The sequence below is a fragment of the Colias croceus genome, chromosome 10 (genome assembly GCF_905220415.1).
Source record: "Colias croceus chromosome 10, ilColCroc2.1".
In the NCBI taxonomy this organism is placed as follows: Eukaryota; Metazoa; Arthropoda; class Insecta; order Lepidoptera; family Pieridae; genus Colias; species Colias croceus.
Genome location: NC_059546.1, coordinates 4,969,179 through 5,113,357, shown reverse-complemented (window position 1 = coordinate 5,113,357; position 144,179 = coordinate 4,969,179). Strand labels below are relative to the sequence as shown.

General features: G+C 32.9%; 14 protein-coding genes across 17 annotated transcripts in view; 6 read left to right on the top strand and 8 right to left on the bottom strand.

The window, feature by feature from the left end:
- The window catches only part of LOC123694817 (retinoid-inducible serine carboxypeptidase-like), a 3,932-nt gene extending 516 nt beyond the window's left edge, over positions 1–3,416 (bottom strand). The window contains exons 1-8 of the mRNA XM_045640396.1: positions 2,741–3,416; positions 2,374–2,621; positions 2,080–2,179; positions 1,519–1,649; positions 1,337–1,447; positions 861–1,185; positions 505–582; positions 1–94 (exon numbers count right to left, since the gene is read on the bottom strand). The exon at positions 1–94 is cut by the window's left edge and continues 55 nt beyond it. Coding sequence (XP_045496352.1) covers positions 1–94; positions 505–582; positions 861–1,185; positions 1,337–1,447; positions 1,519–1,649; positions 2,080–2,179; positions 2,374–2,621; positions 2,741–2,798 — 1,145 coding nt within the window. The 5' untranslated portion in view covers positions 2,799–3,416. The remainder of the gene's footprint in view (positions 95–504; positions 583–860; positions 1,186–1,336; positions 1,448–1,518; positions 1,650–2,079; positions 2,180–2,373; positions 2,622–2,740) is intronic.
- LOC123694818 lies at positions 3,417–5,353 on the bottom strand. Its single transcript, XM_045640397.1, has 4 exons — positions 5,206–5,353; positions 4,883–5,126; positions 4,217–4,411; positions 3,417–3,690 (listed from the first exon to the last, which is right to left on the bottom strand). Exons 1-4 carry the CDS (start codon positions 5,242–5,244, stop codon positions 3,434–3,436), a joined length of 735 nt encoding a protein of 244 aa, XP_045496353.1. The 5' UTR covers positions 5,245–5,353; the 3' UTR covers positions 3,417–3,433.
- Positions 5,354–10,023: 4,670 nt separating this feature from the next.
- LOC123695155 (programmed cell death protein 2-like) lies at positions 10,024–14,380 on the top strand. The gene is made up of 8 exons (XM_045640900.1): positions 10,024–10,256; positions 10,555–10,721; positions 11,127–11,315; positions 11,404–11,513; positions 11,760–11,884; positions 12,414–12,567; positions 12,704–12,845; positions 13,081–14,380. The coding sequence occupies exons 1-8, from the start codon at positions 10,149–10,151 to the stop codon at positions 13,361–13,363; spliced, it is 1,278 nt and encodes a 425-aa protein (XP_045496856.1). The 5' UTR covers positions 10,024–10,148; the 3' UTR covers positions 13,364–14,380.
- Positions 14,381–15,620: 1,240 nt separating this feature from the next.
- On the top strand, positions 15,621–16,383 carry LOC123695156 (uncharacterized protein CG16817-like). Its single transcript, XM_045640901.1, has one exon. The coding sequence runs from the start codon at positions 15,807–15,809 to the stop codon at positions 16,299–16,301; it is 495 nt and encodes a 164-aa protein (XP_045496857.1). The 5' UTR covers positions 15,621–15,806; the 3' UTR covers positions 16,302–16,383.
- A 1,663-nt stretch (positions 16,384–18,046) lies between these two features.
- On the bottom strand, positions 18,047–27,825 carry LOC123695158. The gene is made up of 23 exons (XM_045640904.1): positions 27,409–27,825; positions 27,231–27,337; positions 26,891–26,999; positions 26,754–26,813; positions 26,496–26,667; positions 26,220–26,320; positions 25,892–25,984; positions 25,777–25,812; positions 25,666–25,704; positions 25,220–25,270; positions 25,009–25,138; positions 24,797–24,935; positions 24,585–24,711; positions 24,254–24,487; positions 23,248–24,172; positions 23,015–23,170; positions 22,778–22,904; positions 21,654–21,790; positions 21,452–21,475; positions 20,948–21,115; positions 20,278–20,721; positions 19,891–20,147; positions 18,047–19,799 (listed from the first exon to the last, which is right to left on the bottom strand). The coding sequence occupies exons 1-23, from the start codon at positions 27,417–27,419 to the stop codon at positions 18,068–18,070; spliced, it is 5,379 nt and encodes a 1,792-aa protein (XP_045496860.1). The 5' UTR covers positions 27,420–27,825; the 3' UTR covers positions 18,047–18,067.
- Positions 27,826–29,203: 1,378 nt separating this feature from the next.
- LOC123695157 (E3 ubiquitin-protein ligase RNF181) lies at positions 29,204–32,254 on the bottom strand. Its single transcript, XM_045640902.1, has 3 exons — positions 31,841–32,254; positions 30,388–30,562; positions 29,204–29,960 (listed from the first exon to the last, which is right to left on the bottom strand). The coding sequence occupies exons 1-3, from the start codon at positions 31,972–31,974 to the stop codon at positions 29,826–29,828; spliced, it is 444 nt and encodes a 147-aa protein (XP_045496858.1). The 5' UTR covers positions 31,975–32,254; the 3' UTR covers positions 29,204–29,825.
- An 11,401-nt stretch (positions 32,255–43,655) lies between these two features.
- On the top strand, positions 43,656–50,077 carry LOC123695036. 2 transcript variants are annotated; one of them, XM_045640725.1, is made up of 15 exons: positions 43,656–43,813; positions 44,272–44,535; positions 44,813–45,359; positions 45,443–45,534; positions 45,638–45,773; positions 45,850–45,987; positions 46,080–46,162; positions 46,421–47,192; positions 47,271–47,350; positions 47,426–47,585; positions 47,820–48,103; positions 48,177–48,622; positions 48,773–48,889; positions 49,009–49,116; positions 49,745–50,077. In XM_045640725.1, exons 2-15 carry the CDS (start codon positions 44,362–44,364, stop codon positions 49,830–49,832), a joined length of 3,225 nt encoding a protein of 1,074 aa, XP_045496681.1. In that variant the 5' UTR covers positions 43,656–43,813; positions 44,272–44,361; the 3' UTR covers positions 49,833–50,077. The 2 variants fall into 2 exon arrangements, with proteins under 2 accessions (XP_045496681.1, XP_045496680.1); XM_045640724.1 differs by having other exon boundaries at positions 43,656–43,878.
- An 11,542-nt stretch (positions 50,078–61,619) lies between these two features.
- On the bottom strand, positions 61,620–63,044 carry LOC123694966 (protein N-lysine methyltransferase METTL21D-like). Its single transcript, XM_045640612.1, has 3 exons — positions 62,608–63,044; positions 62,338–62,533; positions 61,620–62,172 (listed from the first exon to the last, which is right to left on the bottom strand). Exons 1-3 carry the CDS (start codon positions 62,859–62,861, stop codon positions 61,942–61,944), a joined length of 681 nt encoding a protein of 226 aa, XP_045496568.1. The 5' UTR covers positions 62,862–63,044; the 3' UTR covers positions 61,620–61,941.
- A 1,784-nt stretch (positions 63,045–64,828) lies between these two features.
- On the top strand, positions 64,829–67,783 carry LOC123695133 (ATPase H(+)-transporting accessory protein 2). Its single transcript, XM_045640869.1, has 8 exons — positions 64,829–64,966; positions 65,036–65,166; positions 65,288–65,386; positions 65,473–65,616; positions 65,774–65,917; positions 66,304–66,433; positions 66,739–66,881; positions 67,399–67,783. Exons 1-8 carry the CDS (start codon positions 64,927–64,929, stop codon positions 67,570–67,572), a joined length of 1,005 nt encoding a protein of 334 aa, XP_045496825.1. The 5' UTR covers positions 64,829–64,926; the 3' UTR covers positions 67,573–67,783.
- A 2,142-nt stretch (positions 67,784–69,925) lies between these two features.
- LOC123695032 (LIM and senescent cell antigen-like-containing domain protein 2) lies at positions 69,926–75,204 on the bottom strand. Of its 2 annotated transcripts, XM_045640719.1 has the most exons (9): positions 75,000–75,204; positions 74,810–74,867; positions 74,024–74,137; positions 73,712–73,824; positions 73,242–73,434; positions 72,814–72,955; positions 71,086–71,202; positions 70,802–70,943; positions 69,926–70,656 (listed from the first exon to the last, which is right to left on the bottom strand). In XM_045640719.1, the coding sequence occupies exons 2-9, from the start codon at positions 74,815–74,817 to the stop codon at positions 70,463–70,465; spliced, it is 1,023 nt and encodes a 340-aa protein (XP_045496675.1). In that variant the 5' UTR covers positions 74,818–74,867; positions 75,000–75,204; the 3' UTR covers positions 69,926–70,462. The 2 variants fall into 2 exon arrangements, with proteins under 2 accessions (XP_045496675.1, XP_045496676.1); XM_045640720.1 differs by lacking the exon at positions 74,810–74,867.
- A 944-nt stretch (positions 75,205–76,148) lies between these two features.
- LOC123694901 (DNA polymerase delta subunit 3-like) lies at positions 76,149–77,887 on the top strand. The gene has a single exon (XM_045640519.1). The coding sequence runs from the start codon at positions 76,320–76,322 to the stop codon at positions 77,655–77,657; it is 1,338 nt and encodes a 445-aa protein (XP_045496475.1). The 5' UTR covers positions 76,149–76,319; the 3' UTR covers positions 77,658–77,887.
- Positions 77,881–92,288, bottom strand: LOC123694900 (TAF5-like RNA polymerase II p300/CBP-associated factor-associated factor 65 kDa subunit 5L). Of its 2 annotated transcripts, none has more exons than XM_045640517.1 (13): positions 92,270–92,288; positions 82,492–82,628; positions 82,255–82,409; positions 81,775–82,149; positions 81,369–81,516; positions 81,063–81,132; positions 80,780–80,927; positions 80,308–80,490; positions 79,640–79,792; positions 79,408–79,555; positions 78,748–78,916; positions 78,304–78,535; positions 77,881–78,025 (listed from the first exon to the last, which is right to left on the bottom strand). In XM_045640517.1, exons 2-13 carry the CDS (start codon positions 82,558–82,560, stop codon positions 77,911–77,913), a joined length of 1,965 nt encoding a protein of 654 aa, XP_045496473.1. In that variant the 5' UTR covers positions 82,561–82,628; positions 92,270–92,288; the 3' UTR covers positions 77,881–77,910. The 2 variants fall into 2 exon arrangements, with proteins under 2 accessions (XP_045496473.1, XP_045496474.1); XM_045640518.1 differs by lacking the exon at positions 92,270–92,288 and adding an exon at positions 82,717–82,745.
- A 7,119-nt stretch (positions 92,289–99,407) lies between these two features.
- LOC123694797 (RING finger protein 17) lies at positions 99,408–119,281 on the bottom strand. The gene is made up of 22 exons (XM_045640361.1): positions 119,031–119,281; positions 118,354–118,595; positions 118,148–118,229; positions 117,899–118,030; positions 117,619–117,773; positions 117,240–117,320; positions 116,888–117,154; positions 116,688–116,776; positions 116,071–116,237; positions 115,576–115,725; positions 112,759–112,833; positions 112,516–112,668; positions 112,126–112,270; positions 111,698–111,832; positions 110,869–111,019; positions 105,726–105,854; positions 105,515–105,611; positions 104,141–104,358; positions 102,828–103,051; positions 101,766–102,540; positions 101,136–101,404; positions 99,408–100,900 (listed from the first exon to the last, which is right to left on the bottom strand). Exons 1-22 carry the CDS (start codon positions 119,086–119,088, stop codon positions 99,580–99,582), a joined length of 5,115 nt encoding a protein of 1,704 aa, XP_045496317.1. The 5' UTR covers positions 119,089–119,281; the 3' UTR covers positions 99,408–99,579.
- Positions 119,282–120,988: 1,707 nt separating this feature from the next.
- Positions 120,989–143,275, top strand: LOC123695022. Its single transcript, XM_045640706.1, has 4 exons — positions 120,989–121,246; positions 121,933–122,106; positions 139,113–139,223; positions 142,343–143,275. Exons 1-4 carry the CDS (start codon positions 121,183–121,185, stop codon positions 142,570–142,572), a joined length of 579 nt encoding a protein of 192 aa, XP_045496662.1. The 5' UTR covers positions 120,989–121,182; the 3' UTR covers positions 142,573–143,275.
- The last annotated feature ends 904 nt before the right edge of the window (positions 143,276–144,179 follow it).

Here is a 144,179-nt window from a genome sequence, read left to right as displayed (position 1 = left end):
AATCCATTTCGTTGACCACGAATAGGTATTCTTGTAGACTCCATGAATTTTTTTGCTCCATACCATTTTAGGTTATGTACCCAATTTGTTGCGGCTAATAGAGAAAATAATGAGCATTAGTTTAGATTATTATTATAGATATATAAGTAAGTTGAACTAAATTTTTATTAGAAAATTACTAAATATATTAAAAGTGTACCTATAAAAAGTTTATTGAGTCGGTCAGAACAATTATTTGTTCACGATAATTGTTATTTTAAAATAAATAATTAGGTGTTATTCAATTAAAGCTTATATATAACATATGTTTTAATGAGCAACATGGTTGGTGAATGTCGCACCTTGACAAGGTGAATGGGCTCTTGGCCAAGTGGGATTAAAACACAGTTTTCTACACTAATAATAATAATTGAACTGTCTCATAAATTTGAAACTTTATCGAATTGATCACTCTATTTCACTCAATATGTTACAAAGTTAACTCAATTATATTAATTGGCTTACCACTGAGAGGTGTTACTGCGTCTAAATTTCCATTAAACACAACAATTCGTAACTTAGTGCGGTTCAGCAGGGTTTCTACTAAAAAAGAAAATTTTTATCATAACAATACGTTTACAACCCATTAACTTCGCATATCTAGATATATAACTTTCGACTCAGCAAGGTTCCATTGAAGGTCTGCTATCATGTTATTATGCCGAAAGACTTTATGGAACCTCTCTATACGTATAAAAATATGTATAAATTATTATACAAAGCTTTAAGTACTTTACCAGAATAGAAAGTCAGGAAAGAATAACTGACAATTAATTAAAATCGTCGCTATAAATAATTGACCGAATAAAATAATTACTTACAAAATTTGGTTCCAGGTAAAACAAAATCGTTCTTTAAACCATAATACGCAGAATGCGATATGTAGGTCCAAACAATAGATTGATTCACAGCCAACGTCGGTTTCACGTATAAGTTAACTTTAAGCGACAGGTCGTGTAATGCCCAATAATTACTGTATTTATTAATATTTTCTAAATTAATTTCTGTGCTCGTATCGTTTATAAAGGTTTGGAACATCAAGTGGTCGTACTCAGCTGCTTTAGCGTGATGCCTGATGCTTATAAGATAGCTTATATTTTTTGCTATGTTCATAGCTTTGTTGTAAGTTTTTATGTCGATCAAACCCTGAAAAAAAACAAATGAACGTATATTATACATTAACTCTCTACTTAATTACAATTAAAAATGGAATTTTTTTACGTGGCGACACGTAAGTTATTTAGGTATTTTAATAGGTACTTAATTATATTTTTCCTCTTCATCCTTCTTTACGTACCATGTCATACAAATATCGGGGTTGTTGTATAGAACTTTCCTTTGTATCGATCCAACCACTGCCGATACCAATTCCTTTCAAGTTCATTTTTAAATGTTTATTTTTTATAGCCTGAAACCGATATGTTGTCTGTTACTTCAACCATAAGTAAACAAGTCTCTATATAAATTGTCCCTACGTACCAAATGTAGATAAAATCCCAACCTCGCACTTAACTTTCCACCATAGCTTTGGCCGATGATGTAAGTTGGTGTTTTGCGAAATTCCTTGTGAAATTTTAAAAATACTTTTATTGCCCGTAATAGGTCTCTTGCTGGAAAATGTATATAAAATTGTTAATACGTAACGTATGTTGTTAAGAGTGAACGAAAATCTATTAGCTTATGTAATAATAGTGAGATTTTATTAAATGTTACTTTTTCTTTTTCACCTTCACATATAAGTTTAGAGGTGTTTATGTAGCTAGTAGCTACATATAAACAGTTGTAGTATCTAAAGAAAAAAACTTAGTAGGCAGTTAGTTTAAAAATATTTTGATCAAGCGAGAACATGCTCTACTAATTTCGATAAACGTGAACTCGACGTCAAATGATGTCTTCATGTCGACTGGAAATCACATTTACTACATTCGAGTTTCCTTACTAATTAGGTCGAAGTTTGAAAAACGAATTAGTAAATATATATTGTACCTAATACTCAAAAATAAATCAATCATTAACCTTTATATTTCTTATCAAACATACCTGCATCTCGGTCAGTTTTCACATACAGAGACTTGTTTAAGGCGTAACTGAATCCTGTTCCAACTGGATGATCTATTAATAACACGTTTCTTCCTCTCACCTTTAATAAATAAAATAATATATACCTACAATGTAACAAATCTATTGCAGTTGTATAACCGTTTAAAAAAGCGAATAGAGATAGTTCTGCTATTAGTTATTTTTTATAAATTGTGAACCTTTTTTTTTTTTTAATTTTAACCTAGACAATTCGTTGTCTAGGTAAGTACTACTGAGAAAGAATTATATACCAACCCAAGTATGATTTCTAGGCGTCATATCCATTGTTAAAGGACCAATTTCACAAAAGTTTCCAATACCAGAAGCTGTGTTTCCTGGGCCACCCTGTATCCAAATTATTAGGGGTTTTTGTTCAGCGCCATTCATAGTTCCATCGGCGTAATAGAACCAATAGAAGAGAAAAGCTCCTGGCCGCACTTCGACATACCTGTGAACGCTTTTCCAAGGTTTGTCACGAAGGGCTTCTAAGTATGGGTTTTGTTCTAAAATAAAATCATTCGTGACCAATAAATAACGCTAAGGTACCTAATATAAACGTGACATTTAATAGAAACAGGAAGTTCCTATTGCGCAGGTGCAAATAAACTGAACTGAGACTTACCGTCACATAGTGCTAAAACAAATATGCGTACGATTGATATAAAAATTAAACTTTTCATGATTGAAACACAGAAACTATATAAAGCTAAACAAGCATGCACTCGATGGCTTTAGCTCGAAGCGTTTGAACACATTTAGGAATTATAATGTGTGGTGATATCATAGTACTTTAAATTAATGAATTAATATGTTTAATGAACAAAAATAACGGATTGTACTTATCCTCGTTTAGTTGTTTATTTGTCACGTGTTTGTTATTAAAATGTGGGATATCCGACACGTCAGAATATTATATGGGTATGAACTACACTAAATGCGCAATTACAATATTATTAATTTGTGTACAAAAATGAGTAAACTATTCATAGGAAAAATTTGATAGGTATTATATCTTGATTGCCTTTTTACTTTTAACAAGGTAGTAGATATTTACTTTTTATTGACCCAAGACAGACATTAGGTATTTTGTTATTATAAGTTTAAAGTTGTATTCACTCAGATTAGGCAACAACTGCAACAAGCTTTATTCATTCAATTCACTTAGGTTTTAACTTTTAACCGTAAATAGGTAACAAGCCAAGGTTGCGCAGTGCAGTAGGGTCAGTTAGGAATGGCAGCACAATGAAAATGAAAGTTGTCGCACACTCGAACAAAACAATGTGCACACTAAAACAAGGTTTAAATTATATTTTTATTAAAACAACAAATCTACGAACGAACGTAGTATTCCATTTTCGTTTACATTTCTAGCCTTTGGGTGCCTATGCGATGTGTGCATCTGCGAGTTTTGTACTTTGTGATGCTCTTTATTTTGTGTTGTGGTTGAAGACGAATGTCTCGTAGGTTTCAGTTGATGCATTCCCACTACATGGCCAAGTGGAACTCCGACCAATCCGGGTCGATAGTGCATTTGGGGCTCTTGACTATACTCTTGGACAGGTTTTAAATAATCTAAAAAAGTATAACGGTATATTATGAATATATGAATATGGTAGATTCTTAATTTATCTCAGAATCTCATCACTTTTCAGCGGTAAGTTACTGCTCGAATTAAAGTATCAGCGAAGCTGCGAACCAGAGACATAAAAAATATATTTTAAGCATAATAACTAAACGTAGTAGATAATATATTTTGATTTAATTTATAATTACCTAGAAATCTATATAAATAACATACAAGCCAAAAGTAATGTCAGCGTTAACCTTGTAAAAGTTGTGCTAAATATAATGCATGTTATTGAATGATATGTATTGTTAAAAATAAAATATATATGTTAATGTACTTAATTGTATTTATATGATTACTAGCTGTCCCGGCAAACCTTACTATCTAAAAAATAGATGTTTGCCGATTCTCAGACCTACCCGATATGCACAGAAAATTTCATGAAAATCGGTCCAGCCGTTTTGGAGGAGTAGATATGGTAGCTAACATTGTGACACGGGAATTTTATATATTAGATTCAAATATACAAACCAGATGGGCTTAACTGCATCTGAGGTCTATACGGATTGGTGCCAAAATAGCCTCCAGGGGGAGGACGTGTCGGGCTATAAGTATTTTTTTCTGCGCGAATTGTTGTGGTCCTTGGGGGTCTATTATAATGACCATTTATAAAACTAAACGGACCGAAAAAGCGTCTATTCGCTTGTTCTTGTTTTTTCTGCGTAACTGTGAGGAAGAAATGCACTAATGTTAATTTATATATAAATCTGTGGTATTGTTATGTAAGGAAGGAGATCCAAGCGATATCAAAAGCGAAGAAGAAAATAATAGGATGTATCACATTGACTATTCCAAACAACACTATACCTAGGCTGAAAAAAAAACATTACAACAATATTATAGCATTCAATCCTTGTTTTTCATAAGGCATGGCATGGCATGGCTTAGGCTGGACATGGACTTTTACATTTTATATGTAGGTAGGTACATGATCTATTTTTTTTATTATTTATAGGGACAGTATAAAAGCTACCTATTTCTAATTGTGACATTGTGTCACCTGCGGACCTATAAGTGTATCCAGTATAATTATTACTATTGAGGTCATTGTGATATGTGACCTTAATACGTTTTTATTTGAATTGCAATTTGCAATATTAAAAGGACAAAATTATATCTATGGCCGTTAAATGTTACCTGAGCTCAAATCATTTTCATCATAATCCTCTATTTCGCCACAATCCTCAGGATCGTCTGCTTGTGGTTCTTCTTGAAGACTCCCCTGGTAATTTCCTTGTACATCATCAGGTACAAATAAACTAAAAATGTGCCCAAATGTCCGAGCGTGATCATAACGTGACGTCCGCCGATGTGGAGCTATCTTGTTGGTCGGACACGGTTTCACTGTTATTGCTTTTACATTATCGGCCACATATATTACCTGGAGATTGATTATCTTTAAACTCAATTGAACACAAATTACAATACCACTAAAAAAAACTGTATTGAAATATACGTACAAATAAGAGTTCCACTAAACAGATTTGTATTGAATTCATTTTTTCTGTTATCTTATTATAACTAACAATACATTACTCTGCGATATCAAACCGATATCTGAATGTAAAATTTTAAAAGACCCTTCCGAGTAAAGCTCGAGGTTTCCCACGCGCAAAACGAATGCGTAAATCCTTGGGCAACGACCGCTCCTTTTACGATAGGAAAAGTTAAAAGTATCCGAATTTAACAAAACTGACCCAAAAATATAACTACTAATGATATGGTAATTTAAAACAGTGGGCAGGATCTACTACAATCATATTCTTAATTAAAAATAAAATTTATGGATTTTTTATTCAAAACTAGCTTTCCACCCGCGGCTTCGCCCGCGCAGTCAAAGAAAAACCCGCATAGTTCCCGTTCCCGTAGGATTTCCGTGATAAAACCTATGTCCCGGGGTAAAAAGTAGCCTATGTCCTTTCTCGGGTATCAAAATATCTCTTTACCAAATTTCATGCAAATTGGTTCAGTAGTTAAGGCGTGATTAAGTAACAGACAGACAGACAGAGTTACTTTCGCATTTATGATATTAGTATGGATAAATGTAAACGTGAAAGTTATTCTGTCTTGCCTAAAATCCTAACGCGTATCATAGTTCGGAAGAATTAGGATACGCGTCTTACTTACGTGGCGAGAATAAGAAATTTAAAATCAGGTTGTCGAATGGAGCAATAGAGCTAACTAACGAGAAATGTAACTAACCACTAATCATAATTTTAGAAAATATATAATACAGCCCCAAGTTTGCCCTGTGGTTTCACACACAGTATAATATTAAAGGGCGAAAAAAACGATAATGGGTGTAGTAGGTACTAATGGTTTACGTAGTGCAGGCAACGGAAGTTATATCGGAAGGAAAATAAAATATTTCCCATTTAGCATAACATCCGTCTTTGTCGTATCGTGTTCAACCGAACAAACAATAAAACAGACTCTTCAGCTTAATACATATTATTATGATATAAGTATATAGATTTAGCATCACTATACTCATTGCATAGTATAAAAAAAAGTCGCTTTCTCTGTCCCTATGTAGGTACCTACCTATGTATGTTTAAATCTTTAAAACAACGCAACGGATTTTGATGCGGTTTTTTTTTTTGAGATAGAGTGGTTCTGGAGGAAGGTTTTAGTATATAATTTATTAGGTTTTAGACATAGCGGGCGTAGTCACGGGCAGAAAGCTAGTACAATATAGCCTTTGAACAATTCATCATTGTTGCCAGATTAGGTACCTAATACATAAATAAAAAATTTAATAGAGACCTAATAAGAAATATTACAAGCTCACCAGCATATTATCAGCTGTTTGGCGTTCCAACTAAATGTGTCTACTTTTAATAATAAAGTTACAAATTAGGATAAAGATGATTAAACAAGTCTTTTATTATGTAAAGCTCTAAGAAAAGATTTGAGACCATCGCTGATACCCAAAAAAGGATGTCATGTTGCGTTACGTCCTAAAATTTATTGTTGACTGAAATTGGAAAGTTTTCGCAACTCATAATTTAATTTTTTAAAACGTTTTAGCTTGACCTAGACCTATTATCTAAATATTAATTCAAGTAGAAATCGTTTCATTTTTTGAAATATAATAATTGAAAATATTTGCGGGTATCTTGTCATTCCCATTTTTGTTTGTAAGTGTAAAATTATATACTAGGGCCTAGGTAATGGAGGATAGAAATAAGGAGGACTAACTCAGTGTATTAAAAAGTGTCAGCTGAGAGGCAGCAAATTAAGGTGGCGCCATAGTAGCAAGTGGAAAGATTTTAAAAATAGCGCCATAAATTAATAGACTTAGATACTAAATAAAAAAAGACGTGTGGCACTCGGGGACTGCCGCGGTAAAGCTATTGCATAGCATGCCTTCAAGCCACACCTCCGAGCCCGTCGGAGTGGGGAGCGTGAGGTTTTTTCGTTACGGAATTTCTCGAATTGGTCCCCGCGCTCAAGGCCCGCGATAGAAGCTATGCAATAGCTTAAAATAAAAAAAGGAAAGAAAGACTTAAATATTTTTATCTCTTTGGATTTATAACAATAAATAAATAATAATAATAAAATAACGACGTGTGGTACTCGGGGACTGCCGTGCCGCGGTAAAGCTATTGCATGCTATGCCTTCAGGCTTCAAGCCACACCTCCGCCCGTCGGAGTGGGGAGCGTCAGGTTTTTTCGTTACGGAATTTCTCGATTCGGTCCCCGCGCTCAGGGCCCGCGATAGAAGCTATGCAATAGCTTAAAATCTATCTAAAAAGTTTATAAAAGTCTACAACTGCTAATTTAATATCCATTTCCTGCTACGCTAGCGCTATTTTGGTGGGTTAGTGAACTATAATTTGCTGTTTACAGATGGACACTTTTTCAACTAGTCTCCCATACAAGATGGTCCTCCTTAGAGCGTTTTCACATTGTCCGGTCCGATATCGGATATCGGAAGCCGATAGCCGATATCCGATATCGGACACAATTTGCCCTTTCACATTATCCGATAATATCGTCCCGATATCATGAGTGTTGCCAGAAACTGGAAAAGTAGATATATGGAGAATTAAAAAAAACAGTGGATGCATTTATGTTACAAAAAATAAACTTTATTTTAAATTAAATAAATAGTAATAAATAAACTATGTTTTTCAAACCGGTTTAATCTGCTGACTGCGGAGTTTGGATTTGTACCCTCTGCAGAGTCAGAATCTAGTTTCAATATTCAATTTCATTGTGAGGCTTGTTTTTTTTATATGCTGTTTTTCTTTTTTTAATAATAGAACATGTTGTGTGGTCGTAGTGAATTTTAGAACTTTTTTATATTAAATCATCTACGACTGTTATGTTCCTATACAAATAAAATAAAATAAAATTCAACTCAGTATTAAAGCGACGAAACTGGCAAATATAAATTCAAATTACATTTACAAATGTAGGTGCTGTTATCTACCACAGAACAGTAAATTATCTACGTAGTACCACAGACTAATAATAATATAGCCATATATATAATCTAAGCATACGAGCCATGACAACCAAAATAGTAAACAAGCCAAACAAGCTCAAAAGTCGCCGCGCGTTCTTGACAAAATGTAAGGTCGCCGCATTCTAATTCTGAAATTTTAGAGAAAACTCAAGAGAAAACTAAACAAAATTGCCGTATTGTAAATTTTCTTTTCAATAAAAAGAGTTTGATTTAAAAAAATTCAACTGATAGTTCGTAGTTGTACATACAGTAAAAATAACTACAAAAAAGAAACCGACTTCAAAAACAGCTGCAAAAGTAAAATACCTCTATAAAAAAGATTTGATATTATTAATTACTTAATATTATTTAGATGTGCTATTTATTATACAGGTTTGATATCGGCGCTAAAACAAAGCACTAAATCTGTGACTCAATGACAACAATACAATAAACAGCTTACAGCACAACAGGCACAACAGTAGTCCAAGTAGGAGGAGGAGCGAGGCAGAATGAGTAAATAAAGAGAAAAGACACTAATATTTCGAAGATACGGTTGAATTTAAGAACGCAATATATTTTTGTTTACTTCAGTTCAGCCAATTGCCGTATATTATAGGACGGTATTAAAATAGCTCCCGTAAAAATAGTATTTTTAATGCCTTTAAATACTTAAATGAATGTTCTTAATAAAAAGGTTTAAAGTAAATGAAAGGATTTTTTTTTACATTTAGCGCCTAGAAATGACTGAAAATACACAAACTAGTGCTTTTTTTGCTGTTGGTATACTACCTTTTCGAAAATTGAGTTGGTAACACTGAACATTATCGTCCGATAGTTCACGGGAATATCGGTGTTGGCTCCGATATCCGATATCGGACCGGACAATGTGAAAGACAGGTACCTAAATCATACATTTTACTTAGCCTCCGATATCGGATATCGGCTATCGGCGCCCGATATCCGATATCGGACCGGACAATGTGAAAACGCTCTTACTCTCCATAGCCTAGGTACATCTTTAGGTAGGTACATATTATAAATCAAAATTATCCAACACCTGTCTATCATTCTGTCTGACTGTTCGCAACACAGTTCGCAATAAGCCCAAAATTTTCAGCGACTTTTTTTTCAGCTCTACTTTAACCTACTTGGTAGGTAGGTAAGTGGTAAGCTACTTGAAACTGTGAAAAGTATTTCTTAAAACACTCAAGAACTAAGTGTATTGAAATTATGCAAAAATTATTTAACCCTTATTTTAAGTGAGTGAGTGTGACGGACAAACATTTAAAATCAGTTGTGTTAGCTTTTTATTTCATTAATTTCACCAATCAGCAATGGACTATTTATTTTTCTGTAATTTTGCAATATCCGCCAAACCGGAGATGGCTTTTCCCAGCAGTTGGCTGTTGTCTTTGAGTAGACTATTAGTAGGTCTATATGTCTATGTCGGGGCCATATCGTAGATTTGCTCATAATTTCATGAAAATGATTGATCATTTCACGAAATGGTCGGATTTCATGAAATGACCAACATAGTTTGATCAGATCGTTAAATCGTCAACGTTTCACGATTTGGTCATCCAGATTTGGCCAGATCGTAAAAAATATTGAGAGTCCATAAAACATTAAAAATATCTGAATATTTTAAGAGCTTGTTTATTTTCAATCAAGTTAGTGCCACGATAGCGGCTTATAAAAAAGCTCATCTTTTCAAAAAAAGCTGCAGTTCCACATGCAATTCATATTTATTTATGTATTATGTGTTAATAGTGGATGTCGTGTGACTGGATTTTTTTGTGAAATTTGAGCAAAATTTGAGTAAAATGAATCGTAGGACAGATGTGACATTGTCACTGTCAGAAATATAAAATATTCTCAATTCCAAATGGAAGGGATATAGTATTTTGTTTATTGATTTTGCACATTTATTTTATTTTATGAATTAAAATGGCAAAAAAGCAAGGAAAAGTTTACTTAGGATATGAGGAAGAAATAATTAGTGATAAAAATCGAACGCTTCTAAATTTTACAGTCAATAAAATCGGCGGATTACCAGTAAGTACCGCATTGTTGCCTAGATATTCGATTTTTTAAATTAGTCTTACCAAACTTACCCGAAATACTTACATCTCTTTACCACTAAAATAAATTGTAATATTTATAAAAAATTAAATTAAAATAAGCATCTAGTCTTATAAATGAGACTGAAATTTAAACTTTGTTTTTGTGTTTAGATTCGAGTAAATTGGTACATTTTGGTCGAAGTATTAAAGTAATTTGTTCATTCAATCAATGATTTAATTTTATATTTAGATATAAATCTTTATTCATTATTTGACACTTTTATTTTTAGGATTGGCCTCCAATAGAGAACCTGCAATATCCATCCAAATGTCCAATATGCAGCTTGCATAGATTGCTAATAGTGCAATGTTATGCTCCTCTCGAAAATTCTGTGTATCATCGAACACTATACATTTTTGCTTGTATAAACACTAATTGCTGGAACCAGTCAGAAAGGTAATGTTTATTTTTGGGGTTTTTAATTTTAAATAAGCATTTAAATATTTTTAATTACATTATTTAGTTGCTGACTGCTGACATTTGTGGGCCACCACAATTAGACAATATTGTTTAAAAATTGAAGTAAGTAACCTGCCACAGCAAAATGTATTAAGGCTATACTGAAAGTAATTTTTTCTACATAAACTAAAACATTTTTTTACATTTAAAATTATTGTTCTTGCTACAGATCAGAGCATGATATGTGCTTTTTACTGCCCATAAACATTGCAATTGGAAAGGGCATTGCAATAGTTTTCTTAAAAATGAAAGAAGGAAATAAAGGCAATCTTTTATTTCCTACTTAGGATTAGCTTTTCCCTAAAAAGATCTTAACATTAAACCAAATTATAATGTTTTCAGTTGGGCATGTATTAGGTGCCAAGTAAAAGATGATCCCTCTAAAAGTAGCGCTGTTGTTGCCATGCCGAGTGCAGACACCAATTTAAGCTGGTGTACAGGATCTGACGATTGGGATGAAAATGACAATGGAGATTCTGCAAATGGAAATTTAATGAGTGTTGATAATGCTGTTAATCCTAATATACAGAGGTTTGTTATAATTTTTTGAGTTAACTAGCAGAATTTTATAATAATTAAAAACACTAATACAAAACATTAATCAATAATTGGTTTACAGGAACTCTGATGATGACGAAAGCAATTCTTATGATATAGAAGCAGTTGAACAAGCTTTGGGACACATGCAAGTTATAGATGCCCACAATGCTAACATGTCTCCAATGCAAGGTATTTTAATAAACTATTTTGAATGTGCTTTTAAATTGGCTAATTATAAGTTAAAAAAATATTGACTACTGGTTTTAAGATTTGTAATCAACTTAGGATTTTCATCCCAACTCCCATTTTCTTGACTTGTAACTTGTAATATTTTAACAAAGATGACCTTATGATCAAGGCTTCTCAAAATATTGTTTGCTTATTGTTTCGAATAATGAATAAGAGATTTGTTTTAAATTTTATTTTATTTTCCAGGTGCTGTTGGCGATATTGGTGTGCCAATGCCAGCAGCCGAACTTGAAGGTGGAGATGAACCAGGACTGGTTACTGCGGAGACTCCCACAGCCCCTACTAGTAATGTTGAGGCTCTGCTTCATCAGGTACTTTTATTATAATTTCATAAATACAAAATTTTATCACTTGTTTGCAAAATATAAACATTATAACTCCTTTTTGTGCAGTTGTGTAAAATTTTAATATTTATTTCTCATCTCATTTCAAATTATAGCTAGAAGTAGTCCGTCACTAAGAAAGTCGTAAAAATTTACGACCTTTTAAGCGACGAGTTTTTAAATTCAACTCTATCACTAAGTTTATAAAGATTAAATTTGTATTTCTTTCCAAGATAGTCTCGTGGGGAGTGCGGTTCAATATCGCATTCTAAATTCAACTTTATCGCTTAGTTCATAAAGATAAAATTTGTATTTCTTTTCAAAATCGTCTCGTGGGGAGTGCGGTTCAATATCACTACACTTTAGTTGTTATGTTCAAAAGTTAACTACATAGTATATTCTGTTCCATGTGTTAGATCTGGTAAGTAATATAATACTGACAGGACTATTAGATAGGATATTAGATATCCTTCAAAATCTTCATATTGACTAATTTTTTTTTTTTTAATTATTTCAGACAGCTGAGCTCCCTGCAGATCTGCGAAATCGTCTTATGTTGAGTCCATTACAATTCTTGCCCAGATACATTTATGTTGAGGAGGAATGGAAGAAATCTGCATGCAATGATGAAAAAGTTAATGATCTTTTGAATAAATATACAAAAGAAAGTGGTATGTGAAATGTGAATTATATTGGATATTAATTTTTTTATGATAAAACATTTCACATAATGCTGTTTCCCCAATATTCCAACTTATTATTTTATCTTAATCAGCTCAGTTAGTTAACATTGTTTTCTATTTTTAGAAATTGAAGCAAATATCAATGCAGATAGATTAGGAGGTGGTGGCGACGACGAACCATACGAGGAGGCAACACCTTTACATGGAGATAAATTGTTTCACGCCTTCCTTACTCGTCTACAGAATAATCCTGGACAAATTCTTAGGTATGAATATTTTTGTACATACTTTCAGTGTGATTAAATTATATTTATATAAAATACTTGCTATCTTATTCTCGTTAAATGATACCAGAAAAAAGAAAAGCAGCTCAGGAGTGTTGTGGCTTTTTAAAATTCGTTACATTATTTTTGGCTTTTGCAATACTAACAAACCACAACAAAGATTCAACATTTTCTTTATCTAATATTATTAAATAACCCAATGTTTTATAACAAACAGGTACAGTCGTGATGAGCCACCTTTACTCGGGGCGCCATTGCCCCTCATCGAAGGTCCGGGATGTCGTGCACCAACAGTTTGCATGAGATGTGGTTCAAGGCTCATTTGTGAACTACAACTGGTTCCAGCATTTGCAGAAAATTTACAAATACTTCCCGGAAATGTATCTCTATCTCATCTGCATTTCCTATCTGTTCTCGTCTTCACCTGCTCGCAAAGTTGCTGGCAGCCAAATGATACATTTGTTCAAGAAACTATTGTCTTCCAACCAGAAGTTATATAATGCTTTATTATAGTATAAAATTAATCTTAACTTTCCAGTTTTACAAATGTAGCGGCTAGATTTGCCTTGTAGCACTTTTAAGATAGATTTACAATGGCACTTTCAATTTACTCAATTACAATTACAATTTCTTCCTGATTATGTGAGTTATATTTGCATTTAATAGATCATGTTACCTATAGGTATATCAGGAAAATATATATTTTTTTTTTTTTGTTATAATTTCTTAATGATCTCAAAAATGTGAATACAAATATTAATTATTCTTGTACCATATATTTTGTTATAAGTAAAAAGGTGTATGTTATTTTTTAGAATTATTGTTAATTTTAATATTGTATTAACATTAAGTTATCAATTTGATAACTATGAAATATTTCAATAGAATAAACATTCAATTGATGACATCTAAGATTTAAACGCAACAAATAAACTGGTTTAAAACCGTTTTATTCCTGTATTGGGTTGTAAAGGGACAATTTAGACATAATAAGTAATAAATATAAATATTGTTTCTTTGGAATGAACTTGAAAAAATCGTTTACAATTACTCCAGTGCCTGTTATTAGTTTAAACTAGATTTTTACATTACGAAAATACTAAACTTAGGTTTGCTTAAGAAAATGCAATACAATTTCAATAAATAGAATGCGATAAATTTAAGAATTTTAAATAACATCACTTGCACAACAATCGCTATATAGTAAGTTTCGAATTTTTCGTATGTATATCTGTGATTCTAAAGTAAATAGTAAATACCAACGTCTATAGTTCCATTCAATGTTAATGACTGCTCGGAACTGCACCGTTGCTCGAAAGGTGACGATTGTGTGATATTCCAAGTTGCCATTAAGTTTGCATCTGAGTTATGTTCAGATTAGATACTAGTATATTTTATCTGTAGAAGTTGAATGTTGTAACTTGTATCTTTATTTACCTATATAAGGAGTCCATTTGAAACCTGCCAAATAACGTGTATTGTGTAGAATGTTAAAATATAACAATAAATTAAAACTTTACATGTGTTTTATTGTTTATAGAACATAACTTTTTAAGGACACCTAGGTACGAGCTTAACCTAATCTAAGTTTATTGGTCCATGGTCCAATAAATAAAATGAAAGCCGTTTTCCTTGGTCACGACATCACGCGCGAACGGCTGAACCGAATTCTATAATTCTTTTTTTTTAATATTCCTTGAAGTACAAGGATGGTTCTTATGAAGAGAAAAGGTAAACATGAAGCCGGGGCGGACCGTTGGTTAGATATAATAAATCATATATTGAGTCAGATAGGTAACGTTAAGACCCACATACATAGGGAGTGATGGCTCCTAGCTTCAAATTTCAATATTGCAACATTGCAACCTTTTTGTACCTATATTCATGGACGTATAAAAAAGACGGACGCCGTTTATCAAACAAAGCGTTCGTCGTAGTCAGTCGTAGTCACGTCCTGTGGTCACGTCGTAGTCATAAACGTACCGTTTTCGGACATAGTATCACTCATGATAGTACTAGTGTACTAGCATAGCTACTATTATGTATTCTGTGGTAGGTACTAGTATGTCCGAAATAGAATCGTAAAGGAGTCCCCTAGGCGCGGCGTTGTCGGTGCCTAAAATAATGTTTACCACTTACCAATACACTTATATACTTTACAAATAGCTGTCTATAGTGCTGTAGAAAAAACCGCTTGGACCTGTGGCTTGGACCGTGACCATGTGAAGTGTGAATTGCTTTAACACATTTATATGTATATTTAAGTATTTCAATACAATATAATATATTCATAATTGTTCGACTTCTAGACTTTAAATATAGAAATTAATGCTGTTTATTATTCTCCTACAATCTGAAAGCCTACTTCTAGATTAATGTTCATGGTTATGTGGCAAGCACTAATTCGCTCCCCAAATCAAGGTACAAGTCCGAGACGGGCCGCAGACCGCAAACTGTGGCAAACTGCAAGCGACACCACTTGTTTCTATGAACATCTATGAAATTGATTCTAAGCGCGGCGACACTGCTGCCTGCAGACGCGACGCGCAACGATTCATACTGAAGATTCATAGATGTTCATAGAAACAAGTGTTGTCGCTTGCAGTTTGCTGTTGCAGTTTGCGGTCTGCGGCCCGTCTCGGACTTGTACCTTCAAGACCACAATAATTATTCTGAAAATAAGCTATTTACGAGGAATAATTTGATGTGACGACATATTATTTTGTTATCTATGATTCTCGAACGGTATCGACTATCGAAATATGAAAAATCAACATGGCAACCCTGAACCCTCCTCTATAATAAAATCGTGGTTTGGTAAAGAGTGCATGGAATTTTTAATCAAATTGTGATTTTTGCGTTGCGTACGTGGTTTTACATAGTTTGATCGATTATTATAGCCATATAGTGCAAAATTTTATACCAAAATATAACCAATTGAAGATGGCCGGTGAAACTCCAGTTCCTCCTCAAGTCCTGTGGGCACAATGGCGAGAAGACGTATTTCTCACATTTAGCGTTGAATCCAAAGACCCGACTATTAAAATAGAAAAGGATTCAGTTTATTTTAAAGGTGTAAGTGCGCCTGACAAGAAAAATTATGAGGTGACAATACCATTATACGATATGGTCGTGCCAGAGGTTAGCGGTTTTGTTAATAAAGGCCGGTGTATAGAAATGGTTCTTCGTAAAGAAAAAAAAGATGCTTCATTTTGGCCTTCTCTAACTAAAGATAAGAAGAAGCCTCATTACCTTAAAATAGATTTTAATAAGTGGAAAGATGAAGATGATGAAATTGAAGGTGAGGGAGAAGGAAACTTTAACTTCGATGATATGATCCGATCAATGCAAGGAGGCGCAGGAGATAAAAATGAAAAAATCTCATTTGATAATTTAGAAAGCGATTCGGATGATGAAAATCTACCTGATTTGGAATGAGAACGTCTTTAGTGCTAATAAAATACAGTGCAGTACTTTATGTATAAGGTTTTTACAGTTATAATAAAATCTTTTTATTAAATATAATGTTTTATTGCGGAAACTTCAGTAATGGAATGATATTTCTGACTTCTTAATGAATTACAATAATTGATTTAACGTACAATATCACAAATAACTATGTATCTTTTCCTTCAATATAATTGTATTTGTAGATGTGCCCACATTGTGCTAAAAACTTCTAAGTATTAAAAATTCTTTCATGATCACATTTATATGGAATTTTTTTTTCTTTAAATATTAATAATGCTTCTGCTACTCCCTCCTTAATTTTGTTTTAAGCATTAGCGAGCAAATACTTTGATAAAACTAAATTTCTCAATCTAGTTATGCATAAATATTACTCAAAAGAATATTAATTATTTCTTATATTTCTCTTGAAGCATCTACGAGCATGAGTCAAGAATAATAATTATTCCAAGCCAGAGGTTCGGGTTTGATTCCCACCCGGGGCAAATATTTGTTTGATGAACATAGATGTTTGCTCTGATTTCCAGCCAGATTAAAAGCCATCTGGTTTCCATAACACAAGCGATAGCTTAGTATGTGATCAGATCGTGCCGTGTGTGAAAATTGTCCTGAAAATATTTATTTATTATTCCAACATTAATGCTAATATATGGTTAACCACAAAATAGTGTACCTATTTTATAAAAAAAAATAGTGTTCACAAAACTTATGATGAATTTTTTTTTTTTTTACATTTTATAATACTGTTCTTATTGTACAAGTTAGAACATACCTACCTACTCAATAAATTGAATAATAATACAAAAAAAAAATTCATTAATTCAAACAAGAGGCGGCCTTATTTCTATACAGAAATCTATTAGGCAATCTATTTTTGTATAAACTTGATGATATAGCAGACTATAGTAGAGCCATTTTAATAGGCAACATTTGACAGTTCAACAAAATTCAACAACGTAACCTAGTAACGACGACATAGAATAACATGATATTTCGTTTTGTTAGAACTGAACATTTGCTTAACTTTTTTCAATTACGATTACATATTTATAATAATAATGACCGATACAAGTAATTTTAAGATTTCATTTTACTGATAAACCATACTAAACATAATAAACAATTTCTGAATTGAAGAACTGACGTCGCTACAATTTTGTGTCAATAAACCTTTTTTCTTTTTAAATACCAGAGACGTTACTCTAAAAATCGAAATCTGACATCTAGAATCGAATGCATTGATTACTTGTGAATAAAAATCATCATAAATTAATAAATTCGATTGACAAATGTTTCAAATCCGTATCGATTAATTCACTTTAATCGATGTTTTTAAGCAGGTTACCTCTCTTCGAAGATAAAATTGATAGACGTCAAATGTTGCCTATTAAATTGGCTCGACAATAGGAATAGGTCATACATAAAAAAATAGAAGTCAAAACTCAAAACAGCCACCATAGTGTTGTATAATAATTTATTATTAGGAGAAAGAACTTTGATTTTGTATTGTAAATTCTAAATTATAAGAAATAGATTTCTTTTTATACAATAGAAAAAAAAATCGATCAAGAACATCGCGTCTTTTTCCCATTCTGGGGAACGCCTAGCCTCTCGGCCAACCGGTGATCCTGGTGATCGAATTTCTTATACGATTTTTCAAGCGTAGATCTCAATCCCTAACTTATCATAAAAAAAAAATATTAAAACAAACTGGGTACTCCATTTCAAATTAAAATTTATTTTGTAGACTCTGTTAAAGTCACATTTACACTATACAAATGAAATTGTTGTCCATGTCGCCGAATGTTTAACGTTATTGCCATACAGTAAATAAGTCTGTTCAGACTTTCACATTTTAATATATAAGCAGAACCTTGTCCTGGGCAAAATATCGGTGCACCATGACTTTGACAATCAAACATAAAGTAGGACATTCCAACTCTGCCAAATGCTAAATTTTTCGCTGGACTTATCAACATGCCTAGATTATTTTTCTCAAAAAAGTAGACCAAGGCCTTACTCAAATTAAAACGATCAGGTTGTATATTATAAACAAATCCAAATATAACTTTATCAAATTTAAAGGAAAACGAATAGGGATACATTTCGTCATATTTTGTGTCCAAATCTTCAAGTGCCATTTCATGATTTTGTTGTCCGCTTACTTTAGTGTGACATTTTGAATGGAATTTGTTTCCATTTTCCACGATACCATCAAGGAAACTACCAGTCCATGCACTAAGATTGCAAGCTTGTGTCATTACTAATGCGACTATACTTGTAGCTAAATACTGTTTACCACGATACACTTCTTGAAATTTAACATCCATAGGATGAACAGAGCCCCAAAGTGAATAAAGGTCACCTGGAAATTCAATGTCCCAATCCTTCCACATAGCTTTAGGCGTTTTTCTTTCGAAACCCAAATCATTAACAGGGTTCATACGAGACCAAGGGATTGTTTCAATATTCAGCCAGTACATTTTCTCGTCAACTATCGGACGTATTCTTTTTCGTTTTAAGTATGGCGTATTGGGATTTTCATCAGGTTTAAAAAGTGGGCTTAGTCTGTAATTCAATGCAGAGTGTCGAGGCGCAGTTTTAACAGACGTTAATTCGAAAGTATAAAAATCTGGCGTATTGGGGTCTGATGCTATTTTAAGAAGTCTGTTGATTAATGCGTCAAAAGTTCTGTATAAAGTCCAAGATGCTACGGATCCCGGAGATTTAAGGGACGTTCCAGCATCAGCAGCTTTTTTCTTCTCTGCCTCTGTTGGTTCAGTCCTTTCAGACGGTGGTGGATAAGGATCAAATAAGTGGTAATAACCTTCATTTTGACAAATTACGACATTACAAGAAGAAAACCGACAAATTACATAGCGTAGCCTTTTTAGAACCGCCCGAAGATATTGGTCTAGTCGTTTTTCTGGATTTTCATTAATGACCAGAATTTTCTTTATATTAACATTGATGAATTTGCCATCCAAGATTATATTTTTAATTACTCTTTTCTCGCAAACACTTTTATTTGTAGCTTTTTCGAAAATTTCTAAACCTTTTTCGATACATGTATCAATTAGTAAATGATCCCATGTTCGTATGGGATGCATTGTAGCCATCAACATAGCAATCAAACAAACAAAGTGGCACGCCTTTACATCTGAAGATGACTTTTTATCCTTGATAGCAGTGGTACCCTCTATTCTATAAACACCATTAATTAATTGATATCCAATTACTGTTTCACTTTTCGCTTCTGCGGAATCAACAGACGACTTCTTTTTGTCCGATGAACTTTTTCCCGAGTCCACAATAGAAAATTTTGACTTATTAGATTTGGGCATTCCCGTTTCAAAGTCGTAATCTTCCGGCAGTTTTAAACGTGGCTCATTCAATAATCTTCTTACAATGATCCTGCTTAAAACAAATTGTTGTTCTGCAGTCTTTCCATCCTTGTTATATGATATTCTGTGAAAGAAGGAAGTAGTTAATTAACTATGACGGAAGAAATGTGGCGTATTAGATATATTATTAATAAAAGAAAAAAAAAACATCTGACCTTGCAACTAAATCATGAAGATTTCTAAATCGTAAAAAGCATGCTTTTCCTTTCCCTGACATATCCCTTAATCCCATCGCATTACAAGGGCTTCCGTCATAAAGATAATAAAGACCATTTCTTTTGAAAAATGCGCAGCTGTATGTTGCCGTTGTAACCATGCCTCTGTCGTATCTATTGAAAAATTTGCGAACCATTACATCTTCTAATTGCCAAGTTGGCCCTTCGCTCACGACATCTATATTGGCATGATAAGCCTGCAAAAAATAAGTGGGTATATAAATAATTATGTTTACATCTTCAATAAGAATATATGTATATCAAAGATATTATATTATGCATTCTTAGAATTTTAAACATAATATTTTTATATTGTATAGAACTAACCTGATGACCTATAGCAATTTTAGGAATAATATGCACAGGAGCTAGTTGAAATTTCTCCTGTTTATTTTGGTGTAGTTTTTTAGCTGTATCGATAACAAAATTGACCATTCCCACGGTCCATGTATTCACACTGTACTTGTATGACGTCACAATAGCCATGATGGCAGCGAAGGGTAGCATGTCTAATGTTTTAGTGTCATTAATTGCAGATGTACCACGAATAATCTGAGTTTGGTCAGGTAGATTCTTAAAATTGCTGGGTTTTGCTAACTCTTCTTCTGGACTGATTTCAAGTTGGTCCTCGGTCAGAGGTTGAGTCATTTTCTTCCGAAGTTGCCTCAACTTAAACCTGTAGCGAGCGTCTTCTGTCAGTAATATGTGTCGGTCTACATTCTCGGGTGGCAATGTTTGGACTTCATCTTCTACAATTTCTGCTGGAGCCAACTGTAAAGAGTTTGTATTTATATTAACATTAAGTGACAAAAATAATTTCTACGACGATAGCAAAACGAAAATTCATAATAAGAGAAAGTCATAATCGTACATTTATTTTCGTTATTCTGAATAAATAATATTGAAAAGTTTTTGGAAAGTAAGAAGTAATTAGACTAAACTAATATGTAACTTTTCAGCGATATAAAGAACTAGGTACATAAATAAATAAACATACAGGCACTTCTGGTTCAGGTTGCGGGGAGGGTGGCGGCGGCGGGAGGGGCGGGGGCAGCTCCTCCGCTTTCCTCCTCGCCTCCTCCTCCTCCGCTCTCTTCCTCTCTTCTTCCTCTTTCTTCCTCTTCATTGTCTCTTCGTCTTCTTCTTCTTCACCCATTTCTTCCTCCTAGTTTAAATACACATTATAATATTATAATTAGTAAAACATTTTTAATATTATTAGTTGAAAGATGTTGATGGACGAAAAGCGCTAGGTAAGCAGCATGTTGAAATTCAAAATTGGCTAATTAGCCAATTTTGATTTCAGTCGCTTCTTCGCACACGACTATTTAATCATGCCACCTTACTTTGAAGCCTAACCGTGTTTGTAAATGTGCCGTTTTTGAAGATCGATTGTAATGTTGGTAAAGTATGAGGCCTTTTATTTGTTATTATTTTATTACTAATAACTAGTTTAACTAAATTCTTAACAATATTATAATAGAATATAGAATAAACGCACCTCTTCTTCAACTCCTTCCGGTGGCTGAAATAAAGGAAATAAAACGTTATTCAGTTTTACGTTAATCAGACAAAGACTGTAACCAAAACAAAGATTACTTGGTTTAATTTTTTTATATTATGCCTAGGACCGATTCAGATAATTACAGGAGATTCGGTTATTCGGCGTTTCGAAAAACGGCGTTTAAGGAGGAATAGCTCACCGGTAAGGGTGGAGGTGTGGGTGGAGGCGTGGGCTCCGGGTCGGGGTCGGGCTCCGGCAACTCGTTTCTCTTGTCGCGGGGCTTCGGCCACGGTGGCACCACTTGTGTCACCGACACCGTAGGGGAATCCAAGTTCACTATGAAAGTACGTATATGTAACAGAAACCATAAAATTATATACTGTGTCAGGTTTTTCAGGCGAGTCGGGCGGGTTCACTATGGTTATACGGATATAAACGCATATATTTTTTTTATGTCAGAGCAAAAACTATATATATACGAGATATAATGTGTTTTCCAACAATGTCCATGTTTTACGTTCAAAGTCTGAATAGGCTTACTAAGTGAAAACTTAGTTCACGACGCGTCGCGGTCGTGGTCCCAGTAAAAGAGTCACACCGCTATATTGTGGCTCTAATGAAGACACTCCCAACACGTTGCCATAATGCCGGTCACTCATATTCGCACAAATACGCAAATCCACAAGTGTGGGACGACATATTCAAATGCTCTGTGAGATACTTATTATAATTTTATTATTTACTAGCTTCCGCCCGCGACTCCGTCCGCGCGGATGTCGGTCTTCGCGTGGATGGTTTATTTCTCCATTTTGAGTATTTCTGACACTGATATCTTATAAATATCTATTGGACCCAAATACGGCTAGGCCTATAATAATACGCAACGTGTGTTCGCGGTTCTACAGAACAACGCCTATGGATAAAACTGAAAAATTAAGATTAATTTTTTTCTACGTATTTTTTCAGGATAAAAAGTATCCTATTTTACGCCCAGGATAATAAGGTATAATTATACCAAGTTTCATCGAAATCGAACCGTTAGTTTTCACGTGATGCCTGAACATACAGACAGACAGACAGACAGACAAAAAATTTTTTAAACACATATTTGGGTTTGGTATCGATCCAGTAACACCCCCTGGTATTTATTTTTTCAATTTTTTTCAATGTACAGAATTGACCCTTCTACAGATTTATTATATGTATAGATAACTTTACGTAATATTTAGTGTTACAAATTATAAAACACTATTAATTAGCTCACGCACAGAGAACAAATGGTAATCATAAAATAAAAACAGTAAGTAAATAAAAATATCACACCAATTTTTTCTTCAAGCGGTTCGGGGGCAGCATTCTTGTATCTTAGTGGTATTGGCGGTAAATAATCTTCCTGAATGCTATCTACTAATGATATAATATCACCCATTTGCTCTTCATCTACTTGAGGCTGCAGAAATATAATTTCTTTATTAATATATTTCATACTTATTTTATCGATATCTATAAACTTTTCGAACAAAACCTGTGTATTGAAATTTTAATGAAATTTATACGTACTCCTGTAATCGGGCCTTCAAAATCATCTCTGGGCATAACGTTGTGAAATATTTCCTTGCCATCCCCTTGTGCCTTACTCATTGGTAAAACTTTCCTTCTCAACTTGCCTTTCGCACCTGGCAATTGCTCGTCGCTCAAAGTGCAAACTAATTGCGCCTATTATAAAACACGTGTTAAAATATTATAACATAATTAAAATATCATTAAAGAATAAATCTCGACATATGCATTACCTTTGGTTCCCTTTTCTTTAGTTTCAAAACTTTGAACGCATGTATATAAAACTGCGTCGTAGGCGGTAAATAATCCCAATTCTTAGAAAAAACAGCAGCCATTGTTTCCGGATTTAACAGCATCCAGCAACACGCTTTGCCTACTTTTACCGATCTTAATCCATCGTTAGTGCGAGGGTAAGGATCGAATAAGTAGTACATTTCTTTTTGCCTCCAGATAGCTAAAGAGTAATTATTAAAATCTAAAATACCACTATTATATTCATGACTGAAAAATTCTTCTAGACCGGTTTTTATATTTAATATGCATTCTTTAGTTGTATACAATTGCCCTTTTACTCTCTCCCTGTAAATAATTATCTCACAAGCGTAAGGGCCGACAATAATCTCGTTTGGAATATTATCAATGGTCATATCTATCATTACTTTGGGATGGAGGCAGTCCATATACAATTTGTTACCTAAACGCAACACTTTATCTAATGTCTTTGAAAACCAGGTATTGGGTGGCGAAATTTTCGCGTAGGTCATAGCTACTACTGCTATAGGAATTGCCTGTCTATATTTCGCATCTTCAAAACATCTGTCTCCTAAATGCATATTCGCGTTTACAATAGCACAATTTTCATTCAAGATTCTGTATCCCATCATAGCCTTTTCTGCCTGCGTTAGTTCCTTATCAGATTCAAAATCTTCGTCACATTTCTCATCTATCATTTTTAGCACTTTAACCGGAGCCAAAACGAATTTTTGGTCTTCAACCACTCCTCGAGCTAAAACAACATCCGCAACTGATTGCAAGTCTTTCACATTTATAAGAGCGGCACATCCATTGGAGAAGTTGGAATACGCTCTAGAATCTCTCCCTGCTGGATCGAAAATATAATAACAAACTTTATCTCTCCATATTACGACTTTCACCACCCTGAAATGAAAATTTACGATATTTATTTAAGAATAATATAAGAATATATTTTTTTAAGGATTTGGAATCAGACGTAAGTACCTGGTAAGTAAGATTCCAGCTCGGTTTTCTTTGAAGAATGCCTTTAGTCCTCGACATAGGTTATAAACGGTCGGATCGAGAGACATCGTGTACCCCACGATTTCAGGTTCACCTAACAACACTTGCATTCGCTTTCCATTCAATGTTAAAGTTTGTTTCTTCCCAAAAGGCAACACTTCGCACATGCCTAGAACAGCGGAATGATCGTGGACTTTTTCTAAGCACTGCACATACCTACAAAATTATGATTTTGTGAGAAATATTCGATCTTATCATTAATTTAAGCCAGCGCGTGAAAAAGTATATTTTTAACTATGATTGGCATATTAACCATTGATCACCGGCGTCTATTAGATTGTCAATAAGTTTCATGGTCCATTGTTTCGGGTGATAATGAAACGCTAAGCAGTACGCCATAACACTCATCGTAAGTGCTTGTCGTCCTCTTGATCTACCCCCTAAACAGAATTATTTACACTTAGCCAAAGATGCAGATGAAAATTTATTAAACAAAAAAGATATTAAAGTATCTGATTTTTTTACCGAATTTTTGGTCATACATATTGAATGACCCAGTTAAAATGCCATAATGAACGTCTGGTCTTCTTTCTTTTGTGCAAGGTAAGACGGTCAGTGAATGGGTCTGCAGTGTACCCCGTTTTAGATTAGCCGGAATATGAACCTTTAAAACACACCACAGACTAAATATCACGTGTAAATTCAAATATTTTAACCCTTATAATAAACGATCTTACGTGTTCGGGTTTTGGAATTTCATCTAAACCACAAACGGAGTCGTCGTCTTTCATGTGCTTCTGTGTCCCCCTAGCCCTAGGTTTACCATCAGTAACTCCCAAAGTCGTGTAAGGAACCTCTGTTCGTAACCTAAAACATTTTATAACAATAGATAAACTAAAAAAAATACCTTATAAAGATAGGTGTACATAAATTAAATTTTGACATTACCCTAATCGCTTTTTCTTTCGCATTTGTTTTCTTCGCAAAGCGGCATACTTTCTGTGAACACAGTAAAATTTTAATAAATGTAAATTGATGATGAAATCTGCTGCATGCTGGAGCTGAAACTTTACGCACATAATATTTTCCATCAGTATTTTTCATCTACCCACATATTACCCGCAATTTGATGCATGTTTTAAATATAAGTTTTCATATAAGTACTTGCGGTCCGCCCCGGCTTCGCCCGTGGTACATATTCACGTTTTCTCTACATAAGAACCATCCTCGAACTTCAAGGAATATTATAAAAAAAGAATTAACGAAATTGGTTAAGCCGTTCTCAAGTTATGCGCTTACCAACACGTTTTGGGATTCATTTTTATATTTAAGTATTATATTGTAACTATTGTATAATGAAAATAAAGAATCTATATTTTTTTTTATTTACGCACCGGCATTTCTTTCTGGGACAATCTTTTCTTAAACATACCCTGAAATTTATTATATTACGTTAATAAATAAATAAACCAACTCAAAACTTTCTACAATTCATATTAACTAACCCTCCTTTATGACAAGGTCTTCTTTTTGGTTTATCACTGAAAAGAAAGTAATTGGTTAATCTATTTTATTCAACTTTTAGAAAATATTACATTTATATATGAGAGAAAACTTTACCTTATTATTTTTCTTGGGCCAGGTGCAAATACTGCATCAGGAACAAAACTTTTGTCTCTATTTATAACTATACCGCTATGAGGTTTATATAAGCTGAAAATTATACTCACAATGACGATTAGATTGAAAGATAAAAGAAAGATAAACAAAAATACTTTGTGCACCTACTAAGATATTATGTACATACTTTTAAGAACAATCTAATTAGAGATTTTAGAAAAATTGGAACATAGAAAGCCTAGGTATTTAACCTAATTAATGGTGACTATATAAATACCATATTTTTAATAAATAGTTGAACACGAAAGAACGGTAACATTAATCTTACTCATAACCAGCTTTTGGTGGCAATGGAGGTTTGTAATCAGCTGATGTAATTATTGTTTTTTGAGCAGGAATAACTTCACCACTAATTTTTGGACTGGGAACCTGCAACAACAAGTAACCAATATAAAATACAATCCATCTTTACACTATTTATCTACCTACCAACATGTAAAATCTTTGTTAATGATAAGTAGGAAAGAGGGTACTTTTGTCAAGAAAACAAAACTTGAAGGGAAACATTATTAAATAATATTAAACATTAAGTAAATTTACTTACATTGAATATATCTTTGTCGGAAGGTGAATGTTTTATAACTGGAGCCGGGACTGGCAACGAAATATCTGCTGGTATTAAATCAATATAAGTTACTTTCTTCTTTCTTTTTTTACCCCTTCCTGATGTACCAGTAGCATCATCTTCCAAACCAAAATCGAATCTAGACTTTTTTCTAGAATATTTTAAAGACTTTTTGAATAAATATTCTGCTATACAACATGTTAGTTACATAGAAACTTTATTTAATGTGAATTTTACCTTGTCCCAGACTCAGAACTTCTTGGCGCTTCAACAGGGCAATGGCCTATATACCTTAACCTAGAATCAAAATAAATTTATTGTTTTAAATAAGCAATTTAAATGAAAATAAATTTAAATATTTGAATGATTTGAACCTGGTGTGCATAGATGGCGCCATTGGTACACATGTATCTTTGTAATGTCGTGACATAAATGGTTTAGTTTTAAATGTAGGCGGTTTGAATCCTCGATCCTTTTTTGAACCTTAAAAATTAACAGTAAGAAATACCATGTACACATTCATAAATTTAAAAAAAATGCGTATAATATTATAGCCTTGACTCAACTTCGAAATGCGAACAATATTATAATTTTTTATTTATAAGTAATCATTATCTTCACACAAACGCATTATTATGTTAAATATTTATCTAGTCTGTAGTTAACACAGTGACACTATACCAAAGAAGAAATATAACTGCATTAATTGCTTACTTTCTGCTTGATAAGAGAGAGCTTCAATAATTTCGGCAACATCCTTGCAATCAGTCACCTTGGTCTGCTTACAAATTTGCTGAAGTTTAGGTGGACATTTACACAATCTGAAAGTACAATAACCAATCACATGTCACGCATCAAATTAAATTAATTCCAATAAACATGTTCAACTTACCGTTTCTTCATAATTTTATTTATATTTCTTACTCTTTTTTATTTTTCTTTTAAAATGTAATTTTGTAATTACCTACACACAATTTAATTTAAACCAAAAAATGGAGTTATGATTAGTTTTTGACATGTTCCAATAATGAATTTACTTTTATAATCCAGATGATAGGTATTGATATAGACACTCAAATACTGTCATTTTAACAAATTTTATACAAAAAGGATATATTATATTACATAATCAAACAACATAAATTTTTATAGAAGTACAGTAATCCAAAATTAATAATGCACATGCAAATCTTCGCTAATTGTCGTATTTCCGAAGACACTCGAATCATTGAATCGTAAGAGCCCTAAACAAAGAACTTTCATTTTACACCTTGTTCAAAAGAAATAGAAGTCAATTCATGGTCATACACAATCACACCCCGGACACTCCATACAAAATTTTGACAGTCACACTGTAGAGACTGCAAATGTGTGTGTTAACGCTTTATGGTTGGCACATTTTTGACTAGCGTAAAAAAAATTTCGCGTTTTTCTGATGAAATACATCCGTAAACAGCACAATATCTGTGACAATATCTAACCATTTTTTACGAAAAACGATAATCACAAATCCAAAATAATAAAATTACTATAAGTCAATTTGATTAATGTTGTCAATCTTCGTTGCGTATCGTCCCTGTAGAAAAATATGGACCATTTTATGTCTGATCGTGCGGGGTGAGGTAAGTGTTTAATTTTGGCGGGAGGCGGAGAGTGTCCGTTCTGTAGCGTTTAGCTACTATTATGTATTCTGTGACACAATCAAAAACAAATCGGGCGGTAGGTGACGGTAGCCTGTCAGTCAAAATACTCAAAAATCCGTCAGTTGTCTTTACATATTGGTGGTGACTGCACGTGTTCTCTCTGTGTAGAATTATATAGAGCTGCTATTACGTACCCTTCTTGGTTTTGTTTTTAAAGGTGAATTGAATTAATCGATGAAATGATTTACACAGGTGATGGCAGTAGGGAAAGTGAAAATGAAGAAGAGTTCCGATGTATCTAAAATGTCCGAAATAAAGATAATCCCTGATTTTGATTGTTTTTATTTTTTTTGTAATTGTCATAATATTGAAGAATGATCAGTACTGTAAATACTTTTGAACTGAGATTTTAATGATAAGATTTACATGTATGGTTTAAATATAAACCTGTGTTTGAAAACCATACTTTATCTACACTAATATTATAAAGAGGAAAACTTTGTTTGTTTGTTTGATTGTAATGAATAGGCTCATAAACTACTGGACCGATTTTAAAAATTCTTTCACCATTCGAAAGCTACATTATCCACAAGTAACATAGGCTAGGTTTTATCCCGAAAACCCCGCGGGAACGGGAACTATGCGGGTTTTTCTTTGAAAACGCGGGCGAAGCCGCAGGCGGAAAGCTAGTACAATATAAATTTTGTGTTATTTTAACCTTCTTTTCTTCCATCATGACACCAGCTTCAGTAAGACACTTTAAAAGTACTAAAATTTTCTAAGTAAATCAATCCAACAAAGATAATATATTCGCAATCGTGGGATTATACTCGCTATTTACTAACAAGGAATTATCGAAACAAAATCCTTACTTACCTACAAATACATATTAATCTCTTTTAGCACAAAACTTATAATTTGACTAAATTATGCATGAAGAAAATGCATTTAACCGCTCTATATAGATATCATCTTCGGACGCTCCGAGAATATGACAGTTGCCAAACAGTGACGAAGATTTCTATGCGCATTATTACTTTTGGATTACTGTAAGTCACTTTAATTCCATTATATTCGACCCAGTATAAACATAAAACATTTTACAACCACACCATTTTATTTTAAACTACAGAAAAATTAACCAAGAATTAAACTTAGTTTGCTCAATATTTTCAATTTTCAAATTATAATTATAATTTCAGGTGTATATTTAATAAACAAAAAATAGAATAACATAAATAATAACCAACAAATATACCTTTATACACTGTTTGTCTTAAGATCCTGGAAGGATTTTTGCTCAAATTGGTACCAAGACAGTTTGCTTAATTCCCATAGTGAGAAATACATAGCATGTGCATATACACATATATTTTATGTATTTTTACTTTCATTGCAACTGTTTAACTATAATTTAACCTATGACCACCGAGCGGCCCAATGAGACCACGACACAATAGATTTTCTATTGTGTCTGTGATTCCGCTGAGGCTGAGGGATTAACAACATAAAATATATTATAGAGTAACCCTTTCAAAAAATATCTACCTATAAATGTGAATAGTGTTATAAGACAAGTTCCAGACATTTGCGAAACAAGTCTTGTTTAATTTATATTTGTGTATAGTAACTTATATAGCTATATAAGATAATATATGGAGTGTGGTTAACTAAACATAGAATTATGTAGCACTTCTAGATCCTCCTTCCTCTTTTCAGCTCGCTTTTTTTCTTTTTTAAAAGCTTCATATGCCTCATCATCAGTAGGGAGCTCATGTCTGCAAAAAGGACATGAGTTGGTCTGAAAACATTTATAAATATTGTTTATAAAATGATGGAAGCGTTATAAAAGTTTTAAATTAAATATAATACATATAATAATTTTAAATTCACCAACTTATTTAATTAACAACTACCTAAATTAAAATACATTTTCCATTGTGCTTTAAAGTTTAAATGTATTTGGTTATGAAATATTATTTGCTAGAATATCTCAAAACTATACTAATATTATAAAGCTGAAGAGTTTGTTTGTTTGTTTGAACACGCTAATCTCAGGAACTACCGGTCCCAATTGAAATTTTTTTTCGTTGTTAGATAGTGCATTTATCAAGGAAGGCTATAGGCTATATTATATCATTACCAACAGGAGAGAGCTATGCGGGTGAAACCGTGCAGCTAGTAGAATTTAAAAAAGAGTAAATAGATAGAAGAAAATTTAAATATACCTTTTCAAGCCACACCAAAATACATTTAGGATGAAAAATGTGATTACATGGCATTTTTTTAGCTTTTTCATCCTTTTCAAAGTTCTTCAGGCAAATAGGACAGCTTTTGTCTTCATCAGACATAACAATCTCTGGTAATTTATTAACAGCTTCCTTTGAGGCAGGCGGTGGTAGTCTATAACAATGGTCATTGTTTTGGTTCATAATAAAACTTTAGGGTTGGCTTTAGTTGACTGCCGCACGAATTATAGGTTTTTTGTGGGAGGGGAGGGGGGAGGAGGAGGGGGGGACCATCCCCCCAAACGGGGAAAGTTAGGAAACCAATAGTTTTGGAGAAAAATCAATTTTCCTATTCTAACCTCAAAATGTATGGAATTGGTGTAAAATCATTGTAACTAAGCATTAGACGATAATAACAAAAAAATTACGATACATAAATAAAATACAAACAAGTTGTGTAAACCTACGTAGTTTTTTTTATTTGAGTGGGAATCGCCCTAAAGTCGCTTCCGGCAGTTCAAGAGTTAACCTAACGCGATCGTCGCTTCACTCCTCGCTACCTATTTGGATATTAAAAATAAAAGTTTAATAGTTTTTTTAACCTACGTAGATATTTTTTTTGTTTGAGTGGGAATCGCCCTAAAGTCGCTTCTGGCACTCGCCGGCCGCTGCCGCGGCACGCTCGCTTCGCTCGCTCGGCTCGTGCGGCAGTTCAAGAGTTAACCTAACACGCTCGTCGCTTCGCTCCTCGCTACCTATTTAGAGTTTTGGATATTAAAAATAAATAAAAGTCCAATAGTTTTTTAACCTACGTAGATTTTTTTTGTTTGAGTGGGAATCGCCCTAAAATCGCTTTTGGCACTCGCCGGCCGCTGCGTAAAGTCACAGTACAGTGAAATGGAACGTCTTGGTCCGTTTTTTTTGCACAACAAAACGGATAAATGCTTTTTTCGCACAAAAAATTATTAACTTTAAAAATTAATAACTAAAAAACTACAAGTTTCCTAACGATAATATTTTGGAATTACAATCTTACATTACCTAGCTAACTAACAATATAAATATTTCTAACAAATTCGTGCGGCAGTCAACTAAAGCCAACCCAAACTACGTAGGTTTACACAACTTGTTTGTATTTTATTTATGTATCGTAAATTTTTTGTTATTATCGTCTAATGCTTAGTTAAAATGATTTTACACCATTTTGAGGTTAGAATAGGAAAATTGATTTTTCTCCAAAACTATTGGTTTCCTAACTTTCCCCTTTTGGGGGGAGGGTCCCCCCCTCCTCCTCCCCCCTCCCCTCCCACAAAAAACCTATAATACGTGCGGCAGTTAACTAAAGAAACCCCAAACTTTAATCACCATGCTTATGAATAATTAAGCATGAGTATTTTACAAGGAATGAAATGCCTTACAAAATTCATAGAATTGAATTAGAAAAGATTTGTACCTGGGCCATTCTCCAGTAAAATTATCGTCAAATATATTGTAATCCATTAAAAGTCGCGCTAAATGTAAAAAATGATTAGGTTGTTCTCCGTCCTGTAATTCTCTCCACCCCATTTCTTGAAAATAATCTGTCATTTTAACTGGTTCTTTTTATGAGTTGAGTATAACTTGGAATGTAATATTACGGAATTACTGATGTATGGTGTATATTTATTTTAATCCAGATATTTTTAATTAATATCTGAATTATCAATTTTATTTATATGATTAAATCACAATACTATTTAGGTATTTTTGCTATGATATTTTTCTTTTCTTTTCTTTTTGCCAATGTCACAGAGCCAATGTTGATTGTTGTGCCGTGGTTGTGATGGGTTGTTCTGTGGGTTGTGCCATGAAAAAAGCAAGTCAGGTTGTCAGGTTGTAAGCTGTCACCTGTTACCACAGAAGCATGAATAAATATCTAATACCACTGGAGATTGCACTATGAACGTTGACTTGTCACGGGAGGGTATGACCTTGAATGACGCCTGGTTGTTCCTTCATCCCTTTCACACCAACTTGCCAAGTTAGGTGTGAAAGGGACAAAAAACAACCAGGCGTCATTCAAGGCCATACCTTCCCGTGACAAGTCAACGTTCATAGTGCAATCTCCAGTGTATAAGATATAAGCTTCTTGCTTTAAAACAATGATAAGTCACAGATAGCAGTAAAATGTCTAATTTATATTATTACAAAACGGAACATTTAAAAAACAGCTTTTTTAATAAGAAAATTGCTTCGCCTTATAATTTCTTAGTGAAGGAAACTTAGAGTCTTTAGAATGTTCTACGTACACGTACAGGCCGATTAAGAAGAGCTGATACGTCAACACATTTCGGAGCAATTAACTAGGCTGGAGAAGTAACAATTAACCTTAGATTACAAAATAAAAGACAGATGGAGCGTTGCCGAACTAAACCGAATAATTTATCGTCATTTTCAATAAAGCTATGTGTGCTGTCATTTCGCCGCTGCACTGTACGTACACGGTGCTTCTGTGTGCGTGTAATGTTGCCAGATATTGAAAAATTTCCCAAATTTTTCCCCGACTACGGAAAAAAGAGGGTTATGTTTTTCGAGTTTATGGATGTATGTATAATATTTCTTTGACACGCCCTGCAGTATAGACCGTTGGACCGATTTTGAGTTGTGAGGTTTCATTGCAATGATCTGAATTATTATGATAGTGGCGGTAGTGACGTAGGCTATATACATAAATGAGAAGTCAAGTTTTAATTTTTATTTAAATTCTTTTATAAGAGAAGTCAAGTTTTAATTTTTATTTAAATTCTTTTATTACATAAAGTACCTGCCTACTAAAGTTATATATGGACAAAATAATTGTATTCAATTTTTTATTAAATAAATTACATAAAAAAAGTTTCAATATTAACTATAATAATTATATTATTTTTTATTTTTCATAATATATGAATACGAATAGCGGTAGTTTTTAGTCGAGAATACGGGACATTTTATTTTCATCATATCCATCATGGAGTTCACATAAATTAAATCGCTAGCGAAAACGACTATGACGTTTTTAAGCTTTATAAAAGTAACAAAATAATGTATTATGCTTATTAAAATAATCTAATAATTATCATGAACCTTTAGTGCACTATACAAATAATCACATTCACGATCGAAAAATCCAACAGCATTACCCTGAAGATCTTTTAACCATTTTACCGTTTTACCAATAAAAATGGCAAATTCATTTTCAAAATACTGGCAACATACGTTGAAGTTTTGTATTCCTTCATATCTGTAAAATTATTATTCGTATTAAAGAAATAAATCAGCCAAATAATCTACAGAAAACCTGTGAAACGATGTTTTATCTTTTTTTTTGTTTTCGGGAACAAATTTTACAGCGTTTTATTATCACAAGACGGCATTTTTTTACTAAAATTGCAAACCCTTTTTGACGTATTGCATGACACTTTATGCGCTATAGCACTGGTGCAGCGACGTATTTGTTTTTGATTTCGTATTTTCTTTGACAAGGGCGACGGGCGGTTGTCATGCTCCATCTGTACTTTATTTTGTAATCTAAGCAATTAACATTAGAACACTAGTTTGGCCTTTTTAACTTATGGCAAAATAGTATTTTCTTGGGTTTGATTTTACGCGAGTATTATACATTTAGAAATTAACGTCGGGAAAATAATATAATGAATAAATCGCGTTTAAAATGCGTTAAAAAGTCTTTAATTTCTTATGGCAAAATGTCATGCGAAAAAAGAAGATAGATATATGTCAGCTCGTTTTGTTTTGATCACCAGTCTGGTGATCATCGCTTGGTGATTTTAATTATTGTTTTTGAAGTGAATAACGTGTTTTTTAGTTTCTTATGTTATTTTCTGAAAAGATAATTTACTAAAGATTACATGGCTTGTGTTTTTCACGGCCGTAAAAGCCGTAGTAATGTGAAATCGGATGAAGATAGGAAATTTTCATTTCACGGTTTTGATCATTTTTTTTTGTTAATTGTATTATAAATAAGTGAATTAACGTTATTTCCTTAATCATCTATGTTTTATCTAACCGTAATCATTGAAATGAAATCATAATCAGCTTAGTTTTTAGAAAAAATGCAAAATATAACTTCCATAGTGTTGTGCAATTATCGATACTTGAGTAGGAACGAAGTACCTACTTCATTGATAATAGCTGCTTTAAGTTAGGAGAAAAAAAGGTATTTAAGTATGGATTTTATTGTTATTTGCAGGTTTCTGGCTTGAGAAATATTAAAAGGTGTTTGGGTTTAAAGCTAGGTATAGCACAGGGAAAATTGGAAGCCTTCAAAACATTCTCGGCTTTGTTCAAATCATTTCGAATCAGACGGGAAGAAAAGTAAAGTGATTTGCAGAGATGCTGTGCCACAAGTTTACGGTGGCATCTATTTTAAATAATAAATATTGTAATTTGGTAATTAAGTATCGAATTAAAATGTTGTAAAAAAATTATGATGTTTAAACTATAAATTAAAATTTAATTGTAAAGTTTCATAAAAACTCATTCAGTAGTTTTTACGTGAAAGAGTATCAAATGTCCATTCTTATATATTTTCGCTTCTATAATATTAGTAGAATACGATTATTGATTTGTAAAAAGATCAACCAGGTGCAAGTCAGATACGCGCACGAAGGGTTCCGTATAATTCTATGAATGAATCTATAAAAACAGGAAAAAATACGTACCTTTTTACGAAACCATAAAAACAACCTAAATCGAAAAACATTTTTTATAAATACCACTACCATACAATGCAAGTCAGTCAGTACGCATCGTAAATGAATAATTCCAAATAGATTCGTTTAAATTATCTTCAAGAAATTTTATAAATAAATTTTCTTATTTATCGATATTTTAGTATTCGATAAATTAGTGGCAAGCACTACCTTTTTATTTTAGAACAAAAAGTGGCTACATGTGGATTTTAATGCCAAGCTGATAACAGTGTGTTGTCTCTTTCTATCGCATTAATTAGGGTATTGAATAAAAGAGAGCCACTATATAAGAAACGTTCAATTAACCCCTCAGCTGTCGCGGCGCGCCGCCTCAAAAAGGTGCTGTCTGTCGGGCAAATTCGAGCTTTCGGCGCTGATTTGCCGATTTTTTTCGATATTAAAATTTGTGATATAAACTTTAACCTGTGAGACTCTTGTAAATTTTGATGCTAACTAGATAACCAAACTTTATATTAGTTACCTTACTTACTCCCTGGCATGCTTATTTTACTTATTAGAAGCATTTTTTCCCACATATTTTGAATAAATGTTACATTGTAAAGAAAAATACTCATAAAAAAATAATATCAAGGTATTTTAGATTTTTATTTTTGTATTTTCATACTAGAATAGACAATCTTTTGAGTGAATATAACAAAAACATAGGTTTATTTAATAAAAATTCGAGAAAGTTGATTATGAATATCATCGTTTACGCATGAGCATAAGCGGGCGCGATCTCCAATCATGTTCATATACAAATACAGACTTTACAGGGTGCTCCAAAATGACAACATTTCAAAATTTTTTGCTACTTGTTTTTATTTTTATTTTAATCAAAACTAGATAAAAACTAACAGTAATTTTTACTTTTTGGAAATATTTAGGTTTTTATTAATGTTTAAAAATCGTCTTATTCCTAAATGACGTTATTCTTATAGTGGGCTTTGTTCTAACGTCTGTATGTATAACGTCTCCACATGTCTAATTTATTTTCTCTTAAAATTTGCATTTAAGAAAATATTTTTTGTGATAACAATAACATTATGAAGAAATGCTTTTTTTTTCTTTCATGCTCTTAATTATTATCTATACATATAATAAATCTGTAGAAGGGTCAATTCTGTACATTGAAAATATTGAAAATATTAATAGCAGGGGGTGTTACTGGATCGATACCAAGCCCAAATATGTGATTAAAAAAATTATTGTCTGTCTGTCTGTCTGTATGTGAAGGCATCACGTGAAAACTAAGGTTTCGGTTTCGATGAAACTTGGTATAATTATACCTTATTATCCTGGGCGTAAAATAGGATACTTTTTATCCCGGAAAAATACGTAGAAAAAAATCTTGATTTTTTCCGTGCGGACGGAGTCGCGGGCGGAAGCTAGTAATCGTATAATATGAAATGTTGTCCAACTACAAATCGAAAGGCACTGTATCCATTCAGAAAAATGTCTAAGCTGTACAAATGTGAAATCTACATTTAATTATACCATAACTTAATTATAAACCGTTACATTTAATTTATAAATCAAAAATTTACGGAAATTTGAGTTTGAAACATTTTTTATAAAATACAGCTTATGTAAAGGATAAAAATCAATAAACTTAAAGATTCAGAATAAATAAACAATTACATATAAATGATATTATACATCTAAATGTTATACTTATCATTCTAAAAATCAACAAATAATAGGAATCAGAAAACATACTAAATGAAAATCATTATATTATGTCCCTAGTTGTATAGAAGAAAGAATCGTAACATATTATTGTTTTATTAAAAAAATGAACGTTATGCCTTAATAAAATTAACGCTCCCAATCCTATTTATGCATATATAACTTAGCCACGCGTTACTCAAATAGTTGTCCGTGGGCTAAATTAGCTTATGAGTAAATAAATAGTACAGAGATTCTTAAAAAAATATCAATCATCTAACGGATTGAAATAATAGGTAAGTACTTAAATAAATTTTATTTAACTGATAGCACCATAAAAAATTGTTATGAAGCTTTGTGTCTGTACTATTTATATACTCATGTGGTTGTAATGTGTGATGTTGACGCCAACATTGGCCAATTAATAGGAATATTTGCAACTTAGCACAAATAACGTCGAACAGAACACAAACGGCATGGAACTTAAAAATATTTTGATTGGAATAAAATAAAACGTAATGTGTAGAATTTCATGAAGAATACTGGTATCAGGAATTAAAAGCTGCAAATTCCCAGACACTGATCGTGTAAGTATTATTATCTGTTCATTTTGACAAAGTATACAGAGTTATATTTTCTTGATTTCAAATACCTACTGTTACGTCCTATTGTTAAAGTAAGCCTTGGAGTGTCTTGTCTTCCATTGCCACAAGGATCGTTGTTCCATTTGAATTCTCTTTTATTGATACTCAAATGCTTACGAATCGGAAAAAGGTAATCCTATCAAATAGTTACTTAGATATTTTTATCTTCAAATGAAAATTAAAATATCAAGGTGGAAGTTTATTTAGGGTTACCTAACAAATAAGTAATTATTGATTATGTAGTTTTAGACAGCAATGTGATATCTTCAAATAAAAAAATTGCATTCTTCTTCTGGGTAATAGAAGCAGTTTTGACACCAAAAATACAATAATTGTTATCGCTAGTCATTTACAAAATGAGAGGATAGATTTATATTTTCAGGCGTGCTGCAAATGATGCATTTAATTCGTTTTATTAAATCTGTAATGTTCCAAGGCTATTTAAAGTCATGAATGCAAAAAATAATCGTCTTCAGACAGCGATCTACATCTATAACGTTCTGCCTACGAATGTACTACATATAGTACATAAGAATAAAAAACTCGCACACCGAGGGCTCCGAACAAACCAATTTTTTATTATGTTGTAACTCTAAAATTTTATGATTTTCGAAATTATTCCTCAATCTGCGCTATAAGAGCTTATTTTACCCCAATTTCAAAACTCTACGTACACGGGAAGTACCCTGTAGGTGTCGATTCCCTTGCTAATGTCGAAATTTGCGAAAATTTGCAGCATAAGCGGCTGTATCTTTTGATTGCGTTGGTTTATAAGTTTGATTTTTTCGCAGCTTCAATCGACTCAAGTAATCAATATAAATTTCAGTTAAATGTCACATTACGCGCTCCTTATAAAATGGGTCTTGACAGACAGACAGACAGATGGGCAGATGGGATGGACAGACGTAATCTTATTAGGGTTCTGGACCCTTAAAAACCAAACCCTTTGGGATGCAGCCGTTAATACTGCAATTTTTAGCAAATTTTGACATTTGCAAGGCAATCAAAACCGACAGGGTACTTCCCAAGTACATAAAATCTTTAAATTTGGTAAAAAGCAATGTTTTATAAAAACAGATATAAGAATAATTGCAAAGAACATGATTTTTTAATTGCCATTTACAAATAAAAAAAGTACTTAATAATTTCAACTTTCAACTAAAATGAACGCCTACTTGTATTAACTTGATATTCACATTTAAAACTCAGATTTACAATTTAAAAGATACCTACAGCATAATAAAAAAAAATAAGTTTGTACGAAGCCCTCGGTGCGCGAGTCCGACTCGCACTTGGCCGGCTTTTTATTTTTTCTGAAACTTAAGGTTCCCCAATAAATAATAATATGTTGTATTTGTATGAAGGTAAGAATATGTTGTACAAAGTGTTAAATTTCTTTTTGAGTTTGTCCTACACAAATTACATAGTGTCACTTTGTCCTATATATAGGTCATAGTGAAAACCATTGTTCCCTTGTTCATTGTTGTTTGTAGGTTTTTTTACTATTTTTCCAGCATATATACACTTTTAACCATAATATACTAAAACTAAAAGAATTAAGAAAGAAAATGTGTCTATGGAATTTTTTCGTAAGCAGGTTACGGACTATAAATTTTGTAGTTGATTATGTATATCGTTTTTAACCTGAGGACAATTATAAATACCACAAAAACGATACCTTTCAATATAAACAAAACATATTATCATGTACATTTTATTTTGTATGAAAATGAAAAATTTAATTGAAGACGAAATTTAAAAAATAGTGACGTTGAATTTGTGAACATCCTGTATGCGGATTTTACGGGGAAATTATTGTCGGTTTTGATTTGAAAACGAAATATCTCTAAAATGGAACACAGTATCAGATTTTGAATTATATCATTAAAATCTTCATAAAATTTCTCGTAAAATGATGTAAAGAACAAATACAATATGTAAAAAAAAATATGATTTACCAGGGGTCAAAAACTAAGCAACGTACAGTTAAGTGATAGATACATATTTGAAACCATTATTTATGGTATAATTGTTTGTAATTTTCATTATTTCGGCACATAAACATTAGGTTATATAGTCAATAATAATAAAAAGACCAATAAATAATTACCGTTTTTCAACTTTCCGCAAAATTTTACATTTTGTAAAACTTTAAAAGTTAAAAGTTACTCGACTAAAGTATGATATAATTACTGTTATATTTCGAATATTTATCGGTCAAATTATTATTGGATGGACTTTAAATATTCAGTAATTCATAAGCTATCAACATTGAGATAATATTAATATGGAGACGATACCGCCTACATCACTTATGTTCCACTCAACATACGTCATGTGGCGTAACTGCACTCAGTCGCTTGCTCGCTCATTGGCGCGAACGTCACGCTCATTTTTTATTTGTTTTAAAGTGAAACGCATCAAATATGCCTACGTGTGTGTTACGATATTGCACAAATAATACAAAGAATACGGAAAAGTGCAAAGGAATAACTTTTCATCAGTAAGTAACTAGATAATAATTTTTAAAACTTAATTAGAGCAAAATTTTTGGCGGGCGACATTTTGTCATAGATTAAAAATTTAAGATATGACATTGGGCATGAAATAAGTGTTGTTAGTAATATTTGCTGGCGTATATTTTTATAGCATAAAATAATAATTTTACATATTTAGAAAAGTATAGACTGGTTGTTAATTGAAAAAAGGTGAAATCATGAAATATGAAAATCAATTACTCAATCACCAATTTTTTTTGTTAATTGATTTTAATCAAGTTTTTAATTGATATTGTATAAGCTACTGACTTGAACGTATAATTGAATTATTATTTATTTATCTGCACTAATATTATAAAGAGGAAAACTTTGTTTGTTTGTTTGATTGTAATTAATAGGCTCATAAACTACTGGACCGATTTTGATGAAAGGAGAATGCCCATTTTTGGTACTGGTTTTTCTCATGCATCAAGACAACAATACTATTAAAAAAAATCTCGGCAATTTAGAGGCCTTCTTACCATCGGAAAATATATTTTGAACAGGGAATGTTTTGTAAAATCTAATAAGACATGTAATTGTTTAGATCCGTTATTATAGATTTAGTGTCCATTACCGGTTACCACGGTAATCAAGAGGTAACTTATTACATTTACTATGGTAAATAGCTAAATGTATTAATATCGATTATTGTTTTCATTGAATTACAAAAAAAAACAATTAACATAAAATCACTCTTTAAGGTATTGTTTATACACTGTAGGTTGTTTTAACAAAGATAGTGAAGTAAAATAATATAAATATGTATATATAAAAAAAATATTATTATGACATAGCTTGGTAGGTAACCAGTTATTTCTTATTTGATTCTTTCTTCGAATATGTAGTGAAAAAATGATTCAAACAACAACAACAACAACAACATGTAAACCGAATAAAAACTCAATTGGCATTTTTTAAGTATATATTTAGATTTTCTTGAAATCCGTCCCGGAAGATTTCTGGTGCCTACCTACACTAGCCGATGAACAGATAGACTTTGTCTGAAAGCATAAGCTCTACGCATAGATTAAATATGTTAATCGAAAAATAACCTTTGGACGATAAAATGTTACCTAAATCACACATAAACCTAACTAAATCGGGGTTATTTAAGTTTTGAGGTTATTTCACATTTTTCTCAATATCTTGAAAACCCCTGTTTTTATCACAAAAAAATCAATTGGTAAAAATCTTTTGAATATCGAAGAACCCTCCAAAACCACTCTGGCATTGACGCAACACTGTACTGTGGTCCATACTTTCATGGGCATTCTCCTTTGGCACAGACAATCTTAAGACCCTGAGAAAGAACATAGGCTACTTTTTATTGCGAAATATGTGCCACGGGCGAAGCCGGGGCGGACCGCTAGTTCAGAGATAAGTAATTAATATTTTTTCTATTCAAGGTTTCCATGTCTGGGCCGTGAAGAAAGGGAAAAATTATTTTTTTTCTAAAAAAGGCTCAATTTGTAAGGAATAAAACTTCCCATAGCCCTGACTGAACCTAAAACACGAAAAAAATTAAATTATTCCATATGACGTCACTATTTACATCATCTTATATTATATGCCAGATATTGTTAGCCCCGCGTAGTAAAGTCAGTTTATACCTAAAATAAATATTAAGTAAGTACAAAGAAAATTTCAAGTCAACGTGCATGTAAGGGAGTGGCACCCAATAAAATAGACAGAATGAAACAAAGTGTCGCCTCTATAGCGGTGAGACAGTGACATCGCATAATCTATGACTGTCTAGCCGTCATTCGCGCGCCCCGCGCCGCCGCGCTTGGCGCACAGATTTTGTTCGTGGTGTCTGCTCCATATTAATATTATCTCAATGGCTATCAACTAAATAGTCGTTTATGCAGATTTGAACTATATTTGCGTTACAATGAGCCAATTTCCAACCGGCGGTGATTTGGCACAGATCTGTGCCCCGACAGACTACGGGTACAAAATTTTTGGCACAGATCTGTGTTCCGACAGACGAGGGTTTAATTGTTACTTCTCCAGGCTTGTTTATTGCTCCGAGCCAACTCCGAGCATTTACATTTTGTAGTGTTTGTGAAGACGCGCGCGGCGTGACGTCATACTGCATACGCATCATGAAAAGTCTGCCCGTCTCTCTCGCGCGTAGACTAGCCTAAAGAGAGTGAAGGGGACAATTATTGTTTTTATTTTGCAATTGTTTATAAATACAGGGTAATGTAATTTAAACGAAGATGTTAGGTACCTATACTACTAACTATATTCGACGAGATACTTCGCGGCACGTGGATTAAAAGAATACATTTTTTTTTTACTTTACCTAGGTTAAAATAATGTAATAGTTTTAATAAGTTTTGTAAACAAAATGTAAACGCCGTAAGTTTAAATTTTAATACATAGCTGAACAATACAGCTTTTATTGTAATGTAGCAGATTGTTATTTTGAATATGACATGAAATTTAATTATTACTTGATAGAGTTTGGCTAACGAAAGATGAGACTGGCTTTTTATTTCGAAAATTTATATGGCAACACTTATAATTACGTAATTGTCAATAAAACCTGAGTTGTTGATGTGTCAAAGTGAAAATGATTTCCGCGATTTTAGTGATTTCTAATTGAAAACGAGACGAAAACATTGAAAAGCGACTTAAAAAGGGTTCTTTTTACTATGATTAGTAAATTTGAAAAGAAACAAGTTGAAAGAGATGTAGTTTTCTAGGAAAAACAAGAGTGTTTTCGTGAAATATCTCAATGCATTGTTATGTGTGACTTTGATATTTTGATACTATTCATTTTGATTGCATTGTTTAATATTTATTATTTTGCAGGTAACATGGATGATACCAATAGTCCAGTTATAAACTATTCAAGCAATAATAAAAAAAAATTGAATGAACTGTTTCGTTCAAAATTTTTAAAGACACAAAATAAGTATCTTGACGAGATTTCTACTATGACCGGACCATGTTATTCGTGTTGAAGATAGTATAAAAAACGAGATGGAATAACTGCAGAAATGGAAGAGTTCATAATAAGAGTCAGAGATAATGATAGTGATTCTTACTATTCACTCGTGGTTGAATTTTTAGATTTAATATTATTATGATTATATTGATTAAACAAACTAATTGTATTTTTATTGTTTTTTCTTGCACTCAGTCGGTGTTCTTTTTTGTCTATCTTTATCACTTAACTGTACTATATTACATAAAACAATATTATAAAGATGAAGAATTTGTTGTTTTTTTTTTGCTCGTAAGAGAAAATAATAAATAAAAGTATTAAAACTATATTTCCAACTATAACCTAAGTTGCCATATGTTGATTTTTTGAATTTGCCGCCTTTTTCCAGTCTCATCTTTCGTTAGCCAGACAATAATTGAATGATTATCAATACTATATTACAATTGGATAGAGAATAAATAATTAAGTTCATCGATTGAGTTACTCTTAAATTGTAATTTTCCATATAAATTATATTATTATTATTATATTCTATTCGCTGCCGCACGCGAATGCGGCAGTGTACTAACGGCGTTACGTTTCAATCTTGTTATTTAGTTTTCTATGGTTTCAATGATTCGGGTGTTAATGTTTTTGGAAATACGAGAATGAGCGAAGATTTACATGCATGCAAATTATTCATTTTGGAGACTGGAGTTATTTGTTATTATTATCTGTGGCTAGCTGTCAAATGTCATGTCTATTGTCTCAGTGTCTCACGTGCGTTGTTTACTTTTAAAAAACTGAATTTTAAGCAATTTTATTTCTCAGAACAGTCAACAGTCGTTTTATGGAAGATATAATATTGTACCGGCTTTTGTATACACTTCATACTTCATAGTAAGACAGGTCAACATTTTCTTTCGACATTGTTTTACTATTAATTATGTACCTCCATAAAATAACAAGAAATGGTAACTACCTATTTTATTTTTGTTAGGTACTTTACAAAAAATGTCTAATAAACTAGCAAATCATACTCAATACTTATTGAGAACTACAATACTCCAATTGGAGTATTGTAGTATTTATAGTGATTATATACGTAGAACAAAAATTACTAAATTACTTAGTTTCAATATCAATCCTAAGCATAATTTTTAATATTATGCTTAGAATTGATTCAGGTAATTAACGATTCAGTTAATTGGCGTTCAGCATTCTACTATATTTAGTTGAGAATTCAGCATATCATCCTATCCATCTATCTAGTCATTACATTAAATATACTTAATGACAATTACTCTGTCCTTTAAATGATTTATTCTTAATGTTAAAAAAAATTACAACTTAAGACACTTTTTCAGAAAACAGAGCTGTGAAGTCAGTCTAAATATTTTTCTCAGTCATTCCACTTAATTATATTTAAATCTGATGAAAAAGGAAAATATTTTAAAATGAATAAGTTTAAAAATAATATGACAAATAATATAGCAGCAAAAAATGATAGTAATATTGTTACCTCAGTTGGAAATTCATGGATTATCTGTAGATCGAAATCTTATCCAGGACGTGTTTATTATTTTAACACCGTCACCGGTGAGGCAGCATGGAATTTGAGTGATGCAGAGGTAAAAATTTTTAATTTACTATTTGAAAAATAAATTTGTAAAGTCTCTGAATTAGTACACCCTTGAATTACACAAATATTTAGTAGTTGTCTTGCTTAATACAAACTTGACATTGAAGCAGGAATCAAAAGGTGTGTTTGTCTATAATTTATACACCATATAATTTACAAATAACGTTTAATGCTTTATAATTTATGTACTATTAACCCAGATGTATGTATCATTAATTCAAAATGATTTTGTCAAAATGATACAAAAAATATTATGTCTATTTCAGGCTGAACGGGCTAAGAAAACTACATTAGAAAGTAGTCATAAGTTGAAGCTTACTGAATTTCCAGAACCTGAAGAATCACCTCTAGATTATGTTTGCAATAATAATAATCAATCTATGATGCAAAATATAGTTCCACCAAAAATTTATAACCAACAAATAATAAATAACAAGTTCCCAAGGCTTCCTATGCCGAGTACTAGTTATAATCAGTTTACATCATTTAACACATTAAATCCTGTGGGGTATGCTTACACTCCAGTTGTGAATGTCCCAGCCAATTCATTTATAATAGCACCACAACCCAGTATAGAAACTAATATTAATCCAATGCAAACAAATCAAGCATTTAATTCATCTGCCTCATTATCAAAATCTTATCCGAATTTCCATAATAAAAATTTTTCAAGACCATCATTCAATCCTAAAACATTTAATAAGAGAAACATTTTTCAAAATAAAAATTCTCTCAATACATCAAACAGTTCTGTTGATCTGCGTCAAAAATTATTGACTATGAGGAAGAGAAACCAAAGCTCCACCAATACAGGTAGGTACACATTAAAAATAAATTTTAGTGAGGCTACATTATGTAAAACAAAAGTAATTCTTTGTAAATTTTTACTCTTCCAGCACCAACATATCAATTATGTAGTAATAAAGAGGTAATAGAAGATAATGAAGTAAGTTTCATAGATCCCGTTAGTTCTGATGCTTTTCCTGAAGTAAGTACATATCCTTACAATTTTCTTTTTTACAACTAAGCACAAAAAAATAAATTTCAAAGTAATTCATTGTTGATGTTCGTAAATAATTATTTTTTTACAGGTGAGAAATGAAACTGATATGCAAGTAATAAAAAACTTTTTTGGAATTAACTCAGACTCAGAGTATTGGTTAATTGTTGCTGATGAAGATGTATTGCTCAATCACACTAACTTTATGATTAAAATTATGCAGTTAGGTTGGTGTTTTTGTTTCCTTATTTTATTTATTATAATTAACATATAAACTTAGTTATCTATGATATAATATTTTAGATGAAAAATGTCGCCTAGTAATCCCGCAAGTTGTGATACTGAAAATACAAGGGTTGACTACTTCTATTCATAACAAGGCTTCACTTCAAGCTGCATCCTTTATATCTGAGGCGCTAGAATCAAACATTGCTATAATTGGTATGTTATCAATCATTGCTATATTACTAAAGTGTGTTGATTTTAATTATTATAATACAATTTTTAATAATTTCCTTATCTTGTTTTACTAGATGAAGAAAATTATGAAATAGACGATTACTACGAAAGTATTTTTAGTTGTTGTGTGAAATTGGTTAGTCAAAACTTTGATGTGGTAAGTATTATTATGATGTGGTAACTATTATTATAATTTTGAATTAAATTTTAAAAACCTATTACTTTGTTATTTTAAACTATCCCAAGAGAGAGAATTTTTGGGAAAAAACAAACTAAACCTTTTAATGATTCCATGATAAAAAAATAGGGCATAATATACAGGTATATTATGGCTATTTGTATTTTTTTTTTTTTACTTTAAGAAATATTGTATTTATTCCACATAACTGAACAATTTGCTTTCAACATATTCTAGGTTTTCATTTCTGAAAAGGAAATGTCTCCCAATGATTATGGCTTTGTAATGTTTACCATGAAAGATATCAAAGCTTTCCTTATGGATAGAAAAATTAATGAAGACGGAAAAATAATAATAACAATACCAAATGACAGTGGGCATGAAATTTTTTCAAATAGCACTGATAGAAATAAATCAGTTGAAGTTGTAACTGAAGAAGAAAATTTTAAGGATTCTAAAATAGTAAAATTTCTACTACCTACTGAAGATAAGGGTGTCCAAACCGACAATAAATCACATAAAACAGATGTTGCCATTCAAACTGATTTCAATACTTCTAAGAATTTATTTAACGACGATAAAAGTACCAAAGGGCTAACAAATAAGCCGGAGAGAAAACATAGACTTATCAGAAGAAACCTAGGCTCTAATGTAACAAACAATTTGCCTAATTCAGCTACTAATACTAAGGACAAAAAAGTATTTGTTGAGCAAGGTACCAGCACTAAAGAACATGACAATGTTATTCTATTTAAAATATCAAATAAGGCAATGGAGGATTATCTTAAAATGAAGTCAGATGAATGGGTATCCCGGTTTGTTCAAATAATGGAAGAAGCGTTGACACAAGTTTTGCATCAAGATACTACTTTTGTTCTAGACATGCCACCTCCGTGGACGATATATGAAGCTTCGGAATGTATCAAACGAAAATTCTCCAATGAGTGTGATGTATTTGATGCGTCATCGAAACTTTCGAACATATTGTTTGAAATGGGTGGTTTGAGAGGTGAGTAAATTTTAATACGAGCTTTTATGGTGTATCTGTTGTTGTATACAAATATAACGAGAACATTATTTGTTTTAGGTAAAATTAATATTAATATAGATCCTGAAATGTATATGAAAATGTTTAGCTATGGATATTATTTGATTGATGCTCTACAGGTTAGTCCGATTTTATTTAATTTTTTTATTTCAAAAATTATTAATTTTATTATAATAAATTTGTGTGCTTTGTAGAGTTTAATACGTAACAATGAAGATCTACAGATAGCAGGAACATCGTTAATAAAGCTGTTAAGTGATATACAAAATCCTCACTTGGATCCCAGCAACAGCGATTCATTTACAGATCTTGAGAGCTCTCGTCACCATGACTCTATTATACATGGTAACCAAGGTAAATTTTTAACTGTTCAGTTTCAAATTATTGATTTTTTTTTTTATGTTCAAGGTAAAAAGCCTAAAAATTCGTTCTATCTATCTATCTTTTATTGTTACATAGATATTAAACGATTATTTAAAACATTTCTCAAAAGAGGGTCATAATTCCTCGCCTTTATGCGAAAAAGTATTATTTACTGGGGTTTTGAGAATTCTACATAGAATATTATTTAATTTTCCTGTATTTTAGCCGTTCGTGACGAGCAAGGAAGAGCTAATCCTCCAAACACTGAATTTGTGTCGAATTACGATACACCTTCAAAATCCACGGGTCTGAAACTTACCGATACAAAAATTTTAAGAAAAGAATCTGGCTTAATTCATTTACAAGCCCAGGAAATAACAAAAAACATTTCACCAGAAAAACAGAGAATAGTGCAAAAATCACCAAAAGTTAACAAAGAAGAAAAGCAAATTACAGTTGAATCGCCGCAAAAAGGAAAATACCACTTAAGAAACAAAAAATCCAAAGCGGTAAATCCTTAATTTTTTTTATTGAGTTTTTTCCAATAATTGAACATTATTTTATTTAGAATTATTTTTTTAGGTCACGAATGAAGTCGTAGCTGACCTTAATGTGTGCCCAAAAGAATCATTTATGACAAATTTACATTTAACAAATAGAAGCAATCATGAGAATGACGATACAATAGATCCGATAGATACGATAAATCCCACAAATGGACATACTTTTGATGACAAACAAATAGGAGGAGTAAAAGTCATGAGAAATTTCTCAGTATGTCCCGAATTTGAGAAAAGATTCCAACATAATTCAACTACATTTTCAAAAATGTATGATGAGCAAAAATTGGATTATGATGAATCGGTTGCTTCTGAGCCTGATGATACTCACGAGGCTGACAAAGTTGATTCTCAGTCGTTATCTCCAGATGACGAATGTAACTATAAGCTATCTGAAAGCTTTAGACATTTTTTGGATGAAGTTGGAACCAAAGTGAAAGAAAGTTTTTTGAAAGTTTATTCATTCTGGTAAGTATTTTATTTTATGTACTTGGTTTATTGCACAATAAAGTGTTAAATAAATAAATAATAAAAAAGTGTAAATAAATGGGCGAATAGCCAATTTGAAAAAAAAATTAAAATTAATATATTAAAACATTTTATTCAATAATATTTTAGTGAAAATTCAAGAAATAAACTCTTATCACCTGTGGACACTTACCAAAAAGTTGAAATCCGAACTAAAGCTGAGAAGATGGCTTCGTTCGTGAAGAAAATGTGCTCATCACTTAACAGGTATAACGATTTATGTATCTTTAATTTTCAAAGCCAATGGCCTTTTTGATTTCCGTCAGTACTTGAATGTTAATATTAATAATAATCCTTCTAAGCCTCCTTTTTCATTATTTTTTAAGGATATTGGAGAGAGAAACAAATGATACCCAGGAAGGTACTCGTGAAATGTTAATAAAATTGGGATTTGATAGCAAAGACATAGATGAGAAAGAATTAGAGTATTATCGGTAAGTTAAAATTTAATGACCGTAAAATTGTAATTTCAAGAAATCACTTTATTACACCTATACAGGGTGTCCCACTGTTGGTATACTAAGCTCAAAGGTTATAGTTTTGCATACGCTGAGTACGTAAAAAATACTTATAAAATTCCAGACGCATTTTTTTTCAAATAGTTGAATTCTTAAAACTCTTATGTGTACAGTGTACACCCATAACAAGCAACCCGCCCAACTTTGCCATCAGCACGTGAGCTATCGTTTAAGATCATGTTTTCATAGACAATATGCTCATATTAGACAAGCGGTATATGCCGGCTACGCGAAGCTAGAGAAAAAACATGGATTTTCAGGAAAAATTTAGCAAAAAAATTTTAACGTAATTTTGTTGTTTGTATTTTTTACGTGATCAGTGTATGCAAAACTACAAGTACATTCGCGCTTAGTATACCAATATATTGTGTTGGAGACTAGAATATGTATTGTGTTTTGTAATTGGTCTTTATTTTACATTTACAAATTTTAAAACATTGTCTTTAAATTTTGGTATTCATAACATCAAAAGATTTTTTTTTCTCGTGTTATTGTCGCATAAATAGATTTCTGTCCATCTTAATTTTTTTCTCATAATTTCTAGGAATTTCATCGATAGATGCGTAGTACAAGGAAATATTCTGCAGCAATCGTTGATCCTTTTAATCGAAGCATCACAGGAGAACGTATGATCATTAAAAAAAAATACATGACATTATGTAATTGTTTTTGATAAGCAAAGTTGATTTATAGAAAGTTATAATTGTTTATAGAAATAAGTTTTTTATTTAGTTAGATTTTTTTGTTATAATTAAGTGCAGATAATGCATTAAGGTTAATTAATGTCAATACGTGACAAATTATACACGTAAGATTTAGTTTTCGACACAAATTTCAGAAAGGTTCTGTATTTTTTAATGACCTTTCACCATGTTCATTAACATTATCAGAGATTTGTTAATGTTAAATGATTAAGTGCAATCTCAAACAGAAAGTAGAACATTTGATTTATAATTAATTATATTTTAACTCTTAAAATACATTTTTTTTAATTTAGGCTGTTTGCACACTGACCCGCACCACGCAGCGTACCATTCGATTCAAACTTAATGGCGGTTCGGAAGTTAGCTGCGAATGCACAAGCGCGCAGGTATCCGGCCCTTAACGTTCCGGTAATGGGTATCTAAAATTGTTTTCTGCGCATCAGATCGTTCGATGTTTCGGGAATGCGTTTTTTAACGCTGCTTGTTACTGTATTAGATCACATGCTCGCTACGCTGCGTGTTGCGGGGCAGTGTGAGCCAACCGCGTTAGTGCGAAGTATTTCTTTTTTTTTTCATTTTCTTTTTTTTTGTATTGGGAAGTTCTAATTTTTTTTTGTAATAAACGGTTACATAGATTATTGCCCAGTTTTTACATTTAATTTCATAATATCAACGACTTATCTTCTCTTATTTCTAGTGACCAAATTACAGAAAAACGGGAACGTAAAATAATTTAATTGAACGTAATATTTCATTTTGTACTTACCGCATACTTTTCATATCGAAATATGTAATGCGTTTTCTATATAAATAATATAATGTTATCGTATTCAGACATCTATTTTTTTAGTTTAAATCATACTTCAACATCAAAATTGTTGTGATATTTTGTAGCTTTAGCTTTGATTGCTTTGTGTTATCTACTGTTTGAATAAAAAATAGATTGTAGCCTCATAACAGAAATGCATACAATTACCTGGCTGCCTGTGGAAAATTTTCAGAAAATCTAGATATGGTTTCAAATAAATAAATAAAAGGATTTGTATTCTAATATTTCAAGGGCAAAGGCGCACTTGATCTTTTGCTTTCATTGATATTACTTATAAATTAAATTTGGTTTAAGTTGAAAATTGTCTATCCAAACACAATGTTAAAAAAAAAGTTTATAAAGTTTAAATAAACGTTTTGTATGTAAAATTTGTTTATTTTTAAATAATTCTGATTTAGTTCTCATAAATAAAAAAAATATTGTATGTAAAAACAAACAAAATCCTTAAAACATTACTTATGTTTATTCAAAAAAGTCTTACAAAATATTTATTCTCTGTTATAACAAAACAGTACAACAATAATTATATGGCGGGAAATTGTAATAATTTAATTATTTATTTATTTAAATAGGTACACACCATTATTGAAATGAAAATAACTCCACACCACATATTGAAATGAAAATAACGTTACTTGACTTTTTTTAAAATAATTCTTACTTAGTTCTCACATATAAAAATATTTTAAGTAAAAAACAAGATCCTTAAAACATTATATTTATTCAAAAAAGTCTTACAAAATATTTAATCTCTATTTTAACAAAACAGTACAACAATTAGTTAGTTATATGGCGTGAAATTGTAATAATTTATTTAAATGAAAATAACTTTACTTGACTAGTTAGATACATTAGATCGATTCAAAACCTCTTCCGTCCACAATCCGCTGTGCACAATATCTCGGAAACTGTATCACTGAGAGTAAGAAGTCAGTGAGACCCTGAAAATAAAGATACATAAAACACTGTATATATCGTGAATTTGGATTTTTGATATGTATGGTCTGAACTCTGAAGCCCACTAAAAATATACATGTGAACTGTGCATGTGAACAATTTTATGATAACCAATTTCTTGTTATGGTGCTATTGTTATAGGCAGTATCAGCTGCTTATCAGCATGTTTAATAGTCGGCTGCTGGTTAGTCATGTTCGTTCGTACTCCAAAGTTCAATCTCAAAATCCTGATTTTTAGATTTTTATGAATTATTATAATGATTGTAACTAATATGAAATCATTATTATTTATAAGTAGTTTGGTTAAAATTTAATATTAATTATAGTTTGGTTTCGACATAATTTGCAATGACATCTATGGACTATGGTTGTACTATGACTACTATGCGCTGAATACAAAATTACTTACCGATAACGCATCTATACACACGGTGAAAGGAATAATTATTATGTAGAAGCCAGCCGCTATGCCTGCGACCCAAAACGCAATGAATATCAGGATCACTAGCCATATTATTGAGAACAAGATATTTCCCATGTCTGAAAATAAAATATAATTTTTTATATAAAATACATATCTATGCAACCGGCGTACTAGATTATAAAAAAAAAATCGATAGTTATAATTTATAAAGATTATAAGCTATCTATTAAACAGTATGTATGAAGAGCCCCAGTAGAAGATAGGGGAATATAAATTTAGGCTAGATAAAATAATAAACGCGAGTACGATTCGGTCTAAATTTTATTTAATCTTACGAGACAAAAACTATTTCCTAGTCTGATTCATATTTTACAGAATTGTGTTTTGAAATTGGTAATAGGTATGCGGGTAAAGTCGTGCCGTCTTCGGCACTTCGGCATGGTCTTCCATGCCTATACAATACACACGAAAGGTTTCTAATATTAAATGTCATAGACATGGTAAGCCATAATAAGGATGCCTTGTTGATTAGTATGGTAGCCGGATTATTGATTAAGTGGGGTACACCGTACAACGGATAGGCACAAAATACGAATGTGATGAATAGGTATACAGAATAGAAAATCTTTAATTGAATATGTTATAATCTTAGTTAGATAGACTATTACTTGTATACAGTACTCCAAAATTAATAATGCGCATGCAGATCTTCGCTAATTATCGTTTTTCCAGAAACATCCGAATCACCTCGAATCATTGAATCATAAGTGCCCTAAACAATGCACTTGCATCTTGCACCTTGTTCGAAAGAAATAGGAGTCAATTCAGAGTCATACACAATCGAAAACAATTCAGGTGATAGGTGACGGTAGCCTGTCAGTCAAAAAAATTCAAAAATCCGTCAGTCGTCTTTATATATTGGTGGTGACCGCACCTATTATCTCTGTATGGAATTATATAGAGCTGCTGTTACATACCCTTCTTAGTTTTGTTTCAAAGTTGAATTTTCCGATAAAATGATTATTTACACAGGTAGCAGATAGCAGTGGGGAAAGTGAAAATTTATAAGAGCATTATGAAAGTTCTGATCATTCTACGATATCAGAAATAGAGATAATTATTATAAATTATCTATAATAATTTACTTAATTGACATTCCAGAACACAATGTGGTTTATATAAATTAGTATTAATAAAAAATACGTGTGGCACTCGGGGACTGCCGCGGTAAAGCTATTGTATTGCATAGCATGCCTTCAAGCCACACCTCCGTGCCCGTAGGAGTGGGGAGCGTGAAGTTTTTTCGTTACGGAATTTCTGGTTTCGATCCCCGCGCTCAAGGCCAGCGATAGAAGCTATGCAATAGCTTAAAAATAAATTATTCTACATTTTTAAAGATAAAAAAAGTCTCAAGTAAGTAACCAGTTAGTTTCTTTCAAGTTTGTTTATAAATTATAATACAGGGTGTCTCAAAAGAAAGTTTATATTTTGTGGATGAATAAAAAAAAAGTAAGCGGTGTATTGAAAAAATGTTTATTAATTATTAAAGTGCATAATATGGGAATTTATTTCTTAGAAATAATATCGTCCAAATGCAGTCCATTACGTTCTCGCAAGAAGCTTATATCAGATATAAGCTTCTTGCGTTCACGGCACTCATTTAATCGAACACTAAAATTATTTATGACAGCTCGGCAGGTAGACACAGTGACGGCTGCCATTTCGTGTCAGATATTTTCTTTTAAATGCACTAGAGAAGTTGGTTTTTTGGCATACACTTTAGATTTAAGATACCCCCATAAGAAAAAGTCCATGGGAGTTAAATCAGGGCTGCGTGGAGGCCAATTTATATCACCTCTCCTAGAGATCAATTTTCCCGGAAAAATTTCATGAATTCGAGGTAAAGACATATTGGATGTGTGTGATGTAGCTCCGTCTTGCTGCAACCATGTTCTCTGGTTATAGCCAGGAAAGTTTTGCAGTGCAGGCACTAAAAACTCGTCTACCATCGCTCTGAATTTACTGTAACTGCACGCCCCCTTTCGTCTTCGAAAAAGTAAGGGCAAATAATTCCTCGCTAATTTCTATTCTTGATAATTTCTTGTGGGGGTATCTTAAATCTAAAGTGTATGCCAACAAACCAACTTCTCTAGAGCATTTAAAAGAAAATATCCAGCACGAAATCGCAGCCATCACTGTGTGTACCTGCTGTCATAAATAATTTTAGTGTTCGATTAAATGAGTGCCGTGAACGTAATGGACTGCATTTGGACGATATTATTTTTAAGAAATAAATTCCCATATTATGCACTTTAATAATTATTAAAGTAAAAAATGTTTATTAATTATTTAATAAACATTTTTTCAATACACCGCTTACTTTTTTTTTTATTCATCCACAAAATATAAACTTTCTTTTGAGACACCCTGTATTTTACCAGAATATTTTTATATTCCTCCAGAATGGATACTATGCTTGCTCTTAAAAACGAACGATATGAATCATTAACTTTTTAATAAATACATGATGAATACTTAGTGTAAATAGTGCCTAAACAGTTCTGGCATACCTATATAATATTATTATCAATCGCGTGAAATTTGGTCAAGGTACGCGAATCACGCATCGTTCAATGAAAATGATTGTGTCACTGTTGACTCGATTTCGTGCTATATTCGTTACACCAGCAGCGCAGCGTCATAAATTGAAAACAACAAAAATATTGTAAATAAGTCTTACAGCTAATTAGACTATCTCTTTTATTATTATCAGTCGGATAGATGGTTTAGTCAGTTTTAGAAATTACATTTAATTAATATACCATTTAATTCTACAAGTAGGACGGTACTAAAATTAGATAAGACATTATAATAAGTATAAATGATTCGTTAATTTGAAATGTAATTTAGGTGGTTAGTACCTAACTAGATACTAGATAGGTATAAGATACCTAGGTAATTACATAATGGTGGTAGACCGTAGACCACGTATTTTGTAGGGCAATGTGATGTGTCTGTTTAATAATAAGTATTAAATTATTTGGCTAAACAAATAAGTTAATTTTTTTCTTATCTAATTTTTTTTTGCCATCGTTAATAACCTACATTAAATTCTCATTTAAACACACAATTTTTTTTATAGGTGTATATACCTAATTAGATAGTAAGGTACATAAAATTATAATAATTATCTTGACTGTACAATAATACAGACATTTATTAGGTAACAAGTAAATAACTGCGTTAAAAACAACCGACTTCAAACTTGCACGTTTGCAACATTTACAAATACAGACAAAAATGCTCATAAAATAAAAACTACTGGCCCTATCCGAATAAAATTTTTATGGGACCCATTCGGCACCATCCCGCATCGAACAAAAAATAATCACGTAAATCGGTTCAGAAACCTCGGAGTAATCGGTGTAAGTACATACATAAATAATAATAATAGTTTAAAAAAACTAAAAAACACGCTTTTTATAGAAAACCGAACTAAAAAATAGAAAATTTTATCAAATTAGTGTATTGTCATCGGTCCTCAATAAATCTACAAAGTTTGAACGAAATCTGGCCGTTTAAAGTGGGTCAAAATCGCGCCCAAAGAAGTCGGTTACAAACATACAAACATACAGGTGAAGCTAATATAAAGCGTGTAAAAAAAAGTTTTTTTTGAAGTCGGTTAATTAAAGTTGTAGTAAACAAAATTATTACTTTTGTTCATTTAGATAATACTTTTGTCAGGTACGTACGTACACCTACGTACCTAGTTCAAGATATCGCATACCTAACTACCTATACCACATCGCATACTATATAGAACAACCAAAATAACAATGGCATTACTCATTCATCATGATTATACTTTATCAATTACATACCTACCTACTTATATTGTGTAACTTCGTAAAACCTATCTAAAAATATTTGTGTATTTACACCTATAAATCAATATGTAATTGTATTGATTGAAAAATTTAAACCTAATATACCTACCTATATGTAGTTCTTTATATTATTATGTGCATTTTAGACGACTGCCATCAACCCCCTTCAAATATAATAGGTAGGTACCTACATATCTACTTGAAAGAATGCGAAGATTTGGTCTAGTATGGCCTAATATGTAAAATACACTTTTATTTTTTTAAACAAATAAACCGTCTTTAAATTGTCAGAAATAGACGATTGATAACTACCTAGGTATATTTTACTTTTATTTGTGCTTTTATTAATAGTGTCAATCATATTCTGTTGTGCGTAAGTTTGGTAAAGATTAGTTATTGCAAACTTATACAACTTATTAGTAAAACACTGATTCTAGGTAGATTACTGACTACTCACTAAATTATTAAAAAAACGCAATCCTAGAACGGAACAATTTACTTATTTTGAATAATATCATGTTTACACAAAAGAAGGTAGCCAAATGCCAATACTATTAGGCACCTACATTTACAAATAGAATCGTAACAATGTAAATAAAATGAGGATTAAATACTTTTTAAAAAATTAGCTTGAATCTAGATAGATACATAGTTATAATAAATCTGTAGAAACTAGAAGGGTCAATTCTGTACATTGAAAATATTGAAAAAATAAATAGCAGGGGGTGTTACTGGATCGATACCAAACCTAAATAGGTACTTAGGTATGTGATTAAAAAAAATTTTGTCTGTCTGTATGTTCAGGCATCACGTAAAAACTAACGGTTCGATTTCGATAAACTTGGTACCTTATTATCCTGGGCATAAAATGGGATACTTTTTATCTTGAAAAAATACGTAGAAAAAAAATCGTAATTTTTCCGCGCGGACGGAGTCGCGGGCGGAAGCTAGTATTATAATATGCGACCTTATTAAAACATGAGATCACCTTTACCTAAGATAGAACATTGTCTTGCGCGTAGGTAATTAAAATAATTTTGAATCTTATTAAAACAAAAGCAGATAAAATGTACCTCAATTTTAACGCAATATAAGTAGACTATCTTTGAATAGTTTACATTCATTTAAAAATAGTTGATAAACAAGGTCTTACCGAACTAGATTGCGCCTCCGTGCGTTCAAAATAATACACCACTACAAAAACTACGTTGAGGCGTGCGTTTGTTTCGAAATACACGAAATACACTGAGTTACGGGTTACGACTACCAACTACTTGCAGCTAGTATGCGACTCGCTCGGAACGTTGAATCCCTCCGTTACTGATTACGGTATAGGTACAAGTACTTCGTATCAAACAAGTTCCGTGACGTTTTACGTCGCCGCCTACACATTTGTAGTGTGTATGATAATGAGGTGATAACTAAATTCCTCAATATTGAAGAAAGCATGTAGGCACGGACGGAGATCAAATAGCGCAGGAATATAAAGTCTATTGTAGGTATAATTATAATTTATACCTATAGTAGGTATTAGTTTATATAATTATTTCGACTAAATTCTCATAAATGTTTCATATCTCCCCAATGATTTGAGTAAACTCGCCCATCCTTACAAGATAACGCGCTGAACTTTTTGATAAGATGCATACCAATGATGATGATATTAGGCGTTAATAAATAACCTTTATATTCGAAATGGAATATAATGCACGACTGTACTATCCTCCTAATATCACAGATAATATTAAATTACATTACTAGTACCATCGGGGTATAAATGGTGAGGACCTCGGACTTCAAATCGATAAGTCGGGGGTTCGAGACCAGGCAAGCGTGCAGGAAATTAATAGATTTTACAATTTATCTACGAATGTTTATAACATCACCTCTGCTTGAACGGTGAAGGAAAACATCGTGAGGAAACAGTAATGTCGAAGAATCAAAAGTTCGACAGTTTACGCCGTAAATTGAACCGTCCGCGTCGTTACATGGCTAGTTATTTTATTGTGATCATAGGATTTTTGCCAGTCAGTTCAATTCACGGCGTAAGCTGTTTGTTAAGAGGTCATAATACGGCCCCAGTATAACACATGAGTTATTCAATAACTACATCTTGATATTTTGCGGTTACTGCGGTACCCGCGGTTTCGTACCGGGGCCGGGGTGAAACCGCGCGGCGAATTTTGGACTACCTACAATACTTACCTAGATCTAAGTCGTGCTGATCGATGCTTGGTAAACAAAATATGTACCTAATCATATCTATATTAGATACATAATGTAATATACACAGGGAATACGTTATAGCACAGATAATATAATATGTACTGTACTAGTTATAGGCGCAGTTACAGATATTTATTTATTTTCTCCTCATTTAAACATTCGTACCTACATGCATGCATTACGTACCTATTTGATGATATTCATTGTAAAAAATATGGGTAGGTAGGTACTTACTGTAAATATTTAGGTACAGTTTATTTTTTACAATTAATTTCAAATTCAAAACTTTTTATTGAAGTGGCCGCTCTACCTTAATAATATTATTCTGGAATCTGGCCTAAAATCAACTGCATTCTGCAGTCAAAATTAATTCTAGAAACAAGTTGAATCCGAGACTGGTTAATTAAATTAGCGGACATTATTTCCGTTTACTCAGGCACAAGCAGTGGAATAACAAAAAATCAACAGCGAATAAAATCGTAAATTAAAATTTTTGCTGTGATAATATTTTACTTTTAAAAAAAGAACAAGTTTGTTTTTAGCAAATCCCCATATATAACTATTGTCTTTTCACCAGGATAGTTGAATAATACATACCTACCATACGAAGTGATGATCTGTGATGTGATGATGATCTCTTAAAGAAGTAATGAAAGACAATAACCTACACATTTCAACTAAAGCTAAACTATTCAACACATGCATCCTACCTGTGCTGACGTATGGAAGTGAAACGTGGGCTCTACCAAAAAACATAACAAATAAACTCCGCATCTGTCAAAATTCCATGGAAAGAAGCATGACTGGTATCAAAAGAAAAGACAAAATAAAGCAAAGCAGCATCAGATACAAGACTAAGGTCCAGGACATAACACTGAAGATAAGAAGGCAAAAGTGGAAATGGGCGGGGCACATGATCAGGGGTAAAGAAAAATGGAGCAAAATAATTAGGTACACAGTGGTACCCAAGAGAAGGAAAGAGAAAGAGAGGTAGACCACAAAAAAGATGGGACAATGACATCAAACAGGTAGCGGGCACAACTTGGGGTAGAGTGGCCATAGAAAGGCCCGAATGGAAGAGATTGGAGGAGGCCTTTGCCAACTGGCAAACGGACACGCAGAGATGGATCAAACCTACCATATATATAATACATACATGTCTTCAAAAGTCTGATCAAAGGCTAATAATAATAATAATAAATACGAAGTGATGGATATTCCCCGCCAGATACGTTTGAATAAAAAAAACTTGTTTTAAAAAACGGGTTTTTTTAATACCATTTAAGAGTAGGTATAGGTACCTGCCACCTACCAACTTCGCTTCTCGATGCTAATTTAAAGATATTCGTATTATTTATTTATTCGAAATTGACTTGCTAATCGCTTTACGTACACTGGCTAATTACAGATATTACATTACGATTATATACCTTCCTACCTATTTTGAAACAAAAAATTGTGTAGTCACTACATAACCCTAGAGCATTAAACCAACTACATAACTACTCATAATATATTAGTAACCTACATCCAAATCTAATAATTATACTTATTACAAGTGACCTACCCGAATTATCACGGGTATAGAATTACAACTCGCCCTCTAAGCAATAGATATATAGTAAAATGTTCTCATATTACAAAATTTAGAATGGACATTGGACGCTTATTGGATTATTCAAGTCAAGGTAAATTAAAAAAAGAAACACTTAAACTACAAAAAGTTAACTATATTATTTTTTGTTGGGTTAGGTACTCTAAATATACGTAGGTAAGTGTTAAGACTCCATTTCCGACAAAACAAGAAGTCGTACGGAAAAAAGTTAGTGCGGTGCGGTGAGGCGGCTTGAGACGTTTTCCGCTCATACCGCCAACAGGAGGGGATAACAGGCAAAACCACCTTTCCTGTTCTTGGCTTGCACCTGACCAGGAGACGGGCTGCCGCCGAGGGGGTCGCAGGAGAATTCCAACCAATACCCGCGGCCCCATCAGCGGCTCGACGGAACACAGTTGGGTTTTAGTCGGTAAGAATCCGACATAACCCACGGCTCCTTCCCCGGGGGCCGTGGGTATCTTTGGAAGATTTCCCTTAAAAAAAAAAGGTAAACTTAATAAAAATATTAACTTTTTGCAAAAAGTCAGGAGGCCTTTTGTTCGTTGAAATCTCTAATCTCTTTTAAATGATGGTGTAAAAAATTATAATATGTATTATACATTACCTCAGAAAATGCATACAAACAGTGTGATAGTGACCTTTTAATTTTATTAAATCAGGCCTCAAGTTTTGTATCGAAATCATTTTGTTTTTGAATATGCTGTAAAATATAAAATATTAGCTCTTGTATAACTTACTTTGAACAGATGAAATTTTTTCTTTTGAAATAAGTAAGTAAGTACAGAAAATATAGAGTTCGAGAAATGTGCCTGATAGTAAAATCACACGACGAAAAATTTGTAGATCTTATTATTATCATATTTTATCTACAACTTTGTCATTTAATTTAATGGTTTGTTGGAAGTCGAAGATAAATCATTTTTTACCCTTAAAAGCTCCCCCGCTTTTAAGGGTAAAAAATGATTTATCCCACTTCCTGAACTTGGATCGACCGTTATATTTTATTTTTCCTTTCATTTTATCATATTGTCCTCATTTTGCTAATGGTTTCATCCTAGTTAATACTGTGATTTTTGTTTTTTTATTATTTTTGAAGGGATCGGCACTGGTCCGAATCGTTCTAAATAAAAATTATTCGCCAAATGTGTTGCAAGTGACGTGACTACCTCGGTCTAGGCTGGGCATTGCCGAGGTCTGTAAAGCTGGCGATGAAAAATTAGCGAAATTAAGTAAAGAAAAACAACGCCAGAGTTTGTTGCTAATTAGTTGCTATAATGACGATTTTGTTGCTCAAGCAGATCGCTGAAAATCAGCAACAGTTCTAGCTTTGTGAAGAAATAGGAAGAAAGGATGGATCGTTTGATAAATGCAGGTGAATTCGTTGCTGTAAATAAAAGTGTAATTTTGTTCTTTTTTTCCAATAGCGCCAAAACTGGCCACGTCAGCTTAACTGGCGATTTTTGGTAAACATAAAAAATATTTTTTCGATAATTAATTTTTCATCGCCAGCTTTACAGACCTGCATTGCCGCATGGCCTCTCGATGGAAGTGAACTTTTGATGACTTTTTGAAGTAAAACTTCCTATGGCGTCATCAACTTAAAGCCATGGCAAATGGCAATAGCCAATACCGTCACATAATAGAGTAGGCGACGATTTTGGTGTCTTTGAATCTTGCAAAAGAAGTTTCACTTCTGACACATGTGTTTGGCACACACGCTTTTTTTTACTTAATATTTGATTATTCAACATTTTATAGGAGAAATAAAATAAACATATTAAACTTTAAACTATAGTATATTTTAAAACTTATGAATAATCAGTTATCTAGTCTTTGGTTTGAATTTTAAAATACCTGTACCATAGACTATTTATTACATAATAATAATCCCTAAAAGTAAATACTGACTTGTAACACTTGCCTACATAATATTTATACAGTTAAAATTAAAACCTATGTTTGAAATTAAAAATTTGATTAGGAATATGATTTTCTTAATATACAGATAAACTTATTCTATTCCATTAACTATTAAGAGAGAGCTTAAATAATTTGGCCACAATAATAGTCCTTCACGACAAATCATAACTATATAAATATCATTTTTTGGTCATTTTTAAGAGTATTATATCAGAACTTCTATAATTAATGTGTTGCTGGTCTTCAGGGATACTCTCAATATAGAAAAACTCTGAAATCTTTTCATAGAAGGTTTTCCACAACTTCTTTTGAATTTCTGTGTCTCTTAACTCTTGGGTTAAATATATAGTTGGCTTTTTGTTCACAGAGTTGTTTAAACTTTGTAATGTCTCAAATAGGGGATTCAATGCCTGAAAGAATAATGATCCATAAGAAAAATTTTATATCTAATAATATGTCTCAGTTCATTTATAATAAAACAATTTTCACAAACTACAATATCAAATATCTATCCATCTATGCTATCGTATAAGACATACTGTTGAGCTATAACATGTAAAAGTATAGATATTTACATCTTCATAATAAATGCAATCGGCTAACAAAATCATATCAAACTCCTGTTTATGGATATCAGAGTTTTTATCGCCCCATACTAAAGACTCTGCAATAGCATATCCACCCATACTAGCTATCTTTGATTTATTTTCCGCAATATTTAACCGCAATAAGGGAAGTGCCTCTGGTAAATCTGTCAGTGTTACTTGAGCCCTAAAAATAATGTTATTTCTTAGAAAACTATACTGTAAAATTGATTACAAATCATGATTTGTCTTAAATCCCACCCGAGAGTAGCAGCAGTGAGTCCTACAACACCAAGACCTGATCCTAATTCAAGAACTCTTACACCACTTAAAAAATCCGGCTTATGGAAACACTTAGTCTCTAGATATTTAGCAAGGACCAGAGATGCATCCCAAACAACACAATTCACATCGCCTTCGAGTTTCTGATATATTCTTAAGGTTTTTAAACACACTTCGATATCTATTTCCCTAGGAAATAAATCGTTAAGTTGAAAACTTGACCTATGCGACATTTAGAATTTTTCGCTAATACACTTTAATAAAAATGAAATGGAATGTTGGTTTCGGATTTGATCTAGTGTTCTAGTAATCTAATTTACATTTAAATTTGTGTTTATTTGGATTTTATATTTCTGTTTTTGATTCTACTTCTACAGTGTACTACTGTGGACCTAAAACATGCCTAAATAATTATAAATTGAAGGTATCCTATAAATTCTCGATTCAGACTCGATTATAAAATATCGATTATATATCATTTTCATAACTGATCCGGAGAACTTTGTACTGTGACATAGTATGATTATCATTTTTATTGTATAATAAAGAAATCAAAGCAAGAAATATTAAAATAAACCAACAAAATTAGTTAATAAAGTAGTACGAATACCTATCATATAAATATTTGAAATAACTAGATAGGTAGTTTATACTCTGGGCAATTAATAATCATTCTACTAGATCGTACTTCGTAGGTGGTCAGTAGTGATACATTTACATTACCTTAATCTGATTCTACTTCTATATTATATTAAATCCCTGATTTATTATTATAAATTAAGTGCATACGTAACAATCTTTTGGGTATTAATTATCCAAAAGAGTAAAACAAATTACTCAAATATTTAACTTTTCGTTATGTTATCTGCCAAAAACTGTTTATGAATTAATATAAGAAATGATATGAGCCGAGTCGAAATTCGTTAGTCCAATCGAGTATGAATAAACGGACATCTGGACATCACTATTCGTAGCGGCAATCAATACATTTAATTATTGTACGTGACGTATGTAACTCGTTTAGAAATTTTTTCATTCATAATATTTATATTTCATTTGTAATCATTATTTTCTTCATATCAAACTACATATAAATGTTATTTTATATAAATTTTATAAATTAAGAAAAATATAAAATTTATTTTGATCACTTGGCTATTTTTTACTTTTACCACCTAAAATTTTTATAACCTACTTTAACAATTTGTGCATGACTATGTATGATACATCAACATCTATAGTACTTTTTTATATAAATAAAAAGATCTATAGGTCTACCAGAATCTGATGGCATATTTATATTTAAGAAATAAAAGATTTTCATATGGCAATTATATTTGACAACTATCAAAATGGTTGTCAAATTATTTGTCTTCTTTGCAATTCTTGAATAATTTTTAGGATTTTGTCTAAAAAATCTTCGAAGATGTCGAAAAAGCCGCTGCGATCACAAGCAAGAGGTGTTGTTTATAATGTGTATAGAAAAACATTCGATGAAGAAGGGTCAAACACATCACAATTTTCAATTTTGAATATTTTATTGGTAAATTGGACTTACCCGTTTTGATACTTAAAATTAAAAATATTTTATGTAGGTAACTAACTATAATATTGTTTTTTGATTACAATATAATTTTATGAAACTTATTACAGGAGTTTCCAATACGGCTATACGTCAAGTCCAAGCTGTCAAAGTCAATTTTATAATTATTTGTGTATCTGTTAATACTAACGAAAATAAACATAGTTTTATTTTATTTTATTGTTATTTTATTTTATAAAAAAAAATATTAGCATTATCTAGTTTTGATCTGCATTATCATTACATCCATATTTTTACATGGCTTAATGATAATGAATATACAAATATAGGTATGTGTAAATAATAATATGTATTACATAGATAAAAGTAATATGTATATTATACAATATGTAAGTAGTACCTACAAAATATTAAGTGGATATCTCATTATTTGGTACAGTATTGTTCACTTATGTAATGTGACTAATGATGTTGAGGACAAAATAAAAAATACGCAGTATCAAGATCGGTCAGTCCATTTTCCCTAGGGTTGCACACTCAAAATTTTGATTTCCCCAATTGCCATCAGATTCTGGTTTACCTATAGTAGACATAATATGGTTTTACCTCGGAGGGTTTTACAATAAATAAATTAATAAACGTTTCATTGAACATTTTATTTAATAAATAGCAACACTGAAATCATATGACAATCAGTCCGTCGTGCGATTTTGTGAATTGTGAATTGTGATCCTTCGGGGTGTAGCGATTCAACAATGGCTCTGTTTTGGATAACTCTGGTCTTATCCATTATTGGTAAGTTTTTTTTAAATTATTTGGTGTGTAAGCAGGAGAATAAATAATTAACACTTCAATTTTTTAAAGGAATAAACGCTGGGGGTGAGTTTAGTGTGCTACACAGCCCGAAATCCTTGAAGTTTTCTGGTGCATCCAAGACGCTGGAGAGTTTATTAAAGGAAGTATTTTCAGCTTCTCTTGGACTCTCCGTAGAAGAAGTAAGTATTATTTAACTTGTAATCATTTTATACTAGTACAAAAATAGGCACGTGATACAAATTTTATGTGCTAATCGTATCCATAATCATTCTAAGAAATCATTAAATTTATCGTTTCCAGAACTCAGAATGGACGGGACTTTCAATCGTTGATCCATTTGACACCCCTGAAGCCGTCGTCGAAGTGTATATCGATGGAGTATCCTCCCTTGGCAATGCAGTATGTAACTTGAATGACTATATTTTGGTCTTGTCAATAATAATGCCCATCGTTTCGTGAGTAATATCTTTTTGCAATTGTTTTAGGCAGGATTAAAGGCCAAGAGCTACCCTCTTACTGTTGATGAGTATGAGCCAGATACATATGATGCAGTTACTCACAGAATTAAACAGCACTTTACAAATGGAGGCAACAAGCTTGTTAACATAAGATTATCAGAGCCTGATGATGTAAGTATCAATCATTTTTCAAATGTGAATAATATAAACTTGAAGGAATTAGTTCTAAATTTATACTTATACATTTTTTTCGCTTTCAAATTGATCATGAAATGTATACTTGAAAAATAAAAAGTATTATGGTTCAACAATTTATCATTTATTACAGTTGATTGCCTACTCTAAAGTATTTGGGGAAATTTCACCACCCAAGGTCGGCAAACAGTTGCTGCAACATCTGAAGTATGATAGCTATGAGGAAGATTATCAGTTCCTCTACGAACTTGAGACATTGAAGGCTATCACTGCTAAGGTAAATTGTATATTCCATCTATGAGCACCTTTTAAAAAGTATAGTGGAATAAATATAGCTTTTGGTTTTTACTATCCTGTTGGTCAAATAAAAATTACCCTATGTGATAAAGTTAAAATGTAACTGATCCAGTTACATTTTAACTTTATATATAAGTACCTTTTATAAATAAAATAAAATAAAATAAAAATAAAAATCACACAGTGTAATTTTTATTTGACCAACAGGATCGTAAAAACCCAGACAGATTTGTCTGGGTTGTGATTGAAAAACCCAGTTTTAAATTTGATAGCCTAAACTGTATAGGTAATAATATGTGAATAGCATGCAAATACATGATATTATAATGTGATCATAGTATAATATTTTCTTTTTTTTTTTTTCAGATCAATGCTGGTGCCATTTCTGCTGATAATATTATTGACTGCTACAACTTCAGATTCACTTCACTACATGCCTTGTCTGACTTCCATGGACCCAACTCTCTGCAAACCAAAGAAGCTAAGAAACTCTTAGGTAAAACACAATTTATTTTTTTAATATAAAGATTTGTTTTTTTTTTTTCTTAATTTGTTGCAATTTAACCCTTTTAACACATAATTTTATTATGGTGGAAATGAAATTCCATAGATGTTATGTGCAGTTCTTGGTTCTATCTTGATTGTACAAATGTCTGTAATTTTAATAAACTAATCCCGTTTTGCAAAACTCCCTAAAATGTCTCAAATAATTTTAAGTATTACACTAATCCAAAAAATTGTAAAACTTGTTAAAAATGTTGGGAATTAAATAATAATTTTATCCTCATTTAATGAACTCAGGTGAAGCTCTTGAAGCACTCAGCAATGCGTTCGTAAGTGCGTACGATGGATCAGTATTGGTGACTGCTGTGACCACAGACGTGGCCCACACCCGCCGTGCCGTTCGTGCCGCGCCCAATGAGCCCATGAGACAGGAGCGTCCAGTATGTATAATATAGATATTTATAAATACAAATTAAAATTCTATTATGGGGTTTGTCAGTGGACAAGTAGTGACTTCACAGGGTAATTTATTTTTATAAAATTCTTAAAAAAAGTAAAAGGTTTCCACAAGTTTTAGATACAAAAAAATGATATATCTTGCAACTATTGTCCAAATAATAAACACTTGAAAATTTCAATTCACATTTTTTTTGAAGAATATTTTCTAATTTTTTACCTATATCCAAACAGATGGATGAATTTCTGCGAAGTGGTAATTCTTCTCGAAATGTAAGGGATCATTTAATCTTCTGTAAATATGTGTAGATAACAAAGAGTATTGTAGTGTAGACATAAACTGATTATTTTTTTACAGCAACAATAGTGTGTTAGGTATAATATCATCTGATTCAACGTACTTTATTCTTATTTCAGTATTACAATAGATGTAATTGAAATAGCTACAGACCTATTAAACATGTGTACTTGTTATAATTATAATAATTATTTTGTTTACAGGAGGATGACAACTACACAGCCGACTATGCCGCTATCTTCAACATCATCTTGTGGTTCGGAGTTGTATTTGCGTTCACTTTAGTTGCCATCGTGTATGCCATCATGGACATGGACCCAGGTAGGGATTCCATCATCTACCGTATGACAAGCACAAGAATGAAGAAAGATAATTAAATTAATTAAAGTATTATATTGTGAAGACGAAAGTCCTCATGTGTGCGTGCATAGAAGTGCAATTTTATTTCCCTTAAATGTTCATTTTCCGCTTGGCGGTATTATACGTTCCAATATTGTGCAGGATGTTATAAATTCGCGAAACATAGTGATACTTATTGTTATGTAAGTGTATAATAGTGTTATTATTTAAATAAATTATGTTCTCCAAGTTGTGTATTTATTTAGAAACAACCCAGTACCTTAGCACTAATAATGTATCATCATACCAATATGTAGAAGTAGTTAATTTTTTTTTTTAATTATTACAAGTATAACTTGAATGTGTTTTTTACTACAAATATCTTAACGATTATAGATGAAAGGTCTGTATAGAAAAACAAGTCGCTATAATAAGTTGTTGCGCAAAGTTGGTACTTATTAACTGATTTTATGCTGAATTTGGTCCTCAGATGTCTCATTATTATGTAAAATACTAGCTGTGCCCTGTGGTTTTACCCGCAGTGCTCCACTCCTGTTGGTTTTAGCGTGATGATATATAGCCTATAGCATCCCTCAATAAATGGGCTATCTAACACCGAAATAATTGTTCAAATCGGACCACTAGTTCCTGAGATTAGCGCGTTCAAACAAACAAACTCTTCAGCTTTTTATATTAGTATAAATAAATTGATAAAATAATTATTAATGTAAGAAAAATTTCTATTTACTTTCGCCAAGAAAAGAACGTTTAAAAAAACCTTAGTGGTTCCTGTATTTTTTGTTTGATACAAGTATGATAATTTAATTATGGTCTAAAAGTGACGATATATTTACAAAGTTATATCATATAAAAGTATAAGGACAGTGTTATTTGATCTAAACCATTCCTAAATGACACATTTTTTCTTTCTGCTAGCTCATTTAGCTGAAAGTAATATTCATGCAATGATTCCTTTTCAAATTTTCCTATATAATCCGGAAATTCAGTTCAGTTTAGAGATTTATCTTAATTCCTGATAATTCTTCTTTAAATATGTTAGTCCTTGAGGACTGAAATCGCTCATTGAGCAAAACAATTAGCAAACAACGCACAGCGGTCGTGGCTGATCGGATTTCAATTAATTTTTGTTTGTTGGATTTGTCTCTGCTTGGATTAAGATAAGTTAAAGAAAATTACCCGTCCTTGCGGAGCTAGGAGGTAGCCATAGCAGTACGTAAATAAATGAAACAACTTTGTAGTGTTTGTCAGTTTTATTAGTAAAACACCAAAATAACTTCATCTTATTATCTATACAAATAAAAATTTCAATATAAGTAATATAATTGGTTAGAAATATTCAGATGTTATTTTAGTTATAAAAAATACAATATTAAACAGTATATAGGCACTTAAGTGTTTAAACACAGCTAGAGTTATTAATTATTTTAAGAATAACTTAATATAATTAATCTGAATTTTTTATTAATCTTAAAATTAAATGCAACTTAATAATTGTAGTCAAATTATAATTAATTAGAGTAGTAAAATATATTTAATCTGTTGTAGTTCATAATTAATTGATTACATAATAAGAATAAAAAAGACCCTAGAATATACTAAGTTTGGATATATTATGTATTTTTAAATAAAATATAGGTAATACAATTTGTGTATATTATATATATTTTGTAATAATCTTGTATACAGTCTTTTTTTCAGTATACAGGGTTACTTGTAAAACACCAGCAACCTCGCAGGACAAGATAGCTAACATCATCAGTAACAACATTTGTTCTACGACTTTTGGCATAACGCAATAAATTATTTTTAAATAATTTTTTAAACTTTTATAGTACTCTCCTAACATTTGTAAGTCTATGTTCTATTCATTATCGGATGGACGACGCGACGCCCCCTTCCCCCTCTCGTTCGCTTCTTGTTTACAGAATGTTTGGGAGGCGTAGAGTTTATAATATTCAAACGGAAAATTAAATGAATATTTATTTTTGTATGAAAATAAAATCTAACAAATTATCAAAAGTCGTAGAACAAATGTTGTTGCTTATTATGTCAGCTATCTTGTCCTGCGAGGTTGCCGGTGTTTTACAAGTAACCCTGTATATGCAATTTGAAGAAAAATGTAAAAATCACGTACAATATAGTATTTTTTATCATTAACTAAACAATACTGAATCTTAAAGGCACTGTGACAAACAAATGTTTCGTATATAAATTTCCATTTGAGACCTTCTAACATGTCTAAAATTTGAATTGTATAGCAATGACTGTTCATGGCAGCTAAAGTATTTTTTTTATTAAAAATGGCACTACACCAGTATTAGTACGAAAGGGTACTTCTACCGTAGTTCTTTACTTCGATGGACTTTATAGGTATTTGTGTGTGGTATATTTGCTTGAAGGTTGTGCGTAATCAGATTCTAGTTTCTACACATGGTGTAGTATGCGACATTGGTTTTGTGTATGTATTGTTTGTGTGTGTGTGTGTGTGAGTGCGTGTGACTGTATGAGCGTTTGTGCAGCAGTTGTAGTTTCAGCGTAAAGTGAATGTGCGCACCGTGTAGTGCACGGTACGTATATGCGCAAATTCTTGCGCACTAAGTGTATGTCTGCAGTGATACGCAGATATGTGAGCGTGCGAATGCGCTTTGTTCGCGTGGGTGCTGGTTAGGTCCTGCAGATGGTGTGTGTGTGTGTGTGTGTGTGTGTGCAGCGCCCGCCATTCGTTGTACTCGTTACTTATGTGTATGTGTACTTGTGTATGGTGTAATGTGTGTATGTGTGTGTCTGTGTGTGCGCAGTTAGTCCCTGCGCATGATGTAGTGATGCAGATCGGGCGGGAAGCACTCGTAGCAGCGGCGGCAAGCAGGCCGCTCGTAGCACACGTAGCACTTGTGTGTGTGTGCGCAGTTAGTTCCTGCGCATGGTGTAGTGGTGTGCGCGGCGTAGGCGGCGGCGCAGCTCGGACGGGAAGCGCTCGTAGCAGCGGCGGCACGCGGGCCGCTCGTCGTACTCGTAGAACTTGCTACGGGTGGACAGTGCGCTGTCGCACACTGAGCAAGCGAAATGGTGCACACACCACGCCTTGTTCAGCGCTGTGAACACTGCAACCAGACAAAGACATACAACTTAAACTAACTGAAAAGTTTGAAATTTACATATAATTTTAAATTACAGATAACTTTAAGGTTTTTTTTAATAGTTTACTATACTATTAATAAGGATTATATTACGATTGATTTAACTTACCGTCGCCAGCAATGACCTGGTTGCACACATAGCACAAGTTGCCAAACAGTTGATGATAGTGCTGTTCGCAGTAAGCAAGACCCTTTTTCTCATAATGGCGGTGGCCATGGAAAGGCTTCTCGCATTTAGCGCAAACAAAGTGCTGTAAATAAGTTTATTTATGTTTTAATAATGATATTGGAGATATTATACAAGGTTTGAAGATTTTTTTATTTTTCATAATGCATGAAATTGTTTGACAGCACAAATAAATAAAACTATTTAAATATTAAAAAAAATCTCACCTCAACATGCCAATGCTTGCCGAGCGCAGTTACAATCCTCTCTTCAATGGGACGGCGACACGCACCGCATATCGGTATTCCCATTTTGTCGTGGCAACGGAGGCAGAATAGATTATTCTGAAAGAAAATGAAAAGTTTTTTTATATTGCCAATGAAGTATATTGAAGAGAGCGCAATATTGGTGACAAGAACATTTATTTTTCTTCAGCTTCATAATATGTACAGTAAACTGACTGTACATATCGCACCTTCGGTAGAACAAGGGCATAATTGTCATAAATTGCCAAAATGACTTAAATAAGCAGAAATGCTTTAAAAAGGCCCTTTCAACTGGAGGGACAAAGACATTCGTTTAATTCCTACGTGGCGTTGTCAGTTTGGCGCTATTTTGTTTCTCTCTTGGCGAGACAAAGTCTTATTGGTTAGTTGTGCCATTGGCGGGGACTGAGCTAGCTGTCACTTGGAGCGCTAACGTCGTTTATGTAAATATGCCCTATAATGTTTTTGATTTCTGGAACGACAAGGCCATATCTGTCACACTTATGCCTAGTTTACGATTTAAAAATTGGGAGGACAAAGTCGTTCAGACAATTGTGCCCTTGTCTGTCCAAGATTTGTTATACTCCATGGTCTTAAAAGTAACATTTTATTCCGATAATTGCTGTAGAGTGCAAAAAAACAAGTTAGTTTTTTAGAAATTTAAACGATAGGACTGCCAATCAAAATACAACAAACATACCCTCACACCCACAAATCTATCCTCAAAAACTTTCGAGCTTACATAATAAATAATAATATTAGTAAGATATTTATTCGTAAATAATTATTTTTCTTTTTCAAATTTGTTTTTGGAATGTATTATTTTGCTGTGAACACATTGCCTATAAAATCGATCATACATAAATTAGGGGACCCAGCATAAAGCCGATGCCGTCCATTCTGGAATGTAAAACGTGCAAAAAAAGCTGGCCCAATATCAATATGCACTCCGGCAGAATACATAAGCCTTATAAAAAATGCCAGGAATTGAATTATGATTCTTTCTTGTTCTGTTATCTTAATATAATATTATTCCAATTTTTAAAGCGATTCCAAAGAATTTTGCTAGGAAACATAATAGTTTCAGATTGTTGAAGATGTGTAATGGCTGATTAGTAAGTTTTGATCTCTATTTTTGTGATAAAGTACTGCGGCTTTCTAAAGTGTTTAAGAAAATAAAACATTTATACAAAAAAACACGTTATTATCATTCCAAAATTATTAACTTAAAGCTTTAGATATGGCCATATTTACAAATTAATTTTCTTGTTGGTGGAACAAGGGCACAAATGTACACCTACTTAAGAAAAAAATATTATTAAAAAAAAACTAGCAGTTTTTAATATTTGTAAACTATACACCTAAAAGAATATAGTATATAGTTTATGTCATACAAAGCAGAACAACCATAAAAAAATTATTATCATAGCTAGACCACATTAAGTACTACAAATATCTTAAAATGGCTCTCCTGTAAAATTGCAAAAACTGTAATTGTGCCCTTGTTCTACCGAAGGTGCGATATTATGAAGCTGAAGAGTTTGTTTGTTTGATTGAATGCGCTAATCTCAGGAACTACGGGTCTGATTTGAAGAATTCCTTCAGTTAGATAGCCCTTTTATATAGGCCCTTTAAAGCGGGACACAATTCGTAAAATATTACGATTATGATCACCAGAAGAATACTAACCACATCATTAGCAGCGTACCCAGGTCGATTCTTGACCTCCCGTGCGGTGTGATCGAGCTCAACCCCACACGTGGCACAACTAAAGTGGTACCCGTGGTACACTTCCCCACGGTAACGTAGCGGCTCACCATCTATCACACCACTGTATGGACAATTCTTATTAGAATACATATAGTTTTAATAATGTTTATAACTTCACACACCTGGTTTAATAATACATAGATGTCTGTTTAACTACAGGATTTGTTATAATGTCATGCAAATCCTATATTTCATTACAAATTCATTTCATTTATTCATTTGGGAAAGACAAATTGACATATTTGAAAATTTAAACATTAAATAGCAGTAACATAGGGACAAGAATTTGTACAGATTTATCCACACATTTGTTCTATATATATTTTTTTTCAGTAAATTGTACTTACTGGCACTTATGGCAAATGTAATTTTGCAAGCCATCTGCCTTAATACGCGCGTTGCATGTATGGCACAAGGCGCGTCCAGCGTTTTTAATGAAACCAGCATCAGCTAACTCCATGTTACATTCTTCACAGCGGAAACATGCTGGGTGCCAGTTGGCATTCATCGCCTTAATGACACGACCAATCACAAATTCACCTATAATTTTAAGTACATTTATGTAATACCATAGCTTGTATTAATTGAAAAAATTAATTGTAACATTGAGTTATATTTTTTATGAAATTTACTGTAAGCTGATAATAGTCAGTACATTCTTTCATAAACTCAAACTCAAACATTCATTTATTCAATTAGACTACTATTTAGTAGCACTTTCGAATCGTCATTACATAGATAAGTATTTTTAACATTTACCATATTATAATAATTTAGTATATACGTGTAATGCTAAAAGTTGGTATAATGTACTTACGACATTTGCCACAACAGGGTGCAAAGAGCACTTGAAAGTCCCTTTCGCAATATTTCCGTCCTTCAAATTCGTAGTACACTCCATCAGGGAAAACACGAAAACATTGTGCACATCTATAAAAATAAAAGTTACTTAATTATATAATATAAGTTACGTAAAAAATTTTAACAGATTAAGACAAAAAAAAATCATTGTAGAAATAATTGAAGAAGAGCTGAAGGGATTTCAATGATTTTTAGTCTGATGGATTTTTCCCAGCCTGGATTAAAATAAATACTTGTATGTAGTACTACTTAAAATAATTTCACTTACACAAAGCAGTTTGTATGCCAAAGTTCACCATTAGAATTAACAATTTTCTCATTTGGCTCAAAACCATCTCCACACCTCGTACAGAACATATTATCAAGTGACATCCTTCCTAAGCTGTAAGGATATTAATTATTTATAAAGTATGAAATTAAATAATAATAAATATTATCTGACAATTTATGATAAATACTTAAATATGAACAAGAAATAAGTTACAAAAATCATCCAGCTGAGAATTGCTACAATTATTCAAAACATATTACTATTTACTAATTAAAAATTAAATTTCAAACCTCCACCTTATTCCAGTACTTGGAAAAACTAACAATAAAATGGAGGTTTTACTTTAATTTAATTTTAGATTTTAACATAATACTATAAATAATGGGAAAATATTATAAATATTATTTGATATATTTCCTGTTATACTGCAGATTCCAAAATGAGTCACACAAGGAATAAATTTTAAAACATCAAATGGATATTGAATTTAGTTCTTATATGAATCTAAAAATAATCAATAACATAATTATTAATGAAGAGTTATTGAAGTGAGAAGTTAAATTTGTGCTAATGTAGCGTATATGTGCTGCTTTAAAGATGTTTTATTAGTCAATATGTAATAATGCATCATCCTTTTAGAAATGAGGTCGAAGCATGGGTGACTTTGTATTTGTAAATATGTAGGTTAAGAACTACTAACATATAATAATATTAAATGCGTTTTAGAATTTGCATGAAGAAACGAATAGTTATACGTAGGACCACTCCCACATCATTGCTTACCCTGGCATTTTGAATCTTTATTTGTAACAAAATTAAAGAGCCACTTTCTTAAAATTTTCTGTCAAAATGGAAAAAAAACACTTTCAATAAATAAGAAAACAGACCAATTTCTTGAAAAAATAAATAAACATCTGAACAAATGATGTAATGCTAACAAAAATAGATTTGACTATACCAGAAATGAACTCACTTTTGATTCGTATAACTTGAAGCACAAACACTGTTACATTAGAATATTACATATATCGCAGCATTGAAGTTATATGGCAAAAAAAGTTTCAAATAATCTGTAAATTTTTTGATATTAAAATAAAAACAAAAACATTTGGAATTTGGAAACAGTAACCACAGCAGCTGCAGGCCAACAGAGAGCAGAGGGGAAAGGCATCAGCGGTCAAGGGGCGAGGGGTATGACAAATTGGTGACAGAGGAAATGGCACATTGAGCCGCGTTCAATACATTTATTAAACTATTTACTACATTTTCATTTTACATAAAAATAATTTATTGTCGATCCAAAGTCTTAATTATTTTCTTGTTGATGTGCAATGTTAGTAGAAGTTATGGAGATTACACTCTTAGTAAGGAGCGTTTAAATTACTATTTTTCATTATTTATTCATTCATTCATAATTCATTAAACATTTGTGCAATAGACCTTGAATGTATGCGCTCATTTATGGGAAGATCTTTTTAAAATAAAATGCATTCATTTTAAATGATTGTGAAATTGCGTTTTCGTCTGAATGTGGGGTAGTTTTCCAATTACAGCACAAGAGCGCAATAAGCGGCATACTGCATAACGTTGAATGTTTCAACTACACTCTACAGCAACGCTTCGCACAATCGAGCACTCTTTAAAAGTAATGTTTTCGCGTGATGCGTGCAATCGATTTATCGTTAGTAATATTATTATTAATTGTTGGAAAAAATTTTAAAGCTTTCGTTTCTGTAGTTTTTTCGAAATAATCAAAGTTTATTCAAATTGTGTTAAAAAAATAAATAGGTATAAGTATGGATGAAGGTACAAACATTGAAAAAAATGTTAATGAAATAATCAAAATCCAAATTACTTATATTTTTTTTTTCAACCCTGAACTTAGGGCAACCTGTTAGTGCATTTGAAAACTAATTCACGTTCCAATTAAGCATCAGCATAATTCGGCATTCGGGAAGTGACGACGGGCGGGCGTGGTGACTGCAATGATATTATATATAGAAACAAGAGGGGTGACTGGCATAACCTGGCATAAAGTTTTAACCTGTGGTTTTAACGTAATTTTGTTGACATTTGTCAGTTCACAGTTGTCACTGTCATAACTCATAAGTGTCATATAAAATTCGCGCTTTGCGTGTTAGCTGTTGACAAAAAAACATAAAAACACATATGTTTAATATAAATAAACCTTTTACATACAAAAGGTTTCACTCCTGCAGTTACACAGTGCAGTTTCATAATTGTGTGTTAAATTAATGAAACTCCTGACCAAAATAAATTAACCAACAGAGCAATGGAAACGGAGGACAACGAATCAAACTTGAGTACATTAAAGGAGATGATTCTAGATGAAGGAAAGTTAGTCACTTATATAACTTTGAGTAAGGACCTTTGCATTCATGTTAATCGCAGCAAATCGTTACTTAAAGATTTTATTGAATCAATTAAACAAGACAACCCAAAACAAGAGTTAAGTGTCAATTATCTGATATCAGGATTAATTGATGATAATAAAGCTAAAGTTTCCGTTTGTCCAAAAGATGAGTTAGTAAAAATGCAGAAAACTTTCAAAATAATATTCTTTCAGCATATATACAGTGTTTGTAAAGGAACATCACATGTAGATCCTTCTGCTTACGTTTCTCTCAATAAATATGATGATTTTAATTTATGTTCTGGTGTAATAAGAAATAGCAATTGTATCAAACGGTCTTTTGAGGAAATAAATAACCTTAAAAGTAAAAGCCAAGAAGTCATAGTTGACAAAAAACCTATTTTATCACAAAAGAAAAATACTAAAGAGGCAGTACCCAAGGCTGATAGTGCAAATAACATAGAAAAGAGTATGAAAACTGAATCTAACCATAAGGAAATTAAGAAGGAAGTTATATCCCCTCAAAAAGAAAACATTAACAAACAAATTGTAAGCAAGCCTTCAGCTCAGAAAGGAATTGCAGGATTCTTTAATAAGCAAAATGGTATTAATAAAAAGAAAGAATCTAAACCACCTGTAAAAGTTGAACCAGCTATCATAAAAGAAGAAAATAATGTTGTTGAGAAAATGGAAACAGATGATGTAGAAGTTGAAATTCAAGTTAAGGCAGAGGTGAAGAAAGAAACAAAAGTGAATGGAAATAATAAAGTCTTGAATCAAATTAAGAAAAATTCTAAAGTTGATAAAAAACGTAAACGAGTTCTGCGAGTGTCAGACAGTGAAAGTGAAGATGAGAATGATCCATTTGTAGAGGAAGATAAAACAATTAATGAAAAAATTCATGATTCAGATGATGAAATCCCTCCAACACCGGCCGTAAATACTTTAAAGATTACAACTGGAATTGTAAACCCTCGGAAAAAAAGAAAGGTTGTTGATAAAACCTATATGAGTGATGATGGTTATATAGTAACCAAACGTGAAGAAGTGTATGAAAGTTGTTCAGACAGTGAAAATAAAGAAGAGAAAGAACCAGTGAACAATTCTTTAAAAGAGGAAAAAATTCCATCTGTAAAGGAAAAAATAGAAATTTCACCTAAAGCTAAAGCTAGTGAAACAAAAGCTTCTAAGAAAAAAATATCACCCCCTCAGAAAGGAAAACAAGCCACATTAATGAATTTCTTTAAAAAGAAATAAGACACAATATTTTCACATATTTCAGGGTTATAAATTTGAACAAAATAAAATTATGTTGATACATTCTTAGAAATCAAGTTAAGTAAGTTGTGTATACTGTTCAAGGTTACTTTGATTTCTTAAATTACTTGTCTCTAATCATGAAATGTATATTCAGAATTTAATTATAAAACTCATCAAAATATTTTATTCTCATTGACAGGAAGAGAAATAAATACAATAATTAAGAAAAAAATGTTTTATTTAATAACACTTAATATTTTTTTGAGCCTATTGCAACCATCCAATCTGGATGAACTTGTATATCAACAAGATAGGAGCACTTTGTATTGTAGGTGGATGTTGAATTTTCTTGATTTGATAATTGCCTGAAAAAGATATTACATATTAATGTAAGCTCTACAATCTACATATTGTAACAGATATATCCTGAAATAAAATATTTAAGTCCACATATTGTTTCAAGGAACAATAATTATAGGAAGTACTGTAATGTATTATCAATTCCGAAATTAAAATTTCCCGCTTTTCTAAATTTATTTACAATAATTTAGAGCTTTTTTCTTTCTTGAAATCATACATTACTAGCTACATTAATTTTACCAATGACAACTTGCATATCTTTTTGTAAAGTACCTATACTTACTTATTTTTTATTTGACTGTCCCACATAACTTTTACAATGCCATCCATACCAGTAGAACAGAGAATAGAATTGTCTGTAGTCATATCGCTTAGTTCCGAGGATACTCTATTTGTAAGAGAAGGTTTCCCAACTGCTGACCAATCTAATGATGTCACTTTTCCATAATGGCCTCTATATTCATGAACACATGTACATCCAGCTAAATCCCAAATTTTTATTTTTTTATCATCACCTGTAAAAAAGTACGCAAGTTTAGTATGTAGTAAAACGTTAAAAATAACACATTAATTGGTGATTCATTATCTACATAGTATAAAGCAAAGTCGCCCCGCGTCTGTCCTTATGTCTGTATTTTGATGCGGTTTTTTTCATTATATAGTGATTCTCGAGGAAGGTTTTAGTATATAATTTATTCGGGTTTAGCTAGTTATTATATAGATATACCAGCGCTGGCGAGGTGCGTGCCGGCGGGCGAGAAGGCGAGCGCGCGCACGGGCCCGCGGTGCGAGCACAGCACGCGCACGAGCCGCGCGTCGCACACGCTCCACAGCCGCACGCTGCGGTCCGCGCCGCCGCTCGCTATGTACGCCTCGTTCGGGTGGAACTTTACGCACTGCACACGATATATTATGAAAATGTACAGGGGTCACTAAAATAGCATTCGTATTTTTTACAATATGTAGTTAATTTTACAGGATTTGAATCACCTCTTTTGATGGTTTACCATCAATAATAAGGATAGGTGTATACATATTTTTTGATGTTAAACAAACTTATTTATTTATACTTTAACTTAATATAAAAATAAATAACTAGCTTTTGCCGCCCGCGGCTTCGCCCGCTTTCTCTAAAACGATTTGAGATTTAAACTATCCTATCTCTCAAGTTGGATCGAACTGCACATGGTGTGCGAGTTTTATTATAATCGGTTAAGTGGTTTAGGAGTCCATTGAGGACAAACATTGTGACACGAGATTTATATTATATATTAAGATAAGATAATGAAGATAAATGAATTGTGCAATACCATTACCAAAAAAGAAAAAGTAGTTTAAAATACAGTTTATCACATATTATGATTGAAAATAGAGATAAAATACTTACTGTGACATCCGACATGTGGCCGATAAATACTCTTACAGGGAATGTCCTATCAAGAGACCATAATTTTGCTGTTCGGTCATGGGAACCTGTCACTATAAATAGACCATTTTTTGATACATCCAGACACCAAATTGGATAGTTGTGGCCTCTGAAAATATTCATATTATAGATTGCAGAACAAATAGAAAGTAATGAATGAAAAAATTATTTTTCATATATGATGAGAAATTACCTATATATGGAAGCACACGAGTAGTCCGATATTCGCCAAGCTCTCATAGTATTATCATGAGAAGCTGATAGAACTAATTCCTCTCTGGACAATATACTGACAGCTTGTATTGGCCCGGAATGTCCTCTTAGCGGTACTCCTGTACCTATTTGTCTATAAAACAAAGAAGGATATTGGGTATATATCTTCTTTATCTAAGTACACTTTTCGTTATTCCAAACCTTTTAAAAGATAATAATAACAATAATAAGTATCCTACTTTTAAGAAATAGCTCTGTATAATTGGCGCATGCTGTGTAACCTCTAATTATTATTTGTTACTTTATAGCAAGAACTATAATATGTTATGTAATATTTATATTTAAGAATCATTGTTAACAAATGTTGGTTGACCTAATAAAAAAAAAAAAGATAACACCAGTAAATGTAACTAACGTAGCTACTAGCCGATACTTTTGATATATTTCTTAACATGCATAACTTAAAAAAATGTTTTTAGATTTAAAAGTAACTTACTTTTAAATCTAATAAAAAAAAAAAATTAGCTAAGCAATTTAAGAAATATATAAAATGTTTTTATTAAATTTAAAAATCACTTACTATTAAATCTAAAAAAAACATTTTTTTCATTTCAATAATAATAATTAGTTGTAAGTAGTTATGTATACCTTGTATTATCAGGAATATCTTCAGGTTCAATTGGTACACTGCATCTAAGTTCAAACTCAGAAATATTTTTATTGACACGTCTATTAATATTATTTTGTCCAAGATCCCACAATCTAATTTCGGAATTACTAAATCCACCGCATAATACATTACAATACTGGTCCGTTTTTGCGCAAATCAAACTGAAAATATGTTATTATTTAAGTATCACTAAAAAAAAAAAATAATAATAATAATTAAATTCTTTATTGACATAATTACACAGGTCTAAATAATGAATGCTTTATAAAATGTATTTCACAATCACTATAAATAATTAAAACAACAAAATGTAAAAGAAAAACCATTCCCAAATCTTTTTACTTCAATTGAATTTATACATTTTAAATTATGTTAATCTTCATAGAAATTTTAGTTTGAGGGGTCCAAAATGTTGCCTATAAATTAAAAAATTATTGATATATATCTTACTTGGTATCAGGTGCACCTATTTTGTACAATTTAAGTGGAACCAAAGAATCTCGTACACTTTTAATGGCGTCCTGAAGATCTCGTAGTTCCTTATCCACTGATTGATATTCTGCATGTCCATTGCATTTAGAAAATATGTCCAATGTATCTTAAAAAAGTCATATTTTATTATATAAGCTTATAAGCATGATTTTATTTATAATAATAACTTGAAAAATGTAAAATAGATAAAACATAAAGCTCTTTCAAATAGTTTATAATTACAGACAAATAAATAAATTACCATTTTTCTCATTTATATTGAGATCAAAATTTTTTGAGTTCTCCTTTGACTCGTCTTCTTCTTCATCCTCCTGTTTATTGAATATTTGCAATTAAAACAACTAAAACTAATATTCAATTAAAAATTGAATATATTTTTATAGATTTAAGTGATATTTTCATAATTCTTAGGCTTAAGGTTACATGCATAAATAGGTGCTGACATCTAATGATGAGGATAAAAAATTCGAAATTGTGTATTTCGTATATTGCACAAAAATAAGTACTAATTTAAGTTAACAGATATGTTTGTAATTTTTATACTTACAGCATTATTTTTACTATTTTCTCCATTAACATCTATGTGAAACCAAGTCTGTAAGACCTGTATTAGTAGTACATGGCCATGTTTTGCTAAGTATGCTTTTAGTACATTCAGTGAATCTTGTGAGAGGCAGATGTCAAATTTACAAGACCTAAAACATTGAATTATAAACATTTTATAATTAATAAGAATTTACATTTTATTTATTATATAATATAAGGTTTATTTTAATAATGTTTTGCTAATATTTAGTCATTGCCAATGATAAGATTATCAATCTAATTAAATTAGTTTCTTGGATACAAACAAACTAAAATATCCGTAGGTTTATAATTATGATTAGATCTTTTTTAAAGATATTAATTATTAACATGGTATAGTAACACAACATTTACATCTTTATTCGTACCTGAAAGCAGCAATTGTTGGCCTTGTCTCTATTTCTTGTAAAGTATATACAGATCCAATATCTTCCAGTAACTGATTCATATAATCTTTTTCAGGAGTTTCATTATCTATTGTGCCATTTTGGAGGGAATTAAACAGCTGTTCTAGGCTGTTAGGTCTATATAAAGCAGAGGGAAGATTTCCATCTATAGGCTGATGGTAAGATAGGTCCTTCTGAGGAAGTGACACTGAGTGCCTCTTGAGAAACATTTGAGCAGGTCCTCCATGACCCCCTCTTAACATTTCCAAATAGAGATGACATAATAGTGGAGTTAATAAGCCGAGCAACTCATTTTTTACCTTTTCTAATTTCAAATCTTTTATAAAGTTAAATAATCTGAAATACATAAAAATAGTATTAAATTAAACATAAGGAAATTGTAAATTTAAAAGTGAATGAATGCATATAGCATTAAGTTTAATCAAATAAGAGGAAATTTACCTGGTGTATTGTGTGTCATATTGCCCTGGGTCATTATTGATACATGAAAACAAAATAGAGTTGGCACGGCTAGATTCACATTGTACTATGGTAGCTACAGCCATTTCTTCAGCACTTCGGCTTACTGTATTATTGCTATTGAATACATCAATATCCTTAAAAATATGAAATGATTAATGAGACTTATGAATAAGTAACACTAATCAGAATTTTTATACAGGTACTGAGTTTACTTACAGGGTAATTTCGCCTTTCTAAGTAGGATGTAACAACAGCTTTAACTGCATCATTTTTATTTCTTTTCATTGATAATTTTCAGGAGCTTGTCTTAACCTTACCGTTTAAACCGCGCTTTTTTGTAGTCAACCTATACACTTTCATACAATAAATTAATAGAAAATTATTGAATGAACAACATAAAATAGATAAATTTAGTTTTAGGGGGTACTATATTGTAAATACCTATTTTTATTAGAGATAGAGACCAATGCAAGAGTATCGTATTGAGTAATGTACAACAATCATACGTCAAAAGTGTTAATTGACAGTCAGACACCACACCAATGAATAAGGAATCACATGGAAGTGACATACCTACGTTTTCGCTGCTTTGTTGCGTCGGAGAAAACACGTGTCTCAGAGATTGTTTTTGTTTTTTATTATCATATTATTTGTCTAGTGATACCAAACTTTTTGTTGTGTTTGTGCTGTTTGGGTAAGCAATAGAAAACTAATTTTCCTTTTGCAATATGGGTCCTGACCCTCCGGATCTTAATAAACCACCGGATTTACAGAGTGAAATGATGGAAGCAGAGTCTACGGGCCACAAAAGGCTCCGTTCCGATCACTCCTCTAAAGACTCTGACATTTTACCCTCCAAACGCCATATCCCTGATCACGACTATACCATCCCAGCCTCCCAAACTACGTATATTGACCCAATTCTTTTGAATCCTCCATTCTACACTGGCGAAGAGAGTGGACCATACATAGTATATGTGTCTCGTACTGAGGAAGACCCTTCGGCTGGACTGAGTATAAGACCCATTAAATTCGGTTCGTTCTTGTATAAACACCGTGTCCAGAATATAACTAAAGATGGTGTCAGACCTATAGGCCGTAATAAAATATCGGTACAATTTACTTCAGCAGCAGATGCAAACAATTTTCTTAATTTTTCAAGTTTAAAGGAAGCGAAATTTCAAGCCACTATTCCCTTGTTCCATATAACCCGTATGGGCATCGTCAAGGGTGTCCCTACTGAATGGTCAATGGAGGAATTTGTAAGTTACATAGACTTTCCAGGAGGACATGGTAAGGTTTTAAAGGCGAGGCGTTTAAATAAAAAGCAGAAAATTGATGGAGTGACATCTTGGACACCATCCCAAACTGTAGTCCTTACCTTTCAGGGGCAAACTATGCCCAATAAAATATACTGTTTATACACTGCCATGCCGGTTGAGGTTTATCAATTTCCCACTATCCAGTGTTTTAAGTGCTGTCGGTTCGGCCACGTTCGCGAACAGTGTCGTTCCAAAGAACGCTGTTATCGGTGCACTCAAATGCATTCAGGTGATAGCTGTCCCAAAAAAGAAGTAGAGGCGTCCTGCCTCTACTGCACTGGTAACCACTTCGCAACTGATAAAAGCTGCCCAGAGCAGGGTCGTCAAAAAGCGATTAAATTGTTGATGGCGACTGAAGGTGTCTCATTTGAAGAGGCATCTAAATTGATTCCATCTTCGCGCAAAACATTTGCAGAAAACGTTAAGACCCATCCATCCACCATCCACACAGTAACCCCTGAATCTCACCTCACATTATCAAGCCAATCTATCCCTACGGTTTCTTACAAAAAAACTGTAATGAGACCTTCCCGCCCCAGGGCTACTCTGGGAACCACTTATAATACAAGCGCTCATAACGCCATTGTTCGCGACGTTCCATCTTCCCTCCCCAATGGGTGCGCTTTAATTAATAATAATACCACCTCATCCTCGGCCCCTTCGCGCAATGAAAAACTTTTAGATATGTGTCTATCATTTATTGAAAGTTTAATAAATGAATACCCCGAGAAATTACCGTCCAACGTTGCCTTAAGATTCTCCCGCTTTTCTTCCATACTTTCAAACCATGGATCTGGTGTTCCTCCAGTGGAATGCACAGAGTATTCGTCGCAAAAAACATGATCTGATAGAGTTAATTGCCTTGCATAAACCTGCTGTGGCTGCCATCGCGGAGACATGGTTAATTCCTGGTTCTCATTATTGGGTTCCGGGATTTTCTTGTTTGCGTGATGACAGGGATGACGGTTATGCTGGAAGTGCTCTACTTGTAAACCGATCGATCCCATTCACCCAGATTCCTCTTCCGTCGCACGGGCGGTATTTCAACGCCGTCGCAGTGCGAGTCTTTGATATCTCCTTTTTATCTGTTTATATACCTCATCCTCATTCCAGTATCATCCCTGACCTATCGTTAATTATCTCCTCTCTCCCCCCTCCCGTGATAGTTATGGGAGACTTCAATGGCCATCATACTTCATGGGGATCTTATATGTGTGATACTTTTGGACGACTTTTAGTGGACCTCTTTGATGATCTAAATTTATGTATAATCAATGATTGTGCCCCTACTAGAAGAGTTTCCCCCATGCAAAATCCTAGAACTGTAGTCGACTTGAGTATTTGTTCATCTATACTAGCCTCCTCCCTTTCTTGCCGCACCCTTCCCTCTACGTATGGTAGTGATCATTTCCCAATTCTCCTTTCCTGTTCCCGTTCTGTTCATATCCCCTCCTCCTCTTTTCCTCCCTTACTTAAATATAAATTAGAAAGCGCTAATTGGGACTCTTTTGCGCTCAATCTTGATTCTAAAGTAGCTAATCTACCAGAAATTATTCGACAGAATTGTATGCTTTCATATAACTCTTTTGTTTCCTGTCTCCACTCTGCTGCTTCTGAAACCCTGCCTGTAAAGCGAACCCCCTCATCCTCTCCCAGAAAAATATCCCCTCCCTGGTGGGATCATGAATGTTCTGAGGTGATTACTGAGCGAAAGGTTGCCGAAGACAGATACAATTCTAATATGAGTTTCGAAAATTTTATTATTTACAAACGAAATGCTGCTCATGCGAAACGATTTCTTTCAAAAAAAAAGAAACGAGGTTGGATACGATTCTGCGAGAGTTTATCACCTACTACACCTCCATCCATTGTATGGAAAAATATTCGTAGATTCCGTGGTTCCCTTTCCTATGTCAACCCATCTTCCAATAATCCTGATCTTTGGCTCAATGATTTTATTAATAAATTAGCCCCTCCTTTTGTCCCTTCTGCGGATCTTATTCTCCCAACACCGTTTGATTTTGTATGCAATAATAATGTTAATGAAATAGATAGTCAGTTTTCTAGCCAAGAGCTGGATACCGTGCTTGAAGGCCTAAAGGATTCGTCCCCAGGGCTAGATGGCATCCCTTATTCATTTTTAAGTAGATCTAATAGTTCAGCAAAGTCATATTTTCTCAATTTGATTAATTTATTTTATGAAACCGGTTCTATCCCTGATTCCTGGAAAACCCAACTCATCATCCCCATTTTAAAACCTGGTAAAGACCCGATTGTTCCTAATTCTTATAGACCTATTGCACTTTCTTCCACATTAGCCAAAGTTATGGAACATTTAATAAAAAACCGACTGGAGTGGTACGTTGAGAGAAATAATCTCCTTGCTCGCTCTCAATTTGGGTTTAGGAAAGGCATGAGTGTTTTAGATAGCCTCAATATCCTTACCACTGACATACGCTTGGCATTTCAGCAAAAAGGATTCCTGGTGGGTGTGTTCCTTGATATTGTATCCGCGTATGATAACGTCCATCTTCCGGTACTCAGACATAAGCTGTCTCAGATGAGTATCCCTGCGAGGATGATACGTTTTATCATGAATCTTTTAACGATCAGATATATTCATGTGCGCGGCTCTTCTTCAAGTAGAGTTTTATTTAAGGGCCTTCCCCAAGGATCAGTTTTGAGCCCAATCCTTTATTCAATTTACACGAATGATTTAGAAAATGTTGTTACTCCTTTTTGCGATATCTTACAGTATGCTGACGATATTGCATTATATGCTTCATCTGGCAATATGGATGGTGCCGCTGAGCGCCTTAATAGTGCAGTATCCAATTTAGAAGTCTGGATGAATGACCATGGTCTATCTCTATCACCAGCTAAAAGTAATATTGTAGTATTCACCAAAAAACGTTCATTTTCTCCCCCTGTGGTGATTCTTGACAATTCTCTAATTCCTGTGGTAAGTAAGGTCAAATTTTTGGGTGTTATTTTAGATCAAAAATTAAGTGGTATTGCACACATTGACTACATTTTACAAAAGTGCGAAAAAAATATTAATGTGCTACGCTCTCTCGCTGGTGTGTGGTGGGGTTCCCATCCATATTGCCAGAAACTCGTTTATAATGCAATAATCCGGAGCCATCTAGATTATGCATCTTTTATTTTTGAGCCTTGTAGTAAATCTGCATTGGTAAAACTAGATAGGATCCAATATAAATGTTTACGCCTCATACTTGGTGCGATGAAATCGTCTCCAGTTAACGCTCTCCAAGTAGAATCTGTGGATCCACCTCTGTTTCTCCGCCGACAGTATCTTGCCGATAAATACTTTTTTAAAATAACGCAGTACGCATCACATCCTCTCCTTAACAAGCTCCAGAATCTATTAAATTCTCTCACCTCTAATACTCTACGTTCGCCATCTGATTTCCCCTGTATCCTTAAAAGCCTTATTAAGTTTTATCGCCTTCCAGATCCTTCTTTTCAACTTAATAACCACCCTTTATATTTAACAAATTACAATGCTCTAGTTTTTAAGCCTACCATAATTTTTAGTTGTGGTATAATTAAAAGTTCCCCTGACGCAAATATCTCTTTCAATAGGCTCATTTCATCACGTTGGCACGATTATAATTACTTCTATACTGATGCCTCTAAGTCGTCAAATTGGCTACCAGTTGGAGTAGCTGTGTGGCATTCAAACTCTAAAACAATACTGCAATATAAATGTCCTCCCCTTTCTTCTGTCTTCACTGGCGAGGCAACAGCTATTTTAGAAGCTATTAACTTCATCTACTCTCATAATCTTAAAAAATCTATCATCTTTACCGATTCTCTAAGTTGCCTTCAATCAATATCTTCGAACCCATTCCGTTCTAAATCAAATTTTCCAGTTATTCTTCAAATAAGATCTTGCCTTTTTAACTGCTATGAAAAAAACCTCAGCGTTTTATTAGTTTATATTCCAAGCCATTCGAATATTACTGGTAATGAGAAAGCCGACTCCCTAGCAAAAGCAGCCATGTCTAGTGGTACCCTAGAACATTATTTAAACTATTCATACGACCTCCTCCCCCTTGCTAAGTCCCGCCTGGAAAGTATGTGGAACTCTCTGTGGAATAGCTCAAACAAAGCTAAATACTTTAGAGATATACAGCCCACGGTTCCCTGCAAGCCGTGGTTTTTCAAATTTATCAATATTAATAAATCTACAGTATCAACCATTTGTCGTCTTCGACTAGGCCATGCTTCCACCCCAGTACACCTAGCAAAAATTCATGTTCGTGATAACTCATTATGCGAGTGTGGCTTAGCCGAAGGTAACAATGATCATATATTTTTTGAGTGCCCTAAACGAAATTCCTCACTCTTAGATCTCCTTCCCCCTGATGTTCCCCGTCCCACTAATTTTAAATGTTTATTGTGTTTGGTTCCCTCCTCATTTGTTAATGTTTTATCCAAATTTATCCATCTCAATAATCTTAAATTTTAATGCTTTGCTTTTGTGTATGTCCTGTTTGGTTATCCAGGTAAGACCGATTCCTCATTTGAACTGCTCAATCTCTTCCGTGATTTTTCCTCAGCACAGAGTATCAAGTTGCTACCTTATAACCGATCATTGAAATAAACGATCAATTTTGATCTGGGCGCACATGACACTTGACACTGGCAGAATCCGTCCATAATGGGATCGGGAAGGCCACAACAAAAAAAGAAGAAGAAGAAGAAGACATACCTACAAAAAAAGTGTGGCCGGCGCCATATTGCTTGTAACAAAACATGGCGGTGTTTAGTGCCGAGAATATATCGATAAACATTATTATGTTTATCGATATAAAAATAATATTAATATATTTTTTTTGAAGTTATACTTCTTTTGGCGCGTAACTTGTAACGCGTGTACATAAACACACACTCTTTTTTATTTATTTTAACTTTATTGTACAAAACATAGAAGTAAAATTACAAATGGAAAAAATGACAATGCCAATTAATAAAATTAAGTATGACGATGGCTGCTCGTGACGGTAACACCTATACAGGGTTACTTGTAAAACACCAGCAACCTCGCCGGACAAGATAGCTAACCCTGTATAATTTGATAAATCCAGTTCAATTTTGACTTCGATATAAGGATTACGGTAGACTTACAATTTGGTAATTTCAGTTTTGAGGAATGTAATATAATGAAACAACATAATATATACTAATATAGGTATATAATAGTATTTTATTACGATGAACAACACAATATACAGTAATTGTATTTATTTATTTATAAATAATAGACAAAAAAAACAATAATATATAATAATAGAGAAAATTATAGAGCTAAACTATTTTGTGTAGCCTGGAATGCACTCAGATACACTCTGTTCATTTTTGAGTTCGGGATTTGAGGCTCAACTGGTACCTGGAAATGAAATGTCACAGTTTACATTAACTAGCATTGTTCACTTTACATTTAAACTAAAATGCAATACATTTTAATTAAAAGGGCAATGCTGATGGTTTGAAATTAATATCAACATTAGGGCTTACAATAGCGGAACTTGAATTTATATTTTTGGTTTTATGGCATTGAAATGCTTTATAAATATAAATTTATAAAGAATAGAAAAATAACTTAAAACACCCCATGTATTTAAAGTAAATTGCACTTTCCCTCAGTCAATAACATTTCAACAACCAAATATCACCCAAGTTTGTACTCAAAAAATCATATAAAACCATCTCAGTTTGTTCACAGGCCTCCTTCAAAATAGGAGAAACGTTAGATTATAAATGACAGCCCTAAATCTAAATAAAAAGATCAAAAGTAAATTGGAAGACATCACGTGTCTACAGATAAAAACCTCACCCTGTGTGAATGCAGCGGCAGACATACTGGTATAGCATCATCGTGCAGACTAATCACATCCATTGTTCTATTGAAAGCACTTTCGGGGAAATGTAGGGAACATACTATGATATTATATCCTTTACATTTGGCTTGATATTTTCATTTTCAATTGCTTCTAACCATTCTCCTTTTCTATTTTCACTTCTTGGTAACCTTCAAAAAATGAATTTTTAGGTTATTATAATTTTAGTCCTGACCTGACTTATTTATAAATACATTTTTAAAGTACCTACTATAAAAGCGATTAATCTTACTTAAGTTAAAATTCATATTAGGTAAATTTAAGTGTTTTATTTTTCCTTCTGCTGCTCTTGGCAAAATTAATTTGTTATTTTGGAAGTGTATTCACCAAAGCAACTATTCTTAAGATTAATGACACAGCCTTGGGAGACGCACGTCTTCATCGAACATTTTGCTGATGTCGATATTATAAGTCATCACTAGCACCCAAATTCATTATTTTACTAGAACGAAAATATACAAAATAAAGCTATATTTGGTAACAATTTTACACTGAACATAGTCTGTGAATACTCCTCAATTCAATATACATGAAAATAAGTAAATCAGCAAAGTAATAACTAATATTTCAGTCAAAACGTATACATACCGGTGCAAAGACAAACTTTTCTAGTTTTCATTCTTTCCGGAGCCACATCCCACAATACTGCGCTTTGGTATTATGCCACTATTTGTCCTTGACCACTCTATATGTTTTAGACACAAATGTTTGTCACAATCACAAAAATATTCAATATTTTTCAATGTTTACTACGGAGCAATGACAGAGCATGTACATCATAATAACGAGAACATAAAATGGCGCCCGGCCACAGTAGGTATTTGAGCTAACTTCAAATGTCAAACGGTATAGAATTAGCACTGACTGACGTATAGTCATATATTTTCACTTAGCAGAATATTCATTAGTTAGAAAGAGACAGTATTCGTTTTATTATTTCGGTATCGAAATGCATGATATTTGTATAATCAGTTGTTTGTATAGAACATTATGCCCTGTCCATAGGATTCCTTAGTCATTGCACCACACTGACACTGACAGTGACACCTTCAAGTTTTTTTTCTCATCTAGGTATATGTCATTAGTAATCTCCGAGATAATAGGTACCTACTGAACTATTTAATAATAAAAATAATAAAGGCGTAGGGATGTGACGACCCCATCGCCCCCGGTTGGCATATCTACAATAGATATCCCAACCGTGCAGTCAGTCACCCCGCAGGGCACCTTGTGGCGAGGTGTCGGGGAGTAGCGACCCCGCGGGAACCGAGCGCTCCCGGGGGAGGTCCCTGTCCTCACCTCTGGGCTGTCCCGGTGGCAGTTCAGAGTGAACAATGACGAGGTTCAGGATCCCCCACCTCTGGCTTGCCTTTGTTGGCCGTCCAGAGTGGAGCCGCTAGAGCTATATGCTCGGGGGTGGAAGTGTCTAATGGCGTAATAGCGGGGAAACCCGCTCCGGGCCCGCGGGCTCGCGATGGTGAAACCGGTGCCGCACCTCCCTACACCCCTAGCCGTTCAGCTGATGTTGCCCCCTTGTTGCCATTATCGGTAACCTTTTTGGGACCCATCGACCGAACTGGCGAGTCACCGTCTGCCATAATTTTCAATTTTTAATATTGAAAAGGCAGACGTCCATAGCCCCCATAGACCCAATATACCAGTCCATCTAACACCCCCTTCCATAACCCAGTTTTATTCATTTCCATTTTTCTGCAATAGTCCTACATTGGCCGCGGACTGCCCAGGGCTGTATCTCTATAGTGCAGCCATGGACAGGCTGCGGCTGGTGTCCCACAACACATTAAATTCTCTAAAGGGCCTCTGCGTGTTGGACCTGTGTCCCCACGTAAGCCTTCCAAAGGACCGGGTATCATCCTTACGGCGATACCCGTGTATTATGGAGAGAGACAAAAATAATAATAAAATCCTAATAAAATCTTTATTTACTAAAAATTTAAACATTACATCATTACAGGAGATCCAAACTAGGCTGTTGCCTGTATCTTGGATATCAATTAATACCTACTTTCTTCCTGTAATAATAATAATCTACCTGGGAGTGATTATTTCGAGATAATATTATGCATATAGACACGTAATAAGTCTATTTTTAACCGACTTCAAAAAAAAGGAGGAGGTTATCAATTCGGCCGGTATATTTTTTTTTTTTTTTTTTATGTATGTACACCGATTACTCCGAGGTTTCTGAACCGATTTACGTGATTCTTTTTTTGTTCGATGCGGGATGGTGTCGAATTGGTCCCATAAAAATTTTATTCGGCTAGGCCCAGTAGTTTTTATTTTATGAGCATTTTTGTCTGTACTCGATGACTTAATTGGAATGTAGCAAGTAACTTTGATTCACTTCCCGGTAACCGATTGAGCTGAAATTTTGTATACGAATGTAAATTGGATAGCGATGAAACATTATCATGACATGGAGCTGATCTGATGATGGAATCGGAAGGTGGCCATAGGAACTCAGTAATATATTGACTCAACTTTATCGAGTTTGGGCTCGTTTGATTCGTGTTGAAAAATACACTAAAAAGTATTAAATAAAAATAACTGCGTTAAAAACAACCGACTTCAAACCTATTTAATAAATAGCACATAAAAATAATATGTAGTAATTAATAATATCAAATCTTTTTTATTTCTTACTTTTCCGTTTTTGAAGTCGGTTGTTTTTAACGCAGTTATTTTTATTAGTGTTTGTCGTTGTACTCATAAGTGAATATTTACCTCCAAATATCTCGGTAATGTGACGCTTTACGGTACTATGTTAGTATACATTTTTTGTTCGTCTATGTGTCCTCTATCCATACATACCACTTTAATCGTGCGCCGCGATTTTGAAAAAAAATCAAAATGGCGGCGGGTCGATATGCCAGCGTCCATACAAAAATTTTCAAACCCCTTTAAAATATAAAAAAAGATAAGTATATTTAGCGATATGTGGCGTTAAATGCGTTTACGTCGCACTTAAACTGTATTTAGCGACGATGCGCAAGCCGCCCTAAGGGCGGCCGTACACGGACCGCTCGAGCAGTTAACGGCTGAGCGACGTACACGGACGGCTCGAGCGGTCGGTCGTTGACGGCTCGAGCCGTCGGTTCTTGACTGCTCGAGCCGTCGCTACCAACCGCTCGAGCCGTTGATTTTTTGACTAGTCGCGTCATTGATTTTCAGGGGGAGAGGAAGCCGTCGACGGCTCTAGCGCAGTCAACGGCTTGAAGCGGTCCGTGTACGGCCGCCCTAAGTGGATTAATATGTATGTGTGTGTATGTGTGTGCGTGTGTGAGTGAGTGTGTGTGTGAGTGTGTGTGTGTATGTGAATATTAAGTTATGTATGCGAGTCAGTAGATTTGTGTGTGAGAGTATTTGTGGTTCTGTGCGTACGTTTTAAACCAGATCTTCAGTGTCGCTGTACGTCAATTCATGGAGCCAGGATTTAATTATTTTCTTACATTGCTGTAATTCTTCAATAATTTTGCCTTATAGACATTGTGTGTGAATGAGTGAATATGATGGGCTTCGTCTGGCTATTTTTGAATTGTATGCAGGAAGTGGGATTCGGAATGTTCTTTTTCTTATTAGTTCTTTGTAATCGGGACGCGAAGCTACAGATATTTTATGGGTTAGGCTGATGTTTATGATTTGCCAGACTTCAGGTGGCCCAGGCACGAATCTGTAAATTTCTTGAATTTTTAAAAAGGATGCCTTTCACTGTGGTTATTCAATTGATTTCTGAAGACGATAGGCCCACTAGCAAAATTTTTTTAAAGTTGTAATTGAAATGTTACATTGCTAAAATTAAACATTTTTCTACCAATACTCCGTGGTTCCACCGGCTTCTTTGCACTGCGTAGTACGGTAGTACCAAGGGCTCTTGGGTTCGATTTCCGGTGAAGACCAACGAAAAAAATATCTCGATCTGGTAAGATAAAGAAGGCAACTAAAAGTCCTTAAAGTAAATCGATCAGCATAAAATAAAGCATTGGCCCATACTCCAAAACGGGACACAGGAATTTACTTCACTTCTTAATTCTTATACGTAGTGTTAGCTATAGGTACATATTATAATATAGTAAAATCGCAGGAAAGTCAAAACATGGATCTACAATCGATTTCGAAGCCAAAAATATAGTTTTTAGAATTTTTGTCTGGTTGGCTCAAACTAAACTCAAAAAATACTGTATGGATTTATTTCAAATCTAGTACAGACTGTGAGTACAGAGGTAGCTTGAGACCCGAGCCGAACATAAGATAGGTTTTATCGCACTGGAACGAGAAATATGCGCGGGCGAAGCTGCTGGCGGAAAGCTATAGTAAGTAATACAATAGATATTGTTTGTAAAACATACCCCGAACGTATAATTTTTGCTAAGGCACTTAGAACATCGTTTTGGTTATGATTACATATTATAATATAAAGTCAAGAAACGGAATCGAATTGCTAACTTCCGAGGCTGTTCCCGAGTCCCAACTCCCGACGGATAGCAAGACATGCTTATCAGGGCTATTGGGTATTATTATGATGATGATTTGGATCATTTAAATCATGATTATATTAATAAACATATTTTGTACGACGTATTATGTGGGGACGTAAAACGATGAAAAAATATTAAAGGAAAAGTTGTTTACTAATGCTTATGATCTCTATTGCGTTCCTAAATCCGACCCTGCTCAGAAGTTCTAACACTTATACAGTGTTGAGACTTGAGTTACCTACAGAGTTAGTAGTACTGTTTTAGTGATCATTACGTCAAGTAGTGCGTATAGATCAAATAGACTAGTAAAATGGTGCTTCGAATTCATATCACTAGTTTAATTTTATTATGTACATACTTCGCATCTGGGACAATTCAATCATTAAATTCTATATTATTCAATGAAAATTATGAATTTATTGATTTGACCTATTCCTTCGATAAGACTTCAATGTATTGGCCCGGTGCACAAAAGTTGAAAAATTGTCGAGTTAGGTGATGGTACACAGTAAGTAATATATTATGCTTTATAAGTTTTACGTAACTAAGTACTTATTTTTTTATGTATTAAGTTGTCCTTTACAAATCTCATAATCATTATTTATTTGATTGTTTCATTAAAAATATAATGAGCTAAATTAATATTTTTTTTATACAGGTATGCTCTCAATGATTTTGCTACATCTGAACACACAGGCACCCACGTTGATGCGCCATATCACTTTAATGAGCATGGGCAATTTGTTGCAGATATTCCATTGGAGAAACTTATCGTACCACGTGAGTGTGATATAGGTATACGAAATTATCGTAGTATCGTAGCTATTAAACGAATTTCCCAGTTCTTTAAATATGAGCAAGGTCAAAATTGAACACAATGAATACGAGGGTATTGTTCATTAAAATTTTAAACTATTGTAGTATCATATGCGTATTGCCTACCTATTATACTATGTTATTAGATAATATTTCAAAACAACTGCGCTAGTTTGTTTGGATAAACCCAAAAAGTACCTAATAAACAGGTTTTTGTATTTTATCTATGAATGGACAGATACATTGATTTACGAGAAAAGTGGTCAATTTGTAAAACTTTTGTATAAAAAAAACCGCGGAAAGCAATCTACATCGATATAGCATAATTTTTTTCTTTAAAAATTATTTATATTGATATCAGACTCACACACATTGTCAGCCAGTTTCGTATATTTTTAATTTATATGTTCTATTGCAGTTTGGAATATAAATTTAGCTTTACAATATTAGTAGGTATAGATTTTAGTTAAATCTGATATCTGCAACGGAAACTATTCGAAACTGTTAATTCTAAATAATTACGCAGGTCATAAACCGGGAAGTGCAGATAATGTAGTAATCCTGTCTCTATACTGGTCAAAGCATGGCAGCGGGGGACCTCGGGTAATAATAACTTTTAATTCAAGTGCCCGTAGAGCCAGAAGCGTAGCGTGCCTTGGCGGGGCCCCGTATAAAAATTTGTTTGGGGGCCCTTAGAAAAGGTAAAGATTTCTCACAAAAGAAAAAAAATGTTTGCATAAAATTAAAAGAAATATATTGTATTTAAGTATTCATCATAATTACTGTCTATCTGTCACCTATTCCAAAATTTTTACACAGGAGGCCAGAAAATTGCATTTTTTAAAGTGAAACTTTTATTACATCGTCTCAAACTTTTTGGTCTGTGTAGCCGGTAGCGCATGTCGCGTGACGCACGATAGTACGATAATTATCGTACAAATACGATAATTTTTAGTTAAATATCTATAGTGTGAAAAAAAGTTTCACTTTTACCGTGGTTTCATAAAACCACACAACATTTTTGACTTTTATCATTTCTGAAAAAAAATTGAGAAGTTTTTAACTAATAATTTTTGCTTATGCACGTTGGGGGCCCCCTTGGCGCGGGGGCCCCGTATAATTGATACGGCAGATACGGCGGTAGCTACGCGCCTGCCGTAGACCCACTGTCATATCATTCTATAGCAGTGGGTCCACGGGAAAAAATATTACCAGTAGACCCACCAGTGGGTCATAGCGGGGGGACCACGGCTAATACGCCAACATCGGCATATTACCTGTAGTTCCCCCGCTATGTCCCATATGTATGAATTATTATATTATTATCTGGATTTCCCGGTTTATGCCCTGCGAAATTATTTCGAATTATCCGTTGATAATCCATTTCCATTTCTTCCGGGCTGACAATAACTTGTACAATGGTTAAAATTAGGGTATCAATAAGCATATTTTTTTCAGTCGGTCAAGGTTTTTGGAGATAGTCGTAAAAAATAGATATAATGGAAAAAATAATTCCCTGTATGTAAGTAGAACTAGCTGCTTGATTTTCAATTTGTTTGAAATCAATAAACCAAAAAAACAACACTGGCACCGACATAAAATAAGAGTATAATTATAATAAATAACATGTTTTTTTTACAGTGATTATTGCTGACTTAAGTTCCATAGTCAACGACAATCCCAATTTCGTTGTACAAAAACATCACTTGGACTATATGATAAACGATAACTTTGGAAAGCCGTGTTTGATTGTTTTTAAATTCGGCTGGAGTAAATTTATTAACGACAGAAACAAATACCTTGGCCTAGGAGCCAACAAAACACTTAATTTTCCAGGTAATCTATAAGGTAATTCAGTATAAAGCTGAAGAGTTTGTTTGTTTGTTTGAACGGGCTAATCTCGGGAACTACTGGTCCGATTTGTAAAATTCTTTCGGTGTTATATAGCTCATTTATCGAGGAAGGCTATAGCCTTCCTAATAATAAAAAAAAAAATATGTAGCGTGATGATAGGCTTATATATCACCACGCTATCGGTCAATTAGGGAAAGCTGGCATGTTCACAGTACTCACACTTATGCAATTTCACTTACAGTATGTTCAAAAATAAATGCGACTCTAGTTTCATTTTAGACTTGAATTGTAAAATGGGTGCGTTGTAGAAATATAATTATGAAAGCTCTCATAATTTACCTGTAAAATTATAATTTAAAAGTAAACCAATTGATGAACTTTATTATTTATTCTAAAAATAATCAATTGGATAAAAGTATTAATAATCATTCAATTATCAAATAATAATTAAATTTCAGGTCATAAAAACAATACAAATAACACGTGCGCTCACTCCCAAGTCCCAACACACGGATGGTTGTTTTGATAATGATTTAAATAACGGACGTCTTCTGCAGTTGCGGAGCAGTCTTGTCCTGACTTTGGTCGAGTAAAAATATCTAAGAAATATTATTGTAGCGACACCTCGCTCTGAATCGCGCAAGCGAAATGTTTTCGCTACAGAGATATTATACAACTTTACGACATCATCCATCGGGGCCTTTACGGCCGGCCAGTCGAGTTGACTGGTCGAGGATCCTCTCTTTTTCGATGGAGGAATTCCACCTTCCTTCCTCCACATTATATATTTTGTAGTAAGTACGTAATACCTACCAATACGCGCTAACAAATATATGTTACATGTTTATTGTATAATTTTCACACTATTGGTTTTAAACTCAAACTCAAACATTTATACTATTAGACTTCTTCTAGAAGCACTTTTGAATCGTCATAACAGTTTAACAGTTTTAACATTTACCACCAATTCAGAAAGCAGTATCTAAAGAGAAGAAGAAGAATCTATTAAATCATAATCGTAATCTTCTACTTCACTGAAACTTTCATCGCTCGAAGAACTCGATGTTTCGCCGTCGGAATTTCTTAATGTTATTATAAATGAGTCAGTGTAATTATATACTTTTGGTTCTAATTGAATATATTTTTCCTCATGTTCTCGCGTCTTTCTCCAAACGTCACTAAACATATCCAGACTAATGGCATTTGCTTCCTTTCTAAATAATTCTTCCACAGTTTTCAAGTTAAAGTTCACATTTTGTGATGCTACTTTCCCTTTAATTATGCCCCATAGTAACTTTATTGGGTTGAGTTCTGGATGGTACGGTGGAAGGCGCAATACACTATGTCCATGATTTTTGAGGATTGCATCAAGTAAAAATTGTGTATAGTTTGGCTTATTTTTTTAATAATGTGGATAACTTTGATTATTAATTAGTAATTTGATTTTTGAAAAAAAAATGCCGATTTTAGTCAAAATTTATATTTTTCTAACAAGATCCTTATCATCCCAATTTCCACCTTGGTGAGAAAAATTGACATTTCTAATGAAAATGAACAAAAAATTAAATGATTTTATTAAATACTGTAAAATAGTATATAATTCTTCCATTTACTGTATCACAAAATTCTTCATAGATTTTTAGATATTCGTACTACACCAATTACATCACCCTGTATTTATAAACAATTGCAAAATATGACACATACATAGGCCGGGAGATACTGACACAAAATTTCGGGTCATTTGTAACAGAATGGCGGTTCTACAGAGGTCTTATTACGCAATGACAAAAAGAAAAATGATGGTCAGAACGCTGGTACCGGCGGACTAGTCGCGTGGGCGTAAGTCACACTCGTCGGATAAGTAAGACCCCTCTAGACCGCCATCCTGTTACAAATGACCCGAAATTTTGTGTCAGTATCTCCCGGCCTAACATGTGCAATGTGTAAATGTGTTGACGTTCCAGCTCTTCTTAATATACTTGTACGACCAACAGGAGAGGAGCCACGGGGGTGAAACCGCGCGGAGCAGCTAGTTATATAATATATAAAATTTCTTAAGGTTTAGATTATACAAATAATTTATGGAAAGACTATTCAATAATGAAAATATAATAAAACGTTTAGTGTGAAGACATTATTACATCAAGGTACCGGAGTACTCGTCATAAATAGGGCTATTATAATTTATAGGTCTATTCCTTTCAGGCTTAAGTGGCGAGGTAATGGAATGGATAACGACGTCCTATAAAAACGTCGTCGGAATTGGTGTTGACGTTTCATCTGTAGACCCTGGTTCGAGCAAAAAGGTATTCCATTCCCATTCCAGGTATTTCTATAACCATAATATTTATTACTTTTACTTTATTATAAGCTTAATTCTATTACCTAATGGTAACATTTGAACTTCCTTTTCAGAATATGGCTGTACTGCATTAGTAATGCCAATGAAAATCTCGAAAGGGACTGGTGGGCCAGTGCGTTTCGTAGCAATTTGTCCGAAAGAAATTTCTACAGAATTATAAATTGTTACATTAAATTAAATATATGAATAATATTTTATACTAATATGTAATGTGTATATCTAAATTTTATCAGGCAGTTATCGTACAATAGGTAAATAGATAACCTTTCGTTGTTTGTGGCTCTTGGAACTCCAAGATTGAAAATTATATTTCAATCGTTTCAACGATCGAAATAATAAGGACAAAAGGCAATTAATTTTGAAATATATCTTTAATGAAAAAATCAAGTCTTACTTGTACAGAACAATTATAACCATGGGATATGGCAAGTAATCTAATTTACTTAATATTAAGTCAATATAAAATAATTTTAGATTGTTGTCACAGTGAAAAAGGAATAATAGCGCCTTAAAATATAAAACATTTAGGCCTTTAAAAATATTTTCTTTTCAAAAAGACCTTCATATACTAATTGATCTTCATTGTTTCTTAATTCAACACATGGAACATCATTTTCGTAATCAACAATCCTAGTTTGAAACGGACCACTTTCAACAAACAATACTTGATATACTTTTCCAACGTCTTTTACGTTAATATCGGGATTAACTACAATTCCATAAATTTGAGCACTTATAGTGGCTGGAGGTAGTTCCAAATATTTTTCAGTAATTTCGCGTACATCAGCCAACGAAACTACGTCTTCATTTCCGTAATCGACATATTTAACTTTGATAAGCCCCTTTATTTCACTGTAACGCAAAATAATAGCTCTATACCAGAGGCCATCTTCAGGGAAAATAGCAACACAGGGCTTATTCTCGAATATCCCATTAAGAGCGTTCATTTCGACACAATCTTCTTGTAATTCTTTAAACATTTTATCATATAATGAGGTTTTGGCTTCATCAAAGACTATGCTTAGCTCGAGTTTGTTAACATCTTTTACAAAAGTAATATTACATACGAATTCGGTTTCCGTATTCATTGGAAATGCAACAAACTCTCCTGTAGGTGAATCATTTTCCTCTTCTTCCATGAGTTGATTCCAATCTTTTTGAGCGAAATCTTCCAACGGCATTGATCTAATAGATTCCATAGATTTATTGTCGTCTGCCTCGATGATGTAGTCTGGTCCTGAATCTGATTCATTAATAACTTTCTCGCAACGTTCTTGTTGTTGTATATTTGGTACGAATTTTCGGACAACTGCTTTTGAACCATCAGTGTATTCCGCCATTTCGAATTCCACTAGATGATCGTTAATCCAAAGCTTGTCGAATTTCAGATCGATCGGTATGAGTCCTCCGATAGGTTCGCCCGTAATTTTTACGAAACATTGCTTTTCAACGATCGATTTGTGAATATAATCCAGGGTCTGCCTGTTCCATTTTTTGTCCACTGGCTTGATACGATCTAGTATGCATTTGTGGGCTTGTATTGGAATTTGGTATAGGGCCACGCTCTTCCTTAAATTTTCAAACGAGCATAGTTCCTCGTTTCCATAATCAACATAATGTATTAAACAACTAGAAGTTTCGTTATTAACCTCTAAAACCTTGCCTCTATAAAAGCGATTATCTAAGTAAAACAATGCGATACATGGTTCGCCCACAGTCCATTTTGTGTACTTTGCTTTTGGGTCAGGATTTTTAAAACGAACATCGAGTGCTTTTCTTATTAAATCTAATGTATCCTGTTGGGTGACGTCGTGAAGGTACACCACGCCATCAATATCGATATACCTGTAAGAGTAAGGTGGTCTGGTAATGATTGTAGTTTTTAAGTTATATTCATGTACAAATGATAGCTATCATACTACCTACCTACATAACCAATTTCATTGTATTCGGTTCAGTAAGTAGTATTTGCGTTAAAGAATAACAAACATCTATCAAGCCATCCATCCTCACAAACTTTCGCTTTTAAAAATAGTAGGATTTCTAATGATGTGAATAAAATATAAATATAAAAACTTACGTCGGCATAGCTGTGAATTCTTTGTTCTGTAAAGGTTCTGGCGGTAGCCAATCGGATATAAAAACTGTATTAGATGCATCTGGTTTTTCTTCATTCGATTGATCTTCCTCTTCGTCTTGTATGGGCGAGTTAGCGCCGCTGGAGAAGGATTTATTTGGTGACTTGGAAGTTATCGGGTCCAACTGAAGAAAGTCTTTGACTGAGCCGGTGTCGTTGAGGAACGATAGAGTATCGTCTCTTTGGTCGGTGCTTTCGTCAACAAGCAATAGCTGGAAAAATACAAATATATAAACAAAAAACGTAAACTATTTAAGTATACAATTATAAAAAGATGTATATCAATATTTAAATAATATATAAATCTCTGTATTAGGACTCCATAAATTAGACAGTTATATTGTTTGTGCAAGCTTCATTCAGTCGCACATTGCGACTGATATATAATAATAGATCTATATTTTGCTTTTTATTTTGTATTTTTGTGTTTGAATTTTATTTTTATTATTCAGCTATCTCCAAAACGATAATTATATACTTTGATTAAAATTTATGAAAATCATTTGTTAACTGATCATAGTTAAATTTTTCTGAATCTGCAATACAAACATATCTTTATAAACCTACACTCACCTCCTCAGATTTGTCTGGAATACCGAGACCTTGCTCAATGATTTTCTTGTTGAGGCAACGCCATTCGGAGATGTTAGGTTCGAGCGCACCACCTTGAATTGTATGATAAACCCATAATTCAACAGGCATACTCTTGCCCATAAAGTTTCCCGTTTTCGTGATAAATATTCTTTGGTAAGCATCGAGGAGTTCTTTCAGATACTCCTTTGTGAGAGAAGGCCATTCCTCTCCTACAGCTGGCATTACACCATACAAATGGCACATAATAGCCCCACCACCCACAGACATAAACTCTTGCGTTAATTCTCGGAGACTCTGTAAAGGAACTGTTTCAACACACGCAAAGTCGGAATAAAACACTTTAGCATTGTCGTCGGCTATTTCCAGGATTACGGCGCGCCGCCATGTTTTGGACTGTATGCAAATAGTGCAGCATTTGTCACCGACGTTCCAGTTCTGTGTCGACTTCTCATTCTTCTTCGTATAATACTTTTGGATCTTTTCAAACAGCTCGTTATACGCTTTTTGTTGTTGCACCAATGATACGTAGAGTAATGACGGAGATTGATAATTCAACACTTTAACTTCCAATCTCAATGGACCTTTATCTTTTGCCTCTAGACCTTTAATTGACTGTTGCTTTTTTGGATCAGTAGGAGTCGTTCTTTTTAATATTGCTTTGATATTTTCTTCAGGTTGCCTCTTTTCTTTGATTGGTGATTTCTGTGTGTTCACTTGAGTTTCATTGTGAAAGTTTTTGTTGAACATGAATACTCTGTAACATTTATGACATTTTGAGCAAAAAAAAAGTAAAACAAATTAAAATAAATTGCTTCACTTTGGAAAAGTTCTTTTGCGTAGGAAAAAAAAACAGTAAAATTTTCAATATTTTTATCACTTGGATTTGGACTTTATTGCAATTAGGAAGTCATAAATTTTATTCTTACTTTTTTATGGAAACAAGTTGCTTAAAACATTTTTCATCAATTTCTACTACAACTTTGACTCTGAAAATACGAACTTATTATGAACAGGATGAATTAATTTCGAAAATTCACATACCCGAATGTAACAGCGAACTTATGTTTGATCATAAGCTCGTTGACGCACATAATATTGTCTTCGTCCGTCTTGTCGTACAGGGTGACGCCGAGCGAATTTCTGTTTCTTTGGTCTTCAACATGGAGGTCCAGGACGCGACCTTCGAATTTCTTCAACAGAGCGACCGAAGCGGTATTCCACTGCTTGTTTGTGGGCGTGACACCGGCTAAATGACATTCAGTTGCCTGCAAGAATAAATAAATAAATAATAAATAAATAAGAATGTATTCCATGAAAATGCGTGTGGCTATGGGTGGGTGGGTGTATGTGCATGCGCGTGTGCGTGTATTATGCGTGTACCAACGGGCAGGCAGTATATGTGTGCGTATGTACCTGTAGGTATTTGTGTGCGTGCATACCAGTGTGCAGGTGTTTATGTGTACATCTGTATCAGGTATTTGTGTGCGTGTGTACCAGTGTGCAGGTGTTTATGTGTACATCTGTATCAGAGCGCAGGTATTTGTGTGCGTTTGTACCAGCGCATAGAAACTGAGTGTGTATGCGTATGTACCAGCGGGCGAGTATTTGTGTGCGTGTGTACTAGCGGGCGTATACTTGTGTGTGAACCAGCGAATAATATACAGTACTAGCTTTTCGCTTGCGTTTTAAAAGAAAAACCCGCATAGTTCCCGTTCCCGATTTCCGGGATAAAACCTATCCTATGTTTTAATCCAAGTTACCCTCTATATTATGTGTGCTAAACTTCATTGTAATCGGTTAAGTAGTATTTGCGTAAAGGAGTAACAAACAAATACACATACATCCATCCTCACAAACTTTCGCATTTATAATATTACTAGCTTTCCGCCCGCGGCTTCGCCCGCGTTTTGAATGAAAAACCCGCATAGTTCCCGTTTCCCGTGGGATTTCCGGGATTGCGTCATTTTCCCGGGATAAAAAGTAGTCTACGTCCTTTCTCGGGTATCAAAATATCTCCATACCAAATTTCATGAAAATTGTTTCAGTAGTTTAGGCGTGATTGAGTAACAGACAGAGAGACAGAGTTAGTTTCGCATTTATAATATTACTAGATTTCCGCCCGCGGCTTCACCCGCGTTTGCAAAGGAAAACCCGCATAGTTCCCGTTCCCGTGGGATTTCCGGGATAAAAACTATCCCATGTGTTAATCCAAGTTACCCTCTATATGTGTGCTAAATTTCATTGTAATACGGTTCAGTAGTTTTTACGTGAAAGAGTAACAAACATCCAGACAGAGTTACTTTCGCATTTATAATATATATTAGATTAAGTAGGATTAATGAGTGCGTAGGTACCAGCGCGCGCAGCGTAGTGTAGTGCGGCGCGATCCGGCGCAGCGCGGTCCAGTGCGCGAGCAGCGCGGCGCCCGTGTCCAGCAGCGCCACGCGCACGCGGCCGCGCCCGGGCAGCTCGGCCACCTGCGCGCGCGCCCAGCGCCCCGCGCCGCCCGCCCCGCCCGACCCGCCCGACCCGCCCGACCCGCACCGCTCCACGTTCACCACGCACACCATACCTGCTTCGTGCAAACTCATTGTCTTAATACATGTTAAGGTATAGACCTGCCCCCTAGACTTTCGCATTTATAATATAAAGTGAAAAAACTAAAACCCAACTACGACAATAACCGGCGCTGAAAAAGTATAAAACAAGATTTCAGAATACTGAACTGAACAAAGTTGCTAATGTAGTTGCAAGTAAATGGACACAGTAGACTCTACCAAGATGCCTTCGTTGTAAATTGACAATAATGTCATACAATACTATTCTGAAGTATGCAATATTCCACTATGTAAAGATAAATTTTCATGTTTGGAAAGGCGTACTAGTCACACGTTGTTGAAGTGCTACGGTAGATAGGTATTATGTATATATATAGCCTATAACCAGCGGACAATTAAGACGCTTCTAATGATATGTCATTTGTCAAATTCTGATTAGTAGTTTAGACGTTACGAGGGAACAGATGAACATACATACATACATACATACATAGCCTGTCAAAATCATAACCCTCCTTTTGCTTTGCCGTAGTCGGGTAATAATATTAAGTAGGATTAATGAGTGCGTAGGTACCAGCAGATAAATGTATCTCCAGCTCACGTCAATCTCATACATTCATAATCTTTAAACGTTACGCTAATAGAAAGACACTTGTCTAACCCCCCTGATATTCTTTAAAAAATCAAAACTACATAATGATTGACTTATTCTGCGGCAGTCCTCACTCCATTAAGCATCAGTTAGCAAATGAGTTCTTTCGTCAGTTCGGTGGTCGAGTTGATATGTAATTTAATTAGCGTTACAATAGTATTAGTAAATTCGAAGGCATTTGATTCGTGTGCGTAATTGCTTACATTTGTAACTGTTACATATTAATGTTATTCTAGTCGTGAGAATCTGTAAATGGCTTATTGTGATTATTATATTATGTGACTATTTTTAAAGAATACAGCTGTAGATTCTCCCAAAATATAAATAAATAAATAATGTCAAATCACTATATTATGTTTTTTGGAAAACAATCTTATTATTCTAAAAAAAATATTGTTCTAATAATTTACTGGCAGTGCCCTTCAACTCTCTGAGGTGCGTTACTAGACGGACATGTACAAACAATATTGATTTATCAATTAATATTGATGTGCTATATAATAAATTGTATTCTTCACCTTTTTCCGGGAGATAAATACTTCGAGTTTGAATGTTTGCGTTGTAGTCTCGATCTAAATCTTCACATAATTTCTCGTAAACGCTTTGCAAATGACGCTGTAAAAAGAATATTTCAATACATACCATTTATAAATTATAATTAAAATTAAATGGCATATTATTTATGATTTACTCTTCAATTTTTTAGCAAAAAACAACTTTTGTACTCACCATTCGCACAAAGAAGTGGTCGGGGCTTACAACATGTGTAATGTAGACTTCCTCCACAGAATTCAACTTGAAGTCATTGTTACTGATAAAAATCCGCGGTTTCTCAATTACTCCTATCGCCTTTGGGTACTACAAACATAAAAATTATAACAATTATAATACATATTATTATATATTTTTTTTATTTTTTCTTTTTAATAACTTAACTATCCAGCATGGACATAAATTAATCTTAAATTAAATGAGCATTACTTTAAAAGTAAAACAAAGTTCTATTCAATTAATGTTTAATTTCAACAAAAACAATGACAATGTACGTTTTACCTCCATTCGTAACAAACAACTGAGCAACATTTTCCTCTATTATTCCATATTTCTATAAAAAGAGTGTGTGTACTTATGTACACGCTACAGAAGTTATACTTCTTTTGCGTATGGAAAAAAAATATACTAGAATATACAACTTGAACATAGTTATCAATTTTCATACCACCTAGAACTAACTTCATGCTGTTAAATTTAGGTGTCGGTGTGCGCGCGCATCGTAAAAATTCACTCTCATCATTTTTAGCTTTTAGCGCCAAAAGAAGTATAACTTCAATAATTGGGTATTTGAATAATAAAAAATTATTGATTTTTTTTATGTATTTTAAAACTTTACTATTAAGGTGGATGTTCCGACCGTCCCTCCATACATTTTTGATTACCTCTAAACACTTAACACAGACACTATTTCTTTAAAACTAATCATTTTATCACTTCTCTATAATGAAATGTGTGCGCGTTCGACCTTTTTAATCAATATTTTACAATATTTACTTAGAAAAACAACAGTAAAATACCGGAAAAATTTGACACTTCTACAGTAGTGTGCGTGACTTTTGCCAAGCGAAACACGACATAAAGCACGACATCTAGCGCATAGACTATATACTTATTACAGATCTAGCGCGTCAATGTCTAAACGAAAGGCGATGTTTAGACATAAGACGCGCTAGATGTCGTGCATTCGCGTTCGTTATCTTATACATAATGAGCATAATTCTAATAAATCAAAGTTCTGTGTAAAAATTGAGTAATTTCATTTCCAATCGTTCAAAGAAAATAACAATAAAATAAAATAAAACTAATGACCTTAGAAACTATGTTTTTTTTTTGTAAACAATTTATTACTCATTATTGTTCGTCCGTCGTAGGTCTGTAAACTGTATTGTACACTGAAGGTAAATGGTACTGTAGGTACTTTAGTTCGGCGTCGTCGTCGGCTTGATATAAATTACATTCTTGATTTCATTGACACGCGCTATGATTTGCGCGCGGAATTTCTTGTGTTGTGAATTTATTTTTGTATGCTATGCATTTTAATTGATTCAAATTGCAATGTTTCTCTAGTATGCATTTGAGACTATATTGTAAATTGTAATAATTGATCGTGGGTATAGTAATTAATTATTCTAATAACGCAATTAGTAATATATGTATTTTCGGTGGGATTCAAAACAAAAAATTGGCCCGTGATTTTTATGAAATTTCACCACATTGCAAATCACATCAATCATAGTTCATACACATGTATGACGAAAGTGATTAGTATTGTGGCTAACATTGACTCATCAGTTCATCACTGAAACCAGTGATAAATCAGTACCTATATCATATTGTGTTTGAATATTTTTAAACAATGATATAAGTATACAATTATTATAAATCGGTAAACTATCAAAGTAATCACAAACTTGCAAACATTGGTAAAATGTCCAGTAGTTTATGAGCCTATTCATTACAATCAAACAAACAAACAAAGTTTTCCTCTTTATAATATTAGTGTAGACAAACACTATGAATACGATCACGAATGCAAATTCGGGGATTTTCTAATTATTGCTAAATAATAATTGAATTCGTTTTGAAATACTCTATAATTTTTAGTGTATAAATATTAAAAAGACATTTATAATGTGGTGCTCATTTTTTTTGTACTGCTAACGCTATTGTAGGTACCTATTTTCGTTGTTTTATTTCAAGTGAACACGGCCATACAATTTTGTCACGAGCCGCCTATGATTGTAGGTACCTTCTTTTGTTAGGCTCCTTCGTCGTCCGCGTCGCGTCGGCTCGAAAGTTCTTGATTTCATTGTCACGCGCTATGATTTGCGCGCGGATTTTCTTGTGTTGTGAATTTATTTTTGTATTATTATTATTTTTTATTTTTTTTTTTATTTTATTGATTCAAATAAAATATTTCACTAGTATGCATTTGAGACTATATTGTATTATGTATAATTTATCGTAGGTATAGTTATTCTTATAACGCAGTTATATTTTCGGTGGGACAATTTGACCCGTGATTTTTCTGAAATATCACCACGTTGCAAATCACATCAATCATACACACGTATGACGAAAGTATAGTGGCTAACATTGACTCATCAGTTCATCACTGAAACCAGTGATAAATCAGTATATCATATTTTATTGTGTTTGAATATTTTTTAAACAACGATATATACAATATTATTATAAATCGGTAAACTACCAAAGTACTTCCGAATTTTCAGACAGACAAACAAGTAGTTTGAACACGCAGTTTTCTTATACTAGTAGCAAAAATCAAAACCATAATATTATGTTTACCTACTATATTTTACTAAAAGTCGAGTGCGTCGAAATCGTAAATAATAATATGATGTTTTTCACCTTCCTGGTTATTTTCCCATAGTAAATAGTGTTTTAGGTTTGTTGTTGTAGGTAGGAATAATAATAATTATTCTTACTTGTTGGTTATGAAATGTATATTGAAATAATTTACTTTTACAAATCATTAGTGATATTAGTTTTGAGTGAAAATGCTTGGATCAGCATAATATTATATGGTACTTCAAATACATGTTTTGATAAAAAAACAATAGTGTAATAAAATAAAACTGCGTTTTATTGTAATCAAACAATGTTGACAGTTTTAAATTCCAAAATTATTGATCAATAAAATAGTTTACACCAACAAATATAACTTTTATTTTTATAACCATCGTTCATAATATAAACCGTAGCAGGTGGCGTTTTGAAGTTCTGTCTACTCATACAGAAAAATGGAAAACTTGTTTTTTTTGTAAACAATTTATTACTCATTATTGTTGTTTGGCTGTGTGTTTGGCAACTCGAAGCGTGGTCGTCCGTCGTAGGTACTTTTGTTCGGCGTCGCGTCGTCGCTCGTCCGCGTCGGCTTGTATATAAAACATTCTTGATTTCATTGACACGCGCTATGATTTGCGCGCGGAATTTCTTGTGTTGTGAATTTATTTTTGTATGCTATGCATTTTAATTGATTCAAATTGCAATGTTTCTCTAGTATGCATTTGAGACTATATTGTAATAATTGATCGTGGGTAGGTATAGTAATTAATTATTCTAATAACGCAATTATATTTTCGGTGGGATTCAAAACAAAAAATTGGCCCGTGATTTTTATGAAATTTCACCACATTGCAAATTATATATATTACAATTACAATTATTATAAATCGGTAAACTATCAAAGTAATCACAAACTTGCAAAATATGCTTTTCCGAATTTTCAGACAGACACACAATTTTATTAGTTTGTTTTAGCAAAGTAGGTACCTATACCTATACGCTTACGTCGCGCGTCGCGTCGCGTCGTCGAAAACGGTGCGCCCAGAAACAAACATACCTACCTAATTCAGTTACAATCCTTTTTTTGTTCCGTAATATATTGTATTCTAATACGATTTTTTTTATTCGTCGGCCAGTTCTACTAGGTATAAAAAGATAAAATTGAAATATAATTATTGTAGCGACAGCCATATGTTACTATGTTTTCGTAAATATGTTTTTCACCTTCCTGGTTATTTTCACATAATCTTATATATATATAAATGAATCGCAAAATGTGTTGGTAAGCGCATAACTCGAGAACGGCTGAACCGATTTCGATAATTCTTTTTTTATTATATTCCTTGAAGTACGAGGATGGTTCTTATGTAGAGAAAACGTAAACATGTACCACGGGCGAAGCCGGGGCGGACCGCTAGTCTAATATAAAAATGAATCGCAAAATGTGTTGGTAAGCGCATAACTCGAGAACGGCTGAACCGATTTCGATAATTCTTTTTTTATTATATTCCTTGAAGTACGAGGATGGTTCTTACTTCTTATGGAGAGAAAACGTAAACATGTACCACGGGCGAAGCCGGGGCGGACCGCTAGTAAATAATAAAATAATAAATAGTGTATTAGATTTGTTATTGTATCTTGTGTCTTGTTGGGAAATGTTCAAATACCTACCTATTGAAATAATTTACTGTTACAAATCATTAGTGTTATTAGGTAGTTTTGAGTGAATAGGCATGGATCAGAAATTCAGAATATAATATGCTACTAACTACTCAAATACATACACGCCAAACTTGTTTTACATTCACGCCATCTAGAGTTCAATCTTTATCATTTTTGTATACGTCTGTGTGTGTAAACGATCCTGTATGCAATGACAGATGTTAAAACGCATGGTTTTACCGAATTGGGTGGATTTTAAGGCAATGATATGACATATTTAAATAAAATATAATATTCAGTAATCGCCATGACTATTCCTACGACCTTAATCTTTTCCAATTACGCAAAAACTCAAATAAACTAGAAATGTAGAATTCAGCGCCATCTAGCGGGACATTGGCTGGGAACAGATCGTAGCAATCACCTTAATAATATTGATATTTAATGCAAAAAACTCAAAAAAATTTTTTTTTCAATTAATTATAAGCAATTAAAAATTGATGAAATTTAAATTAAAATCACGTGACTATAAACGCGCCATGACTGGTCACCATAGATGTGTCGTCAAAATGTCGTTGTGTCGTCAATGTGTGTTGTATACGTTTTTCTATCAACTGCAATGTGTGAAAACTAACATTATGACGTCACACGCGTCCGGGTGACGCTTCGGGAGTTGTCGGTGTGTTTTCGGTACTGGATTCAAAGACTAATTTTTATTTTGAAATAACTTTTGAATTATTGCAAAAAAAAAAAATTAAAAAAAAAATAGTTTTGTTATAAAACTAATACATAATCTTTCCATTTAGCACAAAAAAAAATTTATTCAAATACTCAATTCCCCACTAACCGGCATCCGATCGGGCAAGTACGCGCGGCCGTGGAAGTGCAGCGCGTGCGCGACGCTGAGCCCGTGCTCGAACGTGGTCACGTCCACCTCCAGCGTCACGCTGTTCGCCGACATCGAGCGGATGCGGTGCACGTGGATCACCGCTTGCTTGCTGACCACGGACAATCACGTATATTAATTACTATCTGTCCCCGTGAAGCTTCGCCCGCGTTTTCAAAGAAAAACCCGCATAGTTCCCGTTCCCGTGGGATTTCTGGGATAAAATCTATCCTTTAAGTTAATTCAAGTTATCTATGTGTGCTAAATTTCATTGTAATCGGTTCAGTAGTATTTGCGTGAAAGAGTAACAAACATCCATCCTCACAAACACATTCGCATTTATAATGTAGGAAGTAAGATAGGAATCCTATCCTACTTCCTTAGGATATGTGCGTGTACAGTTAATACATAGTAATAAAGTTAGCGGCGGTTTGGAAGTTAGCTGTTATGGCATGTGCGAGCGCGTATGCGTCCCTCAACATCCCGCTGATACTCCATTAAGTTTGCATCGAACTGTTCGAACTTTATTAGAAAATTAATAGTTGTTGTATAGTGCGCCAGCTAACGGTATTTAAAAATTTCGTCAGATGCTCAATGCTCATCATGAGTCTTCCCAAATAAATGAGATCACCCGCAAAAAATAATGTATATCTTCTTAAATATCTACAGACACAACAATAATATCATAAAATCGTTCAGGTGCGACGTTAAAGACAAGACAAAAAAAACATTTGCATTTAAAATATCAGTAAGGATAATAAGGACTCATAAAGATGTAATACATATTTACTTGTCTATTATATGCTGTATGAGGATAGCATCATCGCTGGTCCAAGTGCCGTTCTTCGGCTGGCAGTTAGCGAGCGCGCAGTTGATTGCGAACGGTGGCGGGGAGTGCAGGCGCGCGGGGGGTAGCAGACGTAATCTAGAAAACAATAATTATTCAGAAATATAATACGTAAAACTATAAAGCCGCACGAAATCTTTTTTAAGTTTTATAAGGTACAAGAACATATTCTTATTTCGAAATCGAAACCTATGTAAATAAACTGAATTTTTGTCAATCGATAAATTCAATAATGTTTGCTGGAAGTGGTTTCTAAAAATAGGGAAGACAACATTTAGTATATGAAAAAAATAGAACATATTTTGCAAATTAAAAAAGACAGCGAGAGAAAGAGAAACTAAAACTAGTAATAAATCATGATATGTATTTACTTGTCAATAGTAACGACTTCGGTTCCTCCAAAGTCGATGCAGAACACATGAAACTTGGGTTTGTTAGCGTTGCGACGATCGATGCTTACGATGCGACAGCGCATCCACAGATTATCGACTTCGTTGTGCACCAAGTATACTTTGCCTAGAAAAGGATACATCATGAAATTTGCTGTTTTGCACTAAATTAAGCTATTATTTTAGACATACTATTAAATTGGTATAATAAAAGATGCTTTATCAGAATAATCAACATATTTTTTTAGGAACCTAAATTGATTTCAGCACAAAATAATTTCACTTATTTATAAATATCAAATTGCAAGAAAACCCAAACCGAACAGTTCAAAATTTTTTACACATAACACTTATAGTTAATCATTATCATACCCTCAGTCACATGGTGTGCGGATGGTGTAGGCAACGAAATTGCATTGCGGAATTCCCGTAGCAATTCTTCAACACGTGATTGGTGACAGGCGCGTTGTACAAAGAAGTTATGCGGATCCACGATATGCGATATGTATATTAGCTCTTGACTACCTGCATTTAATAAGACACGATATATGAGTAGTGTACGCTACAAAAAAGAATTACCGATTGGATATTAATTTGTACAATTTCTGCACTTACCTTCCTGCAATTTTGGATATTGACTCTCGGGGAAGGGCATCACTGGTTGAACAACTGGCTTAGTGTATTGATCGTCTGTAAAAATAATTTAACATTTTTCTCTCTTTCAACAAAGAAGATTGACATCTTCTAATATGTCATTATATCTGACGTTGAATGACGCAAGCAATGCATGGATAAAACAATTTTCCTATGAAGAGGCAAAAGCACACGCAACTAAGAACGGCACGATAAATATTGTAAGATTTTTAAGCACAATTCCCTAACACAATCCTTATCAATTGGCTCGAAGTCAGCCATAAATGTAAACAAAGAGAATTCAAAAATACAATATCAGCAGAAAGTCAACAATACACAAACTCAGCACCTAACGACAGCCAGATATCGCATCGAGTAACCAAGCTCGGCCGATGTCTTAAAACAATTTTAAGACATTGTTTTTTCTTACATACAATCTTTAAGTATTGCAAATATGAGTTGGAATGAAAATCTTCTATCAGTGACATTATTCTGATGCCCACAAAATACACCTATGAATGATCTCTTTGTATTAGAGTGCTTTAAAATAACATAAATATATATATTTTATGGTTTATTATCTTAAGTAGTTTTATAGGGTAATTTATTTCATATCATTATTTTTATACATCTACATACCTACAGTCAGAAGCATAAATATATTACCATTTGCAGATTAGCAAAAATATCTGTCATAAGAACGGGTTCAATAATATCTGTCTGCCCCTATACAGCAAAAATATCTGACATTAGTAGGCAACATAATAAAGTGGCATCAAAATTATGTGACGAAAATGTTACAGCAAATAATTGTGATAACCTCTCGAAGCATAAATATGTGACGTCACCTAGGAGGCAATAATATCTGACACAATTTTATATTTCTGTATTGTAAAATATAATTGATTCCTCACAAAAAGCATAAATATGTGACACTAGCTTTCCGCCCGCGGCTTCGCTTGCGTTTTCACAGAAATACCGCATAGTATCCGTTCCCGTGGGATTTTTGGGATAAAACCTATCCTATTTGTTAACCCAAGTTACTCTTTATATGTCTGCTAAATTTCATTGTAATCGGTTCAGTAGTATTTGCGTGAAAGAGTAACAGACACACACATACACATCACATTTATAATAATAGATTAGTAGGATAGGAAGTAGGATTATAGTAGGACTAGTAGGATAAAATTGGATAGGATTTTAAAAAGGCGAAACGTTTTTTATTGAATTAGTGTTTTGTATTTTGCTGGGGTAAGAATATGAACAAAAGACACATTATATTTTGTAAATATTTTTTATTTAAATGAAATTACGATAATTTATTTAAATGAAATATGTTAACTTGCCATAATTTTCGATACTCAATAAAATAATAGCAATATTAAAGGTAAAAGAAAATGAATAACGGAGCAATCGTGTCAAAGGTGTCAAACGCCGCTAACGTCAAATATAACAAAACAATTTCTAAATAATACACGAAGGTTACACTGAACCTTCAAATAAAATAGATCTACCCAAGTGGGTATTCATATAAGTATGTATATGAATACTTTAATTTTGTCATGATATGATATCCTTCTAATATTATAAATGCGAAAGTTCGTATCATGTAAGGATGTTTGTTACTCTTTCACACAAATAAAAGGCAAAACAATGGAATTTGGCACACACATAGAAGGTAACTTGGATTAACGCTTATGAGAGCTTTTATTCTGGAAATCCCACAGGGACGGAAACTATGCGGGTTTTTCTTTGAAAACGCGGGCGAAGCCGCGGGTGTTAAGCTAGTAGGATATAATATCTAGACATACAATATGTATCTAGTATACAACGACGGCACATATTAATTAATATGGTAATAATGTTTTAAAACAACGTAGTTAAAATAAAATTTATATTTTGTATTAATTCAATATTAAATTAAAATAAAATTGTGTCAGATATTATTGCTTCCTAGTTGATGTCACATATTTATGCTTTTTGTGTGAAATCAACGCAAAATACAGAAATATAAAATTGTGTCAGATATTATTGCCACCTAGTTTGTGTCACATATTTATGCTTTGTGTGAGGAATCGATGCAAAATACAGAAATATGAAATTGTGTCAGATATTATTGCTTCCTAGTTGATGTCACATATTTATGCTTTTCGTGAGGAATCGATGCAAAATACAGAAATATGAAATTGTGTCAGATATTATTGCCACCTAGTTGGTGTCACATAGGTATTTATTATTTATGCTTTGTGTGAGGAATCGATGCAAAATACAGAAATATGAAATTGTGTCAGATATTATTGCTTCCTAGTTGATGTCACATATTTATGCTTTTCATGAGGAATCGATGCAAAATACAGAAATATGAAATTGTGTCAGATATTATTGCTTCCTAGTTGATGTCACATATTTAAATGCTTTTTGTGAGGAATCGATGCAAAATACAGAAATATGAAATTGTGTCAGATATTATTGCCATCTAGTTGATGTCACATATTTATACCGTGAGAGGTTGTCACAATTATTTGCTGTACATTTTCGTCACATTATTTTGATGCCACTTTATTATGTTGCCTACTAATGTCAGATATTTTTGCTGTATACGGGCAGACAGATATTATTTAATTTATTCTAGTGACAGATATTTTTGCACATCGCCCCCTAGGCATATATTATTGCTCGTGACTGTACATAAACAACAGCTCTATTTGCAAAAGTACTAATTACATTTTTGAGGCTATAATAAAACATGCTTAATAATTAAGTTAAATATAATAATGCCTGTCAGCATGTAGTACTCACATGAACTAGGATATGAGGCGTCACTATTCATAGAATTAATTGATGAACATGATCCACTTTTGGCCCGATACTTAGGTGCTTTTTTGTATAATGTTGGTGTTTTCATGGGCTCCTTATCTTTATTATTAGGTTTATTACTTTGACGAACATCTGCATGAAAAATAATTATTCATATAACAAATACTTAACTAATTTAAACTTGTCAACTAAAATTCAATATAATATTTTATTGTGGTTTATAAAATTTGATCTAAGAAATGGTTATCATTAATTATAGCAGTTTGTAAATATTCAGAATTCGTAACTGTTTGTCAATAATTTGTTTTAAAAACAAATTTAAGAAAATGATTACAGAAAGTGGTCTAAACATTACAATATAATATTAATAATATGGAAACTTGTGTGGTGTATTTATTTTAGTATGCATAATTTATTTAAAAAGTTTTGATTAACATTATTTATCATTAATCATAAGCGAAAGTTGTAGTACGGTACCTTGAACTAATTGCGGTGGGTATACTACAGAAGAGGGGGCAGCAGGAATCTCAATTTTGGCATTTTCAATTTCTGATGTTGAACATAATTTGAATTCAAAATTTCCATTACCAGCTAAGTGCACATAATCTTTAACCTTATCAGATAGTTCCTCATTTACAGTTATCCTGCAAATTTTTATTGATTACATTCTAATTATTTTCGCGTAAAGATACACAAAGTTACAAATTTGTTTAGTGTTTAAGTTTCTTGATTTAAAATATATTGTAATGGTTAAATAGTTGGTTGTTAAAATTGGAAACTGAAAATGTATTAACATTATATAAATTAATAAAGAGAAAGAAGATTGAAGCAAATTACAACAAGAAACATGCATTTAAACTGATTATTAAAAAGCAATTTTGTTTTTTTTAAACACATTTTTAAGCTATTGTATAGCTTCTATCGCGGGCCTTGAGCGCGGGGACCGAATCGAGAATTTCCGTAACGAAAAATCCTCACGCTCCCCACTCCGACGGGCGGAAGTGTGGCTTGAAGGCATAGCATGCAATAGCTTTACCGCGACAGTCCCCAAGTGCCAGATGTCGTTTTATTTGTTATAGTACATATATACTTACTTGAGAGGTTCTCGTTCATCATTTATTTTTAAATACCATGGTAGTTCGAGAAGTTCTTTCGCATCTTTAAGTATTGCAGATATATTTGCCTAAAATTAATATGATTATATGCTATAATTAAATTAATAATAATTTTCATAAATATTAAACAAATAAAATAGATATGTTATCAAAATAAAATAGATATAATGCCATCATACCTCTTTAAGTTGGCTTCCATCGAGAGATGTGATCACATTGAGGAATGTTTTGGATTTTTTAATAGAGTTTTCAATATCACTTCTTGCTTTGAGCAAAGATTCCTTTTCAGATAATTTTGCTTTCATTAGGGTTTGAATAATTTCATCTTTCTGAGATTGAATTTGAGCAAATATTTTTGAGTATTGTTGTTCAACATTATTTATCATTTTAGTGACATCGGATGGTGCAGCATCATTTTGAAAATTTAACAATATGTTCCCAATATCCTAAACAAATATGTTTGTATTAGATAAAAAAGTAGAGAGAAATAGTGTGAGAATTTTTTACTATGTTAAAATAACATAAACTTACAACTGCAGTTTTAGTGAGTCTTCTGTACAGTTCATCAATTTTGGGAGTAATTTCTGATAGTTCAGATAAGAAACTTTCATTCTGTAAAAGTGAATAATGAATTAGTTGATATTTAAATATTAGATACTTTTGGATTTTGGATATTATAGGTCAGATTTTCACATTAATAACTCAGGCCCCGGAACCAGAGACAGAATAAAAAATCTATTGTTTCTGGGACCGATGGGGCCACTTGGGGATCAATAGGTTAATATGAGTTATAATTACTTATTTTACGCACTACGGCGGACCTTTGTAATGAGAGAATGAAAATATATAAAATATAATGAACTGGAACATGATGATGATGATAAACAAAATAAAAGATAAAATAAAATACCACTTCATTAACAGAGACAACATCATGAGATTTGCAGGATTTTTCTCCACCAACCATAAAACAATCCATACAAATAGATTTCACACAAGATTTGCAGTAGTAATCCAATGGTTTTTCCTTATGAATTTTGCATGTGCTAGGTTTGATCTTAAATCCTAAAATATTAATTTAATATCAAAAATATACATTAAATTAAATAGTCATAACTTATTACAAACACATCTGGTTAATTGTATAAATCTTCCATTTCAACAAAATTTGATAGATTCTTTCTACATACCTATGTTTTCTAAAACATGGTTTTGAAAAATAACAAAGTTTTTGTGGCTTTTATTGAAACAGCTAACACACATTATAGTTGAACATTGTTGACACATTTTTGATGTAGTAGCATGGCACTCTAAGCATTTTCCTGCAAAGTAAATGAATAATTATACAAAATTTTAGATCTAGGTACATATTACAGTATTTCTAATCAGTATAATCTGCTTAGAAGTCTGTTGTAGATTTTTTGTTGTTTACTCATTACCTTCTGTAGTCTCAGTACTCTTTATAATAGTATCAAGATCTATAAAGCATGGCACATCAGTAGAATAGGATTGAAACTTTTGCTGCAACAAAAACATGAGTATGAGTAAGTAGGAAAGAAAGAAAAGACAATCTTTTCACTAATTTACCTGAAACTAAGATATGATCATTATTTTAAGTATTTCTTTAAAATATACAGTAACAAACCTCAATATGTTGTTGTGCTAATTCACCAAGCATATACACATTTATAGGAAATAAGTCATATAGTTTAATACTATTTTCCATCAGGAGAACTTGATCTTCAGGAGTTAATATCATATCTTGATGGCACACTTTGCATTCTATGGGTTCAGCAAATTTTACAATATTGCTCACACAATTTTCACACATCGAATGCCCACATTTTAGAAACAGTGGTATATTGCCATATCCTTTGGGAGATAATGCTGTAATGAAAATTAATATTTAAATATTAATATTATGAGGTCAATACTTATTCATACAAGTTCTAACACATATAAATACTATTCATATTATAGAAGTAATTATTGATAAAAAAAATATTGCCAATTTTATCTCAGTCAGACTTTAAACAGTTAGTTAACTGCAATAATTCCAGGAAATGCTATTCACCATACTTTAAAAAGTTAAAAATTATCTATGTATTATCTAATTCTATTCATAAAAGTACATATTATTTTATTTTATTACAGACGGGGGTAATTGTTAAAGGAATAGTAAGACATCATCTATTGTCTTAGTTAAGCTCAGGCTATGAAACATATTATAAATCGCGCGGACGAGGTGTTAGGTTTCATGTAGTTTAGCAATATTTTTTTCATTAAGGTAATCGAAATAAATTAAAATAATTAGTCTCTTACATTTTAGCTGATACAGTTGACAACAGTTGGGACAGCATTTTTTTATTTTACTATCCATTTTGAGCGAGATGGACTTTAATTACAAAAGTTTTTACTTTTGTGAACTGGGAGGAATTAATTTTAACAATATCTAATGTTTTAAAACACTAGATATTTTAAAACATAGAAATAACGCCGGTACAAATATAAATCAAAATATCAGTCAAACAAAAAAGAACGCACATGAGTACATGAACATGACAGTTAACACGGTTGACACAAGACCACCACAAGACAAATTATGATTATGATGGGGTTGCATTTGGGTTGCATGACAATAATTGCCAGATATAATATGTACTCTGTGTATGTACTAGATTTGATTTTTACTTGAATCATTAGAGGCTTTGATCTAAGATTAGAGGATTTTTAACGTTTATGATATAATAGAGATACAATTTTGATATTCACTTTTAATATCCGCTATTATAATAAAACTGTATTGATTATTTTAACAAAAATTATGGAAATAAGCGTATGTAACCTATGCTAAACATTTTTATATTAAAAATATAATAACCACAGATAATAACAATAGACTAAAGAAAAAGTTCACCCCTTTCATTAAAAAGTATTTAATTTGAATTAAGAATAATTTTGTTATAATAATTATCTCAGAATAATTAACGTCTTCCGTAAGTTCCGTTAAATTATTTTTTCATTGATCTGTTCTTATCAATGAAACCGGCTATAAATTATTACAAAATAAACTCAAGTCGAAATCGGTGCCCAATCCAACACAACTGAATCATGAAACAAAAATAGTTTGTAGTAGGTACTTATCTCATCTCAATGTTTCCAACTTGTTTCCAAAATTCAATTTATAATGCAAAAACTGCAAAACTTCTACAGCTGTACTTTACACAGGTAAATTGTTTTCTATTATTTTTGTACGAATTGAACTGAATGAATTTTGCACATCCGTTCAATTTGAACCTTAAATGAAGTGCCTAAGCCATTTTTGTGGTGAAATTTTGCACAGATATCCACGCGCAAGGATTCTTTCCGACCGATCGTCCGCAGGTGAAAAGACGCGGCACAGGCTGTGCCGCACAGCTAGCAGTGTGGCTTATAGTAGGTAATCCTTTTAAATATAATTATTAATTTCACAGGTACTATAGTAGACCCGCAGTAATCTGGGGCCACAGAGCAAGTAATATAGTCTAGGGCTTAACCTGCTCCCTGTACACCGTTAGGCGTTAACCGACATCTCATTGAATACCTACCTATGTTTTGACAATCTTCGCTTCGATCATGCATGATTGAACTGGGGCCTTAGCCAAACGGCAAAACGCCAAGGAATAGAATACGCTATCGATAGAAATAGACATAAGCGTATGATGTTTTGCATAAGGATTCGGTCACCCTACCAACGACAACGACGACCACGAACAAAATTTTCATCCAGTCGCAATTAAATAAAATTGTGCAAAACACAATTAAAAATGAAATTTAAGAATTTCCTGTCGTATTGGTGTTTGGAAAAAAAAAATTTGAGATCAATGGATAAACAAACAGGTTTTTCATAGAAACGGTGGCTCCTAGAAAAAAATGTATTTAACCTTTTTTATAGATAATTAGATTATATACAATTTTGGTTCAGGTGATTGTATGATAAACTTACCGTCTCGGCGAAAATCGCAAAAAACCCTATTTCTTTTTATTAATTGACCTCGAATTTTTTTTATTCCTGAGTACCAGAATGACGGGAGATTTTAATATTGATTTTGAACAAATTTCGGCAAGATTGGAACTTTGGTCGTGGTCGTCTGCGTCGTTGGTAGTGGATAATAATGTTGTTTCTGGGCCTAGACCGCGACACATAGCAATTAATATTTCGTGAAGCTTTTCTTGTAACTAGCGCACGATGAAGACTTGTTTTGTTGAGGTCTTGTATTGAAATTTGAAGAAGTAAGAACTGAGAACATTGCGCGGTTGTCTGTCCTCGAAAGAGCACGCGCGTACGGTTGCCTTACGTAACTTGGTAACCACGATTTAACTTTAAGGTTCAGTGATTTATTACATGCATTAAATTTCCCATCAAATTATCAAATCAATGTTATATTTGTGAAACTATTTCCCTCTCTGTGATTTTTATATACCTACGATCACAATGATTCCTAGAAAGCTTTCTTATGTGTTTATCGCGGGTTTAATTACGATTGTATCAATAACTGGTAAGAGTTTTATATAATTTGAATAATGTAATTATTAATTAAAATTAACTAATTAAAGAACTTTATTTTGGGGTTATTTCTAAAGTTGGGTGCAATCTCTGGATTATACCTATTATCTTCAACATGCTTACATATAGGAATCGTAGGGAATTAATAATTTGCGATGCTTTCAAGACTTATCACATGGCCATCGAGATTACTAAAAGCTTTAAATGAAAATAGAGCTTTGAATGAACAGCGTAACAAATATGTTTATTAAAAAATCGCCCGAGTCAATCATATAATTTTTTAAAGATAATTTACCTACTGTCAAATATAATTTTTATTACATAGTCGTCAGAATTAATAAAATTATTCTCATTAAAAATAAAATAAAATTAACTATCATAGAGTTAAATTAAAGACGAGTTTACCTTGTCTGGTATGGTAGTATTTGAGGATGATAGCAGCTATGCAAGCTTTGCACCTATTACAATTTACGTCTTGTTGAATAGTATACTTACTGGCGCAGTTAAGCGCCATCAACAGTCAAATTTTCGTGAAATTTTCGCTCCTACAAGATCTACAATAGAATAGGATATGTAAAAAATTACCATAATGCTTAGAAGAGATTATTAAAACTTAAGACTATAAGCAGATTCACATATTTATTAGAACGATTACTATCCTGAATCCATTCATAATAGGTGGATCAGAAGACGGTTCTCGAAGGAAGCGCACCCGCGCAGACAATTCGGCGGTGCGGGAGCCTGCGCAGGCGCTGGACGCTCCCGACCCGGAGCCCAGCGCCGCGCCAGCTCCCAACGCATTCATAAACCCCTATGTTAAGGAGTACCTTGAACTTGGCATGGCTATACCTGGTAAGTTGTCTGACCACTTGTGCGCTCTATATTAGTGTAAAGGCCGCCTGGATTTTTTTTTCTATAGCTTGTTATCTTGCAATTCTTTAGATAGTCCGTAGTATTTCTAGATTTAACATCCTTTAAAAATATTTCAGTATAAAATGAAGGGCTGTGTATTTAATAATTCAGTGAAATAGGTATGTTTGTCTGATATAAAACAAAAATATTATTACCTATATAAATATATTTCGGTAGACGGTAAACTTTATGTTCAGGTTCAGTAAATAGATATATTGAAGAAAAATTTTCTACACATGAGAGAACGAACTCATTAATTATGTAATCATAAAATATTATCAAGTATAGTCCGTTTTCTTATGGGCATGCTTGTATGGAAAGGTATACATTTTTGAGTAAAGCAATGCCATTTGGTACGAATGTTGTACTCGTCCACTTAAGCCCAAATCGCCCGGTAGCCAGTCTTTACTCCCCTGCAGAAAGGAGGGAGGGGGGGGGGGGGGGTTATAGAACAGAGCGCCCGGCGCTCCGAAAAAAAATTCTGGTGGAGCCATTTGGACCTTTGAGTCGAGTTTGGTATCGTTTTCAGGTAACTAGATGATTCCTGATTCATTCCCCATACCAGTTTTTTTAGGTTTCCATAGCAAAATATGTCACAATCCTTAAAATAATGAACTTTTGGTAGTGGCAAAATCCAAACAAACCAGTCTAATTTCATATTTTTGTATTAAACCTGGTTTATAAAAAATACTGTCTGAAAGGCCATTTAATGCAGATTATAGAAACATTAACATGTAATATATATTTTACCATTGTCAATGTAAAATTAATTATAGAAAGTAGCTCTTTAGCGCAGCATAGGGGACGGCTAATATACCCGAAAAATAAGCGATACTAACAAACAAAAACCAGTCAAGTGCGAGTCTGACTTGTTCATCGAGTATTTCGTACTTATTTGTCCCATATCATGTTAACTTGTCTGGTGGAACCTCGTTAACTGATAGGTACACACACACTTTCGTCTTTATAATAATATTAGGGTAATTTTAAATCATCTTTAAATTATAAATGAAGTCAGGTATTTTTCGGGTATATTAGCCGTCCCCTATGCTGCGCTAACGAGCGTTACTATACTTTCTATAATTAATTTTACATTGACAATGGCAAAATATATATTACATGTTAATGTTTCTATAATCTGCATTAAATGGCCTTTCAGACAGTATTTTTTATAAACCAGGTTTAATACAAAAATATGAAAATATACTGGTTTGTTTGGATTTTGCCACTACCAAAAGTTCATTATTTTAAGGATTGTGACATATTTTGCTATGGAAACCTAAAAAACTGGTATGGGGAATGAATCAGGCATCATCTAGTTACGTGAAAACTATACCAAACTCGACTCAAAGGTCCAAATGGCTCCACCAGAATTTTTTTCGGAGCGCCGGGCGCTCTGTTCTATAACCCCCCCTCCCTCCTTTCTGCAGGGGAGTAAAGACTGGCTACCGGGCGATTTGGGCTTAGGTGTAAGAGTACAACATTCGTACCAAATGGCATTACTTTACTCAAAAATGTATACCTTTTCCCATAAGAAAACGGACTAGTATAAATTAGGTAATATACAAGTGATAACTGCGTTAAAAACAACCGACTTCAACTTGCACTTGCAAAATTTACAAATACCTACAGACAAAAATGCTCATAAAATAAAAACTACTGGGCCTATCCGAATAAAATTTTTATGGGACCAATTCGACACCATCCCGCATCGAACAAAAAAAGAATCACGTAAATCGGTTCAGAAACCTCGGAGTAATCGGTGTACATACATAAAAAAAAAAAAAAATATACCGGCCGAATTGATAACCTCCTCCTTTTTTTTGAAGTCGGTTAAAAAATATTAACTGACATAGTTTGATGAAGGTAAATAGTTCAAAAGTTATATGCATTATTTATTTAAATTTCGGTTAATTTTAATAAAAAATAGTGGTCAAGAACGAATATTCATATAATCTTCCTATTTCCTCAAAAAATTTGAATTTGATTATACACTTTACGATTTGTCTGTGAATTATAAAAATATCCGCTTTATAATAAAATTGATTGATTTTGAATTAAATAATTATGTTGGAGTAAACATTTAACTATCTATTAATTATCTACCAACATATTATTTAAGGTGATTGCTACGATCTGTTCCCAGCCAATGTCCCGCTAGATGGCGCTGAATTCTACATTTCTAGTTTATTTGAGTTTTTGCGTAATTGGAAAAGATTAAGGTCGTAGGAATAGTCATGGCGATTACTGAATATTATATTTTATTTAAATATGTCATATCATTGCCTTAAAATCCACCCAATTCGGTAAAACCATGCGTTTTAACATCTGTCATTGCATACAGGATCGTTTACACACACAGACGTATACAAAAATGATAAAGATTGAACTCTAGATGGCGTGAATGTAAAACAAGTTTGGCGTGTATGTATTTGAGTAGTTAGTAGCATATTATATTCTGAATTTCTGATCCATGCCTATTCACTCAAAACTACCTAATAACACTAATGATTTGTAACAGTAAATTATTTCAATAGGTAGGTATTTGAACATTTCCCAACAAGACACAAGATACAATAACAAATCTAATACACTATTTATTATTTTATTATTTACTAGCGGTCCGCCCCGGCTTCGCCCGTGGTACATGTTTACGTTTTCTCTCCATAAGAAGTAAGAACCATCCTCGTACTTCAAGGAATATAATAAAAAAAGAATTATCGAAATCGGTTCAGCCGTTCTCGAGTTATGCGCTTACCAACACATTTTGCGATTCATTTTTATATTAGACTAGCGGTCCGCCCCGGCTTCGCCCGTGGTACATGTTTACGTTTTCTCTACATAAGAACCATCCTCGTACTTCAAGGAATATAATAAAAAAAGAATTATCGAAATCGGTTCAGCCGTTCTCGAGTTATGCGCTTACCAACACATTTTGCGATTCATTTATATATATATAAGATTATGTGAAAATAACCAGGAAGGTGAAAAACATATTTACGAAAACATAGTAACATATGGCTGTCGCTACAATAATTATATTTCAATTTTATCTTTTTATACCTAGTAGAACTGGCCGACGAATAAAAAAAATCGTATTAGAATACAATATATTACGGAACAAAAAAAGGATTGTAACTGAATTAGGTAGGTATGTTTGTTTCTGGGCGCACCGTTTTCGACGACGCGACGCGACGCGCGACGTAAGCGTATAGGTATAGGTACCTACTTTGCTAAAACAAACTAATAAAATTGTGTGTCTGTCTGAAAATTCGGAAAAGCATATTTTGCAAGTTTGTGATTACTTTGATAGTTTACCGATTTATAATAATTGTAATTGTAATTGTATAATATATAATTTGCAATGTGGTGAAATTTCATAAAAATCACGGGCCAATTTTTTGTTTTGAATCCCACCGAAAATATAATTGCGTTATTAGAATAATTAATTACTATACCTACCCACGATCAATTATTACAATATAGTCTCAAATGCATACTAGAGAAATATTGCAATTTGATTCAATTAAAATGCATAGCATACAAAAATAAATTCACAACACAAGAAATTCCGCGCGCAAATCATAGCGCGTGTCAATGAAATCAAGAATGTTTTATATCAAGCCGACGCGGACGAGCGACGACGCGACGCCGAACAAAAGTACCTACGACGGACGACCACGCTTCGAGTTGCCAAACACACAGCCAAACAACAATAATGAGTAATAAATTGTTTACAAAAAAAACAAGTTTTCCATTTTTCTGTATGAGTAGACAGAACTTCAAAACGCCACCTGCTACGGTTTATATTATGAACGATGGTTATAAAAATAAAAGTTATATTTGTTGGTGTAAACTATTTTATTGATCAATAATTTTGGAATTTAAAACTGTCAACATTGTTTGATTACAATAAAACGCAGTTTTATTTTATTACACTATTGTTTTTTTATCAAAACATGTATTTGAAGTACCATATAATATTATGCTGATCCAAGCACTCAAAACTAATATCACTAATGATTTGTAAAAGTAAATTATTTCAATATACATTTCATAACCAACAAGTAAGAATAATTATTATTATTCCTACCTACAACAACAAACCTAAAACACTATTTACTATGGGAAAATAACCAGGAAGGTGAAAAACATCATATTATTATTTACGATTTCGACGCACTCGACTTTTAGTAAAATATAGTAGGTAAACATAATATTATGGTTTTGATTTTTGCTACTAGTATAAGAAAACTGCGTGTTCAAACTACTTGTTTGTCTGTCTGAAAATTCGGAAGTACTTTGGTAGTTTACCGATTTATAATAATATTGTATATATCGTTGTTTAAAAAATATTCAAACACAATAAAATATGATATACTGATTTATCACTGGTTTCAGTGATGAACTGATGAGTCAATGTTAGCCACTATACTTTCGTCATACGTGTGTATGATTGATGTGATTTGCAACGTGGTGATATTTCAGAAAAATCACGGGTCAAATTGTCCCACCGAAAATATAACTGCGTTATAAGAATAACTATACCTACGATAAATTATACATAATACAATATAGTCTCAAATGCATACTAGTGAAATATTTTATTTGAATCAATAAAATAAAAAAAAAAATAAAAAATAATAATAATACAAAAATAAATTCACAACACAAGAAAATCCGCGCGCAAATCATAGCGCGTGACAATGAAATCAAGAACTTTCGAGCCGACGCGACGCGGACGACGAAGGAGCCTAACAAAAGAAGGTACCTACAATCATAGGCGGCTCGTGACAAAATTGTATGGCCGTGTTCACTTGAAATAAAACAACGAAAATAGGTACCTACAATAGCGTTAGCAGTACAAAAAAAATGAGCACCACATTATAAATGTCTATTTAATATTTATACACTAAAAATTATAGAGTATTTCAAAACGAATTCAATTATTATTTAGCAATAATTAGAAAATCCCCGAATTTGCATTCGTGATCGTATTCATAGTGTTTGTCTACACTAATATTATAAAGAGGAAAACTTTGTTTGTTTGTTTGATTGTAATGAATAGGCTCATAAACTACTGGACATTTTACCAATGTTTGCAAGTTTGTGATTACTTTGATAGTTTACCGATTTATAATAATTGTATACTTATATCATTGTTTAAAAATATTCAAACACAATATGATATAGGTACTGATTTATCACTGGTTTCAGTGATGAACTGATGAGTCAATGTTAGCCACAATACTAATCACTTTCGTCATACATGTGTATGAACTATGATTGATGTGATTTGCAATGTGGTGAAATTTCATAAAAATCACGGGCCAATTTTTTGTTTTGAATCCCACCGAAAATACATATATTACTAATTGCGTTATTAGAATAATTAATTACTATACCCACGATCAATTATTACAATTTACAATATAGTCTCAAATGCATACTAGAGAAACATTGCAATTTGAATCAATTAAAATGCATAGCATACAAAAATAAATTCACAACACAAGAAATTCCGCGCGCAAATCATAGCGCGTGTCAATGAAATCAAGAATGTAATTTATATCAAGCCGACGACGACGCCGAACTAAAGTACCTACAGTACCATTTACCTTCAGTGTACAATACAGTTTACAGACCTACGACGGACGAACAATAATGAGTAATAAATTGTTTACAAAAAAAAACATAGTTTCTAAGGTCATTAGTTTTATTTTATTTTATTGTTATTTTCTTTGAACGATTGGAAATGAAATTACTCAATTTTTACACAGAACTTTGATTTATTAGAATTATGCTCATTATGTATAAGATAACGAACGCGAATGCACGACATCTAGCGCGTCTTATGTCTAAACATCGCCTTTCGTTTAGACATTGACGCGCTAGATCTGTAATAAGTATATAGTCTATGCGCTAGATGTCGTGCTTTATGTCGTGTTTCGCTTGGCAAAAGTCACGCACACTACTGTAGAAGTGTCAAATTTTTCCGGTATTTTACTGTTGTTTTTCTAAGTAAATATTGTAAAATATTGATTAAAAAGGTCGAACGCGCACACATTTCATTATAGAGAAGTGATAAAATGATTAGTTTTAAAGAAATAGTGTCTGTGTTAAGTGTTTAGAGGTAATCAAAAATGTATGGAGGGACGGTCGGAACATCCACCTTAAATATTAATAATTAACACTTCTTAACTCAGAATATCACCCCCCATTAGAAAAACAGATGGAACTTGGGCCCGAACAGACCAAGAGAAGGCTAAGTGCTTCTCGCATCATCTTACGAACGTTTTCTCTCCTCACCCATATGAAGGCCCATTAGATCACCTGGAAGTTGTCAACAACCTTCTGGGCACAGATATGGATACGGAAAACCCCCCGCCCAAATTCTCAAAAAAGGAGATAAGCAATACTATAAAGTGCTCTAACCCAAAAAAATCACCTGGTTACGATCTAATCACCAATCGTTTATTAAAAGAGCTGCCTGAATCGGGAATGATCTACCTAACGTCTCTTTTCAATGCCATAACGAGGCTACGATTCTTCTATTATGCTATTATGTTGCTTAAGCCAAACAAAAAACCTGAAGAGGCGAAGTCATATTGGCCCTTAAGCCTACTACCGATCGTTTCTAAAATATATGAGTCACTTCTACTGACACGCCTGCTACCGATACTCGCGGAAAAGAAATTAATACCAGATCACCAGTTCGGGTTCCGCAGCAAACATGCCACTGTTGATCAGGTACATAGGCTCACGAAAAAAATTATGGAGTCCTTGGAAACAAAAACATACTGCTCTGGTGCTTTCTTGGACATATCCCAGGCATTTGACCGTGTATGGCACGATGGCCTACTCTATAAAGCTAAATCCTCACTACCAAGTTACCTGTATGAACTTATAAAATCATTCCTGGAAAGAAGACACTTCATTGTCCGGGAAGGAGAAGCGTTGTCCGAGCTGTGTCCTATAAAGGCGGGAGTCCCTCAGGGCAGCGTGTTGGAACCTGTACTATACTGCTCTTTACTGCCGATATGCCGACACCCACAACAGTCATCACAGGTACATTTGCCGACGATACCGCTATATTCTTAGCAACGCATAGTGACCCAGTAATAGCCTCAGAGATACTTCAAAAGGCACTTAATGAAATCTCCCAATGGCTCAAGAAATGTCGTATGAAGGCAAATGAAACAAAATCTTTAAACGTCACGTTCACTTTGACAAGAGGCTTATGTCCCGTAGTAAAATTAAATGACATTGAAATTCCTCAAGCTGACCATGTGAAATACCTCGGAATTCACCTTGACAAGAGATTAACCTGGCAAAAACACATCTTCACTAAAAGAAAACAACTTGGGCTACAGGCTAGAAAACTGCACTGGCTCATCGGTGGAAAGTCCCAACTGTCCCTTGAGAACAAAATATTAGTATATAAGGCTATCCTAAAACCCATATGGACCCATATGGATATTCCAATATTGAGATATTACCAAGATTTCAAAACAAGATGCTAAGAATAATGACAAACTCTCCGTGGTAGGAGACTCTCCTCTCCTACATACCCAACGAGCTCCTCCACCATGACCTAAAAATCCCTACTGTGAAACAAGAGATCCAACGATACACAAAGTCATATAAAGACCGCTTAGCGCACCACCCTAATATTCTCGCCCAGACCCTTATGGGCGAAGATCATCAAGCACGATGACTGAAACGAAAAATACCTCAAGATTTAGTGCGCACACAGTGACCACACTGTTATAATGAGGATGTGACATAGGTCACATACCGTGCATGCCAATAATGATATGTCCAACATGCCGCTTATTGTCCCAAGCATGATGGAGACAGATCGCAGCAAAAAAAAGATAAAAAAAATGTAATAAACGTCGTTTAGCATTAGATGCTAACCAATTATCTATATTCTATATATTCTATATATATAATAAATCTGTAGAAGGGTCAATTCTGTACATTGAAAATATTGAAAAAATAACTAGCAGGGTTACTGGATCGATACCAAACCCAAATATGTGATTAAAAAAATTTTTGTCTGTCTGTCTGTCTGTCTGTCTGTCTGTCTGTCTGTCTGTATGTGAAGACATCACGTGAAAACTACCGGTTCGATTTCGATGAAACTTGGTATAATTATACCTTATTATCCTGGGCGTAAAATAGGCTACTTTTTATCCTGGAAAAATACAGTAGAAAAAAAATTAATCTCAATTTTTCAGTTATCCATAGACGTTGTTCTGTAGTAGGTACCGCGAACACACGTTGCGTATTATTATAGACCTAGCCGTATTTGGGTCCAATAGATATTTATAAGATGTCATTGTCCGAGTTACTCAAAATGGAGAAATAAACCATCCACGCAAAGACCGACATCCGCGCGGACGGAGTCGCGGGCGGAAGCTAGTACATAATATGATACCTACTCGCCTTTAAAGGAAATAGGATTAATTGATACAAAAGACCGAGTAAAGTTTTATATTTGACTTAATACCTATTTATCTAAAATGACTGTATTTCTGCGACTTGTTCGAAGAATGTACACAATTCATACAGCATTGGTATAACACGATCACGGATAGCGGTCTGCGGTTCACATTGTGTATTTAAGTTAAGGATGACAATAAGATGAAATAATCATGCGATTTATAAACAACATGTTTATAAATCGCATGTATGGCTGTATGACCTTACCATAGACGCATCTTGGTTATTTATCTAGTTTTCTGGGACACGATCACATATTGACTCATCGTATCACGTATGATTGTATTAGGTACCTACTTATACAATTCATAAGATTTTTTACAAAAAGTACCTAGCAGTAACGAAGTATATGCCTGAATAATTTTGAAATTGTTTTCTTCAGTGATTTGAGAAAAACATCAAAGCGATACTTGAGCGTATAAGAACGCTTTTACTTCTAACCTTATCAACGGAACCTTTGACTTTGTATCGACTTACGCGCCACTGGCACCGCGTAACCTTTAAAATGTTTACGCCTAAGGTCTGCATATAGGCGACTATAGAGACGATTAAAAGCACTCTTGTGTGTGCTTAACCGCACCCACGAATTACAACCTTGAGTTGGCTTAAACTTAATTGTGCTAACAATCGGCTCAATCTATAGCAATCATTGTATGTATTTCGGTAGACCGCTATGTCACTGTCACGCAATGGAAATAAAGGCACGACTGGGAGGGACAATGATGATTATAGCACGTCTCGATAAATCGAGCACTTCCAAAGCGTGCAATTGTGGCGAACTGCGGATTGGCATTCGATTTTTTTTCGGTTATATTTATTAAAATTTGTTTTGGGGCCTTTTCTTAATCTTCTTGTTATTTATTAGAGCTTGTGAGAATGAAATAATAATCTTTATTAAGATTTTTGTATATCAGGAATTTAAATTGCTATTTTATTGATTAAGAAGCAACATTTAATCTTAAGCCTCCTGCATACATTGCATCTAGGTAACCCCCTAATTATACTTGAAAAGTTCCTGGTCGAGTTCGGAATTATAAATTAAGTACTGCCTCGCAATTAAACTTTCATATCATTATCTTTGTTGTTACGTTCGCGTTGATACAAAAAAAAATGTTTTCGTAGATATGATTAGGCATTGATTGATTAGTTGGTGCAATTACAAACATTAAAGAATTCGTGTCAAAAATACATAATGAATTCGTAAATCACTTGTGAAAGTATTTCAAGTTCATTGCAAGATTACAAATCTTTAACTAAGTAAATGTATCGTTCTGTAACTGGATGTGGAAGTACAAAAGCAAGTATTTGCGTGAATACAGCGGCGATTAAGAAACCAACAGTTTATTGGCAACATACACAATATTATGTCTCATTGATGAGTATGTAGGTCAGCCGCAGCAATTTTAGAATATTTATAACATATCGGGCCAATTCGAGGCGGACGTTTAGGTACTTGCATTGTTTACAAATTATTACATGTGCACCGGGTGATTGTAAATTATAGTACTTACTTTAATTTAATATTTTTGACTTGGTCTTGCTTTAGTTAAAAGTCGATATTTGAAAAACATTAAAAGTAGTTTAGTTGTTGTAGTGTAGTAGGACAGTTCTTTGGCATATTATTATGATTATAAATTATAATGTACATATAATGTGTTTTGTAAAATTAAACTGTAAAACTGACATGATTAAAAAGAGCAACTATGGAGTTTCTTGCCGATTCTTCTCCGTAGATACTGCTTTCCAAATCGGTGGTAAATGTTAATGTATGTGTGTAATGACGTTTCAAAAGTGCTTCTAAAAGAAGTCTAATTGAATAAATAAATGTTTGAGTTTGAGTTGGTTGGATGTTTAAAGTTTGAGGGACACAGGAATCAGGATGTCACTCAAGTTTGCCAATTGCTTCAAGACTGTTTTTAAAAGTTGACTATAAATATTTTATTTCTAAGCATAAAAAATACGTAGGTAATAACTTCTGCAAGTTCAAAGTTTTTAGATTCATTCGAAATGCTTTATTTTTTTTAAGTAGTACAGTGTAACTGTGTAGGTACATATAGCATAAATTACCTATTATTGGATCTGACTTTAAAATATTTTATTTATTTATTTAACTCTTTAATAGTTGTACAGATAGGAAACCTTAGAACTACTTACATATAGAACAGAGTACAACTATTTTGGCGGCCTTATCACTTAATAGTGATCTCTTCCAGGCAACCACGGTAAAAGGTAAACAAGCAAAATGATCACTATTGGCGGGACGAGAACAGAAAAAAACAAAAAAAAAAAATAATAATAAATAATAATGTATCCACCTTAAATAATACATGTCTATATACAATATCACATATACTATACATATACATACACAATATATAAATATATATATATACCTATATATACATAAATAAAATAAACAGATATACATACCAATTACATATTATATAATATACATAAATAAATATATACCTACTTAGAAGGAAACACACTGATATTGAATAAGATAAAATTATTATACGAATATCATAAATATGTAGTGGATCCAACGAGGGGACGATAGGTGATTGCACTGTAACTATGTAACTATTATTAGAAACTACCTTCCGCCCGCGACTCCGTCCGCGCGGATGTCGGTCTTCGCGTGGATGGTTTATTTCTCCATTTTGAGTAACTCTGACAATGACATTATAAATATCTATTGGACCCAAATACGGCTAGGCCTATAATAGTACGCAACGTGTGTTCGCGGTTCTATAGAACAACGTCTATGGATAAAACTGAAAAATTAAGATTAATTTTTTTCTACGTATTTTTCCAGGATAAAAAGTATCCTATTTTACGCCCAGGATAATAAAGTATAATTATACCAAGTTTCATCGAAATCGAACCGTTAGTTTTCACGTGATGCCTTCACATACAGACAGACAGACAGACAGACAATAATGTTTTTAATCACATATTTGGGTTTGGTATCGATCCAGTAACACCCTCTGGTATTTATTTTTTCAATTTTTTCAATGTACAGAATTGACCCTTCTACAGATTTATTATAGATATGTATAGATAACAAAATTTGCATTCGACGTAAACAATTGCTCTGTTGAAAAGCACAAAATGTACTACCAAACAACCTATTGGCTATAACTCTTACATTACATTTAATATTAATGTAGCGTTTAGCTACTATTATGTATTCTGTGATTAATGTTAAGTAACCCACCTATTGTCATTGACGAATTTGACTAAAATGTTATGAGAGTGTTGTACAATAATATTATTAAATTATGTGCGAAAAGCTTGAAGTGCTCTGCCAATATATTGAGGTAATTGCCGTGACATTCTGTTCCCACTTGAGGTCGATATGAAGGTATTCTTGTGAAGAATTCATACAGCAATCAATCAACCATCTCAATAAGTATTGAATTACGTGTCGATAAATGATTTTTTCCAGGTGTAGGTATAATGCATTCATGTCATAGATTCATGTAATGTGGGAAGATGATGTTTCACATTGACGTAATGCTCTTATTCATATTGACTAATACGGATCTTATGAAGTCTTTCAATTGACATAGATGATAGAATACATAAATTGTTAAAAATCAGTATAAATTTTTATATATTATAAATATTGGGCGCATAATGACGATTGTCTGCATAATATGTAATATATTATTATACCTATACATATAATATATTATTACTAATTACAATGCTCTCGTAAAAAATAAGCTTATCCAAGTTCAACACATACAAGGGATTCAACATTTTTAAGAAGTTTTAAAGTTTATTCCCTTATTTATACCTTTCATGCACATGAAAATATTTTAAGTTTTATTTTTTAAAATTACATAGTCGTTATCTACGTAAATTATTATAAAGTATTATTTAAAATGTTGCTTGTTAATTTTTCCAAATTCTGAATAATTGTATTGGTTCACTTAATACAAGAAATATATCTATCAATTATGTAATTTGCACGATTTACAAACTTTGTACAATATGCGCAGTTCCCTAATGAGCTTTTTACATATGAAAAGTGGATCAAGGTCGTCGGGGGAAAACATTTAATTGTGCAACAAATGAGTTTTTTAACATAATGTGCATAATAATATGTGTAACCATAACGTTTACGTTTTCCGCTACTCAACTGGCTATCCTTAATAAAGCACAGCGAAATGTTGGCATTGCGATTTTTCTATTTATCAGCAAGGTCACTCAACCTTGTATCAGATTCTATTGACTTATAGCGTGATAACTCATAACCATAACTATTTCCTACACTCACGTTATTTTTGACAGGGAAATAATAGACATATCGACGAATAATCGTTTAATTGTCGTAGTGAACACGGCATCTCACGTTTAGATAGAGTGTGGGTGTATCACGGGTACTAATGGTAGACGTAAGTACTATATACGACGAATTGAATGTTTCGTAATAATGCAGCGTTACCTAACGCAGCTAGATTACTCGACAGATATAATTTTTTGCCTTGCATTTTACGTGATGACAGAATGATCTAACGTATAGGCATTGTTTTAATAAGGAAAGCAGATAATCAATTGTTTGCACGAATTTAATTTATGGTAATAAGTTGATTAGGTAATGGATTCATAATAAGTATTGAATAATTAGGAGTCTCTTATAAATTCCTATAGCTTAATATAGTCTTATTCTATGCTAATTCCGTCCGACGTGGAGCTAGAGAAATCAAATAATTTAAAATAAGGCTTGTTTCTAAGCTAAGTCAAATTAATTCACAACATTGATACATTCAGCAAATAAATCAGTCTTCTGAGTGATGATACCCATTAAAGTAGATGACCTTCAAAACTGAGCTTTTGTAAAGTGTAAACATTAGTCAGAGCCGCATCCGCCTCTTTGTATTTAAGTATATCATTAAATAAAATGATTTCAAATCTTTGGCATTTCATGTACGAAGTATGGTTTCAGTTTATAGAGAAGCAATGTTTAGACAGTGATTACGTTTTTAGGTTTAGAAAGTTCCTGGGTATATTTTATTTGATAATCTGAAATAATGTACGAGGTAGCGTAGTGGTAGCTATAATTAAATACCTAATTAGGTACATATTGTCTCATTTATAGATTAAAGATTCAAAGAAAAATATAAGTAATGTTGTTGTAATATATTTAAAAGAAATGAAATCGATTTTGTATCACGTATTTTCCAGGATTAAAAGCATGACAACAATAATGTTATTCACATATCAGTATTATTCTGTGTAAAGACGTATGTTTGCAGCCGCACTAACTTGCGCCACAATGTTCATAGCCCGCCTTGCGACATACACAGTACACTTTACAACTATAAATTTCAGTACACATCTAATTAAGCTTAATTATATGAACATATTTTTAAAAATTTTGAGCTATCATTTAATTAAAATCGATGTGTAAATTAATTATAACCGAGCGGATCCTGTCTATCTGGTTTCTTGAAGAGGACCAATCTACAATTATTATCGACTATTATAAGTTTGATAACTTGTTTTTTGCAATTGAGAGCCTTGAAAATGTAATCGTTGCTGCGGTTTATATAAAATTTTAAGATTTTAAACGATCTTGACTAGTAAAACATTTAAACAGGTAGATATGTAAATAGTCATCATAAAATAATCAATTTGATTTTGTTGAATAAAATTTTTATTACTTAGCATTAATTCATGCAGAAATGCATTGGTAAGAGAATATTGATGCACCAGCACCAGCGTGTTTATTCCTAAAAAAAAAAGAAACTTTTTTTGTAAAAATGTGCATGTTAATATAGTGAAGTTAATTAGGTACCTACTACAATATTAGGTATATTACAATATTGTTAACAACTCAAATACCTACGTCGTCTACTCGTACTTAGTTTAATCAATTTGTCATAACAATTGTTATGGAAAATTGATACAAACTATATTCTCCCTGACATTTATATTATTTTAACTACTTGAGGATAAGCGGAGAATTAACTAGAAGCAATTTATAAAAAATATTTTGCGTAATGCGTAGCCCGTGCTGCAAGTAAACGATTATGCAATGGTTTATGAACATATGACAAGGTTACTAACGTGCTATAAGTAGGCACCGATGCAATATGAATGTTTTTGCATGTTCCTGCCATGTGAAACTTATTAACAATACAATAGATATATGTTTAAAACGCATATGTCAGAAAATGTAACTTTTCTTGTAATATATTGCCAAGAAAAATTTTTTACATTGAAGAAATATTGAAACAAAATATACCTATTGAAACGTGGGCATCCATATTTCGGTTCGTAAAGCTATGTTTGCAAAATTTATCAATAAATCGTGATATAAATTACATTATTTCATTGTCAATGTTACAAATAAAGTATAAATTACCGAGTCATCTCAAATTATTACATAAACGTGTGAATGATGACCTTGTTTTGCCTCTCCACGCCGACCTTAGCTTTTGTTGGGTCATTTTTATTTTTACTATACATTTGTTGCTCTATTATTTTGGTCGCGCTGTTGCTATTATCTTGAAACTTTTGTAATATTTATTCTTATTTAATGAGTTAGTTAAATATTGATTTAATAGCTTCGTTAAAAAATTCTTCGTGAGAGATCTACTTTTGAAAATTCTATGAAGACTTGCCAATAAACTCATTACAAAATACGATTACGACAGATTAAAATTTTATTCATCCAATATCAGTAGAAAGGAGTCTGCCGGCAATAGATATCGTTACGAAAAGCACATCGCCTTGCGGTAAATCGATTTCGAATGTTCATTAATTCGCGAAATCAGTCGTGATTTTAATATTTCAGCTCTATCTTCAGTTCAATCAAGCTAATATTGCATAAAATTATTATAACACAATCATTTTATTGTAGTTTTACCTGACAGGATAAGTCTGTTTTAAGTATTTCCCCCTATTACCACTATTTCGACGTTGACATTCTCAACGACTTCAGTTTCCACATTTTATACATAATGATCATTACTGATTCCAAACTATTATGATATGAGATAAAAAATAAGAATCTTTACAAGACTTTTTCCACTGACAACCACGGCATCAACCGGATTTGAATATTAATTTTTTGTTGCTCGTTTTTCACGTAGGTATCATAATATTCCATTAAGGCATCGTTTCGTTTTTTGTGGTCTATAAGTACCTGTATCTTCATTCCAAAAGTTGCGTGCCTATATAATAAAAGTATGGTATATATGGATAGGTAATTGATAGATACCTATGTAGCTATTGCTATACAGAAAGGGCGTTTTTGTTTAGAATGCAATACTTTTATGAATCGATATGTTAAAAAATACCGAGTAGGTAGTTATACAATGATTCATACTACGACGTAATATATTTTTGTGTGATGCTATAGGTAATCTGTATCACCTACTCTAAAATAGATTGATTTTAATTATTGTTAATTCTATAGAAGCTAATCATTACTTCTACTACTGCGTTCAACTGAAATGAGAAATCTATTTTATTTCACAAACATTTAAAAGCAATAGAATGTCCACAAATACATGCAAACAAGAATTATTATATAATGTGTATTTATTTGTAGGTTCCGCGCATACTTAACAAAGGCTAAAGGTTATGTGAACTTTCTCGATTTCCCGAGAGTCGTAAATTAAATATTTTTGAATGACTTCATGCATAAATAAAGACTAGTTTTTATGGTTAAGCAAATCAACATAACTTGTATTGCTAGCATTTTTTTGTAGTCAATAGTGCTTTATTAGACGACACACACATTAAATATTTAATTTTTTGAGGTTTGTGCCATCGTGAAAGATTTCTTGCAAGTAGCAGAAATCTTAAGATGAGCGTGCAAGAGATAAGTAGTAAGAGTAATTAAAGAAATGCATGCATCAGGAATGAATGAAAGTAGCCAGTATAAATTTAAGGATAAAAATTGTATACTACAGATAATTAATATACTATTATAATATATAGATACCAAAATACCGTGCTTAAGAGTTTCTCTAATCGGCAAACAGATTAACAGTAAGATATTTGTCTTAGCCTCTACAACCACCTCTTCCCGTCTCTAGCTAATACTTAAGCGGTCAGTGTAGTGAAAGTTTGTCCAAGTGAACTTTCCTTATCAAACACTTATTTAAGACTTAGGTTTAAGAAGCTATATATTTAATGCTTGTTTAAGAGTTCCTCTTGTATCCTTTCAAGATACATATAATTTGGAATGATATAATTTAATAATGAAACATTTGAAATTAAAATCTGTGTAACTACGCTCAATAGTAATTGTACAGTACTAAAGACATCAACGCGTTGTAACTTGTAATATTACGAGTTAAGTGAATTAACTATATAATAGATCTTTGACAAACAATTTAAAAATACATGCCTATAGATTATTTACGGTCATCTAGTATCTATATTTAAATTAATAAAATGGATTTAATTTTCAGGAAAACCGGGCACAGACTATCCTGTATTAGGAGCTGTTCCTTACACAAACTTCTACTGCGACGATCAGGCCTATCCTGGCTTCTTTGCTGACATGGAAACTCGTTGTCAAGGTATAACCTTTATATTTAATAAACAATTAAATACATGTTTAAATATCAAATAAAATGACTAATAATAAAGCTGTTTAACGGAAGTCGTTAGTGATATGTAATTTTATGGAAGAAAAACTCCAATAATTACTTTAGGTTCCTGTAATTTCCTACCAAATGTAGACCGTATATTAACTGTAATATTTCAATTAAAACATATAACTAGGCAGACTGTAATATAAAAGGGGGCAAAACCAGTGTGAGAATATCGTATTTGCAACGATTAACACGGTTCACCTTGACTTTATATTTTAACGATTTGGGTTAGATTACAGACAACATTATACGTCAGCCATTTCATGATTAATGAGTTTAATTGTATATAACTCGAAGTTATATTTTCAGGAAGTTAAAACATTAAATTATGCGATAACGTTAAACGTTTACAGTTTACGAAATTGTTACGAATGGGAGATTTAAAGATCTATCTCATAACTGATTGCATTGATCGATTGGATTTTAAAACCTGCATTCATGAGTATACTGTACACTTGTACAGTTGCTATTTAAAAATTAACAGAGTACCTAACCACGCGAGGTATACTCCTTGCATTGAAATAAAATTTATTAAAACTTGTAACAAAGTTATTCATTCCTTATGTAGAAAATTGCCAATGCTTTTGCAATAAGAAGGTCTGGTTATATTAAAACATATACATATACAAAATTAGTTTCTGTATAAAATATTAAAGGATAATGATTTTAGCTTATTAAATTCGACCCTTATCTTCTTATTTTATCGTAGCTGTGCCTTCAGGGATAATTTAATAATGTAATCGTGATGGAACGTTTAGAAGTATTTAATATATTAGTAACTTTGACCTCGATCGTGTTGAGATGATTAGGATGCAGGCTCACGCGGACATGAGGTCATCTAATTATAACAAAAACTGATCTGGAACTTTATTGAAATGGTATCATCAATAATTATAAGTTATTTCGTGATTTCCGCGTTGTTTGATGTATTATAATGTTATTTATTTATTTTTTATGTAGATCTTGATAGCTAATAGTATCTTACAAAAAACGAATAAAGACAGATCAGTCGAAATAATAAAATATTGATTGCTACAAAAGTATAAAGCATTTTCATGAGAGTATAATATACATAGAGAGTAGAGAGTAGTACAGTTAGGGAAATAGTTCAAACTCTAACTTAAAATATCAGAATTTGTTTTTTGCAAATTTAAGTATTCTTGAAATCTGAAAAGAACTCGATAATAATATAATCAGTTTCTAGTGTGTGTTGTTATGTTACCAAAAATTTTCCGGCCATTAATAATTAAAGCCAGCCACTACTGTTGTTGACTGGAACAAAATAGTATAGAATGTATTAGACACGGTCTTACTTCCGTATATGTACAAGCGGTACAGTTTGAGCAGAAATTCCCCATTTCATAACAAACTAAGTGAATTAAGAAAGAAACAGCAATTATCAGCATTCTCGCTGCACTGCACAAGTTAATGTGCTTTTAAAAATATGTTGAAAACATATATGTAAATGAACATATGATTGCTATTAAGATCTTCGTTTCATAACGAGTCAATGATCATAAAATATTTTAAATACTATATTTTTTAATGATTCAAGTTTGACGCAACTTCCGCAGTGCAGATATTTTTTAATTATATTTTTATATCCGTGAAATCTGCAATTTTATGGATTTGGTATTTTTATTTCGATCTTCTTTCGATCAATATCAAAATAGCCGTTTATAAACATTTTGAAGATGCTTAGGATGACTATTATTAATAGATACCTATGTATACTTAATCGACTGTGTGTGAATATTCATATAAAGATGCGCAATGCGTGAAGAAAATACTGAAGACCCGAATTGAAGGCTTTTTTCCTTTGTTCCATTGATTTATAGTGCAGATTCACATTAAAAATTACGTAGAATGTAAATTTATTTACTTGGAAATTGGCATCTTATGTAATTTAACTATACAAAAATATCACGTTACGTCTATTTGTTGTCTGTCTTCACAACTCAATCAACCACTTAACATGATATTAGTGTTGCCCAAATGCAAGAACAAGACGAGACTTAGCCAGTCTTGGTCTTGGTCTTGCGCCAATACATCTGGTCTTGGTCTTGGTCTTGCGCCAATACACCTGGTCTTGGTCTTGGTCTTGCGCTCCCAGTCTTGGTCTTGGTCTTGGTCTTGCAGCAAGAGTCTTGCAAGTCTTGCAATTACCTATTAGTCTATTACTATTTATTAAAGTTTACTTTAAATCTTAGAAAAACGTATTAGAATTGGAACATTGTGAGCTTGAATTATCATAGCCAATAGTAAAGATCAAGCAGATTAATAAATAACTAGTAATGCGCATAGGTTCAGTTTTTCATATTCTTTGATACAGTTTTTTGCGTCTCATAGAATTCCTAAGCGTACCTACCTAGTTATACACCGAACTGTTACACCTAACTACTCAGTGAAATAGCGCTAAGTCCTAGCTGCAAGACGCAAGAGTCTTGCAGGCTATGTCTTGTTCTTGCTCAAGTCTTGCACGGTCAGTCTTGGTCTTGGTCTTGCTAAAAATACGCGGTCTTGTTCTTGGTCTTGGTCTTGCAAAAACGCAAGACGCAAGACCAAGACTGCAAGACCAAGACTGAATTTGGGCAACACTACATGATATTATGTGTAATCCTATCGCATAGTAGTTTTAGCCTTAATATTTAGTTTTAGTCATCAACATACACTTTTATTAGCTTCATCTGTAGATATGTTTGTATGTAATCAACTCCTTTAGACTTGATTTTGGCGCACTTTAAAGGGACAGATTTAATTCAAACTTTGCACTTATCAAGCAATCAATTATTGACAATCACAGGTGACATTATATTCTTGGTACAGTGGTTGTCGCGTGAGCGTAGAACCGAGGGGTGCTGGGTTCGATTCCTGGTGTAGACTTAGACAAAAAAAATTCTCGGTCTGGCAGGACATAGAAGGCTATTTAAATAAGAAGGCTAGGCACCTTCTTGTCCCTAAAGAAAATCGCTAGGCACACGAGACTTCTCTTTATTATTTATACGTATATTTATATCATGTAAATCTATTATATTATTTTACAGCCTGGCACTACTGTGACATAGACGGTCGCCAAGCGTCGTTCCTTTGTCCCAACGGTACAGTGTTCTCGCAAGGCGTCGCGTCTTGTGACTGGTGGTTCAATGTTCGATGTGCTCTTTCACCAGCATTATACCCACTAAATGCGAGGCTCTATAGACGAAGGAAAAAACAATCAAAACCGAAACCACACAGAGTGATCGACAAGAAACTCGTCGACGAAATATTCTTGTAGTTATTAATTTAGGTAAGTTTTTGTAAGATAATGTTTTATGTTAGGACGTAAGGTACTTGTCGAATCGTTCCTTTAAAGGTTGTTTGAAATGTGATATTGTACTGCCAATTAAGAATAAGATTTTGTTAATGTACTGTGTGAACAATGGATGAAATGTTAACAAGAAAAAAAAATAATTTTATGTATTATAGTAAAATTGTAATGGGATAAGCATCATGTATAATTTAGGTACTATTTAAAACTAGATAATAATATTACAATTGTCTAGTTATTATAATGAGGAATATTAAATGAATAAACTTGTTCATAAAATTATTTATCTCGATGAAAAGACAGATGGAAATCGATATCTTTATTTATATTTCTGATTCATTCTGTTTGTGTAACTCTATTTAACATTTATTCGACTTATATTAATATGTACAATTGTTTTATTATAATAACTAACTATAACTACCAATATTTTATTTTTTTTATACCACAATCAAATTTTTAGCACATCATTTATTTCCCAAAATGTTCGGAAAAACATTATAATATATGGAAATATTACTCACATATTTTTATTTATACTTGAAATTTTTGGTAATGACGAATAACATGCCATTGAGAAAATAACACCAGTTAAATATTACGTGAAGGTGTTTCTGGTTTTTGTCAGGTGTGAATTATTGTGTCACACGTGTCAGTTATGATGTGGAGTAAAGCGTGTCCCAGACAGACGCGGCCTGCGGTGGCGGTGGCGGTGGCGGTCAGTTGGATGACTTGAAAGTTCTAGGAACGACATAGACAGACGCGGCCTGGACGCGGTCACAGCGCGGCTTACCGCGGCCGCAAGCCCCGCCCTCTCCGCCACCGCTTCTGTGTGAATGAGCGCGCGGACATGAGGCGGTCATTACGCGATCAGTTGTAAATTTTTGCAACAGGCCGCGTGTACCGCGTGAAATTATGCCTATAAACACTGAGTTGTTTATTCAAACAGTGCAAAATTACCCAGTTTTGTATGATACATCACATAAAGACTTACTACTCTTACGTACTCTTAAGAAATAGCTCTGTATAATTGGCGCATGCTGTGTTAACCTCTAATTATTTGTTACTTTATCGCAAGAACTATATGTTATATTAATAATTATATTAAAGAATCATTGTTAACAAATGTTGGTTGACAAATGTTTAAATAAATAAATAAATACTAAAAAAACAACAGAATTAAAAACAAAATATGGGCAATAAAAGCAATAAAACTTCGTACGATTGGCCATTACTAACGTCCACTTGCAGGTGAGACTCGAGAGCTAATGTGCCGCTGTAGGTTAGAATGACCGCCACCGCGGCCGCGGCAGTATATTGTTATCACGGTCAAGCAAGAAGGCAACAGCAGATCGCCACCGCAGGCCGCGTCTGTCTGGGACAGGCTTAAGGCTTTTTTAATAAGCATTGAAATGATGAACAAACGGAACTATTTGTTATTGTTACTATATAGGTATATTATGTATACGAAACTGAGTTGTGTAATGGAGGTTCTAAAATATTTACCTCTTCATACTTAATTTACGTGAAAATATTTAAAACAAAATTATATTTAAGAATACCAATAAATGAAA

What these genes read in the sequence shown, in the direction of transcription:
- LOC123695133 (XM_045640869.1), top strand. Translation starts at nt 64,927, where the DNA reads ATGGCTCTGTTTTGGATAACTCTGGTCTTATCCATTATTG. An exon ending in TCTGGTCTTATCCATTATTG is followed by an intron (nt 64,967 to 65,035) that starts GTAAGTTTTTTT and finishes AATTTTTTAAAG; the next exon opens with GAATAAACGCTGGGGGTGAG. An exon ending in TTGGACTCTCCGTAGAAGAA is followed by an intron (nt 65,167 to 65,287) that starts GTAAGTATTATT and finishes TATCGTTTCCAG; the next exon opens with AACTCAGAATGGACGGGACT.
- LOC123695157 (XM_045640902.1), bottom strand. Translation starts at nt 31,974, where the DNA reads ATGACAGATTATTTTCAAGAAATGGGGTGGAGAGAATTACAGGACGGA. An exon ending in TTTACTGGAGAATGGCCCAG is followed by an intron (nt 30,563 to 31,840) that starts GTACAAATCTTT and finishes CCATTGTTATAG; the next exon opens with ACTACCACCGCCTGCCTCAA. An exon ending in TTTTGGTGTGGCTTGAAAAG is followed by an intron (nt 29,961 to 30,387) that starts GTATATTTAAAT and finishes AAATGTTTTCAG; the next exon opens with ACCAACTCATGTCCTTTTTG.
- LOC123694797 (XM_045640361.1), bottom strand. Translation starts at nt 119,088, where the DNA reads ATGGATAGTAAAATAAAAAAATGCTGTCCCAACTGTTGTCAACTGTAT. An exon ending in GAGTACTGAGACTACAGAAG is followed by an intron (nt 118,031 to 118,147) that starts GTAATGAGTAAA and finishes TTTACTTTGCAG; the next exon opens with GAAAATGCTTAGAGTGCCAT. An exon ending in CGCACACCATGTGACTGAGG is followed by an intron (nt 112,271 to 112,515) that starts GTATGATAATGA and finishes ATCCTTTTCTAG; the next exon opens with GCAAAGTATACTTGGTGCAC.
- LOC123694901 (XM_045640519.1), top strand. Translation starts at nt 76,320, where the DNA reads ATGGAAACGGAGGACAACGAATCAAACTTGAGTACATTAAAGGAGATG.
- LOC123695155 (XM_045640900.1), top strand. Translation starts at nt 10,149, where the DNA reads ATGGCAAAAAAGCAAGGAAAAGTTTACTTAGGATATGAGGAAGAAATA. An exon ending in TGCTGGAACCAGTCAGAAAG is followed by an intron (nt 10,722 to 11,126) that starts GTAATGTTTATT and finishes TAATGTTTTCAG; the next exon opens with TTGGGCATGTATTAGGTGCC. An exon ending in GTTAATCCTAATATACAGAG is followed by an intron (nt 11,316 to 11,403) that starts GTTTGTTATAAT and finishes ATTGGTTTACAG; the next exon opens with GAACTCTGATGATGACGAAA.
- LOC123695036 (XM_045640725.1), top strand. Translation starts at nt 44,362, where the DNA reads ATGAATAAGTTTAAAAATAATATGACAAATAATATAGCAGCAAAAAAT. An exon ending in ATTTGATTGATGCTCTACAG is followed by an intron (nt 47,351 to 47,425) that starts GTTAGTCCGATT and finishes TGTGCTTTGTAG; the next exon opens with AGTTTAATACGTAACAATGA. An exon ending in TATTATACATGGTAACCAAG is followed by an intron (nt 47,586 to 47,819) that starts GTAAATTTTTAA and finishes CCTGTATTTTAG; the next exon opens with CCGTTCGTGACGAGCAAGGA.
- LOC123695022 (XM_045640706.1), top strand. Translation starts at nt 121,183, where the DNA reads ATGATTCCTAGAAAGCTTTCTTATGTGTTTATCGCGGGTTTAATTACG. An exon ending in TACGATTGTATCAATAACTG is followed by an intron (nt 121,247 to 121,932) that starts GTAAGAGTTTTA and finishes CATTCATAATAG; the next exon opens with GTGGATCAGAAGACGGTTCT. An exon ending in ACTTGGCATGGCTATACCTG is followed by an intron (nt 122,107 to 139,112) that starts GTAAGTTGTCTG and finishes TTTAATTTTCAG; the next exon opens with GAAAACCGGGCACAGACTAT.
- LOC123694966 (XM_045640612.1), bottom strand. Translation starts at nt 62,861, where the DNA reads ATGTCGCATAGGTCAAGTTTTCAACTTAACGATTTATTTCCTAGGGAA. An exon ending in CTCACTGCTGCTACTCTCGG is followed by an intron (nt 62,534 to 62,607) that starts GTGGGATTTAAG and finishes CATTATTTTTAG; the next exon opens with GGCTCAAGTAACACTGACAG. An exon ending in ATTGCATTTATTATGAAGAT is followed by an intron (nt 62,173 to 62,337) that starts GTAAATATCTAT and finishes TTATTCTTTCAG; the next exon opens with GCATTGAATCCCCTATTTGA.
- LOC123694900 (XM_045640517.1), bottom strand. Translation starts at nt 82,560, where the DNA reads ATGAAAAGAAATAAAAATGATGCAGTTAAAGCTGTTGTTACATCCTAC. An exon ending in CAATATAAATGAGAAAAATG is followed by an intron (nt 80,928 to 81,062) that starts GTAATTTATTTA and finishes GACTTTTTTAAG; the next exon opens with ATACATTGGACATATTTTCT. An exon ending in ATAGGTGCACCTGATACCAA is followed by an intron (nt 80,491 to 80,779) that starts GTAAGATATATA and finishes ACATATTTTCAG; the next exon opens with TTTGATTTGCGCAAAAACGG.
- LOC123694818 (XM_045640397.1), bottom strand. Translation starts at nt 5,244, where the DNA reads ATGAATTCAATACAAATCTGTTTAGTGGAACTCTTATTT. An exon ending in GTTTAGTGGAACTCTTATTT is followed by an intron (nt 5,127 to 5,205) that starts GTACGTATATTT and finishes ATCAATCTCCAG; the next exon opens with GTAATATATGTGGCCGATAA. An exon ending in TGAAAATGATTTGAGCTCAG is followed by an intron (nt 4,412 to 4,882) that starts GTAACATTTAAC and finishes TCTTCCTCACAG; the next exon opens with TTACGCAGAAAAAACAAGAA.
- LOC123695156 (XM_045640901.1), top strand. Translation starts at nt 15,807, where the DNA reads ATGGCCGGTGAAACTCCAGTTCCTCCTCAAGTCCTGTGGGCACAATGG.
- LOC123695032 (XM_045640719.1), bottom strand. An exon ending in GCAAGCATTGGCATGTTGAG is followed by an intron (nt 70,944 to 71,085) that starts GTGAGATTTTTT and finishes ACTTATTTACAG; the next exon opens with CACTTTGTTTGCGCTAAATG. An exon ending in CCAGGTCATTGCTGGCGACG is followed by an intron (nt 70,657 to 70,801) that starts GTAAGTTAAATC and finishes GTCTGGTTGCAG; the next exon opens with TGTTCACAGCGCTGAACAAG.
- LOC123695158 (XM_045640904.1), bottom strand. An exon ending in AGTTCTGAGTCTGGGACAAG is followed by an intron (nt 26,668 to 26,753) that starts GTAAAATTCACA and finishes AAAATATTCTAG; the next exon opens with AAAAAAGTCTAGATTCGATT. An exon ending in ATAGACGCCGGTGATCAATG is followed by an intron (nt 24,488 to 24,584) that starts GTTAATATGCCA and finishes ATAATTTTGTAG; the next exon opens with GTATGTGCAGTGCTTAGAAA.